The 144,179-nt window shown below is 43.6% G+C and overlaps 1 protein-coding gene across 3 annotated transcripts; it reads left to right on the top strand.

Annotated features, from left to right (window-relative positions):
* The first annotated feature begins 32,549 nt into the window (after positions 1–32,549).
* On the top strand, positions 32,550–81,132 carry LOC138268519 (nuclear receptor subfamily 2 group F member 1-A-like). 3 transcript variants are annotated; one of them, XM_069218241.1, is made up of 4 exons: positions 32,550–32,785; positions 35,337–36,458; positions 71,847–72,371; positions 79,920–81,132. In XM_069218241.1, the coding sequence occupies exons 2-4, from the start codon at positions 36,095–36,097 to the stop codon at positions 80,192–80,194; spliced, it is 1,164 nt and encodes a 387-aa protein (XP_069074342.1). In that variant the 5' UTR covers positions 32,550–32,785; positions 35,337–36,094; the 3' UTR covers positions 80,195–81,132. The 3 variants fall into 3 exon arrangements, with proteins under 3 accessions (XP_069074342.1, XP_069074341.1, XP_069074343.1); XM_069218240.1 differs by having other exon boundaries at positions 32,551–32,785; positions 71,844–72,371; XM_069218242.1 differs by lacking the exons at positions 32,550–32,785; positions 35,337–36,458 and adding an exon at positions 71,089–71,112.
* Positions 81,133–144,179: the final 63,047 nt, after the last annotated feature.

Below are 144,179 nucleotides of genomic sequence, written 5' to 3' on the forward strand. Positions count from 1 at the left end.
GTTAGAGTAATTTACTCCTTTCAATGCAGTGTTGCTAATTAGCTGTTGTGACTCTGTAAGTTTTGCATTCTTGTACTGCTCTGTAAATATTAACGGGTTTAAGAATGTAAATCGATTTGTAGCCGCCGGGTATCTGTTCATTATAGTTTCACGAGGTATTTAGATGAATTTAATGTGTAATATACGCGGTAAAATTACGATCAGCACAAGGCTAGTGGTTTAAGGTTCACTGTATGAAGAAGGTGTGAAATAACAAGACAACATGCCTCATGGAGCTGTAAGGCGATCCCAGTGCTTAATTTGTAAATAAAAACGTGCGGGTGCCCAAATCTCTCCTCTTACACACGCAGCTGCTGCATTTAAATGTGCGAGCACGGAATACTGAGGCTGCATAATTCTGAGGCCATCTCGGGCCTCGTCAATCCATTTACAGCCACTCCCTGCCCATTCAGCTCACTCTAGCAGCTTTCAGCTTTCTACCTTTGTGACGCTTTTTCATTTTTCTCTTCCTCTGTCTTTACCATATGTGTCTTTTGCTCTCAGCAAATGCTTGAGGCAGAAGACCGAGCGCCGGCCCTCAAAAATAAGTGCTGGTGCTCAGCACCAGAAACAACAAGCACAAATTAAGCACTGGGTGATCCAGATTCAAGGAAGAAAAAAGGAGGAGGAAGAAGACGGAAAAAAACATTGACAGAGAAAGAAATCTGGAGTGGAAAAGAGCCTGAAAGAGTGCGATTAAGGGACGCCTTTTGATGGATGAGAAAGGATTCTGGTGGGCTCAAGAGTACACAGCCTTGGTGTTCTGCGCCCCTATATGCAGGGCCACTGGAATTGTGCTGCAGGAAAGGGACAAATTATGCGGCAGGTTGAGAAAATTATGCAGCAAGACAAGGCAAATTAGGCAGCATAATGCAGCACATTTTGTAATAGTATTACTTCATTATTTCAGAATTTTAATACTTGGTAACACTATCTGGGCATTGATTGCACCTCATTAGTACCCTTTTAATCCCCAAATATACCAAAAAGCAGCAAAAAAAGGTGGTGACGAGTCCAGCCTTGCAAAGGGCCTTTCACTCTGAACATGTGGTTTACATTTGAACCGTTTCAGATAGAAACAAAATTTATTTTTTTATTATAATCTGCAGATTATGCATCAGATGATGGATTATGTTGCAAATGCAGCAAATCTATAATTATGCAAAAATTGCCGCAGCGGCAAAATCACATAATTCTAGTGGCCCTGCCTATATGGGATAGCACTGGCCGCGGGCTTCTGAGTGAAACTTTGGACCCAGTCACTTATTCTTTTACAAATTAAGCGCTACATAATAGGTACAATGGATGGAAAACGTAAAATATTATGTGTTCACCAACATAAATAAAATGAAGGACATAAGAGGGAGGAAAAAACAAAAGTTCAGAAGTTGTGTGATTGGATCATGGCTACTGGAATAATACAGTGATAAAAGACAATATTATTTGGCAAGAAATGCAAATTATACTGTGTATCCCTGGCTATTCAGTGTATGTATTATTTCACTACTTTGTTATTTTAACATACATTTTGAAGCAGGGGGTGGTTTACGTGGTAAATGTGGTAAATCCATAAATATGCGGAAAATGCCACAGACGCAGAGTTGCATAAATTCAGTAAACCTGGCCGAGATACAAAGAACTAACCTCTGGGGCTAGGGGTCCACTGACCACCTGGCAGACAGGATCACGTCTTGATCACAAGCCAACTGTGTAATTCCTGAAGCTGTGATCTCCCAGCGCGATGTCTTACACATTATAAGGAATGTCGGTAAAAATGAGCTGATACTTATGACATAGAGTTACCTCTAACTCCTAAGTATACTCGTCAGGACATTATCCGATCCGAAGCATCCTTTAAGAGATCAGTGTGTTGTCGGAGTTGTGGACAGAGTTTGATTCAGTTGAACAATTTTACTATAACATTTGTGAACAATGACTTGTAAATTGAAAGCACAGTTTTGATAAACGTATATCCTTGAAGTGACCTTGCAACCCTAGAGTACATCTGCTGAGGTAAACAATATACTTATAGATACCCACTGTAGGATAGCATGGAATAGCTGCAGGTAACATTCTTACCCCAATCGATGGAAGTTATGTTATCCACCTCAGAAGAACAACATCCGGCATTATTTCTTGCAGAATAGGAATTTAGCATTTGCATCGTGCACGCGGGTGTCCGCAGCACGCGCTTGATCCCGCGGGGCTATCGTTCTCCACCATCACAGAAGGAATACTGACAGCAAAGCACCTGACCCCACGTCAGCGCGGACACTTTTAAACAGGAGGCACTTGGCACCCTCCTAAGTGCCTGTAGAGCCCATCATGCCCGTGGGCCAGCTTCACCTGCCTCCAATTAGCAGCGACCCCCTTTGGCTACCACAGCAGAGGCTGGCTCGCCTAATCAGGGGGGATTGATCTTCCTTAAGGGGGCCTTTGTTCGGCAGCAGGTTTGAGGGGTGGGGCAGCAGGCCCCGGGCAAGCCTCTTTGGGCAGTCTCTCTGATGGCTTTCAGATCTGACATCACCCAGTCACCGGGAGTACTGTGGGCTTAATGCTGTGCTGTGTACTGGGTCAGCCCGAAATGACGGTGGGTTGGTTAAAAGAGCTGTCCAGCCCATCAGTCCTGCAGCAGCCCAGTGTACACATTCTAGTTCTATAAAATAGATTCTATTGTTCCGTTGTCCAATATGAGCAGTTAATCCTAGCTTGTTCTCCCTTTGCATTATGGTACTTGTAGTTATGCTTTTTCATTTCTTAATGCAGAGCAAGAATGAGTCCCATGGCCGCCTTGCGCGGAGGTTGTACCTGTGTGAGGCGTTTTTCAATGATTAAAGCTTCAGCTGCACCTGTCCTCAGGGCCACACTCATACTGCTGTCATAAGCCAAAGAAAATCCACTGGGTTTTGAAATAATTTTGAATATGAGGCGAGAGACACTATTTGCCCGATTTTGTGTTAAGACGTTCTGGGCGTTTTTCTATTTTTTGTGTGAAATAAATGTCCGTAGTATGTTCTTTCACAGACTTTAAACCCATCTTTTCTCAGCACTGACTAACTTGGTACCGAATCGTGATTTTGGGTGTTGCGATTCGGTATTAGGTAGGGGCGTGTTGAGAGCGTCCCTTCCTAATACCGAATACCAACCAAAATGCAGTCGCAAAACATTTGCAGCTTACCGCCAATAGAATGTTGGCGGTAACCTATTCGCTAATGGGAAGATGTCCCTAAGGTTGGAAAAACATTTCCCAAGGACCACTGCTTACTCTTAAAAAATTAAACTTAAACGTTTCATTTGTTTCTTGTTCAGTCCATCAAGGAAACCGGGGTGTGTTAAAAAAAAAAAAAAGATTGCTTTAATTAAAAAGCAATCACAGACATGGTGTCTGCTGAGCCCAGCAGGCCACCATCCCTGTGATGGCTGCAATTCCTAATGGGTCGCAAAATGCGACCTACCTTATTATTATTCATGAGGTAGGTCTATTTGAGACCCACAACGATTTGCAAATGAAACTCCAAAGAGTTTTATACATTTGAATTCGTGATTTCGGAATAGTGATTCGCAGGAAATCGCAATTAGGAAATTGCCAATACAAATGTTCATACATGTGGCCCATAGACTTTTAGTGGTGAGGATTTTCCCTATTATGTGAATCAAACAAATTTCCCTCAACCGTGCGCTCCACTCCCCGATGATTTACTGTGTAAAACACACTGAAGTATCTTCAGCCTGAAAGTATCTACTGCTTCCTGGATTTATTTGAAGCTGTAGTGCCTTGAGGCTGCTGGCATTGGCACTGGTAGATTCTCCAATGAATGTATGTTCCATACCCTGCCAACCGGAACGCTGAGGGTAAAGACGCAGCTCCATCCAGTGATGTATTCATCCCGCCTAGCCTGCTTGGACACATTGAATGATAGGTCGCCAGAGGTAAATGTGGGCTTCTGCACAAAATCAGTGTGACATAATATCGGAAAATTATGCAGCACAAATCAAACACTGAACTGGTCAATGGAGCTAACCTCTCTGTTTCCTGACTTCAAGATGGCCGTCTTTTCGAGGCCTGGCCTGATATGGAATGAAAGCAATGGCGCTATCGTCGCGCCGCTTTACAAGTTACAAATGGACATTCAGAGAACGCATGCTGCAGGCACACCTCCTCTCCTTCAGGTTCTTTATATTCTACTTATTTTTCTGGTGGCAGCAGAATGAGGGCTATGAAATCTGAAGAGAGATCAATAGCGCAGGTCGGAGGGGGCACTCCAAGGAAAGGGCACGTCATCTCTCTATTATGTGGCATTTTGATGATCAATAGCGCACTATGCCAGGGTCTGCCCATCCATCTAGCCCTGGTTTGACATCACAAAGTGACCTTTGATGGAAAAGGTGACCCCCCTTTCTAAAGGCTGTGCGTTCTGCCCTTCATGACTGAGGGTCATATGTGCCATGAGTAACATGTACTGCAGTAAATGAATGCAAACAAGCATGATCTCACCTATGGAAGCTATACGCGAATGTACTTCACCAGTGGGAAACTCACCAGGAAACCACTGGTCCAAACCAACGGAAAGAAGAGCAGAAATGGACTTCACTGATGAAAATGGTGACATACATAAGCAAAAAAAGAAACACAGATATGGGAATTCACAAAGGAAAGGGTCATCTACTACCGGTGTAATGATCTTGTATCGACTCCTGACACCCCATAATGTGCAGCCTGCGTTCATTGCATGCGCACCTGTGACTTGTAAAGCAGCGCAGCTAGGTTGGCGATACATACATAGCTATTCATGCATTCATGGACTTTGAATGGCAGAGTCAGTATGCATAGACTAAACAATGGTCTTCCACAATGGAAAGGGAGCAATGGAAGGATTGCACCCACAAAAAAAGGGACGTACACAGAACCTACCAACAGGAAGTGGTGAACACGCCCCCCAATTCTGGGACGAGAGCCACACGTGCTTGGAGTGCGCAGTATGTGATGGTGGTTGCTGGTGGCAGGCACCAGTATTCAGTCTTGGGGATAGGACTTATTTTTAATAATCAGACTGTAAGCCAGAGCAAGAGGGAGTAAGGCAAAAGGAGGAACAAAGATGGAGAAGAGGCTAGGATGAAACAAAACTCCTGGAAGAGTGAGTGAAAGAGATGGTGAATAAAAAAGATGGATGAGGTGGAATCAAACTGAAGTTACCTTGGATTTTCTGGCAACATCAGTGTTTAGCAGCACCAAAGCAAACTCCTAAAAGCTTTGGATCCCTGAACTAATTTAACCATTAATTGTGTATACATGCATTTATTTATTTACAAAATAAGTAGGCACGCATGGATCTCACCAGTAAGAATTGGATGTGCCCAGACCACAACAGTCGAAAATGGCCCATATCCTGCCCCGATTTTGCAAGTGCATGCACTGACCTTCTCCCTGCTGCAGACGGTTAAGAAAGTTTGCATGTGAAATTCTCCAATAGGAAGAGTGACATACACTGGCCTCACCTGCAGCCCAGATTTTATGTGAAAACACTATACACTGTCCTGTACTTTTTTAAGAGTAGCACCTACCAGTAAACAGGGTGGGGCACCGTCCTCAATGAGGAGAACCTAGTGCACACTTTGGGCATGGTGTACACATACTCCAGCAAGGTGAGATTGGTAGTCCACCACAGTGAGTATCTGAACTGGCTTTAAAGAGAACTAAATAGTGCATCTAACTTGTTTTCATTAAGATGGAAAGTCAAGAAGAAGTTTGGCTGAACCGTTAAGTATAGACCACGAAAAGGATTCTCATGTACCAAAATATATATTATCAGACACAACCGCATTCCTGCATATAAAACGATCAATCAATTCATGTCACAATATTGAGTACTCAATATTGACTATTGCTATGTCGTCAAGGTTAGTAGATATATAAGTAGGTGTATATTTATTATTCTTGACCCCACCACTACATACCTTGAGGATGGATATGTTGACATGGTACACCGATGTACAGTGAAAGAATGTAAATATATATTTACCTATACGTATTTATTTTCACACTACAGAGTTAGCTGAAATTCTGCAATATTGTTGGAAGATGATATTAAGAGCTGAATATTGTGGTAGCAGGCCCTCAAGCTGGGGAAAAATAATTGTAATCGGTACCATGTGTATGGAATCCCACTGGATATACTCATTGCCTCACCAAGATTTGTAAGAAAATAACCTTCACCGTTCTGCAGAGAGTGGCGAAAACTAAGTGAGAATCGACTATACTGGTCAATACGCCTGCCCATCAGCTGCTCGGTTTGGAGAATGCCGCAATTCCGTGTCCAGCTCTTGAGAATCTCTACCCTACCAACAGCAGGATAGAGTCATCACCAGTTGCAGGCCATGAGCTTGAAGACGAGCAAGACCAACCCAGCCTTCCATTCTTCCGAGGTTGGTAACTGAGTACCGTAACTTAGCTAAGAGTAACATGTTATTTACAGCACCCACAGACGGCAGAAGTGTGGTATGAAGTACAATATAAAAACTAACTCATTGTTATTACTGCTCAAACATGGGAACACAAGCATGAATTAGACTACTGTGGAAAAGTCAGAGACTGGGCTCATTTTAGGGTGAATGGCTCAACAGAGAATGAAACCTATGCATCAAATCTCATCTCAGCCACCCAGACTTCTCTCACCTATACAAACTATTGATTGGCAGGGAGACTCTCAAATCACACATCTAATCGCTTCAGTCACTCAGAGGTGCACAAATCGTTCAGGTAGTAGGGGGTCTGCATACACTTCTCCAGTCAATGCATATGTTTTGCCCTCGTATGGCACGGGTGGATCCTAATCATTTGTAGACCCACTGATAGATACTCTGCATGTCACGCAACATCCCCAAAGGGGGTGCTGATGTGCTCTTTGCAAAAGCCGTGGATATTCAGGTGCTAAACACAGACACCGATGTACCAATACGGCAGAAGCTGAGAAAGCCACATAATACGGCATAAGATTCATGATGTAATGAGAAGGATGATCCTTTGAACCACCATTCACCCCAGTAGTCTCTTGTTTGTTGTTGACGGTCTGGGGTAAGGGCGCCAGCTGCAAATAGAGGGATGAAAAAGAACCCAAAAGAGCAAGATAAGGAGAAAAAATGTGTTATGTGGGGAAAGAAAGAGGTAGGAAGCGGAATCATACAAAGGCAGCTTTGGTATTTGGCAGCTCCAGCCTTTGGCAATGCCAGCGCAGGCTCTAAAGGAAAACTTTGGGCCCCTCAAATTAAATATCTATCTATCTATCTATCTATCTATCTATCTATCTATCTATCTATCTATCTATCTATCTATCTATCTATCTATCTATCTAGTGACCCATAGTCATGAGTTAGTCCACAAAAGTTACAAACGAGCACACAAAAATTGAAAAACCTAAAACAACAAAAATATGTGTCTGTATGTGTGAGCAAAGGCCATCTCTAAAATGATTAAGATGCACAGAGAGTAAAAAAAAATCTAAGTATGAGAGGTGACTCAAACTAATGCGATACAAAAGCCTATTTATGATTGGTAACTAATAACTCCCAAGGTTCTACCTAATTTGTAAAAAGAAAGAAAGAAAAAAGGGAAATGAGGCAATTCACGGCACGTACCAGCGAATTGAAGCCTACAGACTAGAACAGCCTCTGTTCTCATTATATGTTTTTGTTAAATCATGGATGCCTTGGAATAAACAATGTTGGGCTTTACGTTGGACAAGGAGAAGGGCAATGCCTGGACTTCCAAAAGGCGAAGTGATGGTAGTGGTTCTTCCTGTAATCAAAAGCATTAGATGGACTGTTCCCTTGCCAAATCTAGCATTTCATTTGTTTTGGTGTAAAATGAACCAAAGTGACTTGCAGTGGTAAAACAAAAAAACAACAAGCATTTGCAATGCAATGGGTCTCATGTTTGCTCAAGTTAGAGCTATTGGCGTTGTAAATTCCTAACTGGACTTTTCTTGCAAGATAAATTGAAAATTAAAAGTAAAATAGTTGACATAAGTGAGCTGATTCAAAGCACCACGGCTGCCATGAGCATGAGCGCGAAGGAGAGACAGAAAAGGAAAAAGAAGTCATACGTATCGGCACACCTGCAATTATTCATGTAACAGTGTCGGTGTCCAAGGTGGTAACAAAACTGCCCCAAGAGGGACAAACGTAAAGCATTAACCAATGATAACAAAGGATTTTTGAAAGGCGAGCCCATGAACTAGTTAAAGTGATGGGCGTTCGGTGGGCGTGGTTAAAAGCCCACAATACTTACAATACTTACAACAGGTCAAATCGCTTGTGTGCTCAACCTAAAAAAGGATTGCCTTTTTGTATACGATGCATGTGTAAGATAAAGAGTTGAATGTGAAAAGTGCTACGATTGAGTGTACTTTCTAAATGTAATTAGGGCCTCTTGCCTTGCACTGAAACTGTTTCCTTAGAGGCAGGACTGTAAACCGACACAGCCAATAGCATGAGATGAGACTTGTTTACTTCTGGCCTTATCTACAAAATGATTGACGTTGTCTGAAAGCAATGGCTGAAATGGTCAGACCAGAAGCCCATTCTGTATACAGTGTAAAGTAGGAGGCTCCAACCTTTTCTGCACTAAGAGCTGCTTATGTTTAATGAAAGTCCTTCTGATCTATTATTATTATTAGGCACAGTTGCTAGCAGTAATGTAAAAATGCTTTGTCAATGCGGAATGCCTTTACCTGGACAATACATAACAGCCCTAGCTGATTTGCCCCTAGCACAGAGTTAATAATGTTATTAATAAGACTCCCCAACACCATTTGATCTTTAGAACTCAAATATCAGCATTAAATATATTTGGGAAATTCAGCCATTTTTCTCCAAACATTAGCTTATGAGTTTTGAAAATTCACACATTTTCATCTCTAATACATGTTTTTCAATTTTGGTATACATATATTATTTCAACCTAGAAAAAACGACTAATTTATTTGACTAGGATGCACACAGGAGAGCTACTTACAGGCAGACGGAGAGCTACCGGTAGCTCATGGCTACTTGTTGAAGAAGCCTGGTGTAAACAATAGTTTTTGTAGACACATGTGACATTAAGCTATACCTACAAACCGGCAGACAGGTTACCATTCATTCCCCCAGATGGCAGTACCAAAAAACCCACTGACATTTAGTATCCAACTCATAAACTGGCAGTCATGACGGTACAGACAAACACATATAAAAAGACGGACTCACTGGAAACTTGCCAGCGGAAAGTGGAAGTGCATGGACTTCAGGAATAGTTAGCATGGGGGTGGAGGAAGACATTTTTATCTTCACAAAGTTTTGTGAAGTTGGCGATTCACCTTTGTGAAGGTTTAAAAAAATCCTTGTTTACGAGCGAGCCAATTTTTTTTCACCTCATTCACAGTGCCCATCAAGCTCATATTCATTCTATCCAAACCCACAAAAGTGGGCGTGTAATGAAAGCACCAAATTAAAATCACATGTGCATGGATCACACTATTGTAGATGGGACTTCACCAAAGGGAAGGAGGGGGAGCAAATGGTATAGCGGAAGGACACTGCACCGGCGAAACGCGTGAAGCGTCTTTTGGTGCATACATGTGCGTCAGAATGACAAAAAGGGAGGATTTCAACAAATCATAGCAAGATGCACAGGACCATCTCCAAGTGGTGGGCATGGACCCCATGAACGGAAAAGGAAGTGCACAATGGAATCACAAATAGAAAGTAGGATTTACATTAGAATTTGTGTGCTGAAATAAGGTGTAATGTTAAAATAGTTCACAAAATAGTTTATGAAAAACAAAGTTTATTTTTTACCTGTATCACAATTTAAAAAATATATATTAATGTATTTATTATTATTATTGGTGGCATTATTAATGTTATTATTATTATTATTTCTTCTTCTTCTTATGTAGTATTTTCTAAAAGAGAAAGTCAGCTTTTATTTTTACAGTCCGATACATGAATTCGAGACTACTTGCACGGAACTGCACCCTTCCACACTTACAGGACCATTAATCACAGGTTAGGCATCCACTTGCCACCAGACACCCCCTCCACTAGACTATATGAGGTCTGACCCCCTTGAGTCATTTTCACTCGGCCGCCCAACATTAATGCAACGCGTGTTCCTTAGAAAGCATCCGAATCAAATTTATGGGGCTGGAAGGACGCTCAGCCCTGTTTAGCTTGAATTATAGATTCGGCGGGAAGGATTTTATGAGCAATTATAGAAACAGCTTATTTACAGCCGCCTTTGACCAGTCACATGGCTTAAAAGGGTCTTGCAGGAGAGTCTGTCTCAACTGGAGAGCCACTTTTGGGCTTGCCCGAGTGCTTTTACTGCCCACAGTATGAGGGAGGCACTTAGATAGGTCCACTTGTCTTCCTAATACATAGCTGTCTCGTGGCACCATGTTATGTTTGACACCTCAAGCCATTGATACCTAACAAGTCAACAGCCCTATGCACGACAGATCCATACTGGTAAACAGAACTGTGAAACTTTAGGGCCCAGATTTACTTATTTACCATGAAATGCAGTCCAGTCTCCAAATGTACTGTGGTGCACGGGACAACTTGGAATATTCTGCACATCGCCATATGTATAAAGACTGACCTACCGCTGGTGTTATCCCTTGCACTGATGCACAAGTAGCCAACTTTGCGCTATCTAGCATAGGAATTGCACTTGAGGAATACCCGTGAAGTATAAATTCCTATACTTAGACAGACTCAGAAACTTCCAACACATTGGGTTTTTGCTGTGCATTACAGCACATTCAACGTGCTGTTTTTTTTACAAAATTAACTCATGTGCCCTTGTTTGTGCCTGTTTCAAGTAGGCGTTAGTTTTTGACGCAGTGCCAATCTAGTTATATTAGTAGATCGGGCCTTGTGTCAAAAGCTATAGGTGTTTGTGATGATGTGCTATCGCCACGTGCTGAACTGGTACGTAAAGTTGAGAGGGGACAGTATGGTGAAGACCTGTACACCAACAAATATGTTTCCCAGGACAAAATAAGCTCTGTGAAGCGGAGGATATTTAAACTATGAAAATCAAATTATCTGTCTTAAATGTTTAACATAATTTCAAATCAATTTTAGTATTTGCGGGGTAATCTGTATCATTCTTGGCTGTGCAACAAGGGAGGGAAGGTGTCAGGCATCACTAACCTTGAAATCCAGGTACGACAAGAGGGAGACATTTTCCACACCACTGTGGCGGATGTGGCGTAATGGACAGCGCTGTCGACTTTGGCGCTCGGGATCCACGTTCGAATCCTGCCATCCGCTCAACATCTTGTGATTCTGCGTAAATCACTCAATCTCGCTGTGCCTGAGGACACCGCCCGGATACCCCCACGGGTGATTGATTTGCTGTGCTATAGAAAGTCAAGTATTATTATTAATAATATTATACTTCACGAAACCCACAGCCTTGTTCATAATACTGTGTCCTTGGAAAAGTGCAGTGGCAAAACAGGCTTCTACAGAGACTCTGGAGTTCCTAATTTGAGCCAGGAGTCAAAAATGTGGCCCATCAGCACTCATTTTTAGGCAACCAGAACTTATTTTCCTCATCAGACTTCGACACACAGTAAGAGAGAGAAAAGCACACAAATAGGAAAGAGAGAGGAAGAGAAACAAGCATTTGCAATGCAATGGGTCTCGCTTTTACCTGAGTGAGAGCTATTAGCATTGTAAATTCATAACAGGACTTGCCACACAAATTGAAAATGAAAAGTAAAACAGTTCACATATGTAAGTCGATTCAATGCGCCATGTCCGATATGAGAATGAGCAAGGAGAGACACAAAAGAAAAGAGAAGTTCGCTCCAGTCAAACTTATTGGCAAATGTGCAAGTAATAGGGTCGGTGGTCAAGGTGGTAACAAAACTGCCCCAAGGAGGGGCAAACGTAAAGCATTTACCAATGATAAGAAAGGATTTTTGAAAGGCAAGCCCATGAACGAGTTATAGTGATGGGCGCGTAGAGGGCGTGGTTAAAAGCCCACAGATAGATTACAACAGGCAAGAGTGCTTGCACGCTCGACCTAAGGAAACCAATGACAAAGAAAGAAAAACAAGAATGAAAAAGAACCTGAAAGAGTTACCTAAGGAGGCAATGAGTGTCTGCAGTGGATAAAAGAGAGGTGAGGTGGAATCCTCAAGACTACACAATGCCCTCTTCGATAGCGCCAGCAGAAGGCTACTGCGCAAAACTTTAGCCCTGGCACTTATTGTTTTACAAATTAAGACGGAGATACTGGATATTGTCAGACACACGGCCACACAACTGGGCTTAAGCTGCACTACTGGAGCATTGATATCTAAAAAGGACAGCTTTGATATAACTTTTATACGAACACTGATGTTTCCTATGTTATACCTCCTGCCACTTTCTATTTCCATTTTCCTTACAATTTAACAATATCCCTTCTTGTGAGTTGAAATACATTTCGTTTTAATATAATGTCAGAAAAATCATCATGATTAAACTTAGCTTTGTTTTCTTAGCAACAAAAGCCAACTTCAAACTCCTTGTTTGGTTTTTGGATAACAGTAACATGAAAGCATTTGTCGGTACTGCACGTGTAGATCCTATCCCTGGGTGTATATGTGTTCAGCATTCTTAACATCTACTGAACCACAGCACTCCATTGATGATTTACTTTATTTGGAGTTTGCAAAAGTTCATAACTCACAGGGGTGAGTCCTATTCTAGGACATTTCGCAAAAGAGTTCATAGCCCTATGGATGACTCTTGTGAAACAAAAACATGCCATACAGTTCTTAATTCCTTTGGGAAATTCCTTTAGAAAGCAACAGCTGCATTAGAGTTTGTAATCGCTATGGATGTTTCGTTAAAAAAGAAACACATTTTATATAGTCTGTACTCCATATGTAAACAAAGAAGTGCAAGTGTTTTCTTAGCAAGATACTTCTCGAGTTTACAGATGTCTTTGTCGACTTCACAGAGGAACGGGATTCCAGCAAGAAGTCTCGGCTGCAGCAACTACGTACCTTGATTGCTGAGGAAAGGTAGATATGACCCAAGGGATTTTTTTTCTCCTAGCTTCAAGATGGCCACCACTATTACTAAGTGTTGTGAGGCTCCTGCTGGCTCATGTACATGTAGTCCTTCTTGTCTTTACTCAGATGTTCTAAGATGCGAGGCATCTGTCCAGGCCTAGCCAGACCTTGTGCAACCTTCCACCATCCTGCGCTGCAAATACTTGCACCCTCATGAGCCTCAAAGTTGTGCTGAACCAGCACTGAGTAGTAAGCACCTCCTATGCTGCATCCTCACTCAATTTAATAAACAAACCTTTATTAGAGAAAAATATAGCAAAATCATTGATAGAAAAATTAAATCCATTTGTCTGAACAAAAGAAAACAGTACATCCTTTTCAAATACACAGTAGCTAATGTGTTAGCTGTAAGTGTAAGGGTTCTCATATCACACAGATGTATAACCCACCTGAGGCATAGTCAGTAATAAAATCACTCCCAGAGAAATTACAGATAAGGTTAAAGATCAGACACAGTCTTTGTTCTTGTGAGGTTGATACAACAAGGTCCACAGAGTAGGGCAATTTTACTTCCATTTCAAATCCAAGCAGTGGCCAAGATTTCGCAATTGTGCCCCATAACCAGGACAAAAGGCACAGCTTCAACAGAGGACCACAGAAAATAAATGTGTTTCTCAATCACTTAGCAGTTGATACGGCACTTAAGTGTCAAACCTAAGAAGCGGATGGTAGAGCGTAGTGATACAAGGCCTGGAGATCAGTCGAGGTACCTGGTGGTCATCTCATCGACCTGCAGGTAACTAGAAAGATGTACATGTAAATGCATAGACCTGTGTTAACTACACGGGACCTGGAGCAAATGTAGGAAACTATGAATGAATAAAGGGAAGACTACTTAAGGTTCCAAACGCAAATGCAGAGATGGAGAGATAAATACACAAGCCTCTGGTAAATAAAGAGAGCTTGGATAAATGCAGACACCCAAGGTAAATACAGGCTCTTGAAGAGAATACAGGGAACCAGAGACATTTACAAAGGGCAAGAAGAAACAAGATATACGAAAACTAAAGAAAGTGCCACGTTGTAAATTCATGTGCCTTGAGTAAATATAGTGACACATAGGTAAATACATGGGCCTTGGTTAATACATTGACTTAGAGGTAAATACAGGGATCTAAAGTGCATGATTTTAGTGCCTAAATGTAATTCCAGGGCCAAATAATCAAATAGATAGACGTGGTAAATACTGAGCACTGGAATTAAATGCACAAGGCCCACTGGTAAATTCAAGACCTCAAGGGTATACGGGGACCTGAGTGTAAATACAGGGGGGTAGTATAAATAGAGCAACCTGGCTAAATACAGTGACCCAGAGGCACAAAATACAGAGTACAGAAATCTGGGTAAATCTAGAGCCCCACATGTTAGTACGGAAACAGAAAATGAGTAGGGAGAACAAGACACAGAGGTACGTGCAAGGGCACGGGTTAAGTACAGTAATCGGGTGGTAAATGCAAGCACCTTGAAACAGACGCAAGGACCTGGTTGGGGAAATTAATATCCAATAACAATCAAGTACTTCAATCGACGTAAGCATGTAACTGTAACCTTTTATTAAAGAACAGCACATTTTTCAAATCAGACCAGGTATGAACCACTTTAGGTCTGTATTAGTAGACTTTACTAACATTGTATGCACAATATACTTACTTAGAGGCACTTCCACCAGACTCTCCGCATCCTTTGGTCTGTGTTTGCGTCATTCATATTTTCTTCTGAATAATACAGCATACAGCATTGGGTACATATATTTATTTATTGTTATCAAAATAAACATTCTGAAATGGTTGTGTTGCTTTCATGAGGGAGTTTATGGCAGTCTCACAGTATTAGAATGCTTTATTCATTAGCAGATCGCATATGTACTGTCTGTTTGATTTGGACATTAGTGGCCGACACGTGCGCTCTTTCAATATATGCAAAATAGCTGAAAGCAATATATCCGCCAAACTAATTGTCTCGTTTGCCACTTTAATGAAATCTAAGCTAGCTGATTTATTTGGAACATCGGAAGTACTCACCCTTAATATGGTAACTTTAGGGAGCTCGTCTTGATCCTTGACATAGCTGTACTTCAATGGAAAGACCAGCGGTGGAGCCGTCTTTTTGTGTGGTGATTGCACTGCTGAGTGTCTTTCCGAGTTAAATTGTTTGCAACCGGCTGCTACTGTGCATACTTAAACTGCATTTTTGCAGCCTAATCAGCAACCAAATTGCTTTTTTTGAGTAGATATCCTCACTTTGGTGTGCCTTTGGGGACTGAAAATTCACCAATGCAAGCTACCAGTGAAGTCAGCCTTGAAGCTCAGAGTTGCTTCGCTGTTATCATTTCCATAATGAGCCTTTGTATTCATTGAATCTCCAATATTTTAAGTCTACATTGGATCCCTGTCCACAGAATGAGGTCAGAAAACAATCAATGTGGGACTGAGGCATTGGCTTTCTGTAGTGCCACGAGGAGTGCATTTACTCATCGGTTTGTGCTGTTGAATCACCTAAGGGCTTCACATTTTTATGCTTAAATTGAAATTACGAACCTTTGAGCATTCTCTTTGCTGCTTCTCGAAATGCTGTTTCATGCCCCTCATAGGACATGGTGATCCAGCTCTGTAAAGGATGAGGTGATAGTTACTAATTTATTTTGTTAATGGTGTGACTGGAATTGCTTGCTGACATTGGACACATTTCTGTGTTTTTAATGATGTATCATACTTCAACTATACACCCAAACCCACCTGCCTTGCAGTTCAATTTGCCCAGGCACTTGTAAAGCCCTGGCATTTGACATGGTTGGTTTAGTGACAGCCTATAAACGGAGTAGGTGACTTTATGGCTAATTATTTGCCTTGCACAGTGGGCCTTTACTTAACAATGGCCATCTGCACTGGTATGAGAACTTTCTCTATGGAAGCAAAACCATATTGCGCTATAGAACATAAATGCGATTCACACGCAACCAATGTAGTCTGGCCTTAACCATACATTATGTGGGGCAATGCTCCCTAACTGGTAACTATTTTTATTATAGGATTATAGGTACTGTACTGTTTCCAGATGTGATTCTGAGGCCATGCCTTTCTGTAAATCCCTAAGTGTTTGAGTGTGTTCTTTCTTCTTGTCATATCGCATAAATATGGGTATGTTTAACAGCCTCACGCATTAATGTTGTAGTTGTTTTACAGTATTCGAGTGTTTCAACATTCCACATGCCAGCTAGAACTCTTGTGCGAGTCCCTTCCCTCCGCAAGGTAACTCATATTTGAGGAGGAATACGTTCAAACAACATATTTTGGACTTTCTGAAGTTCAGTTAAGACCCTTTTTTTGCAGGTCTCTATTACTATTCTGTTGCATGTTGGAGATGCTCATTTAAATAACTTGCAATGTAAATATTCGCCACAGAGGAGACCAAATTCTTATCCTCTTCAGCTATTTAATGATATGGCCAGATAAGACACCGAGGGTTTCATACCCTTGAGGTAATCTATTACATGTATACTATATTCCCATGCAGGGGCACAGCTTCAGGTAGGTGTTTGGGTGTTTCACACCCCTCATAAATGTATTTCCTGATAAAGAGTTGGGTGCAGGGGCTTTCAGTCGGGTATGGCAATGTGTCTGTCGGATTTCACAAGGAATTCTTAGATATACACAGACAGAAACACACACACACTCATCCCTCTCTCTGTTTTTGAAAGTCCTAAAAAATGTTCGTTATTTTACAAAATATTATGTTTTTTCTTGCTTAGAACTCCTGCCTATCCAAAATCCTCTCCCTTTCCACTGCCTTTTAGGCCCCTTTCATGAACCCTACTTGTTGCATAATGTATTTTAACATTATAGGTCAGCGTGACTGTTGGAGAATCAGACGCTCACACCCCCTCAATCTTAGTGGCCAAGACATGCCCCTTTTCCCATGAATGTGAATGATGTTAGACCCAAAGCCATCCACTGGGTAGAAGATCTCATATGCTATGTCAAAAGGTATTTTATATGTTTTATGTGTGCATTGTTGTTGTGCAAGTGCCCCACCCCCCAGTAATAAGCCTTCATATTGGCAGTCACCATCAAAGAATTAATTGCAAATTCACCTTCACATAGAAAACCACTTACTTCTTGAAGGACAGCTGAGCACGAACCGACACAATTGGAACATAGGTAACATGCATCAGAATATGAGACATGCATGGTCCATGAAAAAGAAGTGACAGTGATGTTCCAGCCAATGCTTGTTTATAACACATCCCCAGCACATTTGTGCAAATGGCGATGCACGGACAGGTGTTCCACAGTAAATATTGGCAGCAGGCACAATACGATACAATATTGGAGAATAATGGGCATAATTTGAGGTATGACACAGTGCATTTGCAATGTAAACTATTATTTGAGAAACCTACTTCAGGGGCTCATTCGTTTTATTATTCTAGAAAAATTGTGGCGTCGACTGCTACAATATGTGTTAACCACATTTCAACCTGATCCATGGATGTCCAGCCCAGATGATCACCTCACCTATATCAGTGATTTGAATATTGTTGAATCTAGATTCTACCTGTCCACTTGACTCTGCTTTTTCATGCCTCCTGCCAGCATGTCACAACCACGTGTGTTTCCCTCCGAAAACGATGATTCATTACTGCCATGGAGCCGATGGACAAAAACTATTTGGCCCATACTTCGTTGTTATAGAATTGAAAAGCTTTCTCCATTTAGGAAACAGGATCTTCTTCTCTACAATTGGAAGGAAGAAATCTTTACTATACTCTTGATGAGATTCCCTTGTGGAATTCTGAAGGAGAACTAAGTGACATAATTGAATTGACAGTTGTAATGATAGAATACTTCGGAACATGTATTGATGTACTCCTTGAATAAGACAAATTATTTGCAAGGGCTCAACGAAGAACAGTAAGTTAAGATACTATGTGGCATTTCTTCAGACTCAAGTTTGCACAACTGAATTTGGTGCTCTGATGATTCCCTTAAAACACACCAATTAGGTAGGTGTACCAATAGCCAAAAGGTTCAAGAAACAATACTTGCTAAGAATCCAAATTTAAAAAAAAAAATCATGATACTTGAGGAAATGGAAAAAGTGTTTTACAATCTTGGTTCAAATTACAATAGTCCACTTCTGATCTCCAGGAAATATCTGGTTTCCATATTAGGAAAATAGGGATGTTCGTGGTAGATGAGGTAGTGGAAATTATTAGATGGCATTGCAATGAATCTAAAAGATGTTTTAGATCCTGCAATGCTTCTGATTTTATAGGATACTGTTTGTCAGTCTGTGGTTCATCTTGCAAAATGGTCCTATGCGGAAATGTGTAGTCACAACTTGCTTTGCTTCTGTGCAGTGGTGGGAACATTTGTAATGTCCGTTTTACAGCTCAGTAAACCTTCATTTCCTGGGCACTATCAAAGAAAAGATTCCAATTTTAACTTCCTCACCAGTTGAATGGTCTATTGTAAATGTTATCCTCTTTGCTATTAACAAGGGCTTGCGTGACAGTACACCTGGTGCTCTTGGTGATCCATTTAAAGAGTTTTCTGAGGATCCATAGTATGTAGAAGCATGAGGAGCTGATCGTTCACCTGTGAGGTCATGTTGAGTGTGTCATATAAGATGATTCCCAGGATTTTTTGTATGGTTAGGGGGTATAGATGTTGGTCCAGGCTCTGATGGCCCGTATGCGGAGTCCCAGGGAGAGTTCTTGTTCCGAAGTTCAACACTTCCATCTTTTCCGAGTTGAGTTTCAGGCAGTTGGTTTTAATCCACTCGGCTACACAGATCATACATTTGGTGACGCTGCATCTTGTCATGGAGGATTTGTTGGGCATTGAGAGGATGAGCAGGTTGTCATTCGCAAAGGAAATGATGGAGATGCTGTGAGTTCTAGTGATGTCGGAGAGTGGTGTCATGTAAATGTTGAACAGGGTAGGGCTAAGATATGATCTTTCAGGGACTCCGCAGATAAAGTCCTTGGGGTCTGATGTGTAGGTTGGGAGTCTGACTCTCTATGTTCTTGCAGTGAAGAAGAATCATATCCATTTGAGGGCTAGACATTAGATTCCTTTAGCGTGTAGTCTTTTGATGAGGCTGGTGAGTGACACGGTGTGAAATGCAGTGGAGAGGTGTAGTAGTATGAGGGCAGTGGTTTCTCCTTGCTCCAGAATGATGCAGATCTTGTCTGTGATGGCGATGAGTGCTGTCTCCATGCTAGGTTCCTGCGAAAACCGGATTGGGTGTGGTCGAGAAGGTTGTGAAGTTCCACACGCTTGCTCAGTTGACTGTTGCTTGCCTTCTCTATCACTTTTACTGGGTATAGTACACTGATATGCTGTGTCATGTATTGCATCCCTGCATACCTTATGGTGCCTTGAGGTTTGAAATTGGAACTCCATGGTTCAGCATCCCTTAAGCAATCTGTCTTTGTGTCGAAAGACACCCATTATAGTAGTTCCTTATATAGCTTTCCTTGACATGTTGCTCAATAGAGCGAGATCACTGTATCATTGTACAGGATATTTGAACAACGCTTCTTGTTGAAAAACAGTACTTGGAAACTTACTGCTACCCTTCTTCCTTCTCTCAACAAGATGAAACATAGCCAGTCATCCTAGCTATATGTCCACTGCTAGCTATCATGGCACACATGCAAAACCAAAACAGCAATTTAGCCTGTTTTCTGGGACTGGCACTTACGCCATGCTTGCACTGCAAAGTAAGTAAGATGAAAAACACACATAGGTGCCTCAGCAGACATAGAAGTTTCTTGCCAGTGGGGTAACAGAACTTGCCTGCAAAATGCATGGAGGTCCCCCGCGCTGTGGACCAGTCAGGAGCTCTCAGGCCAGGAGCCCTTACACAGTGCTGGTGGGGGTCCCATGCAACGTGCCCCCCCTCCCTGCTGAAGGTGCTCATGGTGCTACTGTTATGCCACTGTTTCTTCCTGAATAAGAATTAGAAGTCTTCAGGGAAAACTGAACATTTTCCCAATGCACATTTCACTAGGAGTAAGTGATGAAATGTGTGGGATGGGAAGCAGTCAGAACTGAAGCAAACCTGTAAAAACCTGTGTGTGAACTCTAATGACCTCTCAAATTCTCCATTCTGAGTACAAAACTCAAAAAACAGGAGTGAATTCTATCCCTGAAGCTCAGTAGTGCACAGTATTGGTAACTGGGTGCATATTTACCCATGACAGTTTCCCACATCACTTATATTCAAGGCCACCTTTCCACATTAAAGGCTTCGTTGCAATGCTGGTGCAGGGGAAACAGTTGTGTTTTAAAATGCACCTTAATTTGTATTGTTTCTCACCTTTTGGTAGGTGAAATAAAATTGGTAAAATGCTTAAACCGTTGTGCGGTATAGCACAGCGTGTGTGCGTGTGTTCAGTGTTACATACAGTACAGGCCTGGTAATGTGTAACTTAGGGCCATATGTACGAACACATTTTTACATAGACACAGAATGGGTAAAACCCTTTGCTACATCTGGACCATAATCACTGTTTGTCAGGGTTGGATTGCTGTATAGGGCAATCGGGCAATGCTCAATGGGCTGGTTTGACAGACCAGTGTGCGGGCCGTTTTTAGTCAATTTGTAGGCCTGTTTTATAGTGTTCTGGGCCGCTTTTACAGTCGTTTTCCCTAATATTAAAATAAACATTGCCTGCAGAATGCTCGAATCAATGTAGTCTTATACAATTCCACACCTTGTAAAACAGGTATGCGGGATGTCTTTACAAGTTTAAACTGCCTAAATTTGCGAACATGAGCCATTTTTTTGGCTTCTAATTCACTTACAAGGGACGCATTTTTTGGTGTGCCTGCGACCGATTTTTTCCCATCTCCAGAAATAGGGCCTAGCAAAGAGGACAATATGGTGCAGTCCAATAACGTGTGTTTTATTGCAATGTCATTTTCTTAAACTCATAATAGAGAGAGGGAAGGAAAATTCTATTCTCTGATGTATGGACTGTTAAAAAAATGCAGCAACTGAAATATTGGTAATAGGACAGATGTTGTTGAGTGCTTTATTTTATATGATAGGAAGAAATTAGCAACAAACTTCTGTCTGGGCCTGTGATCCTGCCACACATGCAGTCAGGAACTCCTGCACCTGCCAGCTCTGCATTGCACAAGTGGCCAGTTCGCCAAGAAGGGGATAAGAGCCATCCAAGGGCACTGCACCAGACGCTCTAGGAGAGTGTCGCTATTGTGTATACCGTAACTGCAGCAGGCTGGCACTGACAAGATGGCTGATAATGCTGAAAGCATACCTGGTGGTGCCAACAATCTGCCTCACGCTGCCCGTCCCACAGGTACAACAAGGGTGGATAACTCTCTGCTGCCCCTCCAGCCCTTGAGTGAACTGGGTGACCTGGTCACTGCTGCTCCCAGATGGAAGATGTGGGTGGGAAGGCTAAACATTTAATTCAGGGCCACCCAGGAGATGGACGGCATCATCAAGAGATCAGTGCTACTCCACTGTGTCGGGAAGGAGATCTATAAGCTATTCGAATCTCCCGGGAACTGGTGGCAACAATACCTATGATGCAGCTGTCAAAGCACTTAACAAACATTTTGACCACCAATTAAACCCAGACTTTGAATGTTTCAAACTCAGGTAGGCCAAACAATGGGAGTGGGAAACAAGTGATACCTTCTATGCTCACTTGCTTGAACTAGTGAGCATGTGCACTGATGGTGACCAGGTAAAAGAGGTTGAAAAACAAATCATACGATACTGTAGGTCAGTGACGTAGAAAGGCCTAATCATGCGCCTTATTAGAGGACATCCTGATCCCAGCAGGCTCACGTGACCAATAGATGTCCCGTGGCACGGAGATGGAGGGGGCGCTAATGAAAACTTTGGTCACACCCTAGTCTGAGTCAGTTGACACCCTATGGAGTCAACCTTCCCCCAAGTGGGCGAGTGTGGCCAAATGTGACACTGCCACCCAGTGCAGGAATTGCAGCATGAAAGTACAACCTTTAGAGAATGGTGCTTCACAAGGAAAGAGCTGCTTCAGTTGTGAGAAGATTAATCACTTAGCTTAGGTTTGCCGCAATAGAGACAGATAGCAAACAGGGATAGGGAGAACCCGTCCTTCGGCAGCAATCTGCAAGCTCACGCTTGAAGACAAAGACAGAGACAGCTCAAGGAGTAACACCTCAATGACACATAATGATGCAGAGTATGAGGCCTCCAATGAAGATGTGTTCCTCATATCCTATACCTCCCCAGCAAATTGAAGCAGGAGGCCCCAGCCAGTGTACGCTGTAACAGGAATGAGTGTCAGAGTGCTGATTGATAAAGGGGCCACAGTAAATGTCAAGAGTATGAAGCTGTACAGCTGCCTGAAACCCCGACCACTACTATCCTCAACCAAAGTCAAGATCTGTACCTGTGGAAACAGGGGGACCTCTTTCACTGGCAGGGGCAATTGAAGTGACGGTGTGGCCTGGTGACAAAAAGCACAATCCAAATTCCATGTCACCTAGGAAGGGACCGAGTCATTGCTAGGATGTCACACGGTGGAGGATCTTGAGCTGGTCTTCTCCGCAGGGATAGTCTGTGCAATGCACATGGATTGCATCCTGGAAACACTTTCATCAGCTGTTTCCAAGGGCTGGGATGCCTGAAGGCAGGCCTGATCAAGCTGCACGTAGAGAGATCTGTGAAACCACGGTCTCCAGCAAAGAAGCAGAGCACTCCACCCGCTGTTGGAGCATGGACTTAAATGCCTTGATGTCACTGAAAAGGGCCTGGTTCTACCCTGTGGGTCTCCCCAGTGGTGATTACCAAGAACCCAAAACAGCCCAGGTGAATAGCTTAAGCATTGACATGCGCTTCCCCAAATGTGCCACCAAAAGGGAGAGGCATATCACCCCTAATATGGATGACTTAATTGCAGGTCTTACCAGAACCTAATAGTTCTCCAAATTGGATTTGAATGCTGGCTACCACCATCTTCTACTAGATCATGAGAGTCACTACATTATGATCTTTTCAGCACATCTAGGTAGTACAAGATGTTAAACTTTGGGTTCTCGGCAGCTGCATAAGCCTTTCAGAATACCATTTGTGATGCCTGTTACGGCATGCAATGGGTGATGAATATGAGTGACGACATCCTCATCTACCTTCCACTGTCGAGAAGCATCACCATCACCTGCCGGTCCCTTGCAATGACTCAGTGACCACGGCCTCACCCTGCACATCGAAAAATGCTTGTTCTTTGTGTCACAGATTGAATTATTTGGTTATGTCTTCATCAAAGACGGACTGCTGGTTGACCCAAGGAAGTCAGATGCCATCCAGCAGGCCCCTACTTTTTGAAATGTGATAGAAGTAAACAGCTTCTTGGGTATGGCCACATATGGTGGACATTTCCTACCTAATCTTTCAACACTTTCAGACCCGCTCAGAGCCTTAACAAAAACATATTATTATTATTTGGTGGTCCTGCCCGACACCCACTCCCTTGCATCAAAAGGTGGGCTAAGCAGTTGCAGAGTTAATGGTTAACTATCGCCTACTGCCCATGGGTGAAAAATACAGCTGATTTTTGCTCATGACACCATACTGGCTTGGAGGAGGGACAGTCTACTATGGACTTGGAGATATAGGATTATGTGCGATTAGTGAGCCTTAATGCATGTCCAAAAGCACTGACCATAAGCGAGATTAGTCAACCTACACAGGACGACAGTGGTCTCCAGAAGACTATCCTCACCCAGAAATGGACGTGGAAAACATTTCTGTGTGATGCCCACCAGTGGGTATCCGCAGACAAAGAACGATTGTCCCAGCTGTGGAGGGTAAGGGATAAGTTGAGCGTGACTCTGGGTGGGTTACTCCAGCATGGACATCACATTGTTGTACCTGTGGCTCTATGCTTCTGGGTAGTTGAGCTGGCTCATGACGGACATCAAGGGGCTACAAAAACGGCACCTGCAGGAAAAGTATGGTTCCCAGGGCTTGATGCTGTTGTTGATGACCTGATGAAACAGTGCACGCCTATGTCAACTGAGCAGCAGAGTTGGTGTACCTGCTCCTTAGCCACAGAACAGGGCTGTGTTCAACTTGGCCTTTGATGCCGAGAGGATCTGGACAAAACACAAGTCCCACGAGCATGGTGTAGCAGAGGCTGGTTTTTGACTAGACAACACCCAAGTGAGGCGAAGAAAGACAAATGACAAAAGCGAGCCGTCACCAGATGGCCAAAATTCCTAATCTAATGCCTTAAGACCTGGTATTAATTTGTGACTGACACCATGGGTGGACATTCAGCAACCTGTATGAACGGTGGACAATCACAGCAGTAAACAGTATGCTGGTGTTAGTCCATTGGGGCTCTGAAACTGTGGCTTGAAATATGCCTTTGTTCAAGAAAGTAGATGTTAGGAGTGACAGTGGTGGACAGAACCAAGGCGAAGACCATTACCATGAATGGAAAGGCCAGAGATAGAAGGAGCCGGGGAAAGCTACAAACTACCCCACTCAATCTAGCTTGGTGGGGCATCTGGGTTGATGCTGCATCCTCCACTGTTACTGGTCTGCCTTTCCATGCACAGAAGGTCGTTACTAATGGCCAGGAGACCGAGATGACCCAAGAGATGGCTCAGAGTCACAAGGACGATCTATGTACCAATCCAGCTCCTAGCCAATGACTCTCAGATTTTATGTATGCTACCAAGATGTCCGGAGGGACATGTCATGGTCTAACATTGGATGGGATGTAGTGACCCACCCGGCTTCCCATGATGGCACCATGACCCTGTGCAAATTAACAACCATGCGCAGCCAGAAGGTATAAATAAAAGGAACTGTTTTTTAACTAATTACTTAAACATTTTATATATGCACAGAAGTTTTATGATATTAACCAGGACATCATAACTGCGCAGAGCAAAACAATTATCATAGACAAGATGAAGCATTTGGTATTGAACAGACTTTAGTCAAAAAGGTAGAGAAAAAAGGTACATTGAAAAGTATGGACCTCCTATACCAAAGGCTCTCCTCACAAGCTTTAAAGATCAAAGCTAAAATGTCTTCCTATAGTCCACTGCTCAGACTTTATAGAGACAATTGATTCATTACTCTATGAACTGCTCCTCCGTCTTGTTTCTCTTATTCCAGGGAACCTACCTGGAGACAGAACCAGACCTGTCAACTGACACATTGGCACCGTGTGTCACCCGATTTCAGCTCCCTTCATGCGTTCACACGGTGGGGACTCAAAATCATAACCTCGCGGGAAAGACATCCTGGAAAGCTCTGCAGAGAGTGGCTTTCCAGCTTCTCTTTGGAGGCTGTGAGCAGTCAATGTCCATTAGGGGTGTGAAGACACCCCAGGCATAGGAGACAGCTTCAGAGGCCCCTTTTTTGGGGACGAGAGGGTGCATTGGTGGAGGGCAGAGAGCCTTTCTGGTAATGATCAGCAAGAGGCTCAATCCCTTCCGAGGCCAAGCCACCTCCTCACACAGTCCAATTTGTTTATAGGTTGGCAGTTATGCGGAACTTATATTCCAAACAACGGATTTGAGCGTCTTCTTTTACATATTGTACATACAGGAAGGATTGTGCTATATATATATATATACATTTATGTTTGTATACAAAACATGCCAGCATAAAATGTTGTTGATTGCACATACACTTTAATATGCCTTTTTTTGTGTTTTTCAAGTAAAGTCTAGTCAATATCAAACGCTGCATCTTTTTGTCTATGATTCTTGTTTTACTCTCCATAGTAATGATGCCCAGGTTAATATCATAAAACCTCTATGCATGTATAAAATGTTTAAGTAACCAGTTAAAAATCCGTTATTCACTGACTATAATTAATAAGTTATTGTGTAACTATTGTGATGCATCTGTCCTGCTACAGCTTACCTTTCTAATAGAGAGGAACTGCTGTCACTTTCTGATAAAAGTTTATTTTCTTTCTTTATTTCTGAACACATTTAAGACGTTCTCTACATCTTTTTCCAGGAAGTAGAGTATTTTTATTTGCATATACTCATTTCTGGACTGGACTTGGTATCACCTATCCATAACTGTAAAGTCCTCTAATGCTCCCAGGGGCTTTGTACAAAAGTAAACTGACAAATAAATGTACAAAACTACATAAAGAAACACTAGATGCACTCCTTGCACCATTTCTTCACAGCTGTGCAGCACTTAGTGCCAGTTGCAACGTTTAGGTTTGCGCAAGTACGCACGCTGGTCTTTCGCTGCATTGGCAGCAGGCCCGACATTCTGGAAACAGGGCATTTGAGCCCCTTTGAGTTGGCCAGTTGACCAGGGGGTCCTGGTGGTTTGTAGGGCGCCAGGCCCCATTGTGTATTTGTGGTGCTAGGAAATGTATTTCTTGTAGTTTGATTTTCAGACCCTGTTCTGGCTACCTCTAAAGTGTGTTTTATAATTTTGAGGTTGTCTTGCATAATTTGGGTTACGCTAGTGAAAATATGTTCCACCCTGTGCTTTTTGCCCATAATGTTGGTGATACTTAGGAGGTAAGTGTCTAATATTAGACTCTTGGGATTTTGGGCGTACAATGCGTTTGATACCTATTGTGATGCTGTGCTTTATATAGTTTATATCTTAGGATGATAAGTACAGTGATTTTCCTCTTACACCACTCCATCTTCAGTCCTATCTTGTTGAATCAGCCCTGTTCTGAAGTAACAAACTATCCCTAATCGCCTCACTTTCCTGTCTCCACAATAACCCAGGTTCCTTCACCCGACGTCTGGATTACATGCCCCCTTCTTGCCCTCATACTTCTCCCCACCTCCACCGTCCTAGTAACACCCTTCCCTTATCCCCACCACCCTCCTCCTCCACAATTTCCAACATGGCCACCGCTCGAATTAAGTCTGGAATTAATTGCTACAAAATCATCTACCCTTCTAACCTGACTAAAGCTGCAGCAAAACGTTTCAAGCATAACACCATTGAATGTTTCCCCGATTCCCTTTTTGTCGATCAGTTTTACAATGGTCGGTATGGGGGGCTCAAAAACGATCTAATTTTTTTCACGCACGACATACCCTCTTGGTCTACCAGCTTTTACAATTCCTTTAACGTCACCTCCTCCTCCTCTATCCCTCATGGGAAACAGCTAAAAATTTCCCCCTCTGCGGGTTTTAATGGCTCCCTCACTATCTCACTCTATAACAACGGTACTGTTATGATCCATGCCAAAGACACCTGTCTCTCTCTCTTTGACCGCCTCTTCCCTTCCCTACTCCCCTCCCCTGCGACCGGGCTATCCCTTGACTCTCCATCTAGCTCCACCAATTACTCCCTTTCTCCTCTCTTGACCCCCCCACTCTCAAATAGGCTGCACCATGGGGAGGCACAGGTCGACCCTCTTCTCTCCCCTCGGACCTCCCCTCCCATTCTTCCCCCCTCACAGTATGCCCCTCCCCTCTTCACTTCAGCCTTACCTCTAGCTAACACGCTCCTCGTCCATTCTGCACCGTCCCGGCACTCCATTCTCATCTCCTCCCCCCTATCCCTTCCGGCCACCCCCCTCCTTAGACCACCTCTCCTCCAGCCCTCTCCCCCTGTCTATGTTCCCTACGTTCCCCTTGTACCCCCCTCCTCTCTGCTTTCCCGCCCACTCCTCCCCTCACTATGTACCCCGATTTCCCCACAAATACATTCCATCTCTCTCCCTCCCCACTCTCCTCCAGCTATGCTGTGCTACCCCCTTTCCTCCCCTGGTAACCCCTTCCCTCCCTCGGACCGAGCAGAATCACTTCCTTTCTTCAACTTCCCTTTCTCCCAATCCCCCCCACTCTGCCTGATACCCGCTCCCTCACAGCCACCTCACTTAGCTACCAGGACCTATCCAACCCCCTCCCCTCCCTTCCTTCCAAACCTCCCTAATCCCTATGACTCCTCACTCTCCTCCTCTCTCCTACCGCCCCACCGCCCCACTCCTCTCCTATCGCCCCCTAATTTTGCCCTTAATTCCTATCCTTCTTGCAACGCCAACAACGACAACTCGCCTCTCACCCCTGGCGCACCATCTCCTGCTCTCATCCAAAACCTTTCCCCACCTCTGAACCCTATACCCCCACTCCCCTCCCGTTCCCCCACCTCTCCCTGCCGTACACTGCCTAGTGCACCCCCTCCTGTTTCCATCGAGCCACCCAACATGCTGTGCTCTTCCTTACTCTCTCTGGAAAATAAGCTAGGCTCTCTAATCTCCGCCATCTCCCAACTTGAAGCTACCATTTTAGTTTTAAACTCCAAGATCTCGACTTTTCCACACACCTCAGTTCCTTTGGCAAACACTCACCCTTCCACAAGATGCACGTCACCCCCACACCCCATTATAGTTAAGCATAGCCTGTCGTCTGCAATTCCACACGAGCACTTGAACGCCACCCTTCCTTCACTTCCACTTCCCAGTAACCCTGTTATCCACACTATTCCGACCATCTCCTCTGTCAGAACCACTCGCCCACCTAAACCCTCCTGAGCGCCCTTATATAAGTACAATATCCCTATCACCCCTCATAGGCCAAGTGCCCCCGTCACCAAAACAGTTGCGTCAGAGCTGCGCTGTATGCTCCACAACTGCAGATCTGCAATAAAACACAAACTTGAAATCTCTGATACCATCAACTTGCACAACATTGACATGCTCTTCCTCACAGAGACCTGGTTCAATGATACCTCTCACTCTATGTTTGATCTCCTTGTACCCACAGGCTATTCTATACTTAGAAATGACAGAATTGACAAAGTTGGGGGAGGTGTTGCAGTCATCTTTAGAAACTCCCTTCAACTTCAGGCTCTTCCTAACAGCTCCTTCCACACTTTTGAATGCCTATCTCTTGAGCTTCAATTGCACCACCGCTCACCTCTCAGATTCCATGCTATTTACCACCCGCCTGGTAGCAGCCCTTCTTTATGGAGGAACTCACGGACTGCATCAGCGACCAATACACGCAAAGTGACAATCAGATCTTCGTGGGTGACTTCAATGTCCACTGGGGCTCGCCTCAAGACACCTATGCGAATTTGCTGGCCACCTTCCTCTCTGCAAACGATCTTATCCAACACTGCACAGAAACAACACACTCTAAAGGCTCAATCCTGGACCTTGTTATTTCTAAAGCAGGCTTGCTGACTATCGCTACCCCTATTCATGTAGAGTGGTTGGACCACCTCCTCATCCCATTCTCTCTTCACCTATCACACTCTATAACTCTTGGCCAGCCTAAGAGGGCTACTTCCTGGTTCCGTGACACTAAAAATATTGACCTCAGTACCCTCTGTGATTCTGCTTTGCTATCACTTCCAAGGCTAGACCCGGACCTAGATGTTAACGAACTCACCTCCCAATGCCTCACAGTCCTTGCAGTCGAAATCAATAATGTCGCTCCTCTCCAAAGCAAAAAGAAAAGGCCCACTCCCTCAGCACCTTGGTTCAACAAATCCCTCTATGAAGAAAGGAAGTTCCTAAAAGCCCTTGAGAAACAATGGAGACAAGCGCCCTCCACTGAAAATTTGGCCACGCTTCGTTCAGCAAGATCCAAGTACCACAAGCTCATCTTCCTTGGAAAAGCGTCACACTACAAATCCCTCCTTGACTCAGCCAAAAATAGACCCAAAAAACTATTCGATCTCATCAAGAACCCAATCAGCTCTCCCCCAACCTCCAAATTGGAAGATTCCACAAAGAAAGCAGCGGAAATCGCTGTATTCTTTGACGAAAAGGTAAAATCACTTGTAGATCAGGTCATTCATCCTACCCCTACAGAGGAGCGCAAATCCTTAACCATTTGGCCAAACTTTGACCCCATCTCTGACGATGCTCTCCTTAAATGCATCCTCGATACAAAGCCCTCTAACCATTCTCTTGACCCCATCCCTAGTGCCATTGCCATTGACTTCTATACTAACTCTCTTTCCTATTGGACCACTCTGGTCAACCTCTCCCTCAGTCAAGGCTCCCTTCCTGTTTCCTTCAAAACTGGGCAGGTCACCCCTCTGCTTAAAAAACCCACCGCTGATGCAAACGACCTCAACAACTACCGTCCCATCACTAACCTACCCTTTCTTGCGAAAATCACAGAAAAATGTGTAGCGAAACAACTCTCTCGCCATATCAAGGAAAATGATCTTCTTGACAATTTCCAGTCCGGCTTCATTCAAAACTGCAGCACTGAAACAGCCCTGCTGCTAGTGATTGATGACGCGCTGCGGATACTCGATTCAGGGGAGTCTTGTCTTCTAATTCTTCTTGACCTTTCTGCAGCCTTTGACACTGTCAATCACAACACTCTCCTTAACACTCTTCAACAGAGAATGGGCATGGAGGGCACTGTGCTCAAATGGTTTGCCTCCTTCCTCTCTGATAGATCCCAAATGATCAAAATAGCGAACAGTCTTTCAGGTCCTTTAGCGGTGAGTCAAGGTGTTCCTCAAGGCTCCATACTTGCACCCACACTGTTCAATCTCTATTTAGAACCGTTGGGAAATCTCCTGAGTAAATCCGGGATCCACTATCATCTATATGCGGATGACACTCAGATTTACCTTAAGGTGGCCTCCAATCACGATCTCTCCTTCCTTAGCTCTACTCTCGACTCCATTCAAAACTGGATGTTAACTCATCAACTGATCCTGAATCCCTCCAAAACAGAATTCCTCCTCCTCTCCTAGTCACTTTCTCATCCCCTAGTGCAATCATGGATGGATCAGATCAATCTAATGAACAATAAGCCCATCATTGTCGAGAGCGCAAAATCCCTTGGTGTCATACTCGACAAAAAACTCAATCTACTCTCCCACATCGACTCCATTGCAAAGTCTGCTCAACACCAACTGCGCCTTCTTTGGGGGATTCGTCGCTTCTTCCCGGAGCACGACCTTAAAACCCTGGTCCAATCGCTGGTTCTCTCCAGATTGGACTACTGCAACTCTCTTCTTACTGGCCTTCCCAAATCCCACCTTTCCCCCCTGAAGTCTATTCTCCATTCAGCAGTTCGTTTCATATATAGGGCCAAAAGAAGCGACCACATTACACCCATTTTATCCACCCTCCGTTGGCTTCCCATAGAGGCAAGATCTATCTACAAAACTGCTTGTATCACCCACAAAGCCTTGCACTCCTCCTCCCCTCGCTACCTGGTGAATAAACTGAAACTCTCTGGGGGCTCCAGACCATCACGTAATGCAGAAAAGTTATTGCTTGAACCCCCCATTTTCAAGAAGGAAAGATCGATGGCCCAATCCTTTTCAGGCAACGCGGTGAGAATCTGGAACTCACTTCCGCCTCAGCTTCGGACCACCACCTCTTCCCAGGCATTCAAAACTGACCTCAAAGCTCTCCTCCTTCAAAGACACTTCCAAATTTAATTCAAGCCCTCTGTTTTCTGAAGGAAGTCCTTCCATTATAGAAAATTCCGTTCTCCATGCCTATAGAAGTGCCTTCCCAGGGTGTTTTTGTGTTTTGAGTGTCTGCCATTTAGTGCAGTATTATACCTCTACCTGTATTTTGTACTCTTTTGTATCATGCACACGGCACCTTTCCTTTTACAACGTATCATTTGCTACCTCTTATATCTTGTTTGCTTTTGATACATGCACAACGGCTACCTCTTATATCTTGTTTGCTTTTGATACATGCACAACGGCCACCACTGCCGCATGTAACGTAACTATTGTTGTAGTGTTTTGAGTGTCTACCACTTTATTATTATTATTTTTTTTTTGTTTCCTCTACTCGTACTTTATTTGCTCTTGTAACCTGCACACGTCACTTTTTCCTTTCGTAACGTATCGTTTGCTACCTCGTGTATTTTTTGATACTTGCACAATTATCACTATTGCCTCATGTAATGTAACGTTTGCTTTTGTAACAGGCTCACTTGTAATTCTTCTCCTCTTGTATCTTTACTTTGCCTATTGTGAAGCGCTCTGACACCTTCGGGTAAAGTCCGCGCTATATAAAAACGCATTAAATAAATAAAAAATAAAATAAATAAACTAGCCTAGAATTATCCCTATCTGAACCTTACGGGTTATTTAAGCTGACAAACTGCAAGCAAGTACAACAAATGTACATATTATTAGTTACTTGACTTGTGATGATACTTTAACTCACCACAGCCTTATCCTGTCCCTCTCGTTCAACTGTTCGGACTCCTTTCGGTCTTTTTTCCACATCTGACTGCGCTTCTTTTCCCAATCAAAGACCTGCAGTGGGCGCGAGCAGGACATCCACGCCTCGCTCACAAAGCGAGCGCCGGTCTGTACGCGCCTGCGCCCCGCCTCCCACGGAGGAGGCACGCACTGTGGCGGCGGCGGCGGCGCGCGCGGCGGCGGCGCGCCCGGAGCACGTGACTCGGAGAGCGCTGGGCGTGGCCTCGGCCCCACGGGGTGAGCCTGACATGCAGGGGGCCAGGCTTGCGCCGCCACAAGTTTCCTTTTAGGAAATGTTTGCGAACTGTCACAGTCCAGGGAACCTCGCGGAGGACGGGAGCTGCTCTGCCGGGCTCACAGCGTGCCGAGCCCCCTTGCCAGATCCCCGGGGCCATTATTGTCTGCATCGTGATTAACATCCCCGGGCAGCGGAGCGCGCAGAGGTAGGCGAGCCCTATTTATTGCTGCTTTACGGTGCACTTGTCCAGTCTGGATGTGTCTTTTTATTATATGTCAAATAGAGGCGATAGCTCGATTTTCAGCGATCTGCCAGCTCTGTTTTATGAAAAGACCGGGCTTTCTTTGTCATAGCTGAAATATTTATGTGAAGCATTCCCTAATAATGCGTCTTTGTGCATTTCTGTGGGGATTGGACCCGAGGCCATCGACCCTGCCTTTCAGACTCCAAAGCACCACTCTTTCTAACTTCTGATGATAGCAGGGGCGGCGTCTACGTTCCTCTTCATTGTACGTTCAAATCCCTTGCTTACGATCATGGTTTCTAAGTCTTAAAATGTCAGCAGATTTCTGCCAGTGAGTATGTATCTAGCCGTGGGGAATGGGGAACCAAGAATATCTGCACTTTACTATCAGTTTAACTATGTCTAAAATCAATCTCTTTCTCTCTCTATATATAATACAAACACATTTATTTTAATTTTGTAAATAGTGGACTGCAAGAAGTGTCCCAACTACTCGTAATTGTTAGCGCTGCTAATATAAATGTTATTAATAACAGTCTCGGCCCCTGCTTAATAATTAATATTGAGTATAACATATATGAGTAAAGCTGTTAATAATTTGCCCCTTTATACTTGGGACACCACAAATAACGTGACTCTTGCTGCATAAACAAAGTGCTCTAATTGCACAACAGGGGACCGACCACGGATTGTTTGTCATTTTACCTTCTTGTGGTCCTCATCGCGCTTTGATGCCGTCTCCGACAACGTCAGCGCTTCACAAGGCACTGAGAACACGAGAAATAGAGTAAATTACGGAAGAGAGCAAATAAATGAATTGGCGCACTTTAATGACAATGTGCTCTCCTCGCATGTTTGTATCTTTTGTACAAGGGAATAGAATTATTGTGGTTACTAAATGTGGCCGAAAGTCGGGTTTAATTCCAACGCTCTTTTTTGTTGGGTTAAATGTATGCTTTTATTCTGTGAATTTTGCCGACTACGCCAGGGTTCTGTTACTATTTCTCAATTCCTTTAAAGTTAAAGAAATTGGCGTTTTTTAGCCCAGGCAGCTGCCTGTTAGATGTTGTTTATTTTGGGAGAAATCACTTTGTTTACTATTTTTTTAATGTGTTTTGCCAAAGCTGATGCTATGGTGCGCGCTGTGAAGCACCAGGACGAAGCGCTGTGTAGTGTGATAAGCTCGCGGAGTACTGGGACATCTTTTAAATGATGTGTCACAAGTCTCCAACGATGTGCAAACGTGTGTCGGCTCTCGGGTGACACCAACAAGACGATCCCAGCGTGAGATGGGCTAATGGCTAAGCAGCGACTCAAGGGACCACGGGATCCGAGGACGACTGTCCCCGCTGGATCGTTGTTTGATCGTCGATCAAAACTTTAGGTCTAACAGTGCTCCTCCCCTGAACCCGTTGTTGGTAGAATTTTGTACGTTCAGAAATGGGCGAAAAGCTGTAGTTCAGCCGTACATAATCTGTGCCGTTCCCTTTAGAAACGTGTTACACTTCTTATGGCCCCTTAGAGAAAAATGCAGTAGCGTGTGTCCGAAGGAAAACACCAAGTTTAGAACTTAATTAAGGAATAGTTTTATCTGATCCGACAGTGCCCCGAAAGAAACAAACTGTTTACAAATCTGTATTTAATGAGAACGGCGTAACGCCTGTGCATTATGTGCACTCATTCATGGGTGTGAGATTTCATGGAATACGTTTTTTTTGTTAACCAAACGGAATCCTAATCTTCACGTGTAGTGGAAATTGAATTTTGCTTACAGGGAAGTCAGCGAGTTTTAGATACCTTTACAAAGTTAGTGTTCTTCAGCTGTGTCGTGCATCATTATATTTCAAAAAGGTTTTATTGGATAAAGCTTTCATTAAATCACCCCAGTCTGCTCAAAACTTAAAAAATGCACCAAGTTCTTAAATGATGTTGATGTCCGGAGAACCACTTGATGAAGTTAACATAGAGGTCAGTAGTGCTCTGGTATCAATTGCAGTTATTAATTAAGGGTCACAATGCACCCCTATCTATCTATCTATCTATCTATCTATCTATCTATCTATCTATCGCACCTCTGTAGATAACTTGTTAAGATATTGAAAAGTAGTTTCTTTGGGAAAAGCTCTTTTTGGATAACTAAATCTATCAATCTTTTTTTTAAACACACAATCTTGTTGGAGCTTTTCAGAGCGCCCCCACCCAACACCGAATTTACTACCTAAAACTAAATAAATAAAGACATGCTTTTCCTAAACGCATTGCCGGCTAGAAATAAAAGTGGACAGTCATACAACACTTTCAGATATGGCAGGATATTGTATTTTATTTACAAATGCACTGAAATGTTCAAGGGAGGGAAAGTGGCTCCCCCTTCATCCCTGGGAGCCCTGCAGCTGGGAGATGCTCCGGGGTGCGGGGGAATTCTCCATGGAGAGGTGGTGCTTTGTGGCCGTGCAGTCATTCATGGGAAGATTTTAATTGTTTCTTTTTTCTTGTCTTTGTTTTCCCACAGACTCAAAAGTACAGTAGTTCCCCTCTCACCCTGTTTATGGGAAGACATGGATAAAAGGACAGAAATTAACTCGTATCGTGGATTTCTGATTGTGTCAAATAAAAGCAGATAAAAAGAAAGAGACTCTACAATTGATTTGGTCATAAAACTCGAAATCAGGCTTTCTTTTCACCCCATTCAAGAAAGTCTTTAAAACACTATTTCTGCAGAATGACTAAGGCATCTTACAGAGAACATGCAGTAAACATATGTATCCAGCCAGGAGATTACATCACTAGTATAGTGTGTGCCCCAAAATTCACCTCACTACAATAATTCATCAGTTGTCCAGCTAGTGGACGTCAGAAATCAGAACTGGCTTCTTGGTCCCTTTGTAAAGATAGCCTTCTCACAGGCAGGACACAAATTGAGTTGGGACGTGCCGTATTGCATACTACAGAACAAAGCCTCTCTGTGAACCAGATGACTGACTGATCTTCCCCCATTTATTTTGCCTTGCTCTCACCACAGGCCCCATAATTTGTTGTCAGACAGAGGTGGACTATCGAACTGAACACATTCGCTCCAGAAGGTCTCGATAGCGAGCTTGAGCTGCACTTTCATCCTGAACGCAGAGATACTGTCAACATTTTGGTGTTTCCTATATGTTGGATCTTCTGGTAGATTTGGAATTCTGTGTGTTTTGGGCCAAGAGATAGTCATTTTTCCATAGCAGTGGATTTCTTGGGACACCTCTGTAACTTGTGTCCCGTCTTACGATGGCCATGGTTGTGAGCCCTTGGCAGGAGGATCTCGGTCAAGCTGTGGGACCAGTCGCTCTGTGCTCCCAAGATCCTGGGGGGACCCCACACACCTCCTCGGGGCCTCCAAAGGGACAGGACCCTGGGGACAAAGGACTTCCTCCCTGCGTGGACTGCATGGTATGTGGGGACAAGTCGAGCGGAAAGCACTATGGCCAGTTCACCTGTGAGGGATGCAAGAGCTTCTTCAAGAGGTCGGTGCGACGGAACCTCAGCTACACCTGTCGTGGCAACCGGGACTGCCCCATCGACCAACACCACCGCAACCAGTGCCAGTTCTGCCGGCTCAAGAAGTGCCTGAAGGTGGGCATGAGAAGGGAAGGTGAGTCCGGGGCAGACGGGATGGTGAAGGGGCTGGTGGCATGCACATTCCCTTGTTTCCCTGCCCTTCTGTGTCTAGGATACTTTTTGTACCATTCGAATTTTATTTGGGAATTTCAGGTAGGATGTACACACAAGGTAATAAGGGATAATTCAAGAGAATAAAATAACCATCAAGAAAGAGTAATATGTCAACATGTTTACGTGCATATGAAGGAACAAGAGGCCCCATTCTGTGGTTCTAACGACAGGGCAGTTTGGTGGCTGGTGCCTGGAAAGGTGGAGAAATAGGGCGGAGGACATTCCTGTGGACATGGACGTCTTGCGCCATCGCGGTCCACAGATGGTTTCCAAAGAGCCGCTCTGGGGGTGCAGTGTTTTTTGACCCAAAAAAACCCAAAACACTTCCTCACAAATTGTTGGTAGATCGCAGAGCAGGCAATCTTCAGGGTGGCTTGCAACCAAGAGGGTGATGTGGCCTAGGGCTAGGGGGAGAACTGCTGACTAGTAGGGGATCTGGAAGCCAGGTTGGAATCCCAGCGTTCTCTCAAAACCCTGTGATGCTCGGAAAATGACTCCATCTACCTGTTCCTAGCCGTGGAAAGGATTCTGGCTCTGTTAAAAAGCGCTCTAATGCTCTCATGCCGGGTTCGCTCTATTTTAAAATAAAACAACGTAAAAAAAAAAAAGAATTTGAGTTAGCGCACCATTCACCCAGACAGGTGGGTGTACCCTTCGGGTAGTGAACTAGCGCCTGCTGCGGAGATCAGACTGTGAATCGTAGCTGGAGCGATAAGGCCTTCTTTCCTTGGTAAGAGGCACTTTGGCTTTCGAGTAGAGGCTACAACTGATGAATAACGGTGTTTATTATTTTTGGTAACATTGCTTGAGGGTCATTGCTTCTGTGCGGTGTTCCAGGCCCTGCAGGTATACAACACGCCCCGTGAGATGTGGCTTCCGTACATTGTGTAGAGATCTCTTGAAATCGACCCACAACATTTTGTAGGAGGCTGGTTGGCACCAGGGGCACCTTTAGGGGGCACTATGACCTTTACATTCAAGATTTGATATTTTCACGCCAAGGCATAGCAACAGACTTGTCTCAGCACATGTACTGACTGACTGCTGAAGTGAGTAAGGCACTGAAGGCATTTAGACCCACGCCCCAGGGACGTCAGGTGCAGGGGCACCGGAGCCCTAGTGTGTGAGTGGCCCTCCAGGACCAACTTGTGCTTTTTGTGTAATAATAATTTTTAATGTATATTGAATTCATAATTAACAGTTCTTGTGCCCACTTCTAAATTACATAGCCCCACCTTGTAGCAGCCCGTCACAAGCGCTTGTGTTCACAGTTGTCGGTGCCGAGCACCGGAAACCGCCGGCTCAAATTAAGCTCTAACTGGGCCCATTTTTCTCGCTTGCACCAGGGCCCATGGAAACCTTTATATGCCACTGACACTCTCTACCTTTCATTCCTTTTTTGCCTTCCAGTGCCTAGCCCGACCCGTCACTAAAGCACATCTCTCCCGGTCCCTTAACCTTCCAAGCGCCTTCGGCCGTCACTCCGTCGCTCCCCCTGTTATGCATGTCATTGCTGCAGACTTCTCCCGGCATGCCAGCATCTCCTGTGCAGATCTCACCCTCTCTCGTCCCGTCCCCGACATCAGACATCTCCCCGTCAGCTTCTTGCTCTGAGCATCTCACCCTCTCAGGACCTGCCCTCCCTCGCAGACATCTCCCTGGCGTGCCAAGCTGTTACTTTGCACATCCCCTACGGGACATCCCTGCCTCGTGCGGTGCCCATCTCTACACTCCGTCGGCCTGACATGGCTCGCAGGCATCTCCCTGGAGTGCCAGGATCCTCCTTTGCAGATCTCTCCATCTTCAGCCAGTCATACATAGTAGACATCTTGTCACTCGCCTTATGCAGCCTGTTATCTCTAGAGACACCTCCATGGGTGTCTCTCTTCCCTCACGGACCTCCTCCATAGTCGATCTACTTCCTAAAGCCCCTCTCAGACATAACCCCTCCAATTTGTCTGCTTAAAGAGCCCCTCTCACCGCGGCTTGTGTTTTCTCTCGCACCCTCTTTAGTTTTTGGCAAAGTCGTCGGACACTTGCATCGTTATCGTGACGGAATGCAACAGCGTGTTGTGTAGTGCTTACAACACCCGGGGATCGAGGGGGCTTGTGCGCGGGGGTGGGGAGTTAATTTAAATGATTACATATGTTATCTTGGCGCTACCCAGCGACGCTCACTCCATCGGCCTGCCAGGCGCGAACTCTGCCTTTCGGGGCGCACTCCGATCTCAGCAGCGGGACTTTGCCCAGTGAGCATACTCCGCTCATGTCTTCCCGGTTTTCGAGGGTCGTCTGCACGCCACAGATGAAACCCCCGCTTCCAGCATTAACCCCCCCTTGGCATTTTACTGTTCTTAGGCCCTTGCAGGCCGGTGTCCTGACCTCCCCGGCACGCGGAGGACAAGCCTACGGCCTGGAGATCGTGCTCCCGGGAGGGTTGTCTCGCTGCCTCCCGCCGCAGCCTTTTCTTTAAGGGGACCCCTCCCTCTCCCCACTTTTGCTCATTCGGTTCCCCTCATCTTCCACCTCCTGTTGCTACACTGCCCGTATGCATTACAGCATCACTGTATAGCAATGCTTGGCGATCCCGTGCTCCACCTATCGTCCGAGGCCACAGAAGTGTGTTGCATTGTTTGTTTGTGACTCCCCGGAGCTCTAATCCCGTCTTCCCCCAATGTAAGCAAATTGTGTGATCCTGGACACCTCCGTTTGTAATCCGTTCCCCTGGATTCTTTCCCTTTTATCAACGAAAAGAATTAAGAAGCAGGCCATCCATCCTGCTGCGCGGTGTCAGTAACCAGTCATTTAAATATTGAGTCCTGTATCAGTTACACCCACATAATGAAAGGGAAGCTGCAAAAATGTATCTGCCGATGGACTATGAATGAGGTGTCAGCTTCAAACTGTGCCATATCTCTTCCTTTTAGTCCCAGCCTTCTGTCCGATCTCTTAATTTTAACCCACGCCTCCTATTCTGTTGAACATGGCTGCAAAGAAACACATACATGCTCATTTTGGGTCATTTTCACCAGAGTTTACTACTTTGTAAACTGCCTTTGTTTACGTCAACCTGAATCACTAATAGTTGCACCTTTCACGCGCAGGGTTTCTGGGAGCTAGAAAGCAGAACACACGTGACGTTATCGAGTAAATACAGAGACACCCACAGAAATGAGAATATCCTTAAACCCAGCTTTCTCCCCTGTAAACATTAGTGATGGTTGCTAACCAGGTCAGTGTCAAATTAATATTTTTTAATAGTACCCAGTATGATGCACCTGGTCTGTGTAGGCGCTTTTCGCCTAAATAAGCAAAGCAGGAAAGACACTCACCCTTCTCTTAAAATTAAATATAATTCTTCTAAACACGGTGCTCCCGACAGGCAGGCTGAAATCCCACAGGAGAGAAAGAGTGAGTAATGACAGTATCTCATCCCGAACCTAATTTGAATAACCGTATAAAAGAATTCCCCGGATGCGTATTTTCTTTCCTTTAAACTACACATAAAAGGCGCTAAATGCATGATTTTCAGTTTGAGAAGCAACGTTCACTCCAAAGCTGCAGACGCTCTGAAATAGAGATGCCTTTTTACGCCTGCAGTAAAATAACCACTATTTAACAGGTGATGCACCTGCGTCTCCCAGATCTCGGGCTCGACGTCTTTGGGCACAGTGGGTGGGGCCCCAGGTTGGCACAAATAGGGGTAGTGAGCGCTATATAAATACTATTACAATACAAAGAGACCCCGAGGTTGGAGACCAGGGGGGCGGATGGCGGCGAAGTGCCAAAGACCCCAGCACCTCACAGCCTCTTTTGCGAAGCAGCTCCCTTACCCCGGAAGTACAAGCCCTTACGGTTCCCTGCGGTGCGTGACCTCCAGCAGTAGAAATTAACACACCGTGCGCAGGAGAAGCTTACCCCGACCATGGCCCCGAGTTCACTAACTCGGTGCACTGCCCGCTCCTGATAAAGGAGAAACAACAGTTTTACATGTCGCCAAGATCACACAGTTCAGTGAAGGGTTGAGGCCAGGATAGCGTTGGGACTGCCGCTGTGCAGAATTGCTCCGGCAGGGCACACCTTCGAGGAGATGCAGTACAATAACACACAGCGCCAACACCGGCTATGTAAAACACATGTACATTCTCTTTTGAGGGGCAGCTTTTTTGGAACCTTTTTGTTACAGCTGAAGGGACCGTGTTGGTGTGAGGCTGTGAAACACTTGCCTAAAAACGACGGTAGGCAATTAGTTGACCTTTTATCAGTTTATTCTTTCTTTCAGAACACAAACCGCTTTGTGTCGAACTTCTGCAGTGGTGCAGATCTGGGAGTGGAGTTTTGTAATTGTAAGAAGGTGTGCGCACAGGGACGGCAGAGTGCCTTTCTCCTCGCTGAAAAATCCAATGAGACGTGCTAAAGTAACAAGACGACCAGTCTTTAAAGCATTACACACTTAACAGGCTTAAGGTTGCGACTGTCATTTTAAGGGTGTAATGTTTTTTTTCTCCAAATGATTGCTTATTCCTTGGGCGATAAACGGAGTCACCCTGGATAAGGTGGGATCCTCTGGCTGCAAGTTGTTCGAAGATCTCCGCTACTCGCACTGAGCCCCCTGAGGTACCTTCCACGACTTGTGGTCTGACCTGCCAGCACGTGAGTACCTTGTAGTGCTAAGGTCAGTGGCGACCGGGGAGCGAAAGGAAAATGGCCACTTTGACTGCTGTTGGGGTACTAAAACACAGCACTGCCAGTGTTCAGTGAGACCCTCAGAGCTCTGGGCCCCGGTGCACACGCACCCGCTGCACCAGTGTAAAGTTACGCCCCTATATCAGCCTGACTTGTGAAGGCTGCCGAAGCCCTGTGTTCGCTTGTATGACTGTCTTTATTAAGCGCCTTGACTCCGGGCTCATGACGTCACTGTGAGATTGGGATTGGTGACTGATCCGGTGCACTGACCAGCTCTTCAGCACCGCGCCTCGTGCGTCCATTACTGTGGGACGGTCAGAAGTGAGAGGCCGCACACGTGGGCACAGACAGCTCTTTGTGCATGCAGAACATGTCTCTCCCTGTTCTCCGGCCCCGACGCCCCGCTGTCAGTCATCTCGCCCCAGACACAGCCTCTGTGGTGCCCACTTTCACATGAACTACTCCCCCCCGGGTCGGTGCCTCATCTCCATCACCCCACAGATGTCTGACCAGCCACACACACATCCGTCCATCTGCCACCCTCGTCCAACCACTTTCCCACCAAGATCCACTAATCCACCCTTGTACTGTCTCACCATCGGCACTCTCTCTCTTGCCATCTTTAGTTTCCTCTATGGTCTCTCTCTAGCCTTTTTTTTTTTACATTCTCCCTTTTCATTTCTCTCTCCACTTTTCACTAGTCTGTTTTTCTGTCTCTCCCGACTTTCCTGTACTCTTTCTTTCTCTCGCTCTTACCCTTCCTGTGCAGTCTCTCTCTTGACTTTCCTGGACAGTCTCGCTTTCTTTTGCTCTCTCGCGTTTCTCTCTGTCTCTGTCTCTCCTTTCTGTCTCCTCCTTGCCTCTCTGCCTCGCTCAGGTTGGGCCACCTGTCCATCTCTTATACAGAAACCGTAAGACAAATCACCCTCATTAATACAGACTGGCCCTGTCCAGTTAGGAGGATATTTGGGGGTCTCGTGCTTTGGGTTCGGAGGCAGGGACCCTTCGGCGGTGACCACACTTCTCGGCCTATCCGAGGTGACGGCCCTCATGCTGACCGGGGGCAGTAGAACACGATAGTGAGTGCTGTGGATCACTCACTCCTGCGCCCCGGAGCCACTGCACCTGCTGCACGATTGGCAGCTGGACCCTGGCTGGTTACCTGCATTTTAGGGTGATTAAACCTGGCCCAGGTGGTGGTGGTGCCCCCTCTTTCACCTCTCGAGCAGCCACTGATGGACAGAAATCCGACCCCCACCACCAATTACGACAGGCGCGTGAGAGGAACCACGCCCCGCACCCCTGGGTCACGCCCGGATGTGCCGGGTTTAAGGCCCATTCCTGCACCAGCCAGGATGGAAGCTTGGTTAATCCGCCCGTGGCTCACATTCAATCCCCCCCCTCAAACACACCCCACCCTGACAGAGTTCAGACCCTCCACACCCTGACAGCACCCCAGCCTCGGGATGACGTAGACCTGCTCGCTAGTGTCTAATATAAACCGTGTCCTTGTGTCACGCTGGGCCCCCTTCCTGCAGTGAAAGGCCTGGGTACCACTTTCACACGTCTTTCTTTTGGTTACACTTCGGTAGTTTGTAATACGGCTGCTCTTCATCCCTCAGAGCTTCAGCTACGTCACACTGGCCAGTCCTACACAATGACATCACAGGGCGAAACATTATGTCATTGCTGAACAACTTTGAGAGACGTCAGTATTTCCGAATTCCCACCTGCATAGGTGTCAGATTTAAAAAATATATATATATATATATATTACACTGCGATCCAACTGCTCAGGGCAGCTGACATTGACAATGCCTCGATGTAACGAGAAAACACGTCACGGTTTGCCCTCACCTTGTCTGGAATATGGAACAGAAAACATTCCTTTACGCGCGTCACGATAATCGGCGACATTTTATCGTCGGCAAACCAAGCAAGGACCATGTTTGAAGTGGAAAGTTTAATGTGCTTACATATTTGCTTTCTTCATCTCGCCTGAGAAGCGCTTCCCGCCTTTCTAATACGAATTGCGAATGTTTGGTTTTCATTATAGCACAAACAAATGTCTTCCACCCGCACCCCATAGCGCCCCAGAACGGAGGTGGTTGGAGAGCAGGCACGCCATGAAAAAATGGACTAAACATCTTTTTGCAAAAACGAGGACTTATTTAGGGACGGGCGGATGGGGGGTGTCCGCTAAAAAGTGGCGGGTGCCCCGTCCCCCTCCTGCATTGATCTCCGTGGCACTCTCAGTATGGCGGAGGAGACCCCCGCCACCCTTCGGGGGTGCCGGGCATTGCTAAACCCTAAAAAGGACACTGTTAGGAGGCCGCGAATTACAGTCCGCGTACACCTCGATTTACACACGCAATTCTTTCGGAAAACGCATGTGCAACCTCACACCCTTAATCAGTTCCTACAAACTCCTTTGCGCATGTATCAGAAGTGAGCAGTATTCACTCCCGGCCGAGCATATTTGGGACTTGGTACGGATAAGTAAGAGTCTCTTGGGACTAGGCCGGACCGTGTATTTTTTTTTGAACAGACCATTACGTATGGTGAAGATTTTGTCGGCAAGTGTTCTGGGGTCTGAGTCGGATGGGAAGTCCTGGGAGCGCAGGGCAACGCTTAGTAATTCCAGGCCCACGACTCTGCAGAACTTTGTTTTTTTATAATAAGCTGTCGGATATACTTGTTCATTTTGCAAAATATGTTCACGCCGGGAATCCGGGATTGTAGTGACGTTTACACGGGCATTGAAAAAACTTCACGTGGTCGGCCATAAGAAACAAACATATCATAAAAGTATGCAACGGGCCTCAGACTCGTGTTCATCGGGCCAGCGCAGCCTCTCATCCTTGCGGTACTCATCAAGCGACGCAGCCTTTCATCCTCCCGGGAATGATCCGTTGAGTTTGGTAATACAGTAACCACTGTTACGGCAGTGAATAAAAACAATGTCTGCTACAATACACTAGACAAAAGCCCACAGTCTTCTGTTACCTTTTGGCACAGGTCTGGCACGCATTTTACAAACCGCTTCAGGGTGAACAGCATAGCCAGCCCTGCTGTGAGGTCTGCGCAGTTTCCTGCAGGGTGTGCGGTAATTCAGGGTCCTGGTAGCAGATAGGCAGCCCCGCGGCCCACTGGCTGGCTTGCGATGGTACCACTCCGACCCGGTGCGGAGGAGAAGTGTGTGTGTGTGTGGGGGGGCTTCGGTGCTGATCTGACCTCATCAAAACCCTGAATATTCTAAGGGTTCACTGCTGCAGAAAACTGTGTCCATGACCAGCACAACATAGCGTGACCACCCCCACCCCACGCTCAGGACTTCATTCAGGACCGAGGAACACAGCCCACCCAGCCGTGAAACATCACCCTGCCCTCCATCACAGGAGCAGCTTCTAGCACTCCAGCCCAGTGGCGTAGCGTGGGTTGTCAGCACCCGGGGCAAGGCAAGTAAGTTGCGCCCCCTAACCCGTGGATTTTAGCACTCGCGAGTGCGCCCCCCCCCCCCCCCCCAGATGTTGCGGCCGGCCCCCCCCTGCACCCCCCACGCTACGCCACTGCTCCAGCCCACCCACTCTGGAGGGCAGCATCTTGGTACTGGCCAAACTGCCCCTCAAATATCCTCCTGCTCTCCTGTCCATCCAGCTGTGAGAGCAGCATCCTGCCCTTAAGCCCATGGAGCACCCTCCTGCATCTACCCCATCCAGCCCAGGGAGCAGAACCCTGCCCTCCGGCCCAGGGAGCGCCCTCCAGCTGTGAGACCAGCATCCTGCCCTCCAGTCATCTAGCAGTGAGAGCATCATCCCGTCTTTGAACAACCTGCACTGAAAGGATCCTCCCGCCCTCCTGCACCCCACCCAGGCTGAGAGCAGGATCCTGCCCTTCACCCCACCCAGGCTGAGAGCAGGATCCTGCCCTTCACCCCACCCAGCCCTGAGAGCAGCATCCTGACCTCCAGCCCACTCATCCTGAGAGCAGCATCCTGACCTCCACCCAGCCCAGCCTGAGAGCAGCATCCCGTCTTTGAACAACCTGCCCTGAAAACATCCTCCTGCCCTCCTGCACCCCATCCTGCCCGGAGAGCGGCATCCTGCCCTCCAGCCTGAGAGAATGATCCTGACCTCCACCCCATCCAGCCTGAGAGCAGCATCCTGTCTTTGAACAGCCTGTCCAGAAAGAGTTCTCCTGCCCGGCGGGCCATCCAGTACAGAGCGTAGCTTCCTGCCCTACACTCCCTCTAGCCTTGAGAGCTGCTCCCCCCCCCCCCCCCGCCTCACCCCCCAACAAATGCACCACCGTGCAATCAGTCGTCCTGAACTCGGCCTCCCGTCTCAATCTACCAAGACTGAAGAGCGCCTCCTTCCATGCTGCTCGCCCCGCCAGTGCCATAGCAGGTGTTCATGGGCTCTAGCGCTAGGAAGCACGTGGGCCACTCTGGCCGCTGGTTCAATTGTGAAATACAATAGTGAGGGCCCAGTGGGCCCCGGCGTCACTTCACCTGCGGCACCAGTGAAAGCTGCGCGCTACACCCTACTCTGACTGGAGCCTCGGGGAGTCCAGCTATGAGGGGGGCCTCTTGGTATCCAGCTTATCCTACCCTGTGAGCAGCCAGCCTTCTTCCACAAACCCTCCCCTGGTCTGAGAGCGCCACCCACCTACCACCGAGATGTACCCTCATCAGCTCGTCAGACAGGTCCTACCCTTACGAAATCGCGCCCAGACCTCTTTTCTCCAAGCAGGCGCCTCTTGCTGGCGTTTGTGGTTTAAGAAGAGCCGTGTTCATCGCCACCCCCATCGCCGCCCCCCCACAGTGCGAACTGCAGGGACCCCACCGTCGAAAGGGGCCTCACCTTGCCACGTCTTCTGTTTATCATCATCTCTTTCCCTCGTATATACACACACACTCTCTCCCTCTTTCAATCACACTGTTTCTCTAGCTCTCTCACCCTCTCCCTTCCTATATCTCTTCTTTCTCTCTCTAACACACACTCTCTCTCTCCCTCTCTTCCTCTATCTCCGACCCTCGTCTCTCCCTCTCTGTCTCTCACACTTCCTTTCAATCAAATCTTCCCTTTTGTGCGGTACAACCAGGAATGGCACAGGTGTGCATCATGCAGGTTCTTATTTCACAGTGAAGGGAACAGCATTGCGTTCCCTGGAAGAATGTACCCGGGGGAGGAGGGAGAGAGAGGGGGGCGGGGGGGGTCAAGATTTGACAGTTACCAATAAGTTTTTAAGAGACACCTGGATTTACCTCTTACCCCTGAAATGTGACCCTTGTCCTGTGGCCGGCACCGGTTTAGTGCTCGGGGCAAGGCTTAGAGTAACCCTGTCATTATAAAGTGCTTTCTGCTACTGTCCCCTGAAGCGCACCGAAGCGCTTTACTGTCAGCCACTTAAGAGCTCGTCGGGGATAAATGACTTTTAGAAATCTGGTTTGAGAAGATAAAAGGCGGAGTCGTCAGAGAGAGGCACACGCCAAGGGGAGGGGGGGCTTCGAAGATGACACATCTGCCAAGTGTTCGCCACCACGTGCCTGGTTTTGAATCCAGCGGTACAAAGTTAACTGCGACTTTTATTTTTTATTTTTTAGAACATAGTGTTAAAAGAGAAACTACAGTTCCCAGAAATCAGCATGCTGTTTTAGAATTTATAGTTGTATTGTAATTTCAACATACATAGACATCAGTCTTTGGATAAATTAGTGGTACACAGTCAGCATTAGCCTTTCATTCATGTCTACATAGTCCACCGCCCACTTGTCAACATGTCCCCCCCCGCCCCCGTGTGTTACGTTAAACGTGCTACACACCGCGAAGTGCCATTCCACCACAGCATAACTAGTGCGTATCTCTGACAACTCCACGTGTCTCAAGATGGCGCTGCCCCCTCCCAAAAAAACGGCTTCCATAGGCCATCGGATATGATAGAATCAGTACCCCGTTTCATTTTTGGGGCGATACTTGGCTAGGGGGAGCAGCGCTGGTTATGGGACATTTATTATAATAGGTAGTGAACCCCCTGCGGATTGTGGGGTGTTCAGTTGAGAGGTGAAGGGACGTCCAGCGCCGTCACCGGGGTCTGAGTCATCACTCCCCTGCAACCCGGGTGTCTCGCAGTCCATCCTCCCGTCTGGGGCGTCTCATATGTGCTTCTTCCATCCCTGTCCATTGTATGAACTCCCCCCAGTCCCCCTCCTGGATCGTCACGCGGAGAGAGTGCCGGTGCTTGAAAAGGCCAAAACTCAGAGAAACACAACGCTGGACGAACTATCCTCTGAGGATCATCGAGTGAATGATAATTTCCGCTAAAAAATACAAAAAAAAGAAAGCCTTTTCCTTCCATCCGGAAAACAACGAAATTCGTGAAGCGCAGAGCGCCCTGAAGTCCCTGACAACTGTAACTTGGAGCTAAAAGCACGCAGCACGCACAGTCATTGCAGAGGGAGTAGCATACCGGATATCATGGGCCCCGGTGCAAGCTGGGAAAATGCCGTCCACTCCTGTTGGCGTAGTAAAATATACCACGGTCAGACGACATGGGCTCTGTAGGGCTTCGGGCCCAGTGCTACTGCTCCTGCTGCACCAGTGTTAGCCGCGCCCCGCGCAGTTGGCACATTTTGCCAGGCCGTGGGTCGCGCAGAGAATTAAGTATTCCCCCGTTTTCTGAATTGCACACATTTTAAACTGACCACTGGCATAGAAAGGGTGCCCGGGTACCTAATGGACGCAGAGAGAACCTACGCACGTTCTTTGGTAGCAAAAATCAATATAATTAAGATGCAGTTGGTGCCCTATACGCAGGTGCCCCGGTGCCACTGCACCGGCCGCACCGATGATAGCGCCTCCACTGAAATAGATAAGTTCACAGTTAGACAAATTTAACTCTCCCATATTTATATTGTCGCTGAGAGGGGGTGCACGGCAGCTAACACGGCCAGTAGCATGCTGGAGGTCAGGGGCGGTCCAAACCGGTGCCTGACAAGCCCGACTGACAGCTGTCGCGTTTGAAGGACCTCGGTGTTGTACACACTGAAGTACCCCGGGGTCTGTCACAGAAGCCCTAACCACTCTCCATGTCGAGAGCTGGTTGTTAAACTGGGGCAGGGGAGACAAGTGGGACCTGGCTTCCAGAGGACTCGGTAGGTCTCAGAGCAGGCTCTGAAAGTCTGGAGCACAGTCGGTCACACAGCAAGTGCAGGGCGACCACGTGGAACAGTCACGGTAACCCCTGATTTGGGACATGCCGAGCAAAGACTCAAGAGGGCCACCTGCCAGAAATGAATCGAGTCCAGGGCTACTGGAAGAGCAAATTATGTGGCTGGGTTGATTCAATTATGTGGCAAGAAAAAAAGACTACTTATACAGCATAATGTCACACACTCTGTGGCGAATTATTTTGCAACAATGCCTGGGTAAACCTGAAACCTCATGAGTTGAATACCAGAACCCAGCAATTAGCAACGAGTTAACTTTTTCCAAGGGTCTGCCTCCGTGGGCTTCGCAAATGGCAAATTTTAAGTAACTTTTGATCCATTTGAAATAGTAAACTGCCCATCGAGTGGTGAAGTATATGAAAGTGCGGTAAATCCTCGATTATGTGGAAAATGTGGCAGCTGCAGAGTCGCCTAATTTCCTGGCCCTGGTCAGACTAACTGCTCCAGACATTGCGTCAGCACAAGGGCTTCGCTTTAAAGAGGTACAGGAACACGGAATTTATTAGATTTGTGTGCAAATATGGGTGCAGTTACCCTAAATTGTTTACTCCTACTTCTTTCCTATTGGAAATCTACGTCCCTCGTGCGCACACCCGCGTAAACCATGCCCCATTAAGAATCTCAAATGTGACAAAGATCGTTTGGTGTTGAGGGTCACAAAGTGTGCCCTCACCTCCATCTTCGAAAAAGAAGTGGGTTAATTTGAGTTTAGGAAACTCCTGAAAACAAACATTTAAACTGAATCCGAGTGTCATCCGAGTGTGAGGAACCAAAAACACAACTATATCCAACTGAACCCCAACACTCCTGGAGTTAGACTATTGTGTTTTACTTTATGTTCCAGCGCTCTGAAGTGGATGGGATGAAACACAGCGCTAAGTAAAACTCCAAAATAAATAACTTAAAAAAACAGTATCAGGTGTAGGTAATATCGCTGAAAGTGCCAAATGTGGAGAGACTTGAAGGGGGAACTGTCGGGTGAAGCTAACATCCTACCACCACTTCCATGGATAAAGTCCACAGCCCCCAAAAAACCAAAATACATAACATAAACAGGATTTATAGAGCGCAGCTAATTACCCGCGAGGGTATCCAGGCGCTGAGAACATAGCTGCTAAGTGGTTCAGTTGAAAAGCCAGGTCTGGAGTCCTTTTTTGAATTTCAGAAGAGAGGCCGAGGTCCGTAGTTAAAGGGGCGGTCGTTCCAAGATTTTGCCAGGAGGTAGGAGGAGCGTTCTCCACTGGCTTGGTGGATGTGGTGGGGGGGGGGGGGTACAAGCGAGAGGGAAGTGGAGCAGGTGGCTGGAGGGGTTGGTGGAAGTTCAGGCAGTGGTTGATGTATGCGGTCCTTGATTGTGAAGGGCCTTGTAGGTGTGGATCAACATTTTAAATTGATATATCTTCATAACAGAACAGTTGTAACTGTAAAGGCAGAATTAGCTATCAGGTCACATAACTTCACTAATCAAGTTGCAATTTCAAAACCTGAACCAGAGATGGTAGTTAATTCACCACTTTACCTCCGGGTAATTTGACCAAGGATACAGTGAAAGCGTAAGCAGGCCACACACTTTGGTCCATCTGTGAGCGGTGATGAGCTGTGTGTGAGACGTGATAGAACAAGTTAGAAAAAAACATATTACAGCCAAGAAAAATATCCAAGCAGAAGAGGCCAGGCAGACATGTTCTCTTATCCTCAGATTGCCAGGATTCCAGCATTTGAGTTCCCAGATTCCTTTAATCCCTGCTATTTCTTATCAGCATCACTTGTGTAAATAAAGCATTATAGACAGGAAATAATGAATCTGCCACAAACTGCTTATTTTCAAGTTGTAAAATCCCAATGTCTGACTAGTTTTTTTTTGTTTTAATCAGCATTTGACAAACGCCAGCTGTAACAGTTTGGGAACTAGTAGGAAAAATAAGGTAAAACAAAAGTGATAGTTTTGCCTAACATTGCTTCTTCATGTGACCTGAAATTTGCAAGGCAGCGGCTTCTGTGTGCTCCAGTGATCTCATGCCAGGTCCCAGTCTAACAGGGGTCCATAACAATTCCTCTGTATTTATTCAAAGACTCACCCCTCCCCAAAGCCCCCCCACCCCCATCCTCCCCCTTGCCGTGGTCACGAACTCTCAAGCTATCCTGGAGGGCAGACCACTCTATACACATTCAAAAATTGTGTCTGAGGCAGCCCATTTTTTGAGAGTCTTGCAGCAATCGTAGGCGCATATTGCACATTGGATTGGAAGCTACTCTTTGCAAGCTCCTAGCAATGTTTATAGAGCCAGAAACATATGCCCCAGCAAGATTTAGTTGGGATATCAGCATGTACACAGGCGAGTTATGGGTTTCTATAGTACTGGGATTTTCCACATAATTAAGTGCTTACCACACGTGCCACACAATCCAGGACCCACTGTGTAATTTGCAGATTTCAACAAAAAATATTGCTTGTAGCTCAAGCGGACCAAAAATTGCTAAAGAAGCCCACACATAGTGCCAAGGAGTGCGGACCATATGCAAAGGTTGCCTGGTTATTCCATAGTCTCTGTTTGCTTTATTCAGCTGATTAACTAGTGACACATTTCAACTTTTGATTTCATAGAAATAATATGTGGTAAAACGCAACAGTAGCAAAATAATATTGCCCCTGGGTGTGGCACATTATTTAGCAATTTGCCTTTCTCACTGGATTTAGTCAAACATGCTGCAATATTTGGCCTGCAGTTGTCTCTCAGTTCTAGCAGCAATGGACTTCGGTGTGGTCGCCCAGGGATGTACCTTCACTTTGGTTATCCTACTTCTGTCTAAAATAAAAAGTTCAAATTAACCTGTCCCTGTAGGGATCTTCCTACTGTCCTGTGGGTAGCCCCAGCTAGTTTTGGGAAGTCCTCCAAAAACAGGTGCAATGACCGTACCCTGGGTAGATTACATGTTAGGAGTGGGGTTCCCAGACACTGTCAGTAGTGGCTAGATGGAGATCCGTGAAAGGAATTCGTTGGAGTATCCCTACGTTCAATCAGTTCTGCAGACAGGCTCTGCAGTGTGATACCAGAATATCATAAACAAAACGTCCCCTGACAAATTGTTTCCGGAGTATTGTTTACAACAGTATCACTCTTTTGAAGTCAATAATAGAAAATCTGGACCCTATGGAATGATATTTGTGTAATCAATATTATGACACGATGTATTTGTCAGTATTTATGATGCTCTTATTCTAACACCCTACTAGCTCTGAATATATGTAATTCTGTTCAGATCAAAGTGAGGAAATCGATGTGTGTCTTTATGGATCGCAGTAGAGTTGTTGTTCATATGCAACAAAAGGCACGAGTGGCCCCATCTGGGAGCGGATTGTGAATGTAATCACAAAGGAGGAGCCTGCTTCAAGTTTTATGTGCTCTCTTGTGGTTTTTACCTGCATGGTATCAACAGCATGAAATGAGAAGGAAATGCTTGGGCCAGTACTTCAAAAGGGCATTATGACAACATAAAGAAACCATGACAACAGCAGCCATTATGATGAATCTACGTTAAGAAAGTGGAATGGAAACCTGTTTTATTCATCTCCATCTCAGTTTTGAAAGCCTGTATCTTCTTGTTATCAGTGGCTTCAGCCTTAGGGGATATGGTTGTGGGTTAAAGCTAAGGAAAGGGTTAGCGTTGCTTGAAGAGTTAGGATTAGGATTGCATACATTTCTATAAAAGGGACGGTGTAAGAGGACCTGAGGGGTCGGGCTTAGTTTTACATTTAGGGTAAGCATTTATGGCTAGTTGTCTAGTTAGGTGGCCAGTCACGGCAGCATTTAGGGCTGGGTTTAGGAGAGGGTTAGCACAAGTGTTGGAGTCAGGGTTGGAATGAATAATGTAAAGGGTTGAAGATTGGGTTTACGACTAGGGACAGAGTAGGGGTTATATTAAGCTTTCAGTTAAGGGTCTCAAGCAATCTTAATTTTAGTGTTAAGGTAAAGTCTTTGGGTTAGTTGAGTGGTTAAGGCTTTGTTTGGGCTCAAGGTTTAGGATAGGGTAGTGTACGTGTTGGATTAAAGGTGGATAAGGATTTTCTTTATTATGTTATTGGTTACAATAGGTTGAGTACTTAAAGTTGTGTTTGGGTTATATTGATGAGTGAATATTGAGGTTTGGAATAAGAACAATGTCAAGGTAAAATTAAAATGTTGGTTAAGGGTGAGGATGAATCTGAACTTTAGTCTTAAAATAGATTCTTTTGGGTAGTGTAGGGGTTAGGGCTGTGTTTAGGATCAAGGTTTAGGATTAGGGTTTGGTTTCAGGTTAGTGTATGGGTTAGAGTAAGGATTGACACAGCTTTTCCTTTATATTAATAAAATAGTTTAAAAGGTTAGGATTCAGGACGCCTTGAGTTATCGTCACTGATGAGTATTAGGGTTTGTAATAGGAACAGTACACAGGATGGTTAACGTTTTATGTAAGTGTTAGGATGAATGTTCAATCTAAGGCTTTGATAAGAATTTAGCCTTACCCCTCTTCTTACTTGTTGGTTAGGGGTGCGTTTAGGAATGCTTTTAGCTGAAGTGGTAGAGTAAGGAGTTTTTTTTAATTCTGGTATTCTGTAAAATGTTTTTCTCTTAATTGTCAAAACTATGTAAAATTCATTTTTCTTAAAAGGCTATTCATAATCTCTTCCTAGTCAATGTAATTCTGTATTCTTCACTTTACATAAACCATTCTAAGACTCTCATTTAAATCATATTTGAGCTGATCTTTGCTATTCAGGAAGGGGACAAACTCATGAAAAGTAGTTCAACTGTTCCTCTAGAAGAAAGAGTCTTTCCCCAATCTGTGAGGCCGCTATTGCTCTGCAGATACCAAGCAGTCCCATATTCTGTTTGAAAGCTGATTGTATACCAAAGAATTTAAGATACTTGTGAAACATTGTGGCTCTTGGCAATTCAGCCATGTTCATATTGACTGGTACGCCCTGTGATTTCAATGCCGCTAGAATGCAGGGACACAGTGAATCGTTCCACCTTGGTACTTGCCTGGTCCTGACAGACGTAAAGTCTAGAAGAAACACTTGACACTTCTGCAATTTGTGACGGTATATGTTCCTCTAGTGTGTTTTCTGGAGTGCCCTGGAAGCAAATCCTATTTTTATCTGTCCAGCCCTGTATAATCCACAGGAATTGTTAAATATCAGAAACAAATCACTGTGCGTTGCACTCTCTAGTTCTGGTTTCTTCTTCTGACCAGCTCATCTGGGATATTAGAATGGAGACCGAAGTCCAAATTGCTCGTCACGTATGCCTGTCCGTACTGAAGAGATGCGAGGTATCAGGTCTGTGTAATGTTGTGTCCACATTCTGTAGTAACATGGTGAACAAGGCTGTGGCGGTTTACGTGATTGCGGTACATGGTCAGTGTCACTGATCCCGCAAGACAATTTTCTTCAAAAACATGTCTGTCGTGAGTAAAAATTTTGATTGTACATCTGAATATCAACCCAAACACTACGGTATCTTCATATAACAATATAGAGGGACAAAATATCGAAAGGTAAGTGCCAGAAGGGAAGCACAGATTTACTATTCCTAACTCCAGATCTACGTCCCTTGAAGATAAATGTACAGCATAGGTACATATATGTGCAGTTAGTTGTAGAAAATCTAGACTTACTTACTTGTCAATATTTTTTTCGGTATTCTGTCCCCTCGGTTATTTACGGGTTGATATTCTGGGTGCACACCGAAAGTTCTAAGAACTTATAAGTGTAACAAAAACAAATTCCATTAAATATTTCGAACTCAAAAATCAAGATTATTTTGATGTAATATTTTTTGCACAGTCTTAGATAAAATGTGTAACTGAAATTTTCACAAATGGCCACCTGATAGCGACAGTTGCCCTCCAGTCACATTAGCAGTAAGACATGGATCAGAATTAGACTGATTTAAGAAAATATGTTCCATGAACAACGGTGCGGATCTGGCAGGATGCGGAGTATTCCAAGAAAACTGGCTCTTTGGAAGCTCGCTCCAGAGGATAAACCAGATTATATGATCACGCTTCACGCTTGATCATGTGAAGGTGCACTTTCATGTAGGGGTATTAATAGCATTCCACCCAAGCTATGGGTGAGAGATTTTCTGGGATGAAAAATGGATTGGTGATTCTTTGGAAACATTGAATCTGTCGGGGAGGACTGTAGAAGGAAAAGTGGACTGGAATGCGCTATAGGTGTTGGGCACTGAGACTCAGCGTTGGAGACTGGGACTTGTTTTCCATCATCAGACTTCGAGACAGAGCAAGGGAGAGGAAGAATCAGAAGGAGCAAGGACATGGGGGGAAAGAGAGGAAAACAGTGACAAATGAAGAAAGCAGGAATTAAATAATCCACAAGATCAAGAAAAATAGAGGCAGTAATTATACTGTGGTGGAAGAAAGAGGTAGGAGGTGGAACCAAGGCGTGATATTTTGGTAAACCCAGCAAACATGGGCATCAGACTCTTCAAAAAATCACTTTGGGCTCCTGTACTTACCCACTTATTTATTTAATCACCAAAATCATCATCTATTTTTTTATTTTATTTAACAAATTAGGCGTTCCCTATGGCAGAGTCCCCTGGTGAGGTGAAGGGACACTGGGTCTGCATGTGGTAGTAGATGAACTGTACATGCGGGACCTATGTTACCACTATATAAAGGAAAAACAGTGCCGCCCTCTGCGTCCACCTTGTTGCAGATGATCAAGAGTGTGAATGCCCACTGTGTTTGTGGCTGAAAATTATAGCTTTCATTTAAAACTCTGGGGAATATATATATTTTTTGTAATCGTGCTCCGTTCACTCAATTAAAAATATCGACCACCAGCGTCATAGGGGGCTGCAGTTCATTCTCACTGTCACGATAGATTCATTATATTCCTTACGCGTGGAATTTGTGATCAATACCGGATTTCAAGTGCGAGCTCCGCACTGGGTATTGTCTGATTTTACTACGTGAAAAATGGTGACGAGGCAGTAAGCGCTTTCGATCTCTCAAGGGGTTTGGAAAGTGCTATATAAATACCAACAAATTATAGTACAATAACCGAAACTCAATCCATGCTGCTGAAAACTAAACTATCGACTATATTTGTAAACTGCTCCTTGAGCAAATCATTTTTACTCCCGGGAAAAGATATCCACCCACTTTATCACGTGACAGTAATAGCACATTATCGATTGCAATATATTGTATAGCAATTAACTGTATCATTAACTGTATAGCAGTTAAACAAAAAATGAAATCCATGATTTATTGAAAATAGTATTGAGAACCGCCAGGAGCTGCATGGATTGATGTCATGCCTTAATACCGTGACATGGACCGCTGTGCCCGCTACAGTCTGTGGTATCTGCGCAGATACCACAATGTGTGGCGCTTGTGTCTACCAACTTATGGTGTGTGTAGGTTCTGGAAGGACGCGTATTTGAATGTTTCACCTGCGAGTCACGCACAGATCTCCCCTGTATTTGAGGTCTCATCAATTTTTTGGGGGGGGGGGGGTGTAAGTATGTGTGTGTGCGTATATATATATATATATATATATATATATATTTTTTTTAACTCAGCCAGTTGAAATGAGCGACATGGCAGTGCTACGACAAATCCTTCCCCCTTCTACATAAAGACGTTTTTTTATCATTAGCCATTTATTTTTCCCCTAATCATTTCACACTACTAGTCAATTCTAAAACTCTTTTTTTTTTTTCTTTCTTTCTAAAATAAAATACAATTGCCTTAATTTTTAGGCCACATCGATAAAATATTTGTGCATTAGCTGAATGTCGCGCCAACACCAGTCTCTCCAGTTCCTAACTCTTGCAGCTTCTTTTTCATCTTTGTTTCTCTCTGTGCCACTGCTTTCCATCCATCCGTCTCATTTTTTTGGCGTTTTCTGCCTCTTGTTGTGGGTCAAAGTCTGATGATGAAAATTAAGTCCCGGTCCTGAAAAAGGAGTGCGTGTGCCCACCACATGAAGTCACCTGCACAAGTTAAGCATGCTTTTCTTTGTCATTAACAACAACAGCCCACCTTTTGAAGGCGCACTGTTTGCAAATTTAAATTCCGAATCCCTTCTTGTCCAGAACATTACATAGTGACATTGAGTCCCTGGCTGCAGCACGAGCAAGACACTTGAAAACTCACTTGATCCCTGCACTCAGTGTTCTTTGGGACAGGGCTTGGCTATGTATATATATATGCATGCATGCATGTATGTATCTATGTTTGTGGTATTTGCATATCAGCAACCTGGCCAAAAGGCAGCAGAGCGCTTTAGAGTGTCCAAAGCAAAGGCAGAGACAACCTGTGAAAGGAGGATATCTGCTCTGTAAGTGCAAGAGTGGATTGTTACTGCATCTTGATGCTCTTACCGAAAGTGGAGCAGGTTTTAGGCTTTCTAATAACTGCACTGTCAGTCTCCAAAATCAGTCGAGGTGTGAGCGGGTGATGCTTTGGAAGCCCTGAAGCCATCTCTGGCACCAGTAACTCAAGGCACATCTGCAGGAGGGAACGGAGGCTCTGAGGTTCCCTGGCCGAGAGTCGGCACTAATGCAAACCCCACATGGATTCTGTCCTGCAGAAAGTAGCTGATGGATTTACACTAACCCCCTTGGTTGTGTCAGAATGATGCTGAGGATGGGAGCTGATCCTTTCCTGAGTCAATTATTTGTCTGTTCTAGTTTCTACCACTCTTTGCTATGTTTGTTGTGTTGTTCCACCTGTAGTTGTAGGGCATGGGCTGCCTCATCCTCTCCCACTCTTCATCACAGGTTCGCTTGTCTTTCCGTCCTCATCCTCTCGAACTGCTCAGTCCAAACTCTCAGGCCCTGCCCCACGGTCCTCAGCAATTCCCCGTCTCTGTTCCACCTCTCCTCCCACTATTCTTTTCAGACTCCGTAAAGCAGTCCTTGGACCAGGATCACAAAATATGCCTCTATAAGTTAGTGCCTCCTACTCTAGCAAACGCAGGAGTAAATCATACCTACATCAAGAGTAGGGTACAAATATGGAAAAATCTTTGTGGATTGGATCACTACTCCCGCCTCTTTAAAGAGAAGCTCACTGCCCCTACACTTTCGCACATGGCCTTCATATTGCACCATTATTCACAACATATAGAATATTTACAGTATAAAATAACGCGCACTTCCAAAGTCCAAGCATTTGTAAAGCGTCAAAACCCCTGAGGATCCAAGCGCTCCGAGCACACTTCCCCCTGAGCCTCACAATGTTTTTGTCCAGGACATCTAATTTCTTATGTGCCTTGAACCTCTACAGGAAGTGGGGGCTTATGATGTCCTCTACGGCTTGTCACAATTTACCTCTACAGCACTTCTCTCAAAAATAGGTGTAGTCAACAGGTATTGATTATTCGATCCAAGTTGCCGAGGAGAGGAATCTCCCTGGAAACAACACTTTTAGTATTCTTGATAAGCTAGCTTCAAGGCGCTGTAGGCCATAGATAATGATCTGAATCTGAATAATAATTTGCCAATGGAGTCTTTAGAGAATAGTAGTCAAATATACATGACGAGAGGCTCCGCTCACTTCCCCTGCCGTATGGCTGAGGATTTTCCGCAATCTATGGATAATCAGATTGGGTGCCCATAGAAAGCGTGAGTTGTGGTAGTCGGAATATGAGCCAAGAATGGCCTTTGCAGATACCACTCTATATGCCTCTTCTAAATTCAGTCGTAATTTGGACAGAGAACGCAAATACACATGAATCTCAGGACGGTGGAAGTTGGTCCAGATTTAATTCTCTTACTGTTGATCGGGACATTGGCCGCTGTGGACAGATTAGCGTGTTGGTGAAAACACATGAATGGAAGGCAACAGCAAACTATCAAAATATAATTGTTTGATAAACAATCAAAATATGCTATAAGAATTTCAAAACTTCTGCTGAAACATGTTGCTGTTCCCAAACTACCGCCTCCTGTCTGCAGAGTGGCCCAGAACATTGGTTTGCCTGCTACTGTGACCTGTCTTAAAACCCAGCAGGCCATTTGCCGCCTTTTATCCTTTCCTGGTCATTAAAAAAAGTACTGTATTCAGCTTGCATGCTGTTAGCTCTTTTTGGGCCCAATAAGTCTTTGACCTACTCCAGAACTCGTATATATCCGAACACAACCACTCTTAGGCTGCCTATTGGTGACTAAAGAGGTGTGACAGGAACTCCAGAATTTATGAATCCTATTAACCATTATTAAATGCCAAGAACTAATTCAGTTTGTAGGATAATCTATATATTGATTTGCTTGTCTTGTCTACATGCCACGTTTCGGCCATTTTGGATTTCCCCGGATATAAACTAATACTGTTTGTGAATAAAGATGCTCTGCTTTCGACAGCTGGTGACGTCCAGTAAAGTACTTCACTATGTACATGGTTGGCCATACTGCTAATCCAAATTTTTTTTTTAATTCTTTCGTCCCCATAATGTGCTGTTTTGTGAAAGCTCCCTCTGTGGCAGGTAGCTGGAGCCCGTAAAGCACAACTAAGGAATTTGAGGGGGCTGTGAGAGAACTGAAAGAGGGTTTGAAAGGAGGGGGCACTTAAGGGTCACTGACTATACAAAGTCTTCTTTTGTTTAGGGTCAAAACTGAGCATTTTGCTGATCTCACACTTGCCTGTAACTCTTTTAAGACTCCCCCCGCACCCCCATCCCTAGCCCCCTCCCTGTGGATTCTGCAGTAGCCACCTCACTGGTAAATTTGTGCAACAAGCTGGGTGTCTGTTCTCCTTAAAAAGGGAAGGCTAAGTGATCTATTGATCCAAATGTTTAAAAGGGGGTTTCTGAAAATTCAATTTTGTATTTGCTACAGAAAAGAGCCAGTAGGCACATATAACCTAGTTGACAGGGACTGTTTAAAGAAAGTTGTGGTTCGACAACAGACATCCCATTCACCGAGCCCTCATGGTGGTGTGTCACACATTCACTGGGATGCATCGGAGCAGGTTTTGTTTTCCGAAACTGGGTTTAATGAAAAGCTTTTGTTTTCTTTCTGGTCGGATAAACCTTTTGTTCAAGAACCTTTTCAGGGCCGCACAAAGGTGCTGATGCGTTTTAGGCTATCTCTAAAACATTTAAAGCGATTCCTTCTTGGGAGGAAAAAGAGAAATAAATACTATTATTTATAATTAAGTAATCGCTGGAGTTTTCAGACCCAAGGCTAGCAAGCCTTTGCTTTGGGAGATTGAACAAGCGAATGCACGAGCGTTAATAAAAGTCACTTTTGCGTGCTGTTCAGTCAGCACGGAGTTTCTTTTTCAGTTTTATTCTTCCAGAATTCCTTTAAAGCAAGGTTGTCCAACAGGACTCTAGGAGGGCTATTTCCATGCCAGGTTTTCAAGATAATCGTCAGTATTTAAATTATTTCAATTTGGAGTCCTTGTACACGTAAATGTATTTGACGGGGATCTACTGAACAACGTGCACCAAACCAGCCTCCTGCGCCTTCCTGGATAGCCCTGCCGCAAAGGTTAATACAAAATAAATAAATAAAATAAAAAGAACCCTTAGAATCAGATGTGGGTCTGTGAACTTCTTAACTCACGCAATCATGGACAAAAATGCCACTCCGAATTTTCAGGATCAGATTATTGTTATAGAAAGATAAATCAGGAAATCTACTGAAAATGCACCTTAAAACATATTTCTGTCTGGAAAAATGCTGATTCCTAATAGGTACCTGGGGTGTCACTGTGGGGTTGCCCCATACGGATCCCTAAATAATCCATGTTTTCAGTGACCAGATAAACCCTTTGTGTGGAAGCTTTCAGTGCAGGACAGAGGCTTGGAGGACGCGTCCTTAAAAGCCCTCTGCAAATGTCAGTGTTTTGAAAAGTAGCCCTGCTGAAAGCCTAGTGTGCGGCTGAAACACAGGCCCGCCAGAGCTCCACGGGGAGGAAGAGGGACATTTCCAAACACATGCTGATCCCGTCAAAAACAGGCCTAAATGGAGCACTTGTAAGGCGTGTGGGATCAAAACAAACCCTGGCAAAACCTGCAAACCCAGGCCACGTTGCATGAACTCAGTGAGCAATAAAGCCTGGCAGTTTCCAGTGGGCTAGAAACAGGTGCTTGCCAAACAAAAACTGGGAAAAATGGCAACTGGTGCATATAACAGGGCAATGTTCCTGCTCTGTTGGCTGAGGGCCAGGAGATTTGTCGGCAGTTCGAAGGGATCTCAAAATGGGAGCTGCCAAACTTTAAAGGTAACTACTGAGGTGGCTGGAGACAAAACGGACTGACCCGGAGCCGGGGTCAAGCATGTTATAATAAACTCAAACTGCGCGACTCCAGTCCGGAGAACCCCTTCTTTCTTTTGGTTCTGGTTGCCTCCAGTTCTGCTGAGGGGCCTAGAAGGTTTTTTGCCTTCTAGCAGGCAATAGACTATTCTCCTCTCGGTTTTAAGCTGTAATTTGATTCTGAATATTTTTGCTACTTTTTCACTTTTTGGTTTATGTGCATTACCGGGTCCGAATGTACATTTTCTTTGTTTTATGCACCTTAACGCTGAAACCATGGTATCGCCTGCTCTACAAGTAATACACTAATTTAAAATAAGCTAAGAAGTCAGGGTTTTTTCACATTACCCAGAAACAAATAGTTCTCCAAAGTAACCATTAGCATAAAGACATTTTTGTGCTATTTACACAAATAAAACAAGCACTAACAAAACCAAAAATCCCTGCCCGTGAAACCTAGTGGCTTTGCCAATGCTTGTTTTTTCTTTTGATGAGAAGGCTCGCGGGTCTGCAACGTCCAGCATTGATTGCATTCTTTTAAGCATAAGAAAATTCATCAAATACATCATCACCATTTGCCTGCAACACTGGAATAGCCAAAATAAGTTTAAGGTGGCAACCATCGATATTATGAGATGCCATACTCTTAGTGCACGAGGAAAGTGGGAACTGGGAGGTACTTTTTAATAGAGAAGGTTCGTGGAAAATGGGGAAAGCAGGAAAAGATGAATAGAGAGTGAAGGTAGTAACAGGCACTGAAATGAAAGGTCTGATGTCAGCCCTGGAACGATAGGTGACATCTATTAAAAGGTAAGATAGATGCAAGATTGTAGAAAAGATTGATCAAATCAGGAGCAGGGAAGTGAAATGTACGAGGAAGCCACCCAGTCGCGAGTAAGAGCCGAACCACAGTGCACTTAATGCATTGTAATGTTCACACTGGGGCACTGACAGCTAAAGCTGCCTGTAGGCAGACCGAAAAATGGGTGTACAGCAAGGAAACCTTTGTGCCACAAGGATTCAGTGCCTGTTTGGTGTTATGTGTTCCCGCAAATGCTGATAGTCATTTGTATGCAGAAACTGAAAAACCAGTGTCTGCTCAAAGGAATATAATCAGTTGTTGATTTGGTGTAGACAATATTATGCAAATCACGAGTGATTAAAAAAAGAGCCCATTTTCAGGGCTGGCTCACGTAAGCCCATCTACCCCTCTAAATAGCCCACCTGGAAATGCCCAAATATCCTGTTCACTCATGGCTAATGGACACAGTGCAAAGCATTTGGGACTTCTACAAATAAGATTGTATAAGTCTGCTTTTCTCTAATGATTTACAGGCTAACAATGTGGCTGGCCAGTAAATTTCTATTTATTGGGATACCCGTACTTGTTTTAAAATGAAGGAGTATTTCAGGGCTTAATTTGTAAAAAGTTTAAAACCAGAGTTTTTCTCAGAAGCTGGTGCTGATGAACCTCAGAATTGGCGAGTACAAAGGCTGCGTAGTCCAGATTACTTCTCATGCCTTTTACTTTTACCACCACGTGCCCCCCGCCCCTTTATCTCACTCTAGAAGGTTCTTTTGAAACCCTTCTTTCTCCCTCTGGCGCTGTTTTTCCATCTTTCTTTGCCATCTTTTCTGTTTTTCTCTTTCTTGCTCTGGGTCAAAGTCTGATGGGGAAAGCTAGCAGCCGGTGGGCCCCACCTGCAGCCACTGGCTTACAGAAGCACTGGACATCTCAGGGGTGGGCTCACCCGTGCAAAGTAGAATAGTAAGAAAATTCATGTACTGCACCTCAGAAACTGGAATGTCTGTGGTTTAAGCGAATGTATTAATAGTTCCTAACTCAGTGGTGATCATGTTGGACCTAAGAATTATTAAATGCTAAACCTAACCTTTGAACCTGCTGTTTCAAAAAAGAGCTCTGCAGAGAATGTTAATCCATTGTGAACAGGTATTACCTAGTGTACCTTTCTCAATTTTTTCTGTTTTTTTAGGTCTCTTAATGGCCAGGACCTGATTTTTGTATAATATACATACTGATAGGGCCTTTCAGCCAGCCCCCTCCATCCATAGGTCTGTTACTGTTTCAATCACGTTCTTCCACCCACTGAAGTGTGCAACGAGGGCACTGGGCCACCGCATGTCAGCCATTGGCTAACTTCACTCTGAGTGACACCATTTTCCCCCTTTTACGAGGAGCACATCCTCATACTAAGTAGTTCTCTTCAGAGCCAGGGACTACTAAAATAGTGCGTGTTTTTTTTTTTGGACCACAAACAGTTTTGCTTTTAGTTATTTTTTTTCAATTATGAAGGCTTGGCAGCGACCCCAACGATAACCTTTTGCAAACACCATGACATAAAAAAATACAGGCTCTTAAAGCTCAAAATGTAAGGGCCCACAGGACTGCAAATGCTTGTTACTTTCCGGACTCGTACCAACTTTATTTTTATCGTGTGTTCTGGACCCCTTCTTCTGCCCGTTTCACTACGCGCCGTTTCTTCGGCACTCAGTGTTTTAATTAGCGCCCGTTTCGCCGCCTGACCCTGTTTGCCGCCTGTCACGTTTTACTGCAGACGTGTTCTGTTCTCGCTGCGCAGGTGTGCGCATCTCCCACGCGCCAGCGTGAGTGAAAGGTGGGGCGGCCCCGGGGGGCGCGTGCCCTGGCGGTCACTCACCTGTCCTTCACAGGGCTTTGTTTGTCAAGTCTAATCTTGTTCACGGGGACAGGAATTTTACCCAAATGCTTCCAGCGGCTAAAACGCTGCCCTGGAATGGAGGAAAGGCGAGACTGGCAGGCAGCCTGCTGCTTTCAGAGATGTTCTGGACATTTCAAGTTTTTGCTTTACTGTTTGGGCCCACATTACGATTTTTGATGCAAGTCCTGCTTGTTCCATAAATGGTAGTTTGCGGTCGAATCAGGGTTACGAGTTTTGCGGAAACCGTGCATCTCTGGGTTTTTCCAACACACATACTTTGAACCGAAAGAGTCGCAGGTTGTAAACTTGTATAATGTGGCACCTAATAATTATTGTACCCCACAGAGTTGGTAGCTGGAGGTGTGGCCCTTCACTATTATTTTCAGGTGGATATTCCACTTTTAGACACATTTTCAAGACTGGGAATGTGGTTCCACTGTCCCAGGCTTCTGAACTACTAGTTGGTTCTCCCTTAAAAGTAATTTCAGGGCTGCTCTGCAGATTCGATACAATGAAGTGTGAATTCCCTGTACTGGGCCGCATCACCTTCCTGAAGTAGTAATGAGAGACAGACAAAGGGCAGGCCCTGCCTTTAATCTTCCTTGATCAACGGAATCTGCAGTCCCAATCCTGACCCTACCACCTAACAAAATGGCAGAGCTCTGGAAGAAATACTCAGCCTTTTGCTAGCAACATTCTGCTGGAATTTCCTCACTTCAATGTCTGGGTCTCCACCTTCCAGCCACAGGAATGCAGGCAATACACTTCCACTGTATGGGAAAGCTGTTGTCACTCTCAATCTTATGCTCTGGTAAACCAGGGGGCATCCAAAATGGATCCCACTGCCCTTAGTAGTCAGACTCACACGGAGACCTTCAAACATATATATGCTACCCATATACTACACATACCCACGTACTCAACATAAACATAGAATATCATAGAAAAGTTCTTGCTGTCCCATAGCATAACTTTACACAAGAGGGTTCAGTGGGCTGCAGTTTCACTAACAAAAATAAAAAGGTACAGTCACACTAGAAGGTCACCAAAGACAACCATCACCACTTTACGTGATGTAACCTGGCAAAGACAGTAGTTCTTTGACTGATATGAGGGTGCACCCGGGGCACCCCGCCAGGCCACGTGATATTCAGGCTAGCGTCTGCAGCCATGCTAGGTTAGCCTGGCACCAGGGCCAATATAAGTCGGCATACCAGTATCACTCGGAGTTGTGCATTTATGATTGAGTAAACACAGTTTTCCATCCCTGGAACATTCCTGTCCCAATAGACGCCTATCGTTGTCTTTGGTGCAGAGTACGGGATGTGCTTATTTAGAGCAGTTTATCACTTCTGTCGGTGCATAGTTTGTGGTGTGCTGAGGGAGCGGTTCATGGCACACTTTGATGCAGAGTACCTGATGGGACTAGTTAGCACAGTTCGTGATTCGCTTTGTTGCGGGGTTTGTGCATCTATTCAAGAGCATCACTCACCTTGGAGTAGAGCATATGAACTGAAATCCAGTTGATTCAGGAGGTTTGCAAGGTGAAAGAAGCTTAGACACCCACTCCTCCTCCACGCCTATCCTAAGAATCTCACATAGATGTGTCCAGCCTGGACTACGGATCACGTGCCACACTTATTGTCCTTTCACAAAGCAGGCAGTGGTGGCTTATCTTTTTTTTTTTAATGAAGCACTAAAGAGACTAGGAAGCAGATGTTGTAGAACAGTGGTTCCCAACCTTTTGATTTCTGTGGACCCCCACTTTAACATTAATGGAATCCAGGGACCCCCACTGAATCATCATGGGAATCCGGGGACTCCCGCCTGAGTCATTACTGGAAGCTGGGGACCTAATTTGTCAATATTTGTTAATATTTTTTAAGTTTCTGGGCTCTCGCGGACCCTCATTGGTCCCCGGGCCACAGGTTGGGAACCACTGTTGCAGAAGGTATAGAAGTTGTGAACGTTAAAATATGAGCCTGGGCCATCAAAGGGCGATTCACCGACCGTGTTAGCTGGTCGTGATAAACCGCCTCAAACATGCCTCATTTACTTTGGTGTTCCATAGAGCGCTGCATGCCTATTGTGTTAAAGCACTGCATTTGCTAACGGCCCAGGGTGACTATATGTACAGAGAAGGCCTTGGTAGATTTGTGCGTGAGGGCCCCTCACTGGCCTAGCTGAGCTAGCTTCACCTATCATGTCGACAGGCCTCGGCCAAAAGCCCTGGATAGGATTAGGGCTTGATTACAAGTTGGTCAGTGTATTCTGATCCGAGTGTAAACTCTTACTTATGCACAGGTTGGAATTATGATTTTGGTTTTAATTAATGCATCTGATAATTCCTGGATGCGTTAAGTAACTCAAGCTTTGTTAAATAGCTGGCAGATCAAATCTGGTGTTGTTTTAACTTTGGAAAAAATACATGATTTACTGTATTGTGCAGAATTTGATGCATTAAACACCAAAATCTGCATCTTATTCCCCACAGACTCAAACCAGGTACTATTTATTGCACCCGATAAATAATGTACCCCATCGTTATTTATTGGGTGTGCTAATAGCACCTAAACTTGTAATCGGGTCCTTACTCTAATTAGCCGTTCAGGGCAGGCCTTTATGGATTTGCCTGTTGTGTTAACATATCTTTGACGAGGCCTGGCCTGGAAGCTTCGCTTATGTTTGCTGACATCGGACGGAAGTCCTCACTATAAGTAGAATTCACCTTCTGTATTGCCACTTTTTTGTTTGTGCTTAAATTGGTGGTACAGTCACTGAAAAAAAATACAATTTTGCGGCCTCTGCGTTTCTGTCAACATTAATTTCTGGCTCTTGACACGCAAGCCATCATTAGCTGAATAATTTTCAGAATTGAACAGAAAGAGGTGTTTTTCTCTGAAATTGCTACTCAACTATTATGCTGCAGTACCATGTTAGACACTTAACAAAAGTTTCCTGTTTAAGAGATGTTGCGTGGATAGTGGTCACATCCCCATCTAATGGACATGTGAATGGCATTTGCCCATATCAGGGAGCGAGAAGCAGTAAGTAAATGAAGTGAAAACAAGGTTGATTAATGCTTCCTAGGGTTGTTCCAGAGTTGTTTTCAATGGAGAGGTGCTGCATACTTGCCATGTAACTTGCCTTTCTTAGCTGCATACTAATCAAGTACAGATTTGATGATCTAGTGAGCTTGAAACACTGAGTCGGCCCTACCAAGATTCTAACAGGTGAAGACTGTCTGAATTTTACAACTGTGATTTAAACCTGGTGAGTGCAAACCAAGTCAGGTGCTTCTATGCAACTCACTGGTCAGATTGAAAGGTCTGTTTTTTCATTCAAACCAGTTTCCATAATTACTTAACGTGGAGAACTAAACCTGTGAACCAGTGCTTAATTTGTTAGTAAAAACGTGCCGGTGCCCGAGCTCTCTTAAACACGCAACTGCTGCAATTAAATGTGCGACCACCGAATTCTGAGGAAGCGTAATCCTGAAGCCATCTCGGGCCTCATTAATCCATTTACAGACACTCCCTGCCCCTTCAGCTCATTCTAGCAGTTTCTGTTTTCTCCCATTGTGATGCTTTTTCGTTTTTCTCTTCTTCCGGCTTCCCCATATGTGTCTTTTGCTCAAGGTAAATGCTTGAGACAGAAGAATAAGCGCCGGCCCTCAAAAATAAGTGCCGGTGCTCAGCACCGGAAACAACAAGCACAAATTAAGCACTGCTGTGAACACTGAAAAAGGGAATTTCACCGAGATTAAGTTAGAGCTCAGGAGCTGGATCCCTTTAAATGCCAAACCTTATTATTGATGCAGGGACAGAGGAATTAATCTGTTTATACCAATGTGAACACATTGTGGTGTTAGAGTAAAGAACCAGTGATCACATGACACAAGTGAACAGACTGCTTGTTATGGAGCCTTTGTTTGGCTGGGCACCCAGTCTAGCGACAGGTGGGAGGGGAGGGGGTCCCCTGCCCCTCAGAATCTATTCTTGGACATGTTAATGGTTGAAGAAAATTACAGGGCAGGTGACACAACCAGAAATAGTTTGACCTTTCTCCTTATACAAGTTGCACCTGTCCCTCTCTCCTGTTTTACAATGAGACAACCCACGTCAGCAGATTCCTAAACTATGTTCATCGAGGCAGGGGTCTTTTCCATGGGATCCGAAAGAACCTTCGGCCCGAGGAAGGGTCACCTGGACACGGCAAAGTCAAAGTTTGCAACATGAATGTGTTTTGTTCACATGCTGTGCGTTATTCTGCCATCTAGCGGTAGGGCTCGGAATGGTATCTTCTTTTTTTCTTCTTGTAAAGTTGTTTTCTAGTACACTGGCCCTAAACGTGCCCTTTAAGACTCACCCAATGCTTGATTACCAAAGAACTGCAAGCTCATGATGGAAAAATCGAGTACCCACAGTAAAGTGCAGTAGAGCAGAAACATTCCAGTTCTCTGTTTCGTTTGGGGTATTTTAGGTAGGACAAGTGCCTCTGGAGACTGCTTCAGTTGTGCTGGAGTGTAAGGCGTATTGGTTAATGTGGTAAAGATTATAGCATGCAGGGCGTGCAGGTAATGTCTACCAGGGTAAAGCTGAAGGATTACTTTTAGGGCCTTATTTGTAAGGTTTGCCGTCTGCTGTATTACATGTGTATTATTGCCAAGGTCACTGCCATTGTCTGGCAGGAGGTGATGAAATTATGTGGCAAGGCTGAATAAATTGTGTGGCATCAAAAGGCAAATTATACCTAATAATATGGCACGTCTTGTGATAGCTTTACTTCATTACATAGTCATTTCTACACATGGTAACATTGATAACAAGTTCTCTTTATTAACTCCCAGACACAGCAGTAAGCAATTGAAAGAAGACCAGTCAACATTCGCAAAGGGGTTTCCCCGTCACTTGGACATATGTCTTCACGTTTTAGTAACCTTTTATCCCTTTGAGCTAGTATCATTTTTTTTGTTCAAATTTGCAGATTGGGCAAAAAATTATAGATTATGTGGCAAATGTTACAGGTCCATAATTATGCAGAAAAAGCAGCGGCCGCAGAGTCCCAACATTTCCAGCGGCCCTGATTATAGCCTTTCTTACTTGTAATTCAGCAGATGGGAAATCAGCCAAGTTTGTATACCTGTCTGCCGACCTCTTAATAAGGCCCCAACTCTAGTTTTTAAATGTGCGCTTAGTTGAGGACCCACCCCATAGCAGAAGGAGCACATTAGTCAACCTTTGCATTTTAGCAAACCTCACTGTCCTTGCTGGGAATTGTAAATTCACTTATCTCATTTTAGGTTCGGGACTACGAATGCCCAAACGTAAAGCATTGTTGTCAAAACAGTCATGATTGACCAATGGTTTTCTTTGCTGCCCTATGGGGTGAACGCCCCAGGGGTGAACTTGGAAGAGTTTACAACAGGTCAGAGTCTGAAGCACCAGTAGAGAATAGGGCGGACTCAATCAAATGGAACGTTGTGCCTGATATTGGACCAAACTCTTCCCCAGTCCTGCTGGTCTTACAGCAATACCAGCCCGTTGGCTTCAGTCACCCTTATACCCGTTTGTCTCTTTAAATTGTGGTATATTGGTTTTTATATGGTGCTTTCCTGCTCCCTGCAGTGCCCAGACCAATGCACATTTGTGGTAAAGGTGTGCGAATTGTGGTGTGTTTTGTCGGTTACTTAATATCAGTTCTGTCCCCAGCCCTTCATGTTGAATTATTATTTATTTTTTTAGATAACTAATGCATTTTGTTCCAAAAGGCCCAAGGACAAAGCAGTGGATTTTGGATTTGACGAGACGACATACAGTGCTCCGCTGCGTTTGGCTGGGGTCGTGCTATAGAAATACCATACACATACATTTGATATGCCGCCCTGTGGCCAAGCAGTGCAGACGGGGCATAGCTTCGGGGGTGGGGGTATTTGGGGTGTTACCCCCCCTTTCAATATATGCATTTTCTGATAAATAGTTGGGTACAGATGCTTTCAGTCGGGTATGCTGAGACGTCCTCCGATTTCACCAGGAAGTTTTACATACACACAGACAACACGCACACACACACACACACACACACACTCCCGCCTCTCTGTCTTGGAAGTCCTCAGAATATTGGTTATTTTCAAAAACATTTTTTTTTTTCTCTTAACACTCCTACCAATCCGCTTTCCTCTCCCTTTCCATTGCCCATAGGCCCCGCTCATGCACCCTGCTTGCCCTGTAATGTATTTATTTAAAGATTATAGTCCAATACTTTTTTAATCATCATCTGCTCTCCTGTACTCCATCCTCCCTGCTTCCTCCGTGGACTGGTGTTCAGTGTAAAGATGCGTGGTATATCCGTGGGACCGCACCCCCACTCGCGTAGTCTTTCACTGTTTCCACCCCGACCCCATTTAATTTCCTATCTTTTGCCTTCCGCCTGTTTTCATCAGTAAAATGTGAAAATAAAGAATGCAGAAAATCAAATCTCCATACAGTTCCTAGCATCTGAATTGAGAGAACATTTTTAAAAGAAATAATATATATAATTTTGCCAAATCATTCTGTGAAATGTTAGACATTGTTTTAGGCTTTTTAATAAACCATACTAAATGCAACAGTCAATTAGAAGTTTTGGTTAAAAAAAAAATGTATTTTATATTAAAAACAAAATCCCTCACCACCCTTTAAGAAACACATTATTTCCTGAAAACCGAAAATATATATATATATATATATAATTTTATTTTTTGGAAGTTCAGTAAACAAATTATCCATACACCCAATCTTTTCATGTTTTAGGAAATATTGTGGTTTTTAAAAGAATGGTCAGACATTGAATTTTTAATTTAGAATGAAGCTTTTCCAAACCTTTCAAACAACTGTTGCATTTAGTTTGGTTTATTAAAAGTGCCTAAAACAATGCCTATACATTTGACAGAATGATGTGAAAGTTTGCTAAATACTGCGTTTATTGGAAAAGTTTTGTTTTGCAGTAAAAATATAGATACTTCAAATTGTCGTTAGACGATCTTGCCACAACTTTAATTTGTGTAAGACAAATTTCACCAGTAAAGTAGGGAACACGAATTTTCAGATTTCTACGATTTTACTAAAATTGTGGGTGTTAAATTAAGAAAAACTTTCATAGCCCAAAAAAAACGAAAACCTTGGCACATGCATATGTCTCAGAATCACTAAAACACCAGGGGATGTAGGACTTTGTCCCCGATAATGTCACAGAGGGATCCAGACTGTGGCTGATTTGCTTATTTGGGGGTAGAAGGAAATGGGCGGGTTATAGAGGAAGTTCTATAGGAAGTAAACAGAGCACTACGTACCTTCTGCTCTGACAGTACCTCACATCACTGATGACCTCCAGCACGAGGGGCAGCACGTGACCAGTGTCAGGAGTGCAAAGGGCACGCCAAGGGTAGCAACTGCTGTGCTGGACTAATCCTGATTGATGTAAGTGAGCACATTATGACTTCAGAGGAATATCTTCTCTCGTGACACGTGTAGGTTTGAAAATAACTTGTTTCACCATCCATCGATTGGCTCATATGTGACTTCTATTCACTTAAAAGACTCAGTCAGAATGCGTGTGCTTCAAACCTTGGAGCAAACGTATTTAAATAGTAAAGTTAGTAACTAAGGCACAATTCAAAAAGGGTTTTGTGTATAACTGAGGTGTGCAAAAAGGGATCTTTCAGTTTTTAAAGTCAAATATAGATTTACAGAATCAGCTGAAGTGCATTTGTACAGTGCACTTGGGGTTGTGTGGAATCTACCAGTGTGGAGGATTTTCTAGTATAGAGGTTCCCAGCCTGTGGTCCAGGGACCCCTGCGGGTCCGCCAAGCCTTCTCAGGGGGGTCCGCGATTGCTTTGGAAATTCAGTAATATGAACAGATTAGGTCCCCAGCTTTCAGTAATGACTCTGGGGGGGGTGGTGGGAGGGAGGTGTCCCCGTATTCCAATAATGATTCAGTGGGGATCCCCAGGTTTCAGTATTGATAAGGGGGGGGTCCACAGAAATCAAAAGGTTGGGAACCACTGTCCTAGTGTCTACATTTTAGGCTAGGGAAAGAAAGAGGCGTTCATGGAAAATTGCCTTTTACTATGCATAGAACTTGCAAAGATAGGTATGTTTTGGGTTTTTTCACTTTGTTACAAAGTTGAGGGGCTGTGGAGCAAGCACTATTTAAATACACATGCTAGAGGCATATGTGCTGTAGATGCTCATGACTAGCAGTCTCCTGCACCGCATACAGAGCGCACAACACGCTAACTTACAACACCAGTACTCGCAGAGCAGGCTGTTAGTTAAGTAACTTTTTCCATTTAAGATATTTGTTTTTTGTTGCTCATATCATGCTTTCTGAGGTTGAATAGTGATCCATATTTCTCATTTCCTTCACAGCAGTCCAGCGTGGACGAATGGCGCATCCACAGACGAGCCCTGGCCAGTACGCACTCACCAACGGCGACCCATACAACGGCCACTCATACCTGACGGGGTTCATCTCCCTACTCCTTCGGGCAGAGCCCTACCCTACTTCCCGCTATGGCGCCCAGTGCCTGCAGCCCAACAACATCATGGGTATCGAGAACATCTGCGAGCTGGCCGCACGCTTGCTCTTTAGTGCCATAGAGTGGGCCAAAAATATCCCCTTCTTCCCCGACTTCCAGCTGTCGGACCAGGTGTCCCTTCTGCGCATGACGTGGAGCGAGCTCTTTGTCCTCAACGCAGCCCAATGCTCCATGCCACTACACGTGGCACCACTGTTGGCCGCTGCAGGCTTGCACGCCTCACCCATGTCCGCCGACAGGGTGGTAGCTTTCATGGACCACATACGCATCTTTCAGGAGCAGGTGGAAAAACTGAAAGCCCTGCATGTGGATTCGGCCGAGTACTCCTGCCTAAAAGCCATTGCTTTGTTTTCACCAGGTGAGTGGAAGTCAGTCAAGCAAAAGTGCACATCCAAAGCAAGCGCGAGACTCTGTGAGGGGTTTGTCAGACGTATAAAAAGCACACATCATGGTCTTGAATGAAAAGTTCCAAGCCAAGCTAATCACGTGATCTTTACTCTTTATAAAATGGCATCAGGAAATGGGGTCGTGAGAATCATTAAAATTGACATTTTTCTTATCAAGTGATCACATGGGCTGATCTCTCTTAATGCCCTTCTCCACTACTGGTTTGTTTTTAATTCAGATAGGTATTTACAACAACCTCTGCCACTGAAATTGATTTTGTTTGACATTTTGCTTTAAAAAAAAAAAAAAAACGCGTTTTAACTGAATAGGATTATTCAGAAAAATCCAAACTCTTAAAAATGGTAAACTTTTTTTTTTTAGCCATTTTCAATCAAACATTAGAACTTTTAGCTATGTTTCTAAAAATGAGTTAGGAGCACAAAAATAGGACGTATGAAATAGCATCTTGTAAGCGTTGTTCTGGAGTTTAGAACAGAAGGCATTGTTGACCAAACTTTAAAAAACGCCATTTAGTGTCCAGTGTCCTTTCATGGAACTACACAATATCTAGGTAAAGAAGTCAATTATTATGGGTCTTTGCTTATTTTATTCGTGCAGATCTGTAGGTGGAAAATATGTAGCTTTGCCAAATTTACAAATGCTTTCTCTTAGATCTTGAGGCTTAAAGAGGTAAAGTTTAATTTTCTATAGTTCGAAACAGAACTTAAAAAATGGCCTGTAATAAGTCTGATATAACCTCACTTGCGTAGTTGTAGACTTTCACTCTGAAATGGGTTCTTTAAAGCAATTGGCAAACAACAGATCTCTGTTGTTTCCAATGTCAATGATACCCATTTATCGACCTCTGAAATTCAGAGAAGACAGGCTAGAATATGAACCTGTGGTCGATCCTCTTAGAGGAAGCATTTGTTCTGAGCCTTCAGACCTAGGCCCAGATTTATATGAGTTTGTGTCAGGTTTGCATTATTATTATTTTTATTTTTAAACTCTAACCTACAACAAAGTATTCGGTTGGGGCTTACAATCCAACACAAATTGTGTGGAATTCACAATAGAATGTGGCCTAGAGATGGATTTTGACTTTACCTTGAACAATCAACAAACTCATACCTCCAGATACATTTTTTGCGGAAGTACATTGAATTAGGTAATCCTTGGAGGAAGGCAAAACCTTTGACGTCACCTAACGTCACATATTTTTGAATGGGCTTAAGTCACTTATGAATATGGGTTTCAAATAAGGGAAAGAACATCTGGCAATGCTTTAGGGTGTAGCCATGCCCAATTTATGTTTTTGTTTAGTTATTAAGTGGAAGATTTATCAAATGTAATATTATTGTAGTGATTTCCAAAACTCTACTGCAAAAATATTGCACTGAGTTGGTGGGATAAAAGATGGCTGTGGCAATGCGTCTGCTCAGTCACAAATGTTTACATTTCTTTTTGAACAGGTGTGTGTGTGTGTGTGTGTGTGTGTCATGTGGCAAGCCTTGCCACTACAAAATGGAGATAGGCCTACTTTCTGTGTCATCTCTTTCCTAAGGCTACAATTCAGGTAGACCTAAATAGTCTGAATCATGATCTCCACCCGCTCACAAGTCCAGTGCTTTTCATTGATTACTGCAGAGCTCACCAGCAATATGCCCATTTAGAAATCCTCCATCTTGCAGAGGTCACTTGGAAGGCTTTATGATGGCGCACAAACAAAGGTAGCGACACTTGTTCAACAAAGAGTGATTCCTTCCTCACCCAGCTGAAGAGTATCTGCCCTATCAGACGCTTTGACAGGAACAGCGCAAGAATTATTGGCGCCACGGGAAACAACTGCTTCCACTCCCCAGCAGAAAGTCTTTATTTTCAGATCTTTTATATAACACACTACTTAGCGCTTGAGTTGCTGGGGCGCCATTGGATGATAGGCCAAGAGCATAGGAACCCTCTGAGCATAACCGATCTACCTCTCACAAATTTGAGAACATTGGTGCACTTGAGTTAAGGCAACAAAATGGTGAAAGGAATTTGGCACCATTGAGCACAACATATCTACCTCTCAAGAACCTGGGAATACGTGGCACTTTTATGGCATCAGTGTTACCCAGAGGACTGATTGCCATTGCTACAACACCTCTACCAGTTAGCGCTCAAGGGTTTGGAAACTCTGGGCAAATAATTTAAGTCAACAAAATGGTTCATATTTTTTGTGTGTCGTATTTCCAGCTTCTGTATTCAGATTCAGCAAACAGCAACTGTTAAATATCCTTCCAAAACTATTAACCGACTTGTTGGAGGGATGTTGTGTGGCCTTCCACACACATCCCAAAGGCACTCCTGTTTTATTTTGAAATAATTAGCAGTCTCCTCATTAACTATTTTCCCTTCAAAATGTCAAAAACGGTTGGCTGGACCCTGCATCACAGTCAACAAGAATGTAACAAAATAAACCATCTCCAAACTTATCTCACATTTTTCTACTTTTGAAGTATCACAAATCTGGTTAAAAGTCCTGGAGTGATTTGTGACGGAGCCCTTTCAACAGAGCCGCAAATCAGTCAGATATTGAAAAGCTGTCGCATTACATCAGGATACTAAAAACGGCATCTGTCCGGAGGAGGGTGTAAAAGATGATTGCACGTGCAGTCTTTGCGCTATTGTAATATCCTTTACATCGGCTGCTGAAAAACTGCGAGCTCAGCTTCAGAAAATCCAGAACTCAGCAGCAGAAGCCACGTCCAAACGTACCACCTAAACTTGCATGATCGAACACATTGTGGATGGGGTTGGGCCCCTATTGACTGTACAGATCATGTTTAAACAGCCGTTGCATTTCATACATTTTTGTGGTCGGATCCTCTTTCGTACTTAAAGAACACTGTGCTATAAATTAGACTAAGTGTATGTGAAGTTGACGTAATTTGTTTTCATGTAACTTCGTGAAATGACGCCAAAATTACATGAAATTACGCTTAGTTGTGCAAAATACAAGTCTATCATTTTGAGCTGTACTTTAGTGCGAAATACGCACTTGTGTACATTTTCGCTCAAGGACATTCAAATAAAGCACTTCGAACTCTAGCCTCGTTTGTTGTGCTCCGTAAATAGGTACCACAAATGGCGCCTTTTCCAGTAAATTTTTACTGTGAATGATGCATAATCACCCAAAGTGGTGAAATTGTGTAATTTCGGGAATTTGGCATAATGCAAAATTACACCAATTATGCAGGTGTACTTTAAACTTCATCCAAGACTATTGAAAACCTGATTCTACAAGATGATCTACCTGTATCTCATAAGAAACCAAACAGTCTACTTTAAAAAACAAAACAAAAAAAAAACTACTGGTTGTGTTTTCGTGGCGCGCAATCAAGACAGCTGATAGCTGTTCCCTACCACAAGATATATTCTAAAGAAATTATTGAAATCTTGTCACATTAATCTACAATGAAAAGTGAGCAACGTTAAGATATTCTAATAGGTCAACAGAAGGTTGCTGCAATTTTTATTTATTCAAGTTTGGAATGTTACTGATCTGGTTGTTCTGGTGGCTTCCAGCATACACCCACCGCGGTTGGGTTCAGTTTTCCAGTGGGAGTGGCGAGGCCTGAACACAGGTTCTATCAGCGGCATTCAGGGCTCTATTCTCCGTAACAATCACCAATGAAGGGCCTTTGCGAATGTTTTAAAAAATGACATAAAAAGGGCTGACCGAATTTATGATTTTTATTTTTAGGAGTTGCATCTGTTGTGCAACCACACTTAAAAAAAGTACATCAGAAGAAACCGTGATTTGCTTTTCAAAGACAGCGCAAATAAAAATATCCATTTACAAAATGCATTTCGTAGTACTAGGGATCTGTGAATTTGGTGGGAGAAGGTTGTTCTAATTTTAGGTTTTCACACAAATTATAGACTCTCTGTAGAGCCTCTGAAGTTAATGTTCACATCTCACTCCGAAGGAAATCACATTTTTTGCCCGTTTTATTCAATTTGTACCACAATGTGGGAAACTGCCATTAAAATTACACTTTTCAACACGCCAGATCTGTTGCATATGGGACGAATATTCCATGGTGTATCCCAGTTTCACTGCTTTTCTACATAACTTGGACTTTCACTAAGAAGTGTAAAATATTGTCCTAAAAACGTATACCAACTGGGCCAGCCACACTGTGTGTTTTCATACCATGCCTTTCCTTGGTTTGTGTGTTTCCCTTCAGCCTGTACTGAGTTATGCGAAAAAGTAACAGTAAAGGGGGCACACACATGAATGTTTGACATACCATAGGTTTCATTAACAGTACATAATCCTTAAAGTGCACAGGTTGTTACTACAGGGCACACATGTAGCTGGCAAATGCACAGTATATTGTTTCAGGTAATGTTTGTGAACAGTAAGGGGAGTCACAAACAGTATCTTATTTGAGGAAATACCACATCCAGCCCAGCCTAGAAGGTGTTGCCACATGAAAGTTGATGGTAGCGATTCAATGTTCTTGTATTAGATATCATATTATACATTAGGATCTGGAGAATTAGTGACCAGAAAGTCTCTCCCCCTTAAGTAAATCAGAAACACGCAATAGGTTTGACTGCCTAACAAGAGTGAGAAGAAATACAGTGTGTTAGATCCCTGATTGTTTCAGGATGAAGGCCGTCACCGACAAGTGGCATGTTTCATCTCAGGCCCCCTCCTCACACCGGTCCACTGGATCAAGATGCAAGCTGTAACACTCCAAGAAATTGGGGAGCTTGTGGGGTAAAAATGATTTTTCATGTGCACAAAAGTAGGTATGAGGGCAATATGCAGAGGGGAAGTGGCAGTGTATCAATTTAAAATTCCTACTTTGTGATCTATCTGAAATTGATTGTGTCCCCTATTGGTAGATTAAAAATCAGTGGAGGTTAATTCTACTCGCTAGCAGAGGTCGACATGTTTCAGCCTTAACACCCCTCTGCTCAGGTGTCAGTGGCATTCGTCAGGATGCTGTTGCCCTGTCTGCTTGTAATATGTAAAAAAAAATAGATAAATTGATTTCAACAACCTGCATATGTTGAATTACCATGTCGGGTGTATAATTCTGTCACATGATGAAAAAACTGCGAGAGGGCCCTCATTGTTAGGAAACGCCAGTGAAAGCAAAAAAAATACTACTGGGTCCAATACTGCAACATCGAGGGTGCAATGTAACTAATTAAACTTCTGATCTATTTAACTGTGTGTGCGTCAGGGACGTTAGCTTTTTTTTTTTTTTTTTTTTTTTTTCTTTTTCAGAGACTAACTCCTAGTTTGAGAGATTAATCAGAAAAGATTTTTTTTTTCCAAACGAAACTCTGTAGATGTGTTGGTACCTTCAGCCGAGCTCCGGTGGCAGGGGCGCAGGTGAAGACCAAGAAATCTCACCCACATGGGGGGAGGGGGGGATTATAGTGGGCAGCCTTCTGCCATGTTGTAGGTGCCAGTCTCTCCACTGACCTGCCGTACTCCAGATAAACAGAAAACGTTAAAAACCCTTTCGAGCTTTTGATTAAAAAAAAAAACCAACTTGTAAAGCAGCGCTAAATGAGCCAGAGTAACCCACAGATTCTGCTCATAGAAACATTTTAAAACACATTGCAAACTGTATAAAACCAGAGAGGATTTGATGTGCTAAAGATTTGATTCTGTCAGGGTTGGAATTGCAGCCATCCATTTTTTTTAGGTCTGGTTCATTTTATTGCGAGTAATTCTTTAAAATGTACATAGAGTGGACTTTGTCTCTTCTCAGAGGAGAATCTCTCGCTCATCTCATGCTAGCGGCTAATTGGGGTGTCATTCAGCCTTTTATGACCCGCTTGCATTGCTACGGGGATTATTGAAAATCTCAAAGTACACTGAATTATTACACATTAAAGGCCAGGTGTATGTACAACTGGTCACAAAATACTTGTCGCAATTTGTTGGTACTAATGGGTTGGATTACTTATTTGTAGTGGGCCGCAATTCGACCTGTCTCATGAATAATATTGAGGTAGGTCGCAAATAGCGAACCTCTATTAATCCCAGCCATCATAGGGATGGTGGCCTGCTGGGGTCAGCAGACCACCATGCCTGCAATTGCTTTTTAATCAAACATTAGTTTTTATGCAGCTTGTTTGCCTTAAAAGTAACAGGACTGTGTTTAAAAATAAATGTCCCTTTGTTTTTTTGTTTGTTGGTTAAAAAGCCGCAGAGAGTCTGTTGACCACTGCCTCAACTTAAACAACTTTTTTTTTCGTTTACATTCACGAAGAAGAAAAGGGCAAGGGGTCCCAATGGGATCCCTTCCCATTTGTGAATGAATTACCACATTTGTTTTCGGTAAATTATTTGTAATGCGACCAGAATTCGGTCACAATTTTTTTTATACATGCCATTCAAATTCAATATTTGGAAGGGACGCCCTGAACATGCCCCTTCCAAATACCAAATAAGTATTTGGTCGGAAACCCAAATTGCGATTCAGTGCCAGGATACTGAAACATAGCTTAGGTTTCATATCTCAAAATGCTTTATTTTAGTTGCAAATTGTACTAAACTGTCAAATTTCCGTGCTCCAGCCATGGAACCCCTCCGCAGGGCAGAGTAATGCTGCGCTGCCTTGAGTTACTCCAGATTTCCCAACCACTGCAAGGCCATGCAATGAGGCTTTGTGTTGCTTGGTAAATCTGACTTTAGTGTTGCATTGCTCTTGCGTTGCCTTGCGTGACGCAAGGGCAACACAACACTATGGTAAATCTGGCCCTTAATGTTTGAGAGCTCAAACATTATGAGACAGGATAGAGAGCAAGATAAAAAAAAATTTTTTTTAGTTGGTGGGGATGTGGAATTAAGGAAAATATTCTCCACATAAATGTGGTAATATTTTTAAAGGTTTTACAAGTATGTGTAAGAAATGTAAAACAATGTAACCGAGCAAGCTAGCGAATTCGAGGAGTTCTTAAAGGATATCCTCCAATTTGCTATTTTATTGGTACTTCTAATAGTCCAACAGTAACTATGTAAATTCCAACATATTGAGATCTAAACATTCATAGAGGGATTTCGAGGATGTCTTTCTAATGCCTTTTCTTGTTACATTCATTTTTCTGACCGCTAAATATTTGACATCTCAGACAGTATGACAATGATCATTCATGACTGAAAAGCACACTTCGACGAGAACATTAGTTTATGGTTTTCATAGAGAATTTTGCAGTGACTCAGTCTGTCTGAGGTCTAATTCTTGAAAGAGTGTTGTGTGATTCTAATTAACCGTATGTGCCACCCCAGCAGGTTGGCCCTCTCTCAAAAGACTAATAGATTGGACAACCCACATACCTCTTTGAACTGGGGTACTCTATAGCATTCTGTTGCCCCTGGTTTGCACAGTGTATAATTTAAATACAAAACAAATTTAAGAAACAATGTCATATTTCACACTAAATTAAGTGATTTGTATCTGCACGGCTGCCACTTTAATTTTTTTATCTTGATGCCTTGTAGATGCTGTTGGATTGTCAGACTTGGGCCACATTGAGAGCGTTCAAGAGAAATCCCAGTGTGCCTTGGAAGAGTACGTACGAAACCAATACCCCAACCAGCCTAGTAGATTTGGAAGACTCCTCCTTCGTTTGCCTTCTCTACGAATTGTCTCTGCTCCGGTCATCGAGCAACTTTTCTTTGTGCGTCTAGTGGGAAAGACGCCCATCGAGACCTTAATCAGGGACATGCTTCTCTCTGGGTCCAGCTTCAACTGGCCGTACATGCCCATTCAGTGAGTGCTCAGCGGGCTCCTTAGTTCTCGTTCCTTATGGTTCTGCCCAGCTGAACATGCCCCTATGTACTCGTAAACGTTCTGTGCATTATTGTTTGATGATTTGGCCGGAGATCTGGGAAACACCCCCTGAAGTTTTTCTCCAGCAGGACATGTTGGAAAGTATCGCATCCATGTCCGAGGAGTTTCTCCTCTTATTAAGCGGGCCACCACCTCCAGACCAGTTACTTTATATACGTCTAATACTGCATTTGTTCAAGCAGACAATCAAGGACACTTACGTACCATGAGTCAAATGCAATATCACTGGGGTTTAAGCAGAACATAACTCTCAGTTATATGTATACTAGAAGTCAGGGTGAATCTTCTGACAGGCAACAGGTGCAAAGAAACAGCACTCGGTTGTAGGCTTTAAGGTGCCACACAGGATTTTGATTTTAAATATTCCAGCATCCAAGAAGGTTAATAACTGTAATAGCTGATGCATGCTGGTGTACTGGCTACTTGCAATCTACAAACTGACATTTGAATGGTAGCACTGAAAACTACAAGCACTAACTACAGCAAATTAACCGTCTGCATCCACGAGAAATAGACTTGGGACCACTCAGCCATAGGCAAATTCTGAGCCTTAAAAACCACCATTTTCAAGAGACGTATGTTTGATTTTCTATTCATGAAAAAATATAAATGGCAAAAACTCTACCTGAAAAAAAGTCTGGGCAAAGAACTATTTATATAACACACCCATCAAAAACAGAAAAAAAGTTTTTCTTTTTTGCTCAGATGATCAATGTACTTTTTTTCCTCTCATTCAGATTTTTTATGTTTGTAAGATATGTTTTGTCGTGAATTGTGAATTTTTTGGGGGGAAAAAAACAAAAAAACATTTGTTTTTTTTTTTTCGGGTGGATTTGCATTATTATTAAATGACTGTTGAAATATCGTATGCTTGTGTTTTTCCTTAGTGATGGCCATATCTGGGGAGGGTTTTGACCAGGCAATGGACCTGGACTCCTTTGAAACAATACCATACGTGTTTTTGATGCCTTCGGAAAAAAAAAAATATATATTCTGGGTTGATCAGAATTAATTCATAAGCTTTGCGTTATCTACTGCCTGGAGTCTAAAAAACAAACGTATTATTTTCGTTGTGATCTTTGGCTTCAACTGTGCGTGTTTGAAAAAGGATGCCCATGACCGCTCGGCACACAGCGTCTGTTTTTTGGATTTTATTTTTTCAGACACTTCTTTTTCCTACAGGAACTTAACTTTTTCCTTCAGAATAGTAAATGTTGGTTGGTATAATCGTTTAGCAGATAAAAGCGCCTGCTGCCAAGATCAGAATCATGGTAAGGCTGGCACAGTCTTTCATCCAGCACTTTATTAAAAAAAAAAAAATAAGTGCCAGGCTCACAGTTTTTTTTTTTTTTTAAGTTGTAGTGCAAAACAAGTGCGGTTCACTGCAGCTGCAGATGTCTCTTTTACCTTGCCCCTTTGTATGACATAATTCCTGTCAGTCCTATCTCTGTGATTGCCACATTGATACCCTCCCAGTGCTTAATTTGTAAATAAAAACGTGCCGGTGCTCAAAGCCCTCCTCTTAAACACGCGGCTGCTGCAATTACATGTGGTAACACGGAATACTGAGGCAGCGTAAACCTGAAGCTATCTCGGGCCTCTTCAATCCATATAAAGCCACTCCCGGCCCCTTCAGCTCACTGTTGCAGCTTTCTACTTCCTCCGTTTGTGACGCTTTTTCGTTTTTCCCTTCCTCCGTCTTTCCCATATGTGTTTTTTGCTCGCAGCAAATGCTTGAGGCAGAAGAATAAGCCCCAGTCCTCAGAAATAAGTGCCGGTGCTCAGCACCGGAAACAACAAGCACAAATTAAGCACTGTACCCTCCTAGATTTGAGCAGCACAGCAGAAAACACACTACATTCTGTCACTTGTTTTCCGTGAGGCGTGTTCCTAATTAGCAATGCTTTTGGGGGTAATTGCAGTTCTTTCATGAAAAATGTACTGTTGTTTGGGCACTATGAATTCTGTGCAGTCATGAATACAAGAATCACACTTAAATCCTGGTGATTTAAAGTGAGTTCTGGTGTTAAGCCCCAGAAAGACCTGTTCAAAGTAAAACCGAAATGGTCCGGAGCACACAACCATATGAAAGTATTATATATGTAATTTGGTAAAGGGCAAGATGTTTTTAATTTAATACTAGATGAAAAATCAGATTATCACAACAAATTGATATCCTCACATTCAGTGTACTTAGAATGAGCCCAAATACAAAGTACGAATACTGTCACAAGCGCCAACAGTACTGTTCTACACAGAGAACACAATACACCAAAAATAATACGTTTTCCAGTAACACACTGCTGAGTGTCACATGTAGGGGTTGATGATATTTTGTGATCACAATGAGTACAGCCGATACAGCCAACATGTGTACCATTAAGATGAATTCTTCAGGGCCATCTACATGAATTCCAAATGTAAAGCCGGAATAAAGGCTGGAAATTTGTGGTGCTGGAATCCTTAGCACACGCAATAACTCATAAATGTCACAGCAAGTCCCCAAATTATAAACCAAGAAGATTGTTTTTGTGCAGGAAGGGACCCCTTCAATTCTGAGAGGCTTTTAACTCTTGCGATATGTGCTGCATTCTGCAGGACACGTAGAAAGTGGAAAAAAACAAGGAGAAATATAGCAGTTTCTCCTCGTTATGCTTCTTCTGTGTAGGCATAAGATCTTAGCTCAATCGTAGGTTGGAGTGCGTCGCAAACCATGGGAGTTGGGTGGCAAAACCCACTGCAACGACCAAGGAACGCCTACTGTCAGTACCAGACAGTACTTACCTTATTGTCCCTGGGATGGGTCCCTCCAGCCTTGGGTGTCCTCCTGGGGTGGGCAAGGGTGACAGGGGGTGTCCCTGGGGGCATGGGAGGGCACCTCTGGGCTCCTTTCGAGCCCACAGGTCCCTTAACGCCTGCCTTTTACAGGCGCTAAAAAACGGCGCAAAAGCGGCCGTACGTCATTTTTTTTGACCCGCCCACTCCCGGGCGTGAATTTTGCCCGGGAGTGTAAATACGGCGCACATGCCGCGGAGTCACTTTTTTAGACGGGAACGCCTACCTTGCATATAATTAACGCAAAGTAGGTGTCCATGCTAAAAAAGGACGCAAACTCCATGGACTTTGGCGCTAGACGCATCTAACGCCAAAGTATAAATATGGAGTTACTTTTGCGTCTGAATTGCGTCAAAAAATGACGCAATTCCGGCGCAAACGGAGTATAAATATGCCCCTAGGTGTCCACGCTAAAAAAGGACGCAAACTCCATGGACTTTGGTGCTAGACGCGTCTAACGCCAAAGTATAAATATGGAGTTACTTTTGTGTCGGAATTGCGTCAAAAAAACGACGCAATTCCGGCGCAAACGGAGTATAAATATGCCCCTTGGTCTGTCATTTATAACTTACAACCAACATTAACACTCAAAACTTTGACGAATTTAGTTTGAAAGGGAAGAGCACCCGCCTCAGGAGACCAAAATGTTTAAATCTAAGGGTTGTGCTTCCCATACACTAACAAAACCCACGTTTTTATGCGAAGATGCAACCAGAAGCTTCCCACCTGGTTCCATATGTAATTTGTTGCAAGGCGAGCATTCAGACTTGCCTATCATCGCTGTACGTATACAAGTTCAGCCCAATGCTTGGAGTAGTTTGTCAAATGGAACTAATATAGATGTTAAAAAGATGAATTTAAAGCCCTGAGGGCTTTCTATTTGATAGGTAGTGACTGAATATGCCAGGCTACTGGAACCAGGCTTCACTGACTGACAAGCACCAGTTAATACGGAACCATCTTGGGTTGCTTGTGTTCCACTTCAGGGAGGACCCTTGCCTGGCAGTTCAGGGTTGACCGTTCCTATTGGAGCAGGGTCAAGAATGATTTGAAAATGGCTGGGTCTAAACTAAGGTGGTGTGCAAAATAGCGATAAACTGAGATGGGGTCCCAACTAATTACCAGTAAGATTAATTCAAGCGTTCGATCCATCACTTTTTGCAGGATATGGAGTCACAGTACTTCTTGAATGCAGATGAGACATTTAAGTTTTCATACAGCTCTTCACATGTTTTCTGTGTTGATTCTCCTTACATGCACTTTTTTAACTTGGTGTGTTGTTACACTTATTTTTGAAGTCATATTTTAATTTGTATAGTAGCCTTTCTGCGTGGATCTGTTGGTAGCGTGGTGAGGATGTCGGTGGACGTACTATTATTGGGTTAACTTTTATTTAATTGATATTTCTTAACTTTGTGATAACAGTGTTATTCTCGGCATTCACTGTTTTTGTGTTAGTCCATTTCCATTCCAGTGGTTTGTTTCGGTGTGATGTGTGACACTACAAAGTTGGTTTGAAGTTACTTTAAGCCTACTTGCAATGGATTAGTAGTAGATGTTTCTTTTTGTGGATTTTGCTTCCTGCTGCCAGATTTACGATTATGTAGGTGTCTCAGTGTAACAGCATTTCCCTCCTATTGACTCTCATTCTTTTTTTTTTTTAGATACCACACCACTTTGAGTTGATTCCCCAAGTTTAGATCCAACCCATTTACATAACCAGATAAACACTTTGGTACTAAGGTTTGTACCGCTGAATAATGCACCTATGTGACAGAGAAGTTCACCAGCACGTCATACTACCTCTGCACTAATGTTGGCCGATGGGGTTTTGAGATTAGCAAAACTTTGTGATCGACATATGTTGTCATTGTACTGATGGTGTATTACTGTGGGTTGCATCAACAATCCTACATAAATAAAAATACAAGTGTGGCAAATCAGTTTGTGAATCAGGCCCCCTGTGTCGATTACCCTGTGACTGATTCTGAAAGCTTACTTTCACCAATCTGCACTGAGGTAGAACTGGGAAAAAAGATTGTGCCATTGGAAATTTATAAAATAGTTGTGCATAAGCAAAAATGCTGTGTGTCCAGAGACTGATCTGCACAGATGCATCCCCACAAAATTATCAAATTCATATGGATCCAGGGTCATGGCCTTTACAGGTCTGACTGCCTCCCTCATTCGAGCATTGACCTACCACAAGTAGAAAAACATGCCCTATGCACGCCTTACAACCCATATACACCAAATGTTATTGGGGGCATGAAAACTGGAGTACAGAATTACATTACCCGTACAGTTGCAGTACAGATGTAAACCCTTTCAGCAGTGTGTTTTGAGGCCCACGTGGGTTGGGGGAATAGAGCCAGCTGATTTCTGGGGGCTCCCCCTTCACTGGCCAGTGGGAACCAATGAATAGTAAAACAGCGGGCCCTCGCCCTCTACTTTCACTTTAATGTAAGGCCAGCCCTAAGAAGAGGCAGCGTGGTTCTTGCTGTGCTGACCAGACCCTTCCCGCCCAAAGCCAGGCTCTTCCTGAGTCACGAGCAGCGTTGCTGGCCTTCGGTGAGTAGTTTGTGGTCAGTAGTGTTGAAGGCTGGTGATAGGTTGAGAAGGACACTTTATTCGAATCCATGCTGTTCTCGATGTCTGCAGTAGCCACTACCTGCTGGACGAATACACACTAATGAGGGATCATCACAGAACAGACCCCATCATTGACATCACAGGCTACATTGGTGACGTCAAAGCGCCCGCCTCCATTCGGAGAGACAAAAATGCAGGAGAAAACAGAAACAAACTCCCGCTCATTTACAGCGCCTTGAAGAATCGATTGCAGATTTCTTTCACAAGAGAATAGACTGGAAGCGGAGGAGATAGCTCATGGGGTTGAATGCCCACTGCAGAGCTCTCTATGCCACACGCAAGAAGCATTTTTCATTTTTTTCTCGGCGTGACCTACTCGTCTGTTCCGCTATTTACGGTCGGTAAAACGAGTGCCATTGATGCGAATCAGTATGACGTCCAGCACCGCAGCGCCGAGGGGCACTTCAGTCTTTGGCCTTCACAAATATGATTTTACAAGACTGAAAATGCCCGGGCCACCCATCTGGTCGCATCGCTGACGGGTTGCAAAGACCAGGGATTCCTTTCAGGGGATCGCTTGGCAGGGATGTGTGGAATTTCAAGTCGCACAGAGGGCCACAGTTCAACTTACAAAGGCCCAAGAGCCCGGGTCAGAGGTCAGACATCTTGTCGCAGAAGGAATGCACCCCGACCGGGTGTTGCCACAGCTTTTACGTCATTTTTTCTCCATTTGAGTTTGTAGTTAGATGCACACATTTGTTTTATTAGAATGCGCTGGTCAGTTGCTAAAAGGGTGATTTGTAAATTACGAAAACCGGTACGTAAGTGCCCGAAATATGAACAAAAAGTTTTTCAACTATCTAAAAAAGCTGACGCTACAAATACAAGGCTATACGAACCGCAGAATATATTTTACGTACTACAGCCGAGCATGAGATACATTTTGACTTGGCAGTCCGGCTTTGTCCTAAAGAGGCAAGATAAACGAAGCACTGGCAGGCTAGTTCAGTGGTTACATTTGCCATTTTTTATTGTAATAATAAAACTCCGAAGACCTTGTTAATAAATAATTTTTAGTTTTGGTACTCATCACGTTAAAATAATATTTGTATTGATACAGAGAACACGTACTATTGGGTTTGAATTACTACAACCTGAACACATTTTGAACAAAGATAACTAAAAATAAAAAAAGAAACATTAGGATGTGGAAAGAAAAAGCATTGACAAAGTAAAATAATGGCCCACAAGTACTTGAGCGCTTCTTTCTAGGCTGATGCGCGCATGTGATTAGGCAAAATGCAGTAGTAGAGAGCCCATGTCTGAAGTGGGCTGACCCATTGCCACGTTCTGTATTCACTTGAAACAAAACGTGAACGACAGCTGAACAGACTATTGGATGAACAAATTGTCTGACAATTGTTGGTTTTGGATATATATATATATACACACACACACAGACACACACACACACGTTTGATGGCATGTGTAGTTGTAGATACACATGTATATATATATATTTAAATTTAATTACATTATGAACACTGTCTCCAATCCTGACCTTTTTGTTTTACTTCCACTGCAGTGACACAGATAAATAAACATGTCTGGCCATACCTATGGGTTCCCAAAACGCAGTACGCTGCCACCACCCCTGTAATTCCTAACCACATGAAAGGACAGGAGTCCACTGCTGGTTCGATGGGGGTGTGCTGGTACACCCTTCCTGGCCACAGGATTGCTCCAGTGTGTCACTCATGTCAAGGGACAGACCTAGGCCTCTGCAGACACTAGACTAGTATGAGGCTAGGACCAAAGAGAGAAAACAGGATTTCAGATACACGCACTTGGGCACGCCGGGCAGGGGAACATGACTGTACAGCATGCAGGGCAGATTCCTCTCCCAGCAATCTTCCAATTCTAAAAGTTATTTTAGTTTTCTTCTCCTAATGTTCCTCCAATTGGTGTAAAAGGGAAACCTTAATTCCACAGATTTTTTTTTGTCTGAATTTCCCTCTTGACACACCTCAATTGCATCTCAATTCCAATCTCATATGATGAGTACATTAATGCCCCGTTGTCTATCGGTGACTAGAACACAGATGTCGGGCGACGTGAAGATCTACTGTTACCTTCTGGACAGTTGCCAGCTTCCTTTATGTGGCAATGGGGATTCTTGGCCCAGTGGCTACCTTGCCGAATTGGTACTTGCTGCATCAAGTAATTCAACGTTTCTTTTAACTTCTACTCTGCCCTATTGCTCAGCTTGGTTGCAAAATATAGCATTGCACATAAGGTTGCTAAGGAACGTTTTGTAGTTAAATTTTATTGTGCTTCACACCACGGGGAATGGCATCTGAAATCCAATATGTGACTAGCTTGGATTTAGTTATTTTTAGTCTACATGTTTGATACAATATGGATTAATACAAAAAAGAGCATATTAAAAATGAGGAACATAATGATACATGGAATCCTAATGAGAGCAGAGGTTTGACCAGAATTAGGATTGTACCATTAGTTCTTTTTTTCATAACACATTTTTTGTATATTACAGACTAATGCTTTTATTTGCAGGGAAATGTAGGAATTTTCCCATAATCACACCGGTTTTTGATCACCTTTCGTAGATGAGCTGAATGCCGGTATCCAAGCTCCATGATAACAAAGTTGGTCTCTAGACCACTTTTCATGTATGCATTGCTCCATCTAATGTATGTTCTTGGTTCTCTACATCTGTACACTGATGTGGAACTGCCATGTTTCAAGTCATGCCATGCATTCATGCACTCATTGGTGTCCGTATGCACAGACCCAGCTGTAAATCCCTCTTACTCTTATGGCACTTTTGAAAAATAATAAATAATGGCTAAATGTTGCAACAAAAAAAAAAAGCTTTCATGCCTTCATTGACGATTTCTTACAAATGCCAATCACGGGTCCGAATTACCGGCTGGCTTAACTCCACTTTCCATCCGTCTGATGTCATTTAATTGACTACCAGTAATTTGGGTAATAGTAACCCCTGTGATTTACAGTATTTACCATCTGCGGAGTGAGGATGAAGCTTATCATAAACAACCATTGGCAAAGTCAATAGGTCTTGCCTTTCAATGGTGTTATGCAACCTTTTGGCTTTGCTGATGCTTTTTGCCAACGCTCTTTCATGCTGGTGAAAAAAACAATGCTTGTTTGCTGATGCAGAACTAAAACAAGCAACTGCAGTATGAAGACGTAAATCTGTGAATGCGTCCCCACGCTTCCGCATGCATGCACAAGGCAACCTTCCTTTTTTAACTTTTAATTTACTTTTCTAGATGGCAGATAGCAATCTTGGAGCAGTAAGTTACAAATATATGCACAAAGGTGCATTAAAGAAAAAAATTAGAGCAGCTCAGAATCAAACTCAAGCAGGTAAGCACTCCAAAGAAGAAAGCGAATTTGAGAGGCGGGGTAGCAAAGAAGAGGTGTGTGGGGGGATTCTAAGGATGCAGGGACAGCAGACAGGTGCAGGAGTAGGGGAACAATACAGGAGCTCAGAGTGGGACCTGGGATTACACAAATACAATAAATAAGCCATTCATGGAGAGGTGGGGAAAGCAGTGGATGAGATCTGTGAGGGGCAGGAGGCAACAATATGAGAAATGAAGAGGAATACGAGGGAGAGACCACAAAACATGCACTGTCATGGAGTGCTGTAATAAAAAAAAAGTTGTTTCTTGAATGCAAGCAGTGGAAGGATAAGATATATCAAATTTGGTAAAGAAGCTATGTTCCAGAGGAGGGATAAACACATTAACTGGAAAGCCACTCAATATGAAGCAAGCAGATATGATTGACAAGAAAGCCAGCTGATGGTAAGCGAGGGGCTGACACAAAGCCCACAGTAGGTATTGGTATCACCCACATCAGGTCTTCAACAGTAGACAGCTTAAAACTGTCTGTAGGCGACATATTTTCCACAATAAGTCCCTGACGACAGACAGCTAATCTTTTTCTGTAGGCGTGACCTAAAAACACAACAGTCAGCTACAAGCTGTCTATACGTGAGACATAAAAATATGTTTTAAATGGTATCCATTTAATGCTCTAAAATTTAGCTCACAGAAGCCCATCAACCAAAATATAGCAACACACCTGTATGGTTAGGGATTTGATGTAGTTTAATAAGTCCTGAGATTCGTATGGTCAACTTACATAATAATAGGAGGAGCCGTTTTTATTGTTTACAAGAATGTCTGCTAAGTTCTGGCTTAAAGCAGGGTCTGTGCCAATGCGCCAGAAGCCACAGTTAAACCCGTCCTGTCTTTGACGCTTGCCAGAAAAAACAAGCTCAACACCAGGGAACAGAAAATGCAGACATAGACTGAGTGATTCCTGTCTGTCCTTTACAAATTAATACAAATAGTCATGCTTTGCCAGAGTCAAAGCATTAAAGAATTCATAATCTAATGTTAATACCTTAATCAAAGCAGCTTTAAAGACGTGTACATCTTTGGTGGTATGTCAAGTTGTCATAACAACTAGGATGTAACCTGATGTGAACCCACTCCACTGTTATTCTCAAAGCATTGCTCAGTAAATATTCTGCAAAAATTTATGAATGAAATCCGTTTTCTTGGATTTCCTCTTCTGACTCATTCTGGGGCTCAGTTGACTAATAGATATGTTGTAGAATTTGTGTTTGACCTCAGGGTCGCAGGGTTGAATACTGGCGAGTCCACTCAGCATTTCATCCTTCCGAGTTAAATAAAGTACCATTGATATTGTTAACAATAAACTTCTCTTATTCATCAACATGACCCCAGGGGAGAAAATGTGTAGGGCAGGGGGTGGGCTGTTCATTGATGTAGGTGGGTCTCATCCCTGAAAGGAAGCCATATTTGGCTTCATTATGCTACCTCTCTCCCTTTCCCATGTCTGTTTTCTAAATATATGCACCCTTTGCAAGTTTTTGCTCCTGGTGTCCCTATTTCCGCTGCTGACCGCCATCACCCTCGATATAGCTTCCCGAGGTGAGGTGTAGTGGAAAAGACATTGTGGGGATGTCGTGGCATTGAAAGATTCTCTTACAGTTCTCCTGTTCTTTCTCAGCATCAGTGGTTGGAATTTCTTATCTTTGATACATCTCATGATGTAAAGACTGGGTCAAGGTAGACAGGTAATGAGAGAATGGACCAGTTGCTTACCAGTAATCTACATCATTCTAAGTCCTAGTTTTCCTCGCCACAGTCCTGATAACCATCCTCACTACCTGGATCAATGACAGAGGATCATAGGGATGTTTAGTATTTGAGGTTGTGCTTTGAGGGTGGTCGCTCTCTACGACTCCTGCTGGGGCAGAGGGTTGGAGTCTAGGACACAGACAGCTCATCCTTGCTCCACACCTTGTAAAGAAACTCTGGTCTTTCTTGAGTCAGTGAACACAAGGATGCATAATGCTCCAGTTCATTTAGTTTCAGTATTATGCGGAAGCGATGACATCACAGAGGATAGAAGCTCTCTTCACTTGCTCCCTGTCGGGGGTATAATTCTTTGTAAAATGGGGTTACTTATGTCAAATGCATTAACACTCTGGCCCCTAGTTAGTTGGTCAATAGAATCTGTTTGCAGTGCCTGTCTTGGGCGTCAGAAGTGTAGGCAAGAGGTTTTGCCATATCCTCAACTTCAAACTTAATTCCAAAGGTGGAAGCAGTCTCTGTTTTGAGTCCATCTTTCTGGAATTGTTTACTAGATGACTTAAGGTACTCATCCTGCCTGACCCCTTTCCAAAAGGTTCTCAAACATGCCTCATAGTATGCATGCAATAGTTGAATACAATTATTCAATTAATCAGTTAATCAATCAATAAGTACCTATAAAGGATTATCAAAGCTCTTGCCAATATGAGGTTTTGCTGATTGTGCATTCCTTTTAGCCTAGCCACAGGACCATATTCAGGCCAATTTCTTGCAATCGGCACCCGCTTGTGACTTCAGGGGGTACCACATGACAGCCGTCTACAGTGGCCTTAATGCAGCAAAAATGGAATAAAGCCCAAGAGAAAAAAAAACTAATGAAAACACACAAAGTATAACTTAAAGAGACCTACCTTCTTGATTGAAAAATCAGCCTACATAATTTCATAATCCTCTTGTTAAGAAAGGAAAATCTTGTGGTGGAAAGAAGAAACAACACATCATCAATTAACAATATTTCTCCATTTAACTAAATATATATAATGAGTGATACTACATTACATTCTCTGTGTTTTCAATACTCCTGAACACCTAGAAAGCAAATTAACCACATTTCTAATATTTTAGGCTCCGTGCTCTATCTCGCCACATCTACCTTCTTTCTCCTTCCCCAGCTACATTGCCATCTTTATGCCTTGATATCTGTTCCCTCACACACGTTACATTAGCGTCTTGGGGGCACAATTATCAAAAAGTGAAAAGAGATGTACTCTCCAGCACAAATCTTTCTTTTGTGCTGTAAAAGTGCTCTTTTTTAGCACAACTAATCCTTTGACACAAAGTTGCACAAAGCAGCTCAAAGAGACGTTACATGGCTGGTACTTGTGCATTCCACAGAAGCACTCATGTTTTTTACGCAAGGTCCTATCTACTAAATGAGTCTTGTGCCAAAAAATAATTCTTCCTTGAGGCAGGCGCAAAGTTAGAGAAATATATTTATATCTCCAAACACTTAACACATTGCACGTGGGCTGCACTCTACACCACACATCCTCGGTGAACTGTTTTAAAAAAATGTCTATGCATGGGATTTTGTACTTGAAGGGTATACCAAAAGAACAAAACGTATGTTAGATATCACACACACACCTTTGCACCATGATGCATAGATGTGTGTGTGACACTAGGCAGCCTGTGTGTGTGGTAGTGCGGGGGAAGAGAGCAGCCGTAGGCAACATCCAGTAGATATGGCTCTGTGCTGCTTTCTCCATTGTGATAAAAGTTAGTAAATCTGTAACTTGGAATTCTAATGTTAGCCTCAGCGGGCGCTCCACTTCCACGCCGAAGGCGCCCTATAAGCAAGTCTGTCTGCACCTGGATCGCACTGAGCACCAGGACCCCTGGACCGTTAGTGCCAGAAAAAAAACCCTCACCTTACAGTAGTCCAGGAATGAGCTTATGGCCCTTAACCTGGGAGGCAGGATTTCGGATTTACCATCCTAGGGCCACATCCTGGATGGGATTTGGTTTACTGCTCCAATTGCGATTGGACTCTCTCTAATACTACAACTCAGAATGTACATAGGATAAGCCCTACTTTATCACCTAGAACTACATGTAGCAAAGTTGTTAAAAGTGTCTTGTTGAATGCTAGGTCTTTCATTAAACGCAAACTCGACTTTGTGGAATTCTTAGGGGCACATATGCAAGACATTCTACTTCCAACCCGGATCTGGTTCAGGCCATTCCAATTAGCGATACAATTGTAAGAGCTGATAGACCTAACAAAAAGGGAAGTGGACTCACTATTGTAAATCACAACCAAATCCCTCTCCGTTGTTGTCCTGATGTTAGTAATTCGTGCTGTGAATCTGTCACTTTTCAATTAGAACTCACCAATCACTATACTTTCAGAGGCTTACCGATCGATCATTCACCGGGCTCTAGGGCCATTTATATAAAAACTTAGCTCACTACTGGAAACAAGTGTTAATTTTTCAGATTTTATGATTTTGAGGGATTTTAATTATCATCTAGAAAATAACGCTGATAAAAAAGCAATTTTTTTGTCCGATACAGTGGCCAGTCTAGGACTTCATCAACTTGTCACACATCCCACACATTTGGCAGGACACCCGCTGAACGGTATCTTTTCCAGCAATAAATATCTTCAAGTAACTGGTCTCTTACCTTTATTGTGGTCAGACAACAAAGCAGTGATGTTTAGTATTTGCTTATCTCAACAGTCACCTAGTAGGGCATCTAATCTTCCGAGTACTACGAGCAGGGCTTGGCAAAATATGAGTCCAGTTGCCCTACAATACGGCTCAATCAGAATCACTGCCAGAATACAAAACTAGCTCGAGGACAGATCTTGATACAACCATACATATCTACACTACATGGATAAGAAGGGCTGTTTACACTCTAGCCCCAGAAAGTCTTGGCAGGAAAACTCCATCAGAACCTTGGTTTACTGAGAATTTGAGAGCCCAGTAACAAGAATGCAAAAGGAAAGAGCAAGTATGGAGGTCTATGTATGATCCCCAAGACAGAGAGATCCACAGACTTTCTATTGTGAAATATAAAAAGCTCATCCCAGAGGAAGAATCTGAATACTTTACAAAGAAAATTAAGCTAGCTAATAACTCTCCAAAAGAACCTTTCAGTACTGTGAAAAGTATGGCAAAGCTGCCCGCAGTTAGTCATAAAAATTGTAGAAAAGCGTTTTGTAATACGCTAGCTAATTATTTTCAGATAAAAGTAGAGGAAGTTTTTAATAATGTTGTAACTAACTGTCAATCCCTACCCCAATCCCGGCAAAACAGCGATTTGCAACATCCATCTGCTGTCTTTTCATCACTTAGAATTGAGCAGGTTTGTAGTTTATTGAAATCAACTAAACCAGGATTGCCTTTGGATCCCTGCGCCCAAAAATCTCACACCTTGTTCCAGAAATTTTAACGAGGCAAGTTACATTGATTTTTAATTACACTATTTTGGGCTATTTTCTTGTGATTGGCAAAAAGGCCTCCACCATTTTACCGTTACTAAAAAAAAAACACGTTCACAAACACCCAGTAACTATAGGCCAAAATCCAGGCTCCCTTTTCCAACAAAGCTTCTATAGAAGGCTTTAAATGCTGAACTGATAGCTTTTATAGACACAGACAATCTGCTGGATTGTACCCAGCATGGGTTTAGAAGGTCTCCCAGCACGGAGACAGCACTGATAGCTGCATCTGAGGAATTGAGGTCAATCCTAGATGGGATGGCAAGGCCACATTAACATTACTTGACCTCTCAGTGGCCTTTGATATGGTAAATCACACCATCTTGATCAATCGGCTCACTGATTTGGGAATTGGCAGTCTTGCTTTTAGCTTGATAAATTATTTTCTTACAGCTAGAATAGAACAGGTAGCTATGGGATAGTTTATCTCTGATCAATTTTGCCTGCCATACGGAGTGCCACAGGACGCATTGTTGATCCCCACACTTTTCAATCTTTATGTTACCCCCTTTTTGAGACTGATGATATCCTTGGTTTATCTGTAGTGTCATATGCAGATGATAACCAAATAATGGTATCAGTATCTTCTAATTTAGAGCTCTTGCATTCCCCAAATAGACATCTTGATGAAGCAAAACTGCTTAAAGCTCAATTCTGGAAAAAACGAGGTTCTTCTCTTTGGCAAAGACAATTCTTTTTGGTTACCAAATTGGTGGCCTCAGGAATTAGGGCCTCTTCCTTCACCAGTTCAGAAAGTGAAGAATTTGGGGATTGTCTTTGATGCCAGGCTTACCTTTGAAGATTGGGTTAAAATTCTCTGGCATCCTATATATCCTTTACTTTGAAGATAATTAGGAAAATATGTCCCTTCATTCTCTTGGACCTTCAAAAAACAGTGGTTACTACACTAGCCGTTTCCAAATTGGATTATTGTAATGGCCTATTTATCCGCATTCAAAAAAGACTTCTTAATAAACTTCAGATGTTACAGAACGCTTTGGCTCGGCTTTTGTTACGCATCCCAAAACATCAATCTGTGACTCAGGCCTTCATTAAGCTGCATTGTCTGCCCGTGGATAAGAGGCTAGAGTTCAAGGCTCTCTGTATTGCCTTAAAGGCACTGCATAATATCGGTCTGGCTATATTCAGGATAGATTTGTGTGGTATACCCCATCCCGATTGCTAAGATCTTTGGAAGCAAAGAACGTTTTAGGGCTAAGCAGGTATCCTGGGGTGGCAGGAGCTCCTTTTTGAGGATGGCAGGACTATGGAACCGGCTTCCTCTGAACTTAAAGAACTGTTCAGTCCTCCTGTCTTTCAGGAAGTTTCTTAAGAGTCGACTTTTCGGTCAGTAGTGTAGCCTTCTTTTTTCTGTCTTTCTTTGGTATCATCAGTAGCTCCAAGACGCCTTCTGCCATTCAAACGCTTTACAAAACTGACAATCAATCAATGTTTGAAAATATTACCAAACATGAATACACAAAGCCAAATGGTTTTCAGACAACGCCAGACCAAATGGCTTTGCCAATACTAGCCTCCTGCGGTGCTGAGCTCAGTTTCCATTCAGCAATGTAGAAAGTCCTAGGGTGGGACTTCTGGCTGTGAGATAACATGTAGATGCTGATAGGCTCCCCCTTAGTAAACAATTCCCCACATTGTGATGTCTTGCATGTAAAGGGTAGGACATACGACTACATGGAATGTGTACTGTGGACAAAATTAAACCAAGCCGGACCTGAGCTAAGTGGGGATCTTCACGAGCTTCAAAATTCCTCAATGTAGCCTGATTTATTAGGAGGTAAGAGAGCCTCCACTGGTTGACTCAGTGACTGGTTGAGTGGCTTCTCTGCACAGACTCAGTAGGAAGGTGCTCCTGCTTGGCTTAGTTGACAACTCTGCTGAGCTGCTCTTAAAAGTAGCTAGTTTTTCAGTGAATGACAGCTGGGTTTTTGCTGGCCTATGTTTATAGCACCCTCTCTGGCCTAAACATTCTAGGCTTGATAGGCATCTCTACTCTTTTCCCCTTCGGCACAAATTTCTCTGCATGCAACCTGAGGCGGAGATGCGAAAAATTGCACAATATTTCTAATATGTGGAAAATCCACAGGTTATTCCCCAAATTTTAAAACTATATGAGGCAAAGATATTCGCTGTAGACTGGACTATCCTGACTGATGGGTGTGACAATCCATCTCGATGCTGCATGGGATTGATGGCCCTCAGTGTGAAGTAGTGTCCAGTACCAGTGGTGATAACTTAGATGCTCATAGGTCTGATTGCCCTCTCCTAGGTATTGCACTGGGATAATTATTCTTTCTAGAGTTTTCTAAATTGATACATGTAACATTTCAGTTACTTCCGTGTGCATTGGGGGTAGAAGAATGTGCAAGCTGAAGTAAATCGATGTGGAGAAAAAATGAACAAAGGGACATCCAACATGACGGGCCCTGGTCCACATGTGTGGGCCCCATGGGGCTGTGGGAGGGATGCAGAAGCTGTTGGCAATTTTTTAATTTTTATCAGGAGTTGGCGGAATGGTTAGAAATGCATCTACAATGCAACATTTTTCTGCAGCTTGCAAGAAAGACCTTGTGCGAGGTCGATGGGTAGCAAAGATGGCCGGTTAACCATGTAGCACTGTGGCGTAGTAGACTCAAGGTGGGTCATAATGCAGGTGGACACATTGGCATCACGTATTGAAAAATCAGGCCAATTCTGGATCCGTGTAAAACTTACTCTAAGGAAGGGCAGTGATATGTCAGTGATTGGTGGGTGGTCGGATGGAGGTTTGTGCTACGGTGACTGTCCCGAGCCCACTGTGGGTGCTCCATTGCACAGCCCTGAGAAAGCAAGGGGGGGTGGTGCTTTCTCAGGAAGACCCAGTTATAACCTGGTTGCTGAGATACCACTCCCAAAGGGTGCCGGGGAGACCCTCTTTTGGCTTGGTTCTGCCATAGATGTATTAGGAGTTCAGCTTAAAAGTTGGCCCAGGCTTCCTTGACTCTGAGGAGTAGGAGAGTTTGCTCTTTGAGAAAATTCATCTGTGGTCCCAGGAAATAATGGTAGGGGTTGCAAGTCAATTAACTACTGTTCAAACAGCCAACGAGATGGTGAAACATGACCCTAGGGATCAAATGTCTATTTTTATCTATTAATTAATGTATATATTGTTTGGAGTCATATGAAGACAATGACCAATCTTTTTAGTGAATAAATACAGCCCGAGAATGTCATTTCTCCTATGCATCACTGTGAGGTGGATGGGAGAAAAAATGTTTGTTAGATATTCTTTCTTTTGGGCCTCCCCACCCTGCCTTGGGGCATCCACCTTCTACGCATCTGATCAAGTAGGTTAGATGCCTGTAACTGATTAATATTGATTTCAGCGCCGGGAGAGACATCGCATTTTGTATATCAATTTATTAACTCAATTTTTAGGAGTTTCCTGGGAGCTTATGTGCTGTCTCTGTCAAAATAGGTGGTGTACATGGCTGATGGCCTCCACTTACACAGGCTGTTAGGCCTTGGGTAGATTGTTGGTAGATTGTTGGTCTCATGATGACTATACACAGAGGGTGTCCTGGGTGGATGTTCCTCAAACTAATCGTACGCGGGGCTGATAGGCCTCAGCCAGACAGTGTGCAGGACTACTTAAAACCTATTTAAGGCCTTATGAGCCTTACATCCTTCCAAGGTGAGCAAAATGAGTACCACAAATTGTCACCAGTCTTTCACCCTGGCTGCCACCTCTGTTCCCTGTCCTCAGAAGTCAACTGTAATTGTAATAACTTATTACAGTTGAGCAACTACTTATATTTTTTTACAGATGACTAGAGATGTCACAAGGCGCTTCTAATAAGGAAATCAAAAACAGACTTTTATGCAGAGATGGCAGACTCCCGTGTAATTTACGAATTATAGTACGATTTAAGAATCGTGTGTTTTTATGACATGCAGTATTAAAAAAAAAATCAAAACGCTAGGGGCAGGCGAATTATAGGAATGCATTTTTGTTAAACAGTGAGGCACAGGCTTTAACTGCCTTTTTCCTAATCACGTGACTGAGTTACTTCCAGAGTTGAGTGCGAGATTTCCCCCAAAGGGCACGTCTCTCACCGCCTCGCTACAAAATAACATAGGATCCCGTGGGTTAGACAGGTTGCAGGCAGACACCCGGTATTGAATAAAGGCCTGGATAAGGAGCCGGACATTACAGAGTCCGCTGTTCACGCATCACCCCGGGGGACATCTTTTTATTGACACATATTGACAACAAGCTCACGTGCAATTATGCAGTAAAGTCATTGAAACCTACACTTAAGACCACCTGCCTGCCCACAGAGACAGGGCTAGGCCTGTGTGCGCACGTGCCTCAGACAACCCCACAAACTAGCGAGTTTAGCTGCTCTCCGTGGCCAGGCCTAGACGGGCTCGTGCCTTGCTCCAGTGGGCTAATTTAATATACATTTATGCAGGGGGGCAGGTGAGGCTTTAAGCGAGGTTTGAGATAAAGACCTATACACAAGTCTCAAGTCCATGGCCTTCCTTTTGACATCTCAGGGGCTCATTACACAATTCCGTGCGTCCAGTATTATTGCGTGCCTGTGATAGTTACTGGGTGCTGTAATATTTCAGCATTCGGTATCGCCATATTGGAATGGGGTATACTGCAGTAATATGGAATGTTTCTCCCATTCTGGGGTGGAACATCTAGAATGTGCCATAATTTCCCCACTCATATTATGCCGGGTATAACGTGCCAAAATTGATATGGGGGAAAAAGTAGTACCACTGGCCCTCAGGCTACAGGGAGTTTTCCCCTCTGTCCTAAATGTGAAGGCCAGCCTGCCCCGCTGGGGGACCCTTTAATTGCCCAACACTAGGATGAGACTCATGCAGTGTGTACCAGTCACTTTCCCAGGAAGGCTGTCTGTCTCCAAGTACACAACGTCCCATTCGTAATATTCTGGGACATGCCATCCACTTGGACAGTGGTGAGACGCTTCACGGAAGTGGAAACATGGCTACACAAAGCATTAGAACTAGTCACTGGGTTGGATACGTTGATAACATTTCTACCACACGTAATTATGCCCTCGTGGGATTTTACTCACTTTGGCTGGTGCCACTGTGGTTTCAGAAGAGAGGCCAGGACTTGAATGGGCACGGAGCATGAGATGCCAGCTCACTTAAGGACGGACCGGGGAGACCCCGTGGTGGGGCCGCCTGAGATGCTGCAGCCCATATTGTACCTGTACGCCCAAAAGCTGTTGTGTGTCAGCGCTCTCAGGCTCTCTGATTGCACAAGGGGCGTTTGTGTGGGTTTTGGTGATTTATAGGGACCCTCAATCAAAGATTAACTAGAAGAGAGAGGACAGAAACAAACACTGCTTAGCTTCAAAAGGAACAAATTGGCTCTGCCATTCACAGGCCCAGTAGATGTCTTTCAAGCCTCTTAAATTAAATACTCAAAGTCTTTTTAAGGACTTATTATCTGAGGAAAATTCAGGAAGAGACCTCGAGGGCCCTTTGGGATTCACAAGTACTCAGGACGACAGCTCGTTGCAGGATTTTCAGGAACATGCCAAGGGCGCTCCTATGCTGCAAAGACACAGCCTTTTCACCATGTTTTGCGTCAAAATAGGAAAGCACATATTCGTTAGGCCATATTTATAGAGCTTCTAATACTTTTAAGCTACTTCAGTGCGCCGGCAGACGAGAATACATGAGTAAAAAAAGCTGAAAAATGCAGGGGAGACTATAAAGGAATAAATAAAGGAAATTGTGTTTACAAAGTGCGGGGTCTAGTTTATTGGCAGAGCCACTGTAATTATGCGGCAGGAGAGGACCAAATTAAGCGGCAGAGTTGATTAAAGTATTTTGTAAGAAAAGGCAAATTATGTGGTATAATAGGGCACATTTTGTGAATGCATTTTTGCATGAAAAATGTTAAACTATGTAAGGTACCCACAGAAAATGCATTCATATGCACTTAATGTGAAAGTCACAAAATCTTTCTAGCAATTCTCATGGGAACTTGCAAATGTTGCTACTTTCTAGGAGCACTTTTGGAAATCTTTGTGAATTTAAAACGTTGCAATTTGAAACGTTGTAATTTTAAAACGTTGCAAATTTGAACACAAGCGAGGGAGTTACTTCAAGCGAGGGAATTACTTCAATATTTTGTAATTTTTACCAATTTTACCACTCGCTTAGCAAAGGTTTAATCTCATTAGTAACAATTAGCTACTGAAAGATGATCAGCTTACTTTTCCAAAGGGCTTTCCACTGGAAGGTAACACGTGTCACTGATTTTGGTAACCTGAGATCCGTTTGAGCTAGAATAATTTTTTTTATCTGTAAATTAAGCAGCAGATGATGGATTGTATGGTAAATGCGGCAAATTCCTAATTATGTGGAACATGCTGCAAAATCACATAATTCCAGTGGCCCTGCTTATAGGAAGGTTTTCTGATGCTGGTTAGTTCGACGGGCGGTAGAGCTGGGACAGTTTCATGGAGAATTCAGTGTAACGTGAATGCTCCGGTGGGAAAATTCAGTCTAACGTGAATACGCAGGTGGACAATCCAGGTGACCAGTTACACTGGGAGTATGGCTGCCTAATAGCTTTAGTTGGCATTTTCCTTTCGCCTGATTTTCTTTAGCTTGTTTCCGTTGCACGCATTGGCCAGTCGCATCAACACTTCCTTAGTGGTAGAGCGTGCTATTTAAATGCAATTTTAACAGAATACAAGGTCTGTACAACCCTGAACTGAAGCTTGTAAAAAACACTTAGAGCAGGTTAAATTGACTTTCCACCAAAGTGGTTCCCCTGCGGCATTTTAACACTTAAGAGGCCACAGCGGGTCACTATGTCAGCTCAAGCATGTTCTGCAACATACCATGCTCCAGTCCCACCGGTTTTTCAAAGACATCGGCCTACAATGTGAAATGTCGCTCACTCCCAGCAGCCCTCCCCCAAACACCTCACTATAGAAAGCTTCAAGGACAGAAGAACTGCCTGGGCCCAGTAGCTAATCTATAAACCCGCCCACAAGAAGGCCACAGAACACTGGTTTATATTAAAATGCATTATGCCAGAATTTATCATCCTACCGTGGGGCCTGGATAGAAAAAAAAAATACTGCGTCTCTGTCAGGAGGGAGTGGAAGGGCCAAAGGTCACCATTATGGAAATGAACTCTGTAGAGGTCATCCTGTGAGCCACCCCATATTTTAATTGGGTTCAGGTTTAAGAGCACCCTGTCATTGGGGGGCTGCGTAGCTGGGTGGGCGTGCTGAAGGGTGGTGAGAGGGAGGAGGAAGGAATGGTCGGTGCCGGTTGCCAGGCGACAAGAGAACAAAATGGCTCCCTTCCAGACAGGGGGCTCTGACCTTGATGGGAGCAGCTTGTCAGGGAGAGAAAGCCCCAGCCTTTCAATCACTGACGTACTGCAGAAAGCAGGGGGACCTCTCTGCCCTGTGGTGGGAGGGAAACGGGGGAGTGTTCGTACGTGGGGGGCTGGAAAGGATCTGCCTCATTATATTTCCTGTAATGTCACAACAGCAAAAAAAAATCTCTCTGCGCGCTCGACGGGCCCTTGTTGCGCCATCGGTGGTCGCCGGCTTACTCACGCCAGAACACAAAGAAATTGAGTGCAATACACTTCTTGTAGTAAAGATAACCAACGCCGAGCACTAATGAAATAACAACACGTATAAAATAACCGTAACAATAAATATTTTCAACTGTTTGGGAAAAAGCTGGACAGCATGTAGCGCAGTACAGAAATAATGAGGGAATCTCTGAGTGAGTATTTAAATGCAGCGACGTGAAGGCGGCCATCGCTCAAGGATGTTAAACAATGAAATCTCTACTGAGTATATACCTTGAAGACTTTAAAGGGGGCAGATATTCTGCTCTGTATTTGGGAGACTATTGTAAAGAACCCATTTGAAAGAATCCGAGGTCTTCACGATTAAAGATAACTCCGAGGATGGTCCATACACGAGTTTCCTTATTTTTACACTTCCCTGGGTTGAGATCATGAGAGACTGCAGAAACGCTGTTGTAGAGGTCGATACAGAAGGTCTGAATGCTTTCGGCATGAGAACGGCAGGGTATGCACCCTCGATGAGCCTTTTACCCCTCAAGCAGTCCATATGACTAGCTTATTGGAAGCAAATATCAGTGGTTATGCTGTTTTGTGATGTCTCTCCATCATTCATGTACGACTGACCCTAGATTCCACACTCCGCCCCATAATACCTGGTAGGATCTGTACCATCTCTCAGGAGGAGCGGTACCTCCTAAAGAGCGGGCAGCCTCTGCTCCGACCAATGGTATACGACTCATCACGGCGGACCTCGCTTGACCAACCAATCAGAGTCGTCATCTGCCCTCTCACAAAGTCACTATCAAGGCTGTAACGACTCAGTGCTTCTAGAGAGAGAGGTCAGCGAAGAACAGGGAGATTAAAGAGCGCACAACCAAATGCAGTAATATTTAGAAATGTTGCTGGATAACTGAACAGTGGAGGAGGGCATGGGTGTAAACACAGACCAAGAATCCCTCCATTTAGTCCCAGCTTGTTCAGCTCTAAGTGATGTGTATATAAAGCTGCTGTTTATACATTAAAATATCCACAGCTTCTGTTATTACTGAGTGAGATTGAAATGAAAGAATCTATTGCTATCCGAGTCAGCTATATAAGGAGAATGGATCTGAAACATTGAACAAGAGCATCTCTTTTTTGTTGTATCTCACCGCAGGAACAAGTTAGCGAACCTTCTTAAATGTTTTAGTTTATAAAGGGTATATTGAGTGAGTCACTAATATGAATACTTTTCTTCTATCTAGGCATCTATTATGAATGATCTGCTTTGATAAGTTTAGTTTTCAATAGGGTATTATTGAGGTTTTCAAAACACAGGACATACCAGAAAAAAGTGCATATTGTAAGGTTGCTGTCCCATTGGGAATATATTTCTATGTTGGTACTAATCAGAGGTATGTGTCGAGTTTGTTGACTTTCCAGTGCAAGTAGCCAGGCTATCTCACAGTTGGCGGCATATGCCCACCACAAGTACTGCATGTACTGTTTTAGGCTTTTTTTACCTGTTGAGACTCACACAGAGTAAAAATATTCATAATGTCTTATATGATGACAGTTTGACAGTGAAATTTAAGCATATGAAGTTAAAAATAAAATATTGGTAATTCAAACTGGTTGTCACATCAGCTAATCGAATTGTTTCTATTGCAGATTTAAAAAATAATTATTTATTTTGCAAAATCAAATTTTCAAACCAAACACACATTTTATACATTTGTTTAATGTCGATTAGTGTATGTACACAATTGCACAAACAGTAAACTGGAAGTTTCGTTTAAAGTTCATTTTTCAATATAGGCTCTCAAAACTTCTTGGAAAAACTATCTCATCGAAACCACAAACTCGTAATATCGCTGTGAATCTGAATCATTTTTAAACCAAGGTTTGTGAACTTTATATATATTTTTTTAAATACCTTGTTTACATTGTATGCATATTTTTAATAATTCCAGTTGTAGTAAATTCTTGTATCTGGTTGTCTTACAAGTTGTAAACAAAAACTGTTTTGTAAGATGAATGTTCAAAATTTGATCAACATATTTCTAAGAAAAAGATGGCTGGACCAGCACGTACCTTCAATCAAGGACATCAATTTTAAATCATTTTCCACTGCTTGGCAAATTTGATGAATATTTTTCCAGTCATTTTTTACAATACAGAACTTAACATTAGTAACAATGAGAGAAATTAGTTATTTAGAGTTGTCATATCATGCTAAACTTGTAACCGTCTGCAAATAGTTGAAGGCAAATTATTTGGATTCTCACAAAAAGTTTTTTGTTCTTAAATGTCGGATCCCTGGACTTAGGTGGATCAGTATTCTTATTCATAAAGCTGTGCTTTGTGTTAGGCCACAAAAAGAACTCGATTGTTTAAAGTACAACTCTGCCCTACTCGAGCTAACTCTTTAGGCCACATGTTACTTTCTTTTAGGACCAGGCCACCAGTTTAATTTGTTTCAGCACAAATTGTGGGCTTAGTTATTTTGATCTAGAATTAAATATTCTCTCCTGGTATGATCTGACAGCCAAAGGGACAGTAATCAGTTGCTTTAGTGCTGAAAATGTGTTTCATACTTTGGTGTTCTGTACAGAGGCCCAAGAACACAAATACAATTTCCTTCCAGGACTCACAATATCTGCCAACACATCCTGAACTGTATTTTTAGCTAGGTGTTTTTGCTGAATCTTTTACTGCAATTGTAGATAGTTCTTCACTCCAGTTAGGCAGTTCTGAATTTATTTTTTTCTGCTTTAATTAGACATTTTGGATGTTTTCTTCTCTTCTTGCAACATAGAAAGTCTGGCGGAAACTGACGAGCAGTAAAGAAACACAAGGCCCAACACTGCAGCTAGGAACCTGCAATCGCTATGTTAGGCCATTTAAATAGAAATATTTGGTTAATAAAATTAGTTTTCAACAAGCATATCCCAATTGCGTTCTGATCTTGCAAAACAGGGAATTTTTAGCTCAGCCTGAATCACAAACAGTAAAATATGCGCAAAATGGGAATAGAGGCAAGCACTCCCCTAATTCAGTGGTTCCGAACCTGTGGTCCAGGGACCCCTGGGTGGCCATGAAGCCCACTCAGGGGGTCCTTGACTGCTTGGAAAATTAAATAATATTAACAGATTAGGTCCTCAGCTTTCAGTAATTACTCAGTGGGGGGTCCCCTGATTCCAGTAATGATTGAGGGGTCCGGGTTCCAGTAATGATAAAATGGGGGTCCACAGAAGTCAGAAGTGTGGGAACTGCTGCCCTAATTGATAAATTATACCCTCAACCTTGTCTTCCCTTTACCTGCTTCAGAAAAGAAGGAGTGGAGGGGAGAAGACGATGCATTCAGGGCAAATCTGTCCTCCAAGGTCACTGTCCAAGCCCAGACAATGATACTCATGGAAAGGCTGGATGTTGATGTTTAATGTCTATCACAATACTTCACCCTCTTTTTAGGGGTTCAAATTAAATTACTTGGAAATCTAAGGGTGGTGTTGGGAAATGCGTTCTGTCCGATATGTAGTTGGGGGTCCTACAGTCACCAAAGTGGTTCTTGGTTGCCAGTGCACAGGAAAACACTGGATGTGGATCTGGTACACACTTAAGCATATGCAGCACTCATGCTACCAGCCGGGCATACCACTACAGACCGATCACGTCAGTGAATAGGGAGCTCTTGGATCGGGTAGGTTTGCAACGCAAAAACTACTCATCACAGAAGAGTAACAAAATGTGAAACTACTGTACGATAGAAGTGGTCTGCTGTTTGGTGTCGGTCACTGTCTCAGAATTCCGAATGTGTATGACAAGAACATCTTGGTTTTGTGCTGGCAGTTACAAATACAAAATCTCTGTTTTTCAGACTTTCACCAAAATTTCAGTAGTGCTGTTAAAATGCTTAATTTTAAGTTCCTGATGCATGTTTTAATTAGTCCAAAGGACAAAGCAGTTTCTGTCTAAAATAGTGTGGGTACATTTACTATTATTTCATGCAACGCAGCACAGAAAGTTCTCCTGTTGGTTCCCATTGCGTGAAAGGGAGAGAGCAGAAATGCTTAATATACATAAAGATACAGAAGATTTCTGCCCTCTCCTTGCGCTGGTGCACTGTGTGCTGCTTGGCACCAACCAGGCCCGCTTGCACCATAGTGCAGCGTTAAGGGCAGGATTGTTTTTGTGCAGAATAGAATATCTTCCTCACCAAAGACGATCCAAAGTGGCATTGTCCTATTTCTATGCGTGATGTAGCATGCGTCACACGTAGAAAGAGGAAATAATGAGGAGAAACAAAGATTTTCCTCCTTGTTACGCCACCATCTGGGAGGCACACCGATTTGACGCAATCCCTGGTTTAATTTTTTTTGTAAATCTAGAACTGCATTAAAGCCATCTGTGGATGCATGGCGATGCCAATGCTTCACCCGTGGAACTCTTCCGAGCTTGAAATGTAATGTAATGGTACACTTAAGATTTAAGCTCAGTATTTAGAATGGTAAATAAGGAGGAGGAGGGTAGAACTGACAAATATGTATTTTGGTCCACAAATGAGTATTTATAAACTAGTCTAAAAAAAGAGAATACACTGAATTTAGTACTTAAACCCAGTTTTCCATTTTCATTTTATAAAAATTGTTTTCATGATGAAAACTCAGTTTCATTTTTTAATGAGTAGATTTTATGTTGTGACTTCTCAATTTGTTATATATTATACTTTTGGTAGAACTAATTTCTCCCAGGTTTGCAGAAATTCTAAAAAAAATGCATTGTTCCTGCCTGCAACACTGCAAGCATCAAAGCTGCCAATGCTTTTTTAGCAACATCCGAAACCCACGGAAGAGGTTTGTGCAGCTAGTTAGTATTTTTAAGAACTGCACAATTTTGACATTAGTAATAACATTTCCTGGTGGAGTCTGTTTGTTAGCTTTAACTAGTTCTGTAATGATTTGACTGTTTACTGGCAATTGTCATAACACCACCTTACACACCTCCTCCAAGAAGTAGGGTTATTAAAGGCCCATCTAACACATTCATCCTCCAGTAAGAATTAATTTATTGATTTATTTATTCATGACTATTTGTTTATTTATAAAACCAGAACAGGAATATTTTGACAAATTAAGAGTAAACTGTGCAGTTGCGCACAGTAAATAGAATCATGGGACTAGGACTGGTAACAAAGTGGCCGTACACGACATTACATACATTAAAATATCTTAAGCGTATTGATATGGGAACATGGCTGACGAGATGTGCGATTAAACAATACCAAGTCAGCTGAAGGTATCACCAACCTTTGGAGTGAAGAAAGGATATAAGCTGAGGGGACAAGAAGATGGACATAAAACTAATGAAGATCACTGGTGCTTGTCGAAGCATTACGTCCTGGGACACTTCTCCCTCTCACTCTTACTAATAAAGGTCTCCCCAATTCCGCAACTGGGAAAAACTTTCAAGAAACTGGAGTTGAAGTATTAAATGTTAATTTATTTCAAATAGCCACCTTCACAACAGATGGCCCCAGTGCTTAATTTGTAAATAAAAACATGCCAGTGCTCAAAACTCAACTCTTAAACATGTGGCTGCTGCAATTAAATGTGCGAGCACGAAATACGGAGGCAGTGTAATCATGAAGCCACCTCGGATCTCATTAATCCATTTACAGCCACTCCCTGCCCCTTCAGCTCAGTCTTGCAGCTTCCTGCTTTTCTCCTTTCTAATGCTTTTTCGTTTTTCTCTTCCTCTGTCTTTTCCATATGTGTCTTTTGCTCGCAGTAAATGCTTGAGGCATAAAAATAAGCGCCGGCCCTCAAAAATAGGTTCCGGTGCTCCGCACCAGAAACAATAAGCACAAATTAAGCATTGGATGGCCCTATCGCAAAGTTCCGCTCCCCCTACTTCCCCTATTCGTAGTATATAATGGAGGGAGAATAGTAAAGGGACGGTCCACGTGACACACCTGCTATGGAAAACTGTTCTCTGACCATAAAAAGTGGACATGTTAATGGTTAATCCTCCAAGAACCATATATGGATATCTTTCCATGCTCATAATATGTTGTGACAGTCATTCTAATTCCCTGATAATTTTTACGAGATTGTGCAAAAGCATTTACAGTTTCGCACACCTCTAATCTTGCTGATGATTTTATTTTGGACCCCTTTGCCTTCCAGCCAGCTAGTTAAATGTGTCATCCAGAGAGGAGCCCTCTGAAGCCAAGGTGTTGATGTGAGATGAAATCTTGCTTCCACCTCCATGCTAGTCAATGATCTAATAAAGTTGCTCACCTGCTGAATGGCCAGTTTTTAGAACTCCTTCATTAGAGAGGCATAAATTGCATATATACCTGCAATGTGTAGCTTCACAAACTGTACATAGGGTTCATTCTGTTTCATGCCTGCACGTTCACCCATACGAGGTTTGCATCCTTTGCTTCACATATAATCAGGCATTCATGCTGTGCTTTGGCCCACCAATCCACTGAAGAGTAAAGTCCAGACGGGTTTTCACAATGACCATTAACTATGCAAATAATCTCGACTGAGAGTCATTATACGGATTGGACCTTATACATATTCATTGCGGATGGTATTTTTCGTATTGCTATTCTGCAGCAGTGACAGGGGCGTACCAAAGCTGCCAATGGCCCGGGTGTAAGCAAGGTAAACGCGTCCCTGTTCGCTGACTGGACAGTAAAATACAGCCATAATTTGGGTGCATTGGGACCCTAATGCCCTTGGGTCACATTGCAACTGTTGATTGCGATATCCCTGAGCTGCAATGCTTCCTGGGGGGTTCTTTCAAGTGCTTTTAGCAGGTGGGAGAAGGGAGGGTCCCAGGATCTGGAAGTGGAGTCACCTCATATTCACAAGCCCACATGGTCGGTGATAATCACTTCTTCCTAGCCATGCAGCTGTGAAGGTGCCCAAGTGCCTCTTAGAGCTATGCTTAATTAGTGGCGTGGATGCAGGCGGTAGGGTCTGGCCCTCACTTTAGGAGATCGTGACTTATTTTTCTTCATCAGACTTTGACTCCAAGCAAGAGAGACAATGGCAGAAAAGGAAGAAAGAAGAAGCATGAGAACGATAGGATGAAAAAGAATCTGCAAGGGTGAGATAAAGAGACAGGAAGAGTGTGGAGGTGGAATAAGGGGGCATGAGGTGGAATATTTCCTGGTCGAAGGGGCTTGGCCACCATTGGAGCAGCAGTGGGACCAGGACACAGAGACCTCAGCGGCTTACTGAACACTGGCAATGATATATTTTGCTACCCCAACAGAAGTTAAAGGTGCCATTTAATTTGCTTTCACTAGGGCCCTCCACATCCTTGCTATGTTACTGCACAGTCCCCAAAAAGTGAATGAAGGTGCTGACCCCTTACAGACACCTGCACAAATTCAGAAATGTCCAAATACCATGTAATGACAAGGCTCCACGACACAATTAAAGTCTAGCTCACAACATGGTATTGTCGGCAAATTATATATCACAAGAGCAGAATTAGACCCTATGCCTGCGTGAGCCACGCGTCCATCCAGTTACGCTATCCCACAGTGTTTGTGTTTTGCTTTGCTTTTGCCGCCCTAAGTGCGCCGGGTATGCCCAGACGTGGGTCCCGGGCTCACTGTGCCACTGGATTCAAGCTAGCCTGGCTGATGAGGGGTGAAACCCCAAAACCGGTCCCAGGATGCTTGTTTCCGGTCCAGGGAGAACCTGGCCTAGCAGTTCGGGCTGGACTGTTCCCATAAGGAACAGGGTCAAGACTGATTTGCATATGGCTGGGTTCAAACTGGGGTGGCATGGTGAGCAAAATAATGGATGGACTAAACCCAGATCTGTGACTGGGGTGAATGTTTGATTGGTTCCGCATTCCGTCCATCCAGTTACGCTATCCCACAGCGTTTGTGTTTTGCTTTGCGTGAGCCACCCTGACACGTTAAAACATGGTCACATATTAGAAGCTTCAATAACCTTTACTGTATTATTTCTTAGCCTGTGTCAGCATCTATTCCATGATAATACTGAAAAAATATGAACAACAGAGAAGGTCTTTATTAATTTACCATGAATGGTTAAAAATATATAAATTAAAAATTGCATCTTTCCTAGTAAGCCAATTCCGAGATTTTGGGATGTATTTGAAAATCTGGTTTAATTAAATGTTGTCTTTGCAAAGGCTTGGTCAGATGCACCATGTCCTCAAGATGCAACTCTTTGAATAGTACATAATTATTACTGTAATATATTCATCTGTTTAGCTGTCTCAGATTGTTCAGAAAAGGGTCTGCTTGTCCTCATATCATGCAGTGTGTCATTCAGCATGGGGCATTAATGACTTTAAAGAAATGTTCATTGTAAATTTAGTGGTACAATCCCTGGTCCACCCTATGGGGCAATATACCACCTCTGCAGGCACTAATATCAGACATCTAGTTGATAGTCTGGGGCCCCTGTCACTTGATATAGTCCTACAAGAGTACATCCTTGGACCACACCTTCAATTCAGTACACTACTCGGCTCCAGTCACTATACTGCACCTCAGTCCCACTCTGTTCAACCGCTAGAGGGATATCACATAACATGTGAGTTCGAAAGAGGCAGAACTTCGATCACAAAATCCTAGATTCCAGTGCTTAATTTGAGCCAGTGAGTTCCAGTGCTTGGCACTGGCACTTAATTGTCAACACCGACACTTATGACAGTCTGCCACATGGTGGCACTGTCTGTCTAATTTAGAGATTAGCACAACTATAGTTGTTTATGAATTCATACAGTTGTTTATTATTTCAATGTAAAATAACAATGACTAATGATTGCTGCCAGAGACATTCTTGTATCTTTAGGGTCCTGGAATAGTCTAAATGGTCACTTGTAAGAGTGTGATGGTTCACTGTTGTGTTGGTACCGCCATTGGCAGCGCTGGCAGGGGAAACGAGTGGTGCAAGATGCAGTGACCTCCTGGCGAGAGCTTTCACACTTGGAGCCTGATTTATGAAAAGTTAGTGCCGCCTTTGCGTCTTTTTTGATGCAAAAGCGGCGCAAACGTACAAAATATAATTATACTTTGTATGTTTGCACCACTTTTACATCAAAAAATGACGCAAAGGTGGTGCTAACTTTTCATAAATCAGCCCCTTATTTTACTACAAGTTAAGCCCTGCTAGATTCTCCATAACTTTCATCACTTGCCCCAGAGATCTGTCCTCTGTCTTCTTGGGCCAGATGTATCAACTCATTTTATATTCACAAACGGTGCAAATCGGTAAATTTGCAAATGCAAAATAGCCTTTCCAGATGTATGTGAGGCACAGGCAGTCCATTTTTAGGGAATCACAATTTTGATGTGATTTCCTAAAATTGCGACCCCCCATTGGAGAATGGCAATTTGTGATTACCTAAATAGTAAACTGCAAATAGGGATTTTCTGTTTGTGATTCCCTAAGCACATGTAAAAAGCATTTCCTAAATGCAAAACGGGCATTAGGAAATGCTATTACCATTCACAGCAAGTAGATGGTATCCATGTGTAATTTTTATAAAAAGGCAAAAATGCATTTTTAAAAGTGCCATGTAGCTCCCACATTCCCTAGGGGCATGTGTGTGCTTTACGTGTGTAACTCCTATTTTGGGGGGTGGGGAGGTGCATCAAGAGGGGCCTTAGGCACCCTTGGTTTTAAATTTAATAGTTTGAAATTTCCTATTAGGAAATCACAAATTAGGAAATGCAAAACCATATGATCCTATGGGCCTTTGGGCCTTCCCATAGGAATGAATGGAGTTACATTTCCTAATAGCGATTCCCTAATAGCAATTGCGCCTCTAGGAATGGCTATTTTCTCACATACCATTTTGCATTTCTTAAAATTCACTATTTAGGAGATGCAAAATGGTACTTTGATACATCTGGCACCTTGTGGGATAGTTTGCGGCCTCCTCTTCGCAAGTGTCATTTGTTATCCATCTTCAGCCATGCCTATGTATATGCACAATTAAATGGCAACACACGGTGCTTGGGCCACCTGCGAAGTCCGCACGCGAAGTAGCTCGTTAACTGGCCTGCAGGTCACGGGTTCGAATCCCGGCTGAGACAGTCTTTCATTAGCCATAGATCAGCGTGGGCTCCTCTGTATTTTATCAATAAACTATCTGCTTTTATAGCCACTATAGTTGGCGCCCTGTTTATTCCGCACTCTACTAACTTCTCTCCTGATTGCTCGGTGTAAAGTGAATTGGCTGGCGGTGTGAGGAGGGCGGGGAGGAGGGGCGCCCCTGGTTGGGAGCCATTGTGATATTACCCTCCTAATGTGCGAGTGGAGGATTAGTGGAGGTTTTCTCCTCCATTAGCAGATTACTGACTCCATAATGGAGTTTATAAATTAAACGCGTGTCAAGCATTACATTAGGAGAGAGGGCCTCGGGTCCAGCGTTTGCCAAGTAGGGGTGACCTCTTTGTACATGCCATTAACTTCATCACTGTTGCATCCCAGCCTCGCCCGATCTCTAACACCCCAGCATCTGCCAAGTGCCCTCCGCTCGGTGGCACTTAAACAAGGCCCAGGAGCCCATTAGAGATGGACACTCCGAGAGGGGCTTCTCCTGCCTTGTCAAGGGGGAGAGATCTGTCTATGGGCTGCAAAAGTCCAAGACTTTTGTGTCCGGCGAGGATCACTGCGCCAACCCTCGGATAATGCGTCACCCACCACAGTGAGGTAAGAGCTGCAGGCCCTTCAGTGACAACCACTCTTTGTCCCTGAGGTCGAGCGCCACATGCACCGCGCCAGGATCTGTATGTTGTGTGATCAGACATTGGCTGGGTGCAAGGCCTGCAGCATGACCCTGTGCACTGATGTTCAGCTTGTGGTCCATGAGTGAAACCAACCTTTGTCCTGCCTTGCATTGCTAGGCTCACACTATGTCAAAATTTATGGCCGCCATATTATGCCCTGAGCTTCTGATCCACTTTTCATTTTAGTAAATTTCATTGAAATTTGAAATGTGTCCAGGCAATGAAGAAATTAGAGTATCTCGTAAAATACTGGTAATGAAAAGAAATGAAAGGAATTGCGAAGAGGGGAAAAAAATAAAAGAAGAACATCTTATGAAGTCCTTCACAGTATTACCTTATTGGAATTTACAAAATAGTGGTGTCCACATCAAACTGATAAATTCTCATGTCATAATGCTAAGCAATTGTATGCATGTCTCACCGTGATCTTTAGGGGACAGCCTTGTAATTATGATTAAATAATGTTACTAAACTTTCAGAAGCAGTGGCCGGATTGGTGTGTTGAAAATTAAACCCGAAGGAACTGAAACTGTGGCACTCGGATGGGTATTGGCCAAAAAATGTACCGCTGCACTGTGGGGTGTTCTGGAACCCATTTCCATCGTGCAAAAATGTAGTGTTCTGGGTGGAAAAGGACCTATTGCTGAACACTGAGGAATCCAAAGTAATCCGGCAAGAGTGAGGCTGTGGCTGGGCTGGAGGGTTCATCTTAATACTATTGTGTGGGTTTTTCCCTTCATGAGTGCCACAAAAAGGTTGCAATTGGCCCTCGTCTTGGTGTTATATGAATTCCACCCTACTAACGATTCTTGCTTGTCAATACTCGAATATTTGTTGGGTGAACTTCAAAAGGCCACAGGTGTAACCCCAGCTACCCTTCACTGGCATCCGATTAGAAAAATGTTTATTTAATAAACCACATTTAAGTGTTTTGATATAATACAACATTAAAATACACAGTACAATCACATTATCAAAATTCATTCAGAGCAACATTGCAGAAGTATGAATGTTTCTAAGGTAATACGCATAGCCCACCAGGTCCGCAAGAAGGCCCCATCTGTAATAAGTGACAATATAAGTCTGGATATCCCTTCAAAGGAGAGGGGCTGCAAATAACAAAAAAATCAGACATTTTGCAAATGCAAATGCAGGAATTAAATTCTAATGACCCATGCATGTTAAATGGAGTTCTAAACTGGCCCCAAATAATATTAATAAGGGGGAGTTTTGAAGATTGTTGCAAACTATCCCTCTTTGGTATGACGGATTTGTACACATATCGCACTGGAAAAAGGGCAGGCTGGTTGTAGTGCAACGCAAAAGATGCGCTGCAGTCGATATATTTCCATTCCTGGGATATCTCTTCAAACCCCTGCATCGTGGTAGATGTCTTGGTCAAGTTAATTCCTATAAGGATAGATGTCAGTGTTTTTATGATTATGATATTGTGTGTTGACTGGGCTTTAAGAGGGGGGGGGTCCTATCGGTGCTCAACACCGGCAGTTTTAAAAAGCTGGTTCTGAGACGGGTCCCTATTGGAGTCGCCGTTGTCGCCCTCGCCCACAGAGAGAAAACAATTCTAAACTCCGCAGCTTTACCACCCTTCATTGGCCTTTGACTTCAACGATTAGACGCGTTATAGTTATTTCACAGTCTCATTTCATAATTGACGCATTTTCAATATTATTTACAACAAAGTCATTATTGTTACTTATTTATCTTATGCAACAACCATTGACAGAAAACAATAGTCCTGGCTTGTTTTAGGCGTAACGTCAGTTGCTGAATTGTATCTTTATGCAATAACAGAAAGACGCAGCAAAAAGCAGTGGGTAGCAAACTATGCTAAGCACAGATTTTTAGCTTACCTCTTTAAGCCACAACCTTTGAGAGACCCTCCGTTAAAGCCCTGTGCGTTGATATGCCAACATTCTTGGTGCCAGTTAGTATGCAAAAAAAGCAAAGCCGTAAATCAGAGCCAGATACCACCAGGATACTACAAAAGGAAGCCTAATTGCCATAATATCAATATGCAATTCATGTCGCGTAATATTTTACGGGGCAGAAAGTCAATATATTCCATATGCAAAGCAGCGAGGTTCATAAAGGCACATTGACATAGCGGGTAGGCCAATGCATCACACACACGCCGACGTACTCAGAAATGAGCCATTACACATCATAAACAAAACGGTATGATTTACACCACCCAATGGAACCGCCATCAGCAGAGATTACACCTCATTTACTAATCTTTAGAAATGTTATGTTACATTACTAGTATTTCGTAAGGCGCTTGTTCACCAGTTGTTTCACGGCTCCCGAGCGTATCGCATTGGGTCATGTTTCTAGTATATATATTGGAAAAAGGTGGAATATTTGGCAATTAAAGCTCCAAAGTTAATATGGATTCTGGATGTTAACTGCTTAGAGAGAGGCAGTGGTTCTTAAGATAATGAATATGTCAGAAGTAGTCTGTCCACCTCCAATTCATGATTCATTCACATGAACCCCTCGGACTCCACACACATGACTAACTTCTTTCAACATCAGACGATGACTGAAGTATCAGTGTGACACAATATAGAAAATTACTATAATTTCTTCACTGGGTTCAACACCTTTTATTAAGGCCACTGAATACTCTTTTATTTAATAGAAAATGATGTCTGGCTGGTAAACAGATGGTGCACACTTCATATTCTAGGCAGGAGTAAAGCACCCTCTGGTCCTTAAAGGGGCTCCGAATATAAGGCTGTTTCCTCGTTAGATTATTAGTTTGTGGCAATTTCGATACTGCGCGTGATAGCCTGCGCTAGGACACCTTTCCAGGTCATAGTTGCGCTTCATAAATATTATTATAAAAATATTATTTTTATTATTATATATTTTTATTATTATTATTACAGTTATTCGCATTATTAATAGTATTTTTGTTGTTATTGTTACTATTATTGCTATTATTATTATTATTATTATTAGTACTACTAACAGTTGTAGTATTATTAGTATTATTGCTCTTCTTCTTGTTGGTACTATTATTTTTATTTCAAAGCATTAGGGCCTCATTTCTCCCTTTGCGTGCCCGTTTGTGGTACATTGCAACAACAACAGAACAGAACAAATATTGTAGCAAACATATCGACAACAAACAATTCCAGGCCAGAACTATACAGAGGTGATTCTGGGTTTGCTAGTCTCAACTCCAGATCCAGGGGCCTTCCAGGTGTATCCATGTGCAGATGGATGGAGCCTAGACAGTGGAGATGCGGAGACCTGGAGAAGGTCTTCTTCACTGAAGGTCTTGCCCGGATGTCTTTGGGGTGATGGTTTTCTGGGAGGAATCTGGGCGGCTGCTATATTAAAAGGTCTGTTTTTGCCGAAGGCATCACCCAACCTCAGAGCAGGAACTATTTCGATGAAAGAAGCAACGTTTTGTTGTGTCCGCCAGTTCTGAAGCACTTTTATTGTTTTCTGAAGATAAACGAAACCCCCACATCTGGGGTACTTTTCAGAGAATTAAAAAACAATAAAGTCCTCCGCGCCCTCAGAGCTTTCTTCACTGGGAGACATATGTGGAGGGTTTGAGAACATATGGACTTTTTTCCAGTCCAAGGCACTGCAGTATGCATGGGCAGGGAAAAATACTTGCTGGCATGTCCTTATAGGGGTTATCCTTGTAAATGTAGTACGAATGAGGGGGCTCTGACGGGAGAGTTTTTAGAATTTTTCAACAGTGCAGCCAGGCCCACCACCCCAGACCCCCTTAATATCATCCTCCGTCGAGACGGTGGATGAAACCAGTGGGTGGTCACACAGGTTTAAGTGAGCCGGGCCCTGTAGGTGCTCAGCATTCAAAAAACAGGTGCTGAGACGGGCCCCCATCGGGCTTTCCATTTTTTCTCTCGCCCACAGAGAGAGAACGAGGAGACTATTGTTATTCCACAGTCTCATCATGGTCATAACTAAAGCATTTTCAAAATTATGTGCAGCAAAGTCTTTGGTGTTACTTATTTATCTTATGCAACAACCATTGACAAAGCCAATAGTCCTGGCCTGTTTTAGATGTGATGTCAGTTGTTGTATTGTATCTAGATGCAATAGCAGAAAGATGCAGCAAAATACCAGTTGGGTAGCAAATTGTGCTCAGCAGTAGCTTATGTCTTTAAGCCACATCCTTTAAGAGACCCTCCAGTTTGTTCATTCCACTTAAAGCCCTTGGTGGTCATTACATTTGCCAATGTTTAGTGGATATCCCATTAGCACCCACCTTTAAACGAGGTTGTTGTTTTTTTGCAGTTTTTAAGTTATTTATAGCCTCAACTTCGTTGTGCATGTTAGCAGAATGAATACAGCAAACTGAAATTAGTTTTGTCAGGCATCTTATAATTATCAATTTTCCATGAAATATTAGTGCACATATTTGTTCCCTTTTAAAAGGTTGAAAGGGTGGTCTTTCCTCATTGGATAAGATCCTGCTCCCCTAAAATCACTCTAAAAACAGGACGTATAGCCACAAGTTGTTAGTGCTCGCCAAGCAGGTGGAGTACTTCATTAAGGCTCCCTGACTATATATTTAGTCACCTGTGTTAAAAAAATCCATATATTTAACGAAGGAGAATGTGCTTGATGGCAGTTCTTGGGAGACTTGCCAGGTGTTGGCATGCCCCCTCCCTCCTCGCGATGCCACCTTGGAGTGACAGACAGATTTCCACAGAGAGAGATTGGCCGCTTAACGCGCTGCATCTGTTTCCGCGCCACACTGAGCATGGCCTCCTCATTAATTCCGTCAAGTGTAGCCGAAGACTAATTGTCGAGCTGTCTGCTCATTAATTGAGAGATCAAACGGGGGAAGTCGCTTCACGGCGGTCTTTGGAGGTGAAAAAATCCTAATTAGGAAAGGAGCTGGGAAGAGCGTTCAACTGTTTCAAATGAAAAACAGGCCCTTCCATTTTGAGCAGTACAGGTGGCGTGGACGGCGGCCAGAGAAAGCAGCTGAGGTGCCTGGGCGGGCTCGGACCCAATTGGTTGGCGAGGCGGCAGTATGTTTCCGCCCCAGTGCTTGCTACTTCCCGCCCTCCTCCACCTGCTTGACCCTATACTGGCCAGTTGGTCGGCCATCTTACTACAAGTGATTACAGACCCTATTTTTTCAGTTTTTTGCTTTCATGTGACATCCTAATGCATTCCTAGTATTGTAGTCTTGGCTTGCTTCCATTGAACTAATCAGATTGAGACAATAAGGGGAATATTTATTAATAGTTCACGTAACGCGGCGCAGCAAGGCAAATTGATGCTCTGCATTGCGTGAACAGGGGAAACTCAACAGCACCACATTTGCCAAGATATGGCACTGTTCAGCTCCCTCTGCGCGCCGGTGCACTTGTGGCTGCCTAGTGCTAACGTAGGCACTCTTGCACAGAATGCATCACAAATGGAAAGAGAAAGAAACAAGGAGAAATTATATTTCCCCTCATTATGGCTCTGTCAAGGGGCGCACACCATTTTGGTACAAACAGAGGTTTACAATTCTTAGTAAATCTGGGCTTTCGTCAAAATATAGGGGTGAATATAGGAACGCTGATTATCCACCGATATAATGCCTACCAAATGCAAAGTAACTTAAGTCAGTGCTATGCCCTACATTAGGCTACTTCTTATTTACTAAACCACACAAGGCCATCCAAATCAACTTTGTGTGGCTTACTAAATGCCAAAAAGGATTTTGTGTCGGGCTGCGGCAAACCTGATGCAAATTCTTAGTAAATCTGGGCCCAGGTAAGAATAGTTTTCTAGGGAATACCACAAGATTTAAAACACGGTACCCTGGTGACACTGAGTGAGGTTGAATGTTGCTGGATAAGACGTAGAAAGCATTTCACCATTTCTTGGGGCGAGGCCACATGGCTCTGTGGTTTGACATAAGGTTGTAATAGTCATTTCAGCCAGCTGTGACACTAGTTTTGGGCAAGACTGTGCAGTGTGTATTATGGCAGCAAAGTTTCTGATTTTCTCAATTTGCGAAGTTTCCTGTTAAAGGTTTTCTTTACCAGTGCCAAGTTATTCTGCTGATGGAAATATTAATTTTAACGCATTGCAAGATTACTGTCACCCTACTCAAACGCTGCAAGATGGTAAACATATGCTGACTTTTCATTAGAAAGTTTACTTTTCGCAGATTTCATCAATAGATTTTTGTGTGAAAGTTTACTTGTTTTGAAATAAATGCTTAGTTTATGGATTGTGGGATACGCATAGAACTTATCTTCATCAATGTGTGAAGTTCCTAATTTCCTTGAAGATTATAAGAAATAAACTTTACAACATAACACACCTCTAGAGTGTGTCAGGGTATTCACACAGCCCCTAGTGCAACTTGGAGGTTCACATTAGGGTTGTGCATATTTCTTATTACATGAGCGAGGATTCACTTAGTGAACAATTACTGACCTTCACGAGGTTCGCAGAGGGCGCTTCGCATGTGACTGATTCGTTTTTATATTTACTTTTTTGGTTCAGGAACGAACCATACGCCATTTGCCTGAGACATTGTCAATCAAAGCCCACAGGAGTATTTTAGTCTAACTTTCTTCCTATTGGCTATTTATTGGCATCCTTCTGCTCTCATTAGAATGAATTAGGAACTATTTTATATCCGAAAACTCCAATCTGTGATCATGCATTTTTATTTTTTATTTTTTCTTGAATTGTATGCACAAAGCAATTCTTTATTTTTTTTGCGCTGGAGCAAATACTTTATATTTGCTTTCGTCAGTGCTCGAGTGAATGTGGCTTTGTCAGTGCTTGTTCACTTTGTATGTTAGTTGGTCCTGAAACAGGATGCACTCTTTTTTTCACATGTACTGCAGAACCATCTTCACTAATGTCTTGTGAACATTTTATATGCAAGCTTAAATTTCCTAGCTTCCCCCCACGAGTGACTCCACATTTGTTAGAGAAAGGGACATTAAATTGTCTGCCATAAGTCCAGCTCACATATAAATTTGCAAAATGTGGGTATTTTATCATAGTTTTGAAGTAAAATATTGAAAGAAAAGATTGTAGTTTACCAGTTGGAATCCATGCAGGGCTAGTTCAACATTGCTTCTAGCTGATGTCAAAGCATTGAGAACGACAGAGTTGTGTAATGATATGCAAACTGTTTAAGCCCCAACCATTCATTTATATAAGTTACAAGGGAGTTGTGTTCCCTATGGGAGTGGTGACACAAGGAGACTGGTGTAGGTAAACACAGTTACTTATAATGCAAGCACTGTGGAATACAAAATGCCAGAACAACAATGTTTATTCTTCTTTTTTTAAGTACAAAGGGCCTTATTTAGAGTTTGACGTGCATGATATTCCATTACAAACTTGGTGGATATCCTGTCTGCCTTATTTCAAGTGCTTTATAGACTATGGCACTTGCAATAAATATGTGATGGAGTTTTCCATCCACCACATTTTAAATAAGGGAGAGAATATGGTATTACGGTCAGAACTGCTGACTTTGGAACAGGTGAATCTGGTTTGGGTCTCAGCATCGGCTCAACATCCTTTGACTCACCGCAAATCATTTAATCTTCCTGTGTCTGAAAAAATTAATCTGACTTTGCGTAATGTAACTGGTGCACATGCAAAGTGCTCTAATGCAAATGGCCAAATTTACGCTATATAAAACATAAAACCACAAAAAACACTAAATTGAAAAAAATCATAGAGCCATAAGGTCATTAAACAAGGCTGTGCCCTTGTTTCATTATTTATTTGAAACATCTGAGACATTATGCCATCTCTCTCCAACTCTAGAGCTGCCCTTCAAAATTAGGACGAGTGCAGATGCCCATGCACGCCACTGACACTGTCATCTTGGTTAGAACTACCATGGACCCACAGCTCTTCTAAGATCATCTCATGAATTAATGCAGAGACAACAGTCTGAGTATAAACTATGAGAAATCAAACGTCACTGCTGCTTTTTAAAGGAATCTCATTTGAATGGTGCAAATTCAAAGACAGCGGTGTCACATGGAGCACCGACTCACTGTATCAACGCTGATTAAAGAGAATAAAACCCGATGAAGTTTGTTTGAATTGGATCATCACCCTGACAGATTTAGTGAATTATATTTTACAGTTAGCAAAAATCTCACCTGCAAACAAGTAGGTCTTCCAATCTCAATCCAAGGGGATCACTGAATATTGATATTGCTTGAGTACCGAGGAATGAAAGATTGTCCTATACGTCTACTCTTGGCAGTACCGCCTAGCAGCAGTAAATGATTTCATTAAAACCAACATCGAGAGTTGTTCTGAGCTTATTTGAGGATAAGCAGAGGCCAAACATAGGCATTGTAAGGCTTTGCATATTGGCCTGGATTGAGATCACAACCAATATTCCTCCTTGTTCTCCGGTCAATGAAAGCAGAAAACCCGAAAGACTGAAAGGCGGAAAGACCATGTGAGTCTGTGAGAGCCTGCAAGGTGGTAGAATAAGGGATGTGAAATAAAGAGCACTGTAATAATTGTAAGCTCCAATTTGCAGCCAAGACTGTTTACTGAATAACTCCACACCTGCCCATGTTGGCCGGTTTTATTGTCCCACGTTATATCTCAGTGGCAAATACCCAAAGAAGGGATTGTTTTATTTCTTTAAAATCTTCGCTAAAATCTGGCTTTATTAAGAGATTCCTTATATAACAAAGAAATAGGTTGTCCCCAATGCAGAAAAATTGGGTTGCCTTTAAGTTTCACCGCACTGTTTGAGGTTAGCTAAAGGTTCAGGCCCACAAGAGCCCTATTAACTGTAAAAGACTGACAAGTTGGGCTCTTTCTAATACTGGGGACTAATCCACCCCTTAAAGGACATTGTTCCAAAAGGCAAATCCCAACATGCAGACTTTGGAAAAAATATAGTGCCACAAAGATCTGCCCCAGCGAGTCTCCCCCCTTAACATCAACCAAATTAAGAAATCTTGGAGTGATCACGAGCTGTACCCTCTAATTGATCCCTCAAGGAGGTCAGTCACAAGAAGTGCCTTGGAGTGGTGCATCAAACACACAAATGATGTAACCTTCCACCCTCATTGGAATGCTTGAGGTACTATTTTACAAATGAGAAGTACACTATAATAATACTTTTTGGTTTTATCCATGCACTGTATACTCCAAAATTCATTTTTTGTAAATTATTTTGCATGTCAGAAGGCAGTTTTTTTAATGCTTTCGCAACTGGGTGCCTAATGCTGGGAGCATACCCCGCCTCTCTGCCCCCCTCAGTTTTATTTAACACCAAGACCTTCGATAAACTAAAGAAAAAATAAAAAGAGAGGGTGGACGTGTGGGTGGGGGGTTTGAGGGCATTTGACTCCCTCGTGGGAATAGAAGGAACCTCACTTTGACCTCTTTTTGACCTTGTCAAACTCAGGAAAAAAATCCAGGGCCCTGGTGGGTAGCGGGTGCTTGTGGGAGGGTGGGCGGTCGTGGGTTACTGCTTCAGTGGATACAAGACCACAAGCTTTCACGCCCAATAAAACATTCACATCAAACAAAGGCCAAAGCCCTTCAGCTTTCAGGGATTTTTACCCTCCCTTTCTTACAGCAGATGTGGATCTTCCACTCCAAAACCTACATCCCAGCTGTGAACACGTCCACACAGACCAACGCCTGCGCCCCGCCCTGCTGAATGGGGTGAAATGACTTGTTTGATACAGCAAAAATAAAAAGAATTAAAGAGAAAGACGGAATTACTGAAAAATAACAGTAAAGACAACTATTTCCTCCATAAATATCAACAGCACATCAATGCAATCAGGCCATACAAAGGCCCTGATTACGAGCATTAGTGCTATTTATTGCACCTGATCAATAACGTTATTTATCGGTGTGATGAAAAAATAACACCTATTACGAGTTGGTGGGTAATACCATGCGAATTTTGGAGTTTAATGCACAAAATCCGCAGGGCATGATACTTAATGCGTCAGATAATTATTGAATGCGTTAAATACCTACCAACTCCTTATTCCGACCTGTGCGTGCACACGGTTTTACACACAGGTCGGAATATACCGACCAACTCGTAATCAGGCCCAAAGTGTCACATATTTAAAAGTACATGTAACATACAAGTTCCACATCAAATGCTTAGTTGGTGACTCGGCCAGTTAAATGCACATATCTGACATTTGCTGCAACCTTTATTTGAGAATTGGAATACCTGCAATGCCAGAGGCTGATAAGTTGAGTATCACTGCTCTTGACAATAGTAAAACTTTCTGATTAGAGTCCTTAGACACGACCTAAACGTGGTTGAATTACTGTAGCAAACAAGTTATTATTGTAAAACAAAAAAAATTCTTTGTGAAAAATGTTTGAGGTGTGGATTCCATAAAGCAAGCTTGTTTTAAATTGAGAACAAATCAAATATAAATAGGCGTTATTGTGAACGTATTGCAAAGGTTTCTTTACACAGCACAGAACAGGTGCTTCCCTCAGGGAGCAGTTAGCGCGTGTGCAGCAGCACTGCAAGCTTCCCTCAGACACACAGAGCAGTCACAGTTGGGGCAGCAGCCGTGCAAGCATCCCTCATACAAACTGAGGAGATACAGCAAGTGCCCAGTGGCATAACAAAGCCTGTCGTAGCCCATGTAGTGTGGAGGGGCCTGAGCTCCAGTTGGCCCCACTCAGCACAGTACCCTGGCCGGAGAGCTCCTGAGTGAGTCCGGAGGGGGCAGCTCCATGTACTGTGCAGGAGGGGCTCCTCAAATTTCCTTACTCCACTGCACGTGCCGCAACTGTGCAAGCTTCCATCGTACACACTGAGGAGTTACAGCATGTGCCGCCGCATTGCAAGCTTCCATCATTCAGAGAGAGCAGTCAGAGGAGGGGCAGCAGCCATGCAAGCTTCCATCATACACACAGAGGAGTCACAGCATGTGCCGCCGCATTGCAAGCTTCCATCATTCAGAGAGAGCAGTCAGAGGAGGGGCAGCAGCCGTGCAAGCTTCCATCATACACACAGAGGAGTCACTGCATGGACTGTGGCATTGCACGCGTCCATCACTCACAGAGAGCAGTCAGAGGAGGGGCAGCAGCTGTGCAAGCTTCCATCATACATACAGAGCAGTCACAGTAGAAGCAATAGCCGTGCAAGCTTCCATCATACACACAGAGGAGTCACAGCATGGACTGTGGCATTTCACGCGTCCATCACTCACAGAGAGCAGTCAGAGGAGGGGCAGCAGCCGTGCAAGCTTCCATCATACACACAGAGGAGTCACCGCATGGACTGTGGCATTGCACATGTCCATCATTTACAAAGAGCAGTCAGAGGAGGGGCAGCAGCTGTGCAAGCTTCCATCATACACACAGAGCAGTCACAGTAGAAGCAATAGCCGTGCAAGCTTCCATCATACACACAGAGGAGTCACAGCATGGACTGTGGCATTTCACGCGTCCATCACTCACAGAGAGCAGTCACAGTAGAAGCAATAGCCGTGCAAGCTTCCATGATACACACAGAGGAGTAACAGCATGGGCTGTGGCATTGCATGCGTCCATCATTTACAAAGAGCAGTCACAGGAGGGGCAGCAGCTGTGCAAGCTTCCATCATGCACACAGAGGAGTTACAGCATGTGCTGCCGCATTGCAAGCTTCCATCATTTAGAGAGAGCAGTCAGAGGAGGGGCAGCAGCCGTGCAAGCTTCCATCATACACACAGAGGAATCACAACATGGACTGTGGCATTGCACGCTTCCATCACTCACAGAGAGCAGTCAGAGGAGGGGCAGCAGCCGTGCAAGCTTCCATGATACACACAGAGCAGTCACAGTAGAAGCAATAGCCGTGCAAGCTTCCATCATACACACAGAGGAGTCACAGCATGGGCTGTGGCATTGCACATGCCCATCATTTACAAAGAGCAGTCACAGGAGGGGCAGCAGCTGTGCAAGCTTCCATCATACACACAGAGGAGTCACAGCACGGACTGTGGCATTGCATGCGTCCATCATTTACAAAGAGCAGTCACAGGAGGGGCAGCAGCTGTGCAAGCTTCCATCATACACACAGAGGAATCACAACATGGACTGTGACATTGCACGCGTCCATCACTCACAGAGAGCAGTCAGAGGAGGGGCAGCAGCTGTGCAAGCTTCCATCATACACAATCAGGAGTTTCAGCATGTGCCGCCGCATTGCAAGCTTCCATCATTTAGAGAGAGCAGTCACAGGAGGGGCAGCAGCCGTGCAAGCTTCCATCATGCACACTGAGGAGTTACAGCATGTGCCGGAGCATTGCAAGCGTCCATCATACACACAGAGCAGTCACAGTAGAAGCAATAGCCGTGCAAGCTTCCATGATACACACAGAGGAGTCACTGCATGGACTGTGGCATTGCATGCGTCCATCATTTACAAAGAGCAGTCACAGGAGGGGCAGCAGCTGTGCAAGCTTCCATCATGCACACTGAGGAGTTACAGCATGTGCCGCAGCATTGCAAGCGTCCATCATACACACAGACTAGTCACAGTAGAAGCAATAGCCGTGCAAGCTTCCACCATACACACAGAGCAGTCACAGTAGAGGCAGCAGCTGTGCAAGCTTCCATCATACACACTGAGGAGTTCAGTATGTTCAGTGGCATTCCCAGCTTCTATCACACACACAGACCAGTCACAGTAGAGGCAACAGCAGTGTAGTCATCCTTCATACTCAAAGAGGAGTCACAGCATGGACTGTGGCATTGCAAGCTTCCATCATTTACAAAGAGCAGTCACAGGAGGGGCAGCAGAGGTGCAAGCTTCCATCATACAAACAGAGGAGTTTCAGCATGTGCCACAGCATTGCAAGCTCCATCATACACACAAAACGGTCATAGTGGAGGCAGCAGCTGTGCAGTCATCCCTCATACACACAGAGGAGTTATAGCATGTGCAGCGGCATTGCAAGCTTCCATCTTTCACACAGAGCAGTCACAGTAGAGGCAGCAGCTGTGCAAGCTTCCATCATACACATAGAGGAGTTACAGCATGTGCCCCAGCATTGCAAGCTTCCTTCATTCACACACAGCAGTCACAGGAGGAGCAGAAGCTGTGTAGGTACAGCTTGTGCTACAAACATGCAAGCTTCCCTCATACACACAGAGGAGTTAGAGCATGAGCCGCGGCATTGCAAGCTTCCATCATTCACACAGAGCAGTCAAAGGAGGGGCAGCAGCTGTGCAAGCTTCCATCATACACACAGAGGAGTTAGAACATGTGCTGCGGCATTGCAAGCTTCCTTCATTCACACAGAGCAGTCACAGGAGGAGCAGCAGCTGTGTAGGTACAGCTTGTGCTACAAACATGCAAGCTTCCCTCATACACACAGAGGAGTTAGTGCATGAGCCGTGGCATTGCAAGCTTCCATCATTCACACAGAGCAGTCAAAGGAGGGGCAGCAGCTGTGCAAGCTTCCCTCATACACACAGAGGAGTTAGAGCATGAGCCGCGGCATTTCAAGCTTCCATTATACACACAGAGGAGTTACAGCATGTGCCGCAGCATTGCAAGCTTCCATCATTCACACAGAGCAGTCAAAGGAGGGGCAGCAGCTGTGCAAGCTTCCATCATACACACAGAGGAGTTAGAGCATGAGCCGCGGCATTGCAAGCTTCCATTATACACACAGAGCAGTTACAGCATGTGCCGCAGCATTGCAAGCTTCCATCATTCACACAGAGCAGTCAAAGGAGGGGCAGCAGCTGTGCAAGCTTCCATCATACACACAGAGGAGTTAGAGCATGTGCTGCGGCATTGCAAGCTTCCATCATACACACAGAGCAGTCACAGTAGAGGCAACAGCCAAGCAGTCATCCCTCATACACACAGAGGAGTCACAGCATGGACTGTGGCATTGCAAGCTTCCATCGTTCACACAGAGCAGTCAATGTAGAGGCAGCAGCCGTGCAAGCTTCCATCATACACACAGAGCAGTTACAGCATGTGCCGCAGCATTGAAAGCTTCCTTCATTCACACACAGCAATCACAGGAGGGGCAGCAGCTGTGCAGTTACAGCTTGTGCTACAAACATGCAAGCTTCCCTCATACACACAGAGGAGTTACAGCATGTGCTGCAGCAGTGCAAGCTTCCCTGATAGACACTGAGCAGTTACAGCTTGTGCTGCAGCAGTGCAAGATTTTCTTCGCAGCCACAATCCAGAGACCACACAGGTAGCTGCAGCAGTTCACAATTCCCTCATTACGCACAACAATGATCTCATACGAAACACAATGCATGACTTTCCTTTCTGGGTCCATTTACAACTTCTATTATCCAGGGCTACTGGAATTATGCGGCATTTTCAGCACAATTATGGAATTGTCATATTTTCCACGTAAAGCATAATCTGCAGATTTTAACAAAAAAACCTACCTGCACAAGAAGCTTGTGACTTCTTGTCTTCATTGCCCAGAGTCAATTTCAAAAACATTTGTGCTTGTCCCAAGATGAACTTCACAACACCCGTGGCAGATGACCCCAACCTCCATGTTTGGACCCCAGGAGTCTCTGTCTGCCTGGTGGTCCCCATCAACCTCGGATTGGCAAGGCGGGCAATCGGGAATCGGCCGATGGGCCTGCGGCCAGTTAATGGGATGGGTTTTCAGTCTATCAAACAGTGCAACCTGTTTCTCCCAGACTACCAAGTGCACAATGTGAAAGCTGTTATAACACCTTTGTCATACTATATATACTGTATGTACATATACTGAGCATGTCCCCATGCAAATGAAGTCAGGGCGGCCGGCTAATAGTCAGAGGCAGAATGACAATGGACTCTGCAGGTGTAACAGAGCCGCTGATGGGAAACAGTTACCACTTGCTTTCTGGAGGACTCGGACGGGGAGAGGACCTGGGAGTTGGGTGGTGGGGCGTTGCTCAGAGGCAGAGAGGGAACTCCACGGATTGTTTGTCCCCCTCCCCTCCATGGAACAGGGTGGGATGAACGAGTCTATGCTGTTCTTCTTTCCCTGCCCCCGATCAGTTCCCGCAGTCAACAGGGAGAGATTGTGGCATTAGTGGACTTTGAAACTGTAAAACCAGGTTTGAGTCCCGGGTCAGCTCAACATACTGTGAGCCTGGGCAAATCACATGATCCACTGGAGCCTAAAAGGAAATTAATCTGACCTTCTTTGTTGTTATCAGGTGCTCTTGTAAAGCACTCCAACACCCCTTTGTCAAGTTTGTGCTATATAAAACTGCATGTATGTGAGGAAAGTGACCTTAGGTATATTTATTTTTGCATTTACACTCGCCTCATTCTATTTGTTGGAACTTACGCATGATGCTATCAGCAAGTTAAACAAAAATAAATATGCGCCTCTCGCCAGTCCCTGATCACTGGAGGGCCCATCTTAAGTATTGTAAAAGTACTTGGCATTTCTAAAAAGCCCTGGGTAACTGTAAAAGGCCTAAGGATAAAGAGGGCTCTCAGGGGACCTTAGGGTGAGAAATGTTCCAAGGGTACCCAAGAGAATAAAGCGGAATAGTTTTGTTTCCAGTCTTGACAAACGTTACTGGCCCTAGAAGCTTTAAAATACTGTTAGTACAGCAAACATTTACCAACATTAGCTCCATGCTCCTAACTAAACAGTGTTTTGCGATAAGTTACGCTCTGCGAATGTGGGGCACTTTTTTTTTTTTTTGACTACCCGGGCCTAATTGTGGCCTCTATTCAACCCTGCTCCCCATACAGGGTCTACAAATAATGCTACCCTTCTATAAATCTCAGGTTTTACTGGGTTACCTGACTTATACAGTAGGTGTAATATAGACCCACGCCACCTTTCAGAGAATTCAAAAGCTGAATAACAATGAATAAATAAAGTTATCAGCTGAAAAGTTCTAAAGTTTTATTTGATTCAGTGTCAGGCCATTTGTATCTGGGGCACAATCAGACCCCACTGCCTGCAACTAGTTTCTCCAATGAGGACTACTGACAAGAATCTGTTACAACAGTAGACGTGTAATTGTTCTGCATAAAATTAAACTCCATAATGATATTCAGACCTGCAATTATTTTGCTGTTACTCTACAGCCTAACAAAACTCAGATATTCCCCCTTAGGCACTACTATCAATGTTTGCATGTTCAGTGGAGACATGAATTAATGCGCATTCTGGGGTGACATAAATACTTGTATATAATCTTAGAATATGATCTTCCCAGGCCTTCTGTCTTACTGCATTGATGCTTGTATTTGAACAATGAGAATCTAAGGAGTTAGTGCATTTCCCAAATTTTGATGAATTATTACAATGACAAGCCTGGAATATCTTTACCCTTTGATTTTCCTTACATTCATTCTGGGCCCCAAAAATTTTTCTGATATGATTGCTTTTATATTCTCATCTCATTGTTTGCTGACACATATGTCTTCTGCAGACACAACTCAATTAATTTCTCATTTGATTTTAACACTTTTGGAAACTACGGGCTGAATTATTCAATCTCTCAGTAGGCTTTACTTCTTTATCTCTAAGTAAATTATTTATCATAACCATTGAATTATTCCAAAAGATGGTGTTAAAATAACCTAAGTCTTCATCATAATTCATACTAACAAACACCCTATGTACTTTTTCCGCTTTGAGAATCATTTAATTTGTTTTCATTGACTAACCTCTTCCATTTCATCATTACATACATTTTCTGTAGTCCTATTGAAGCCAAAGTGGGACCTGATAGACAATGATGACGTTTACTATCTAATGGATGTACCACTTTAAAACCCTACAAACAAGAAATAATTTCATAGATACAAAAACATCACCCAAAATTGCTTCCCTATACAGAGATACATATGTAAAATTATTAGCTAAAATATCTGGAAAAAACGCAACAGCTATAGTTACGAACATAACTGGCATAGAGATTTGATAATAAAGTCTCATCTAAACAATACTTTCTTTGTCTGTGAACAACTACTTTTTCGGAATTACAAATTGCAGCTCTTGCCACTCCAAATGATCATCTTCACTGTTCATATTACTAAGGTCACAATTAAAATCCCACATTCAGACAACATGGTTCTGGTGACCATGGATATAAGTGTGAAAGTGAGTTTGTATTGGAGTAGTGCAATTTAGGCTCCATCCTTTACATGTCATCATTGTGCAATTTTGCATTTATTTCTGATATTATATTTACTATGTGCCTTAATAATATTGTGTGTGAACATTTAAATGCATTAATGAAATGTAACTATTGAGAAACTAAAGCTTCATAATTGTGTGTGCTAATGTTAATTTAAATTGCTTTCCTGTATTAATGATTCATGTTCATATTTACACTTAAGCTGTAGTTGCAGAAGTAACATGCATTTCTTTGGGTCATGCTCACATTTATATTGAAAGTTATATGTGTACATATATAATTATATATTCAAAATGCACATTAAATGGTTAGTTAAAATTAGCCTGACTTAAGGCCTTAATCCTGAAATATATTTTGCTAGGTTAATGTGTTCTTTTCTTTGTAGGTGCGTTCTCAAGGTTGCATTAGTTGGACAAAGAAGTATTGTTGGATGTATTAGTTTATCGAAAGCAAGGCCTGAGAAGAGAAACCTTGGAAGAAATGTGAAGACCTAATGAACAGATAAAGCTTCCTATTCATCGCGTATCAAGAACAGGAAATGCTCATGTCCGTGTTTTGTGGGATATGTAATTCAGATGATGTTGCAAATGCACACCACGCTAAATTAAATGTTTGGTTCCTGGTGGGAAGAGACACAAGTGTTTTGAAGGATCTGTTTCTTTTAATTAATGTTCATGCTGTTAGAAGTTAGAGCGGATTTCTTTAGACTTTGTGGGGTGCAGACCTCTGTGCTTCCTTTATCCTTTCAAGCTTTATACTGAACACTTATCTCAATTTTGAAAGACTTCTACTGGAGTCTTCCCTATGCTGACACCTTCTTGCATTTCCAAATTTCTCTAAGACTTCATTCAAACCAGCCTCATTCCTTATTTAGAACTTTGATTCAATGGTTTTATTCATGTTTAGGAGAGAGAATCAAAGTTTATTTAAGGAACACCTATTTCTAATTTCAATTTATGTATTATGGCTGTGATTATTTTGTATCTTTTCCTACTTAGACTGAACCTATTGCAATATTTCAGGTTGCCAGTTGTAATCTTATAACTTGGTAATATTCTCCTGACATGGATATATACTGGACTGATTATTAATTGGAAATAAAATTCAGCACTGATTCCTGGTGCTTATTGTATGGCAAATAGGCATCCCAAAAATTGATTTGTTTTATTATTACTATCTCTCTTGGCATCTCAGACAACCTAAATTGATCTATCAGATGAGAGATTGAAAGTCATGCACCTGTACGCTCTCAGAATGTACGCTCATAGAATCCTCTTCGTGGATCCCGTTGTCTCTCCCCTTTCATGGAGTGGTTAGAGGAAAGGTACCTAATACAACCAGAGAGTTGTACACAAGCTGAGCAGCATTGTCAATGGAGCTGAGATGGCAGACCTACTGGTAAAGTGATGGGTCATAGAAGTGTACTCTGTAGGTAAAAGAGAAGTGACTGGAACTCCCTCGAGTTTTATTCTGTTGGTTGTAGGTTTACAAAGGGCACATCTCACCTCGAGAGGCCGAGGAGTACTTTACATGCAGAAGAATTACAAAGGTGGTGCATTAGGTGTTATCTTTCATCTGTTTACTCCTCCTCATCCCCTTTATTTCCCCTACTCTGTTTTCCTTTTCTCTCTAAAGAAGCTTCTCTGGTTATCTTAGCAGTGAATGCCCAGGTGTCAGGATACATGGGCGTGGTTGGTTGCCTGGGAGTGAGAGGTTGAGAAGCTGAGGAGTTGTGAATGCAGTAAGATGTTTGTATTGAATATTAACAGAGGGCTGTCTGGCATCCATGGCCTCTGATGTTCATTACAGTACAACCTGACTAATACTTATTTACACATAGAATAGGTAGGAAAGAGAAGGAAGGACTGGGGTGAGACACTTGGCAAGAGACGTGTGGGGGGCTAATATGGGTATTGAAAAAAGGTTTTCACTGCCGTATGTAGAAAGGTATTTTACAGACGCAGTCTCTGATTTTCAAAATCACATGGTTTGCAACAGCAAAATATGATTTTACTATTTGCAAACACCCTTTTGCAAGATGGAAAGTCTTTGAAACTCATAAACGGGTTTTCGCAACCGTTTATGGATCAGAAATAGGAGGGTACTTGAAAAGGGTGGCTCACTCTTATCTGCAAATTTGAGGGCATTGTATCAATTGTTTGTGGCTACAGCTGGAGGTGCAAACCTTTGATCAGAGACTGAACCCAATTGTGGGAGGTATTTGGTTAGCAAAGGGGAAGCTGCCTATGGAACAGCTCCCCCCTTGGATACATTGATAGCTTCAGTGGGAGTGTGAAGCAGTCCAAATGACTACTGCATGTTCTCCTGGATGTCTTTCCAACTGGGAAACTTTTTTCTTTCTTTAAAACAATTGTCTCCTTCCCTGCATTTACTACCAATCATAGGGAGTTGCAAATTGCAAACTCCCAGATTAATATTCATTAGGTAGATAGTTTTGTGACCCCTGCGAAAAATAATGTTAAGGAAAAAGGAAATATTATACTAAAATTGGGTGGAGGGGTTTTTGGGTTCAGGGATGGATGGTGAGGTTTTTTAGGAGTCAGAGATTGGTGGAAAAAGAGGTTTTTAGGGTTCAGGGATGGTTGGAGTTTGCAGTGGTGGAGGCTTTTTAGCAATCAGGAATGGGTGGAGTTTAGGTGTTTTGAGGGATTTTTAGAGTTAATGGGCGGTGAAGGGTTTTTATGATTAGGAATTGGTGGAGTGTTCAAGGGTTAAGGGTTTTTTAGGGTTAAATGATAGGTGGAGGTTAGCCCTGGAGAGGGGGTTTTACGTTAATTGATGGGTAGAGTTTAAGGGTGGAAAAGTTTTTTTAGGGTTCAGGGATGAGTTTTAGGAATGGTGAAACTTTTTAGGGTTCAATTATGGGTGGAATTTAGGTGTAGAAAGGGATTTTAGGGATCCCGGATAAGGAATTTTGGGGGTGTTTAGGATTTTTTAGTTGCCTGGGATAGTTGAGGCCTAGGGGTGGTGAGGGGTTTTAAGGGATCTGGGATGGGTGTTTAAGGGTGGTGAGGAGGTTGTAGCGGTCAGGGATGGGTGTTGTTTAGAGGTGGTAAGGGTTTTTAGGGTTGAGGAGTGGGTAGGGGTTAGACACAGAAAGGGTATTTCATGGGTCAGGAATTGGTGCAGGTTGAGTTAATGAGGCATTTTGGGTTAATGAGGCACTTTTAGGGTTCCGAGATGGATGGAGTTGAGGGATGGAATCAGCTATCAGGGTTCATGTACAGATGCATTTTAGCGGTAAGGTATGGGTGGAGTTTAGTCATGTGGGAGATTTTTAGGGTTCAGTTATGGGTTAAGTTTAGGGGTTGAAAAGGCTTTTTGGGGTTCAGGGATGGGTGGAGTTTAATGAAAGGGATGGGTGGAGTTTAGGTGTGGTAAGAGTTTTTAGGAGCAAGGATGGATGGTGTGTATGGGGCTATGAGGGCTTAGGGAGGGATGATGTTGGGGGGGGGTGAAGGGTTAGCAAATTAAAAGCATTAAAAGTTATTGTTTTACACTGTAAAAGATATACATTCAAGGTAACGTACCCTGAAGTAAAGCTTTGACATAAAAATATCCTTCAAAAATGTTTCTGAAAGTAAGACCAGCTACCATTCCATTTACACCTCATAAAATAAGCATGCAAAAGCCATTTAAAAACAAACAAAAAAGACATTCTACTATTCGGTTTCTATGAAATAGTAAATGAGATTCATCCTGCAAATTTACATTAAACAGTGTAGGTGAACTGGTTACTCAGTAATGGTATTCCATGAAATCGTGTTTCTATGAAAGCACATACAACCTGTATACATCGAGCACCGCCAGCCCAGCATTCCATGCACACCATGGCTAGACTGAAGCATCCACACCCAGTTCATAGGCAATAACTCAATACTCAAGGGACAAAGTGTACTCCTTCTTCCATAAAGAAGGCCAACACGACAGTCACATAATACCTCATCCTTGCTAAGATCACAGTGCCATCATACAATAGCCAAGACACAACACTCCCCCCTACCCAAACAAAGAACAGCAGCTGCGCAATCACAATCAATCATTCAAACATTTATATAGTGCAGCTTATCACCCGGGGGTGTCTCAAAGCGCTGATGGAGGGCGCGGGGCAGTCGAAGAGACAGTTCTTGAGGTCCTTCCTTAACTGAGCCAGCGAGGGTGAGTGCCTGAGGTGAAGGGGCAGCGTGATCCAAGTCTGCGCTGTGAGACAGGAGAAGGATCTTCCTCCAGCCGTGTTCTTCCAGATCCTAGGGATGGTGGCGAGGGCTGGTAGAGCAATATCTCATCTCCACGCAGCCCTTAGCACAATCACAAAATACCCAAGACACAGGATTTCTCCCTGCTTTGGCAAACACGACCAATACCTCACCCTCACTCATTTCAAGTGACATCAGACAATATCTGAAACACAACACTTCTCCCTTCGTCAACAAGATGATCAACACTGTAGTCGCACAAAACCTCTTCTTAGCTAAGATTACAGTGCAATCGGACTATACCCAACAAACACTTCTGCCTTCCTCAATAAAGAAGACAAACTGTGCAATCACACAATACTGCATCCTCTCTCAGGGCAAATTACCCAAGACACAATGCTTCTCCCTTCTTCAACAAAGAAGGCCAACTGTACAGTCACACACAGCTCACCCTCATTCAGCTCACGGTGCAATCACACAATACCTAGGACACAACGTTACAGCAGGATGCTTGAGATATAACTCGTGGCCAACTGGTTAGGCTGTCTTCCATGAACTCACAATGCATATTTTTGCCTTCATCCCTACCCAATGGTGTATTCTTGAAGAAATAACTGTATTTTAGATCTTCCCATTTAATTATCATGACATCACCACTGCACAATTCCCAGGTCAATGGCTTAAAATCCCTGGGTCAACAGCTCACCCTCCCACTCTCCCCAAGAGGACCAGCCCTTGTTATCCTGACCAGTGCGAGCAGTGTTCCCTGGGGAGCTGTGCTTGGGATTTATTTATACAGCCCGGGAACTTGTCCCTCCAAAGCTGTAAATTAGAAATCACATAAAATAGAGGATAAAAACACTTTAGAGCAAATGACAGACTGCAAATGGGCAGCCTCGTTTGTCACAGGAGGGACCATTGCAAGAGCTGTTTTTTGTGTTTCATGTTTTAATTAAAATATTTGTGTTATAAGTGCACCGTCATCGTTTTCTTTAGTAGACACCGGCGGAAAATATTAAAAAGGACTTGCAAAAAAAAACAAAAAAACAGCCAAGTACAGACATATGAAATCAGAGCCAAGAAAATAGGGGCAAGTTTTCTTAGAAGGAGAAATGCAAATGTGCCAATCAGATTTTTATTTGTATAGAAAGAATTTCAAGGATTAAACCTGGGGGGCTATTGGCACATGGCATAATGATACCCCCCACCCCCGCTGATTCAGTGGCCAAAACTGACAAAAACTAAAACTAAGGGACCTGACACCATGGGAGTTTTCTCATGTGGTGTGGGGGTCAGTTAAGTATCTTTACTGCCCCTTACCACCATGTAACTCACAGCGGTATGGGTGAGTAAAAAAATGCCTGCTGTAGCGGAAGTGACATCATCAAACAGCCTTTGACTGTTAATGACATCATTGTATTGACCCATTGATGTTTCCTGTAGCCACTCACTAGAGCCTTATGTACCGCTGATGGGGTTAAGAGAAGGGCATACTACAAATAATACTGGTTTTACGACACAGTCGGCAACTCTAACCCGCCAACCAGTGCTTGAAATGGAAAAATAGAGGTAAAGGTACTCTGTACCAGAGTACCTGCTTGTTTCTAAAAAAAATATCGGTACTCTCCAATTAAAAGTATTACGTTTTCCTTAAGAAGTGCAGGTACTCTCCCTCACAAAATAAAAAAGTGCCAGCACTCAGTACCGGACCGTACCAGCCCATTTAAAGCACTGCCTCCAACCCCTTTCCATACCCAACTGAATGTATAAAACGCTGACATGTGCAGCTGCCGCAAGACTGATGCACGTCCTCTCTGCCTCATGCATGACTAACATACCAACCAAAGGTTATACCTCACCTCAACTGCATTAGAGTTTGGCATGCAGAGGTAAGTCCATTAGTATAGCCGAGTATTTTACTCCTGCCATGCCGAGGGTGCTCTGCCGCCAAATTTAGAGTTGTCCATTAGTGTGTGTATTTGGCAAATACGGTAGCCCAGGCGAGAGGAGGGTCTCTTTCTACATGTCCTGGGGTTCCTATGTGTTGGTTTCTTGGCGATGAGTGGACATTGGCGTACAAGCATCAGCAGCTCCTTGGCTTCCATGTCACACTTTGTGTTTCACTCAAAGTTCACACCTGCCCACCCTCTTTGTGTTAATTTTGCTGTGTGCCTTCTAGCACTACTCATACTGGACTTCAGCGATACCACTTACGAAGTGCCCATACTTTACACCTGCAGGAGTTTTTGGTGAAGCTCTACCTCACCATTCACTCTAGAAACTTACTCCTTAGTCCACTAAATAAGGGTGTGAAAAATTTAACATGTTTAATAAAATTTTACGAAATGAGGTAAGTGATGTCAAATGAGTGCTGTACGTCAAATATTCACGCAAGGGCATACTTTATAGAATAATTATTGGCCAGTCTTTTTGGCTTTGACAATGCTTATTTTGTTGTATACTGTTTTTGCAAAACTTTATTGTTCGTGGAGCTGCTGAGCCCTCGCTAGTTAAACAAAAAACATTGGCTAAAAGTAGAATTTTTTTTGTTCTCAAAAAACACACATTGCCCTAGTGCTCGCAGCAGTGAAGGGAACTATTAAAAACGTAAATGTGCACTTTGTGAAAAAGCAGAATGCTCTCTCTCGGAGTTAAGTTAGCTAAGAGCTAGAGTGGGCTGAGCCAATGACTCATGCTGCTTGGGGCCGAAGAAAAATATGAATGACACAACAACCAACCAATGGATAAAGAGGGGTGACTAAAAGCCCCTGTAAGTCAGTATATTATATATAATTTTAGTAAAATCAAAAGGTCTTAGCTAAAGCCATACCCAACAATTAAGGCCTGCATTACTCTGCAGAACATTAAATGGTGGTCGTCGCGTAATTCCCTTGCCATGCGAATGGCTGGCTCCAATGCTACTGAACAGTGGCTCTGATTACAGTATGGACGCTAATCCTTAAAAGGGATTACAAAGCTATAACAGGCTGAATGTCGTACAGGCAAATTGCACAAAGAAGAAAAGGAAATCATGCACACTTGGCTCATTAACGCATATTGCAAGGCCGAAACTCTCAATTGGGGGAAACGGTGCACCTGGTAAATACTGAATCTTGTGCAATCTGTAGTTACCGATCCACAATTTGCACGTGAAATTGCGCCCAAATTGAAATTGCAACTGTAACTGCTCATAAAACCGAGATACAACATGTAATCTTGCCTAAATGAAATCTATTCCACGACTTGAAGGTCATGGTGACATCACATCTTTAAGGATGGAAGGGTAGCTCCAATCTTGGCCTTTTAGTCAGATCCACTAGTTTAGGCCCATTGCAGGCAAAGCAGACATTGTCACTTATTAGGGCGAGCGTGCAGATGCTGTGGCCTGTTGTAATTTATCTTTGGACTTTTAACCACCCACACCGCACGCCCATCACTATCACTCATTCACGGCCTTCCTTTAATAAATCCTTTGTTATCATTGGTAAATGCTTTACGTTAGTACCTCCTCTGGGCAGTTTTGTTACCGCCTTGGCCTTCGACCCTGTTACATGGATAATTGTACGATTTCAAATATACTTAACTGCGAGCAAACTTCTTTTTCCTTTTGTGTGTCTCTTCGCGCTCGTGCTCATGGCAGCCATGGCGCTTTGAATCGACTAGCATATGTCAACTGTTTTACTTTTCATTTTCAATTAATTTGACAAGAAATGTCCAGGTAGGAATTTACAGTGCCTATAGCTCTAACTCCAGCAAACGTGAGACCCATTACATTGCAAATGCTTGTTTTTATTAATTCAGATACGTTTGTAAAGCGCAGCGTAAACGCATAAGGGTTCTTGACACCAGAGACGCCTGAATAATGTGGCAATGGAACCGGCCTATCAGACATTTTTAATCAAGAAAGAAAGTTTTCTATTTATTTTTGTATTTATTTTTGTGCTTTCAGATTAAACTATTTTAACAATTTCACAGTCTGAAAGCCAGAAGTGCTGTAAAATCTCCAGCACAGCCATTCCACCCTATGGGTGAGATATTTCGAGTTTTATTGTGTATTCGGTTTACCGTCTAATTTACTGCTCGTGGTATTTTCTTAAGGTTTATTCTCCTCTTCAGGGCCGAGGAGACGAGCAGTTATGTGTTTTTTCTCTGGCGAGTCGCAGCGGAGGACGGTCAGAGACATGGGGATTCCTTGCTTAATTAAGCAATAATTAAGGTTTGCGGCGGGAGAAGGGATGTTATGATGTGTCAGAGGGGGCCAGAGGTCCCACCACAAATGTGTCTGTCAATCTATTTTAAACCGAGGACTTTTAAACGAGGGGCGGGGGTGGGGGCGTCTGTGTGTGAGGATGACATCCCCCCCGGGGCCTGGGATGAAAGTGGAAGGTGGGGAGAGACGCATGTAATGCCTTTAGGCAGAGGGGACATGAGAGTGGTGGGTGGTGTGTTTTAGATGGAAGGGTGGGCTCGTGACAGAGGCGTGAGGTGGGAGCTTTGGAGGGACAAGGGTGAGAGGACCTGGACCATCCGGGACACTTAAGTGAAGATCAGCGGTCCAGATGGGACCCTTTGAAGGGAAAGAGGATGGACAGAAGGTAGGGAAAAAGAAACGTGTTGTTGATCCATCGAGGGGAAGCGTGTAACCTCTAGGAGAGGCCCGGATCAACCCTGGGGAGAGAGAGAGCTGGTCTGTTGTTTCATTATATGTCTTTGTGATGCGGTTTACAAGCGCCAGCTGTTAATTGCATCTCACAACTTAAAGAGAAACTCCCTAATTTCATCAGAAAACAATTTTAAAGATTCTGACCTTATAAACAAACACAAAAAATACAAACTTCGATTTCTAGTATAGCACTAGAGGTGCAATAATGAATGATGCCACCTTTCTCTTTAGAATTTTAACAATAGTAATATCAACAGAACAAAAATCTGGACTTAATAAAAATCCATAATCTTTCTGCACTTTGATGTTAAAATAGAAAGAAAATATTTTTTTCTGTTCAGCTTGGAGAGGCAAACTAGTTACAAATTCTGCAGAGTATATTTTATAAAATTCCTGCAACTCCACAGACCGCTGTTAAGGTGGTGGGCAGTGGGACACTTTTATCCCCAGGTTTCTAAATTTAAAGTTAGCGGAAAAAAATTAAAAAACGTATTTGAGCCCTGATTAGGCAACTTCTAGCAGGCAAGTTACCACAATATTTTACCTTCTATGTATATCTTGCCATTAACCGTAGAATGTCAACGTGTCATTTGACTTCACTGCCGAAGGTGGCGCAGAAGACCAGAAATCATCAACAGCAGCCGCCAAGCTTGATGCAACTTAGAGATGGCGCTATTGATTTCTGCTGCCAGCACTGATGTTCCTAGAGCAAGAAACTGTCTTACAACCCACAGAAATGATCTCACACACCATGATAACTTCACGCCACCTGCGTCACCTGGGCCAGCTGAGGTCGATGTCCTCTCTAGATGGTGGCCAGTGTAGGTGGAATATGAGGGCCCTCTCTAGGCTAGCATTGAGCAGAACCAGTCGAGCAGTCATTCTGGTTGCGTACCGGTGCAGGTCGCCAGTGCCAGGATCAATCTCACAAGTATAACCATGGCACCCGCACGCGTTCACCACCTTCTTTGTCTGCTGAGAAACATCCTTTCAAAGAAGGCACTGTCAGTTCCAGATGCCTCACTTCTAGAAATCCTTCTGTCCAAGTTATAGATGCCTATGAGCTGAGCTAAAAAACTCAAATGTAGACCTCTATGCACCTTGCCTCAGAATCAGCAGCCCATCAGTGGAAATAAAGACAGACTGAGTGTCATGCCACAAGGCCACTATGAAATAAACCAATGTATGAACGTGCTTTCATTTAGCAAGATATTTACTTATGCAGGTCTATGCATGCTATATGTGTAGGTGAAGTATTTAGGGATATGTGTGTATAATTATTTAATTTATGACAAAACAGAAGCTGAGTCCTTTTCGCCATTTAATTATTGGTATTCATTCGTATCCACCTCATTGGTAGCCATTTTATCAGCCATGGAGTTTATGTACTGCCATAATTGTATTTTGGTTTAATGGCTAGTTAACAATTAAAAATGCAAACCCAACTCCTTGTGGAAAGAAGCGCCAAATTAGGTTGCAAAAAGGGCATTGTAGAATGTGGAAATTATTGGAATAATAGCTCTAAAATTGGTAGGTTTCCAGGTGTTTCCTCTTGCGTAAGGTGTTTTGTTGTAGTCTGCAAGTTGTCAAGCCAAGGGGCCTGATTACAAAAAATGCACACCTAGATCATTTACATTTAGATAAGTTTAAACATAAAAATTGTGCAGACCCACTGGGTTTCAAAACTGCCCTATTGTGTTCTGGTAATTCTGAACAAATTTCGTTTTCCCCAGTCAACCATGATGTCAGTGCGACAATGGCTGGCGTTTGTGCAAAATTGCCCCAAACCACTCCAAAAATGCCTAATGCAAGAGCAAACTAGCCCAGAACCAGTGAAATGCATGGGATCCCCCTCAAGTTCTCAGCTTTCCACTTTACCAATATGTCCTTTGCTTCTGGGACACAGAGGAGCGGAATGAGAGCCCTTTAAATATGTGTAATTGCCCCAAAACAAAACGCCAGGCAATCAAAGCACTGATTTCTGGGCGCTTAGCTCAGTGAGCCAGTACAATGCCCAGCCGTACGTACCCGCGCGCCCCATTCATCCCTCCGCGACCATTTGAAAACACTCTGGGATAAGTGGGCATTAATTACATGCATGAACTACAGAGACATTACTTATTACAGCCACGTGAAACTCAAATGAGTTATTCCTCTGCATATATTAACAGCACAATGAAGTCTGCCGAGCCTAAGTGCTTTATATCAATAAAAGACAGGCCACTTACTCAATGCTTTCTGCAGGGACAGTGTGACACAGGGCTATTTGCTCTTGTACACAAATCTCCTTGTGATCCGACCTTTCTTAACAATCCCAAACACACCTAGCCCAGAAAGGGACCACCTCAGGGGGACAGAGCCACACCAGGAGCCAGGATATTGTCAGACTGGAGACAAAGAAATGCAAGATAGAAAAACTCCAGGAGAAGACCAGCTCCATCTTTGAACCAAGAATCTGGAACAACATCCCCATTGAGATCAGAAATGAAACAGGACACGTCCATGGAGGCGTGGAAGGCGAGTGGCTATGTAGTTCTGCGTTCCCAAGCCAACACACTCCTCCTCAGGGGTGGCTGTGGGGTGGTACTCTAGAGGCCACATATACAGGGACCTGTGGCCAACCCTGCCCCATCAGTTCTTATTCCAGTGAGGTGGCTTCATGGGTGGGGACCAGCAGACTAATTTTCCAGTTCCCACCTGTGACCTTCCTCTTCAGGAAACAGACATTCTCCATCTAAGCAACCAGGATTTGGAACAATCCAAATAACAGAAATGTTTCCACCCTCTCCAGGTGAGAAAGAAACTGGAGGTACATCCCTTCAAGGATCACGGCTGCCAAACACAGGAGTAATCTACTTGATCCCTCCCTCGTTGGAAACAACAACAAAAAATCATACCCTTGGGCGTTCGCCCACTGTGCAGCCCTTCACTGTTTCGAGCAGTACCACTATCTTCAAAGACCAGCACCAGTTTGCAATTGACTTTACACCGATGAGAAGCACTGGTGGTGTACATTTCGCTGCGGCTTCCGCGGCAAACTCTCTCCCACAATTTCACATGATTACGCAAGAGCGATTTGCAAATCTGATATGCCTCAAATGAATGCAATCCATTTGGGATGAAGAAATTAAGCAGAGGAGGATTGGGATTGGGGTAGCCGACATTCAGACATTTACTCTCAGGGCTACCAGATCTTTAGAATGATGGGTAAGTTTTTTAGGGCTAGCACAGAGAAAGCTTTAGCTGTCTCTCTGGTCTAATGGTTTCTGAAAAACTCATAATAAAAATACGTACAGATTATACAACAGTGTCTTTTGGTCACCTTCCTCCTCCACTGATTAGCTCAAGTGTCAATCACATTCTGCTTTCACCTACAGCATGAGGCAAAAGGCCATTCTCTCTAGGCATTGGCTCTCTTCATTGTGCATGAAACCATTTTCCCTAGCACATGTTCACATCCACCTAGAAAACGGTGCACTTCAGTACTAAAGCTGGTAGGCCAATATCTCCTTTCGTTTAATTTTGTTCTTATACATTTTTTGCAGGGGTTACTTTTCATTTATATTTTCTGAAAGCTTACGAGGGCTACCTTTAGACAGTAATAATTTTCTTTTTTTACCTTTTATTGCATTTACACATTTAGGTGCTCATTCCGAGTCTGGCGGTCTTGAGACCACCAGACCCGGGGTGACCATTGGACCACCGCGGTAGTGGCAGTCCGATCTACCACATTCTGACCACGGCCGAAACGCTGCAGGAATACTGCCGACACCGCCACACCAGAGACGGACTCCATTCTGGCGGTTCCGGCGGTTGTAATCCGCCATGGCAGTGCTGCAAGCATCGCTGGCCGCCAGATTACGAGTTCCATTCCTTCAGCCTTTCAATGGCGGTTCACACCGCTGTGGAAAAGCTGGTGGAATGGGGGCGCCGGGAGCCCCGTGGGGGCCCCTACACTGCCCATGCACTTGGCATGGGCAGTGTAGGGGCCCCCCTGCACAGCCCCGTCGCACATTTTCCTGCCCGAATTACGGGCAGTGAAATGAGCAACGGGTGCTGTTGCACTCGCTGCACCGCCACATTGCCGCTGGTTCAATTCAGAGCCGTCGTCAATGTTAAGGCCCTCTTCACTGCAGGGCCGGCGGGTGAAAACATTGTTTCCGCCCACAGGCCCTGCGGTGAAGTTGGAATCCGACTGGCGGTGTCCTGACAGCACCAGCGGTCAGTCGTGGATTGAGTTTGGCAGGGCGGCCTCCGCCACCCGCCAAACTCGGAAAGAAGGCCTCAATGTCTATTGCATTGAAAACAAGAAATAAGTAATAGATACAACAATAATATATAATAGAAATAAATAACAATTACAGGCTTGCCAATGCAGAAACTAAAGGCGAGTGCTGGTTTCATCTTATCCCCGTTTGCTGCCTGGACGCTCCCAGCTCCCTTCCTGATAGATGACGTCTTCCGATCAAGCCTACTTAATATACAACGCTAGCGGCGTGATGATGCGGTGATGTGGATAGATATCTGTGGGATCAATACACCGCCGTTTTATTAACCTCCAGTGCCATCCACCCCGCCGTAAGCGCTGTATTTTAAAGGCATTGATATGCAATTCAGATTCGCCTTCTATTCCCTGCGCCCATTAGTCAAGAATGTTCAAAAGCCATTACAGCTTTAGAGCAGCGTGGAGTCATCCTGCATGGACCCATCTTTACATCCATCACAGAGGTGGTATATGATGCTCCTTTGATTCACACAATACTCAACATCAGTGGTTCCCTACCTGTGGTCCGGGGATCACTGGGAGTTCACGAAGCCTTCTCAGGGGGTCCGCGACTGCTTAGAAAATTAAATAATATTAAGAGATTAGGTCCACAGCTTTTAGTAATGACTCAGTGGCGAGGCCCCTGGATTCCAATAATGATTCAGTGGGGGGTTCCCGGCTTCCAGTAATGATAAAGTGGGGGTCCACAGAAGTCAAAAGGTTGGGAACCACAGCTCCACAAGAAATCTGATTGTGAATTGTAAGGATGCAAAATCTACCAACCAAATTTTATCTATTTTTATTCAGTCACTTTCTTTAGGTCTGGCGAAAACAAAGACTTTTGATTTTACTAAAACTATAAGAATAATATACTTAATTAGAAGGGCTTTCAGACAGTCATCTATTGGCCTTATATTGTGTCATTTACATGTTTCTTCCACCCAGTACAGCATACAGCACGGGCCAGTGGGACGGTCCACTTCACCCATTGGCTGACTCCACTGTGAGGGATGAAATTCTGCTCTTGTACGAGGAGCACTTGTACACACAAAACCGTTCCCTTCCGGGCCAGAGACAAAGATTGGAAAATTAACTTTTTGAGATAAAAA

The sequence above is a fragment of the Pleurodeles waltl genome, chromosome 12 (genome assembly GCF_031143425.1).
Source record: "Pleurodeles waltl isolate 20211129_DDA chromosome 12, aPleWal1.hap1.20221129, whole genome shotgun sequence".
Classification (NCBI taxonomy): Eukaryota; Metazoa; Chordata; class Amphibia; order Caudata; family Salamandridae; genus Pleurodeles; species Pleurodeles waltl.

Bases quoted from the DNA above. Each gene is read 5' to 3' on its own strand.
- LOC138268519 (XM_069218240.1), top strand. From the start codon at position 36,095: ATGGCCATGGTTGTGAGCCCTTGGCAGGAGGATCTCGGTCAAGCTGTG. The intron at 36,459-71,843 runs GTGAGTCCGGGG...TTTCCTTCACAG, and splicing joins GGTGGGCATGAGAAGGGAAG to CAGTCCAGCGTGGACGAATG. The intron at 72,372-79,919 runs GTGAGTGGAAGT...GATGCCTTGTAG, and splicing joins CATTGCTTTGTTTTCACCAG to ATGCTGTTGGATTGTCAGAC.